Source organism: Pempheris klunzingeri, chromosome 21 (genome assembly GCF_042242105.1).
Source record: "Pempheris klunzingeri isolate RE-2024b chromosome 21, fPemKlu1.hap1, whole genome shotgun sequence".
In the NCBI taxonomy this organism is placed as follows: domain Eukaryota; kingdom Metazoa; phylum Chordata; class Actinopteri; order Acropomatiformes; family Pempheridae; genus Pempheris; species Pempheris klunzingeri.
The window spans coordinates 11,161,102-11,305,280 of record NC_092032.1 but is presented as its reverse complement, the minus strand read 5'-3'; the positions used below and the strand labels follow the sequence as shown (position 1 = coordinate 11,305,280).

Genomic DNA, 144,179 nt, shown 5'->3' with positions numbered 1-144,179 from the left:
AGACTAAAAGAGAAGGGGAGAGAGGGAGAAAGACTGAGATGAAATATAGTGCCGGCGCCGGCCTGCCAGATACTCTAACACTGGCAGGACATACCAGGCAGAGGAACATGGCATTGATGATGGTGAAGATTTATAGGTGTAATATTTGATAAATCTGCACTACAAGAGGTTTGTTTCCCCTGAAGGTGAAAGTGTAGATGATAAAGCAGGTATTCAAGAAAAGTAGAATGTTTCTTTTTATAGAAATGTACCACATTGCTTGAGCAGTATTTTGAGATTGCAGTAAGACAGACAGACACTGGTGTAGCAGGGCCAGCCAGCATAACACACAACACACTTATGTCCAAACTGACAGGTGAGTGGAGTCAGCCAGGTCCAGGTTAGCTGCATTCCCAGGCCTCGTATCTCCAGGTACTATGGGAAGGCGACCCCCCCAACCCCCACCTCCTACCTCGGCCCCTGCTCAAAGGGCGTGTGCGACCCCGTGATGACATATGACCTCTTCAATGGCCCTCCCGAGCCGCATCTGTCATTTCCCACAATCCCGGTCTCATTTTCATCTCAGGGTAAGCTGGAAATTACAGGAAAGAACAGTGGAAGCTTCCTCTCACCGTCAGACCAGAGCACAATCTGAGTCCAGCCAATTTCAACACAGTGGATCGATGATAGAAGCAGGTAAATCAGTTGGTAAATATGCTCTGTGTTTATTTGTGCAGCACATAGATTCAATATAAAATACTCATTTGCGTTCAATTTTTGTGGAATTTACAATTTTTGCTTTTAAAATATGGAAGATTACTGCAAACATACACTTTAGATTAGTTGCTTAATTCGGTTGTTGTTGTTGTTGGGTATTTATTTAATCATTTTAACAGGAGCATGGATTATTCTCAAGTGCATTACCAACTGAAAAAAATAGCTGCACATTTTAACATCTCATTTATTCAGAGAACATAAGGAGCGCTCATTTATTCCCTCGGCTATCTGTAATGGTCTAATTACCCCCTAAAAGCTTCTCCATTGGCGTCTGTGTAATGAGGCCCCTGTAGACTACAGGTTGACATAAGACTGCCTTCAGCTCACCCTCGCTGCACCTTAACTCACCCCCCCACCCCTCCCACCCCCCCTGCTCTCGCCCCATCCGGCCTCAAGGGCCTAAAGCAGACCGACCAGCAGCAGTCCATCTGCACAGCACAGGGCGAGCGCAGACGGAAGCCATTGAGGTGGAACATACAGGAGAGGTCCTGACAAGATAAAGATATCAGGAGCAGACAAGGGCAAAGGAACATATTGATGGAGAGGGCCTCTCTCAGGGCACGCTGACACCAGATACCTGCTATTTAAAACAGTGGTTTCGCTTGCTCATGGATTTGTCCATGCTGCAGTGCCATAACCTAACTGGGAGGGCCACGAACTCTCTCTTTCTCTATCTCACTTCCCCTCCGCCCCCCTCCTCCCCCTTCATCCTCTGCGTCTTAACCCTCTTTTACACGGTGTCAAGCAGACAAACACAGTCACCCCTATAACCGCTAATGCTGCCGACATAAGGCTCCATCTTTGGCCCCTAATGAAATCGGAATATGTGTTATGGACTTCCAAACTGGATCATATTAAAACAGTCCTCCCCTCTCTCCCCCAGACTCTTCTTCATGGCCCGATTCAGACTTAACCATTAGTGTTGCTCTAGTCTTTCAGTGCGACAGGGGCCCCAGCTCAGGCTTGTCTGGCTGAGGGCCAATGCCCCTCTGAGGACGGATGCTGAGATCCAGTCTACCCATTGGCCATGCATTGTGTGGAGCCAAGTGACAGTGAGTCTTGGGCAACAGCTGAAAGACGCTGGCAGCATGAGCGCATAAGGGGGGAGGGTTCAATCTGGCCCTCTGAGCTCTGCCTAAATCTCACAAAAGTGGAAACAGTGTAACACAAAAATGTAGTTGCTGTCTAGCAGAAGTTAGGATTTTAGTCCTACAGTCGGGCTCCATTTTGGATCTTTGACTTTGCTTCCATGTTGGTTAAAACACTTAAGCTTCAAGTTTAACAAACCTTTTGTCTTCTCTGGCAAAATGCTATCTACACACTAACAATCAAAAGTTTGGATTCTCCAAGAAAATGTCATGTTTTTTTTACAACATATTATAAACTTTTTTTTTTACAAAGTGGCATTTAAATGATTTCACTATAGCACTCTTAGTATATTATTAATGTTGGAAATAGCTATTACTGCTGGAAAATACTGATTTGAAATTCATTATTCACGTGAAACTGCAAAACCCCATTTTCAGCACTAATGACTTTAGTGCTCATTCTTGAGTAATCATGTTTAAGTGACCAAATCTGGTTATTTAAATGCATCCATGGTGAATAGAAGTGTCAGTTTTAGTTTTTGCCGATTAAATATTCAACTTTTGTTACATACAATTGTTAGAACTAAAGTAGATTTTGGAAATTCAAAAGATTTGATAAGTGTATTTGATTTTAATTTTAATATTTCTTTAGTGACATTTTGTATAACACACCCACACCTATTTCATTGTTTCACCCACCAACCATCCCGCTCTCTCTCCCAGCCCATTAACCCACTCCGTCCATCTACAGTACACTGGTCTCTCCTTTCCTTGTCCCCCCCCTCCCCACTGACGGGCCCCTCCCTTGTCCTAAAGCCCATTATAGCCCCTAAGTCCCTTTCCCCCCCTCCTGTCACATACCCCTGCCCCTGCCTTGTCACACCCCTGCACTGATGGATGGTCGGGGTCAGTGGTTCAGCTGTGGAGTTCAAGCCTGCGGGCTCCATGTACACCCCCCCCCAAAAAAAAAACCCAACCCATACCCATCCTTCTGCCTGCCCCCCCCTTTTACTACTCTGTCTTGGATGAAAACAATGTCAGAAACCCAAAGCTGGGCGCTCAGCTGAGAAAACTCATAACTCTCCCCTCAGCGCCCACCTTCCCCAACACTGACTGTTAACACTTTGATTCCTCACTGGGCCCTCAAATAGACCCGGCTTACTGGGGCCACATAAATCACCGGGAGGGTCAGGATGGGCCTAAAGTCAGGCCTCACCTCATGTTGAATGGGTGGTGGCAGGTCACTCACTGTCACTGCACTGTGAGTTATCTCTTCATAATGACGCCCTTGGCTGTCTGTGAATGTGTGTAAGCCCGTGTGTGTGAAAATGTGAAAACATGGTACATTCAAAATGTTTTTTATAAGAACCCGTCAGCTTTCATTTTGGCCAGCGGGTCAAATTAGAACAATTGTTTCAGCTACGTTTGGCTGGAAGTTGCATTAGCTCACCGCTCTCTTTGTGGTGCTGTTTACTGTCTGATTGCTTGGTCTCACATCAGAGGAGCTCGGGCCACAGAGCTCCTGATCACCCCTGTCCAAACGACTCCATGGTGGGGGTATCTGGAGAGCCTCAGATCCTAGACCTGAATCTATACTGACACACACTCTGCTCCTATGCTAATCACAATGTTTAGGAACACTGAACCGACAAGGGGGTCGGGACAGGGCTGGACAGAGTTTGGGTGGGAGGCCTGACGAATTCCAGTAGTTTTGAAACGTGGCAATTATCAGCATTAGCCTGCAACCCCGACCCAAACCGCCAAAGTGAGCGGAAATGGGAGCAATCAGGCCCGATTTCCCTCCGAGATGCTGGATGGGCTGGACATACACATCCCAGAGACATGGGCCCTCACTCAGGGAGGGAGAGCCGCACCAGAGCCCCGCAAGCCCCTGACAGATGGGAGCTGAGCGGGGCAAGTCCTGGGGCTGACAGCAATGTTGCCAAAATTGCTCTTGGATTGACTAACAATTAAGATATCAAAAGAGATCACGGCAGCTCACTGACAGCTGCTTCAATTGTTTGCACCTGCTCCTCTGGTGTTCTGCACATGTCTGGCATGGATTAGGCCGACTCGTGCTGGCCACATTTCACCTTTCCACAAGTGATTTACTCCAGAATCATCCTCCTGCCTCACTAGCTTGTTGAACACACCCTGTAGCTGCTATCCCATTAGGACAAGGGGGGGAAGGAGGGAGGGCGGACAACGTAATGGCATCATTATCATTGTCACTGTCATTAGCAGCAGCATTGTTACGCATCTCTCATCTCTTCTTTTACTACTGTATAGCTGTTCCAGCACAGCAGATGCCTCTATGTATGTTCATTTTAAACCTGAACTACATGATACAAACCAGAGCACTTTTCTGTCTGTTGCAGACACGTGTATTCTACCTCATATGTCATATACGTGTGGGGCTGGTTTGTAAAATCCCAGGGGTGTGTTTTTTTGACATCGCATCAGTAGCTTTTCAACACACTTGCAGAAGACCTTGATAAGCCTGTGAAAACTAAACTGTGGGTCCGAAGTCCTGCTGTGATAAAGAAAGCCTTTGTGTGGCGCACCACTGCATGCTGGTATCCTATCCCACTGGGTTAGGGATGGATGGACAGACTGCTGGGTAGATAGACACGGGTAAAACAATGCTGAACCGGTCTAGCTCACCTGACCTGTTATGTTGTCCCTTGCAAGAGAAGACAGCTTGACACACACACACACACACACACACACACACACACACACACACACACACATCAGGGTGGAGTTTGCTCAGGTGCTGTTGTGATTGGTCCAGGAGAGATATAATGTTATACTGTCTTTTTCCTTTGAGGGCATTTTTGTAGCGAGAGGCAGCTGAAGGATGACGAGTGAGGAGCACCTGGAAGGAAGAGCACGGTCCAGAAAACACACATTCACGCACGCCTACACGGATGCACGGGCACACACCTTTGTATTTGTATGTGGGTGTGTGTATGTCTGGTTATAATACATGCAGTTCAAATGGGGCAACTCTCTTCTATTATCTTTCCATCAGCTTTAGGCTCCATTAAAACTGCCCTCCCCTTGGTGCACAATAACACCACTATTCTCTGAGTGCTGTCATGGTCCAGACCCATAAGGCACAGTTAACCCCCCCACCCCCACCTTTTTTTCTTTACCTGACAGAAAGCTTCCTTTTTGTATGTGTGTGTGTGTGTGTGTGTGTGTGTGTGTGTGCCAGTGTACTGTATTGCTTATGGACCTGTAGACAAGTCAATTACCAAAGTATGTCCCCAAAAAAACAAGAACAGGAAGGAAGGATGTAGAGGTGGCAGCCAGTATACCCCTCCCACTACCACCTTACACAACTACACACACACACACGCAAACACACACACACAGCACTCCTCCCCTTGTCTGGCAGGGGGAGACGAGGCCAGTTGTACCCACTGCCAACCCCTCTGGAGCCAGGCCAGTCCCGCTGGACCCTCTGGATCGTATTCTGGTGTGGGCCGTTGTGGCTGGTTGGTCCCACTGTGTAACTCTAGCTCTGTCTCTGACACAGTACAGGTATGTCCCCTGTGGCCCAGATTACCAGGGGACTGTGTAAACAGCCCTGCTAATCTGAGGAAGTATCCTGTTGGCATATTTGTGAAGCCTGCCTCAGCCACAGGTTTGGTATTTCATTTAGAAAGCCATTGTGTGCATCACAAGACTGACAGTTAAGGAGGAAATTCAACAAATAGTAATAGTTGTAACTCAGGTAAGCATCATATCATGCATTGAAGTTAGAAAGGATCATAATGGCAGGTGAGAACATTCAAAGTGAGAAAAAAAGCAAAAAAACTAACTGAAATCTGCCATGCCATGTCAGACAATCTGATAAAAGGATGAGAAGCCAAAACTACGATGACAAACTTCCTAATTATTTATTTAAGTAATTTTTTTCCCTCACATACACATTTTAACAAAATAAGTGAAATATGAGTATGATCATGATGAAATTTTTTACAAACAATCTTTGTAGCGTCAGTGAATTTAGAGTCTTATATAGACTCTTATATGTTGAAGCAAAGGCAAAGACAAGCCTTGAAATGACCTCACCAAAATCTCTGTATCACCTGCCTTTCCTTTTGTCATGGAGAATTCGGGTCCCTGCATCTTTAAGTCACTTTAATCTGCTAACAGCTTGGGCTTGGGCCACTCGGCCATTTCTTTGGCCCTCTTTCCATTGTCCTATATGTCATCTCCAGGCAGACACTGTTTAGATATTAATGGCTGCATGATGAGATGGCCTCCTTACAAGGCTGCCCTTACTGGATAATTGATCATGTAGTGAATGACATGATGTGGTTCAGGTTTAGGTCTCGCTGCTCCACCACAGAGCCATGATCAACCTTTTTCTTCACGGCACACCTTTTCTTCAAAGTCTGGGGTGGAAAAATGAAGATCTAAGTAAATAAGACATTAGTTTAATTTGTGAGATTTGATTAAAATTAAGGGGGGAATCTCATTCATTCCCCGACCATAGAGGAGAAGAGAACAATACAGCCATAAATGGAGAAAAAAACAGAAGTTACTGGAAAATCCTGAGAGACATAAATCACGCGCTAAATAATAATTCTTACTGTGGAATACAAACAAGTTTAAAAATCTCCGAGTGGTTTCTTTGATGACTTTTCTGTTGCAGTAACTAATCCCAGGGCCAAATGAGAGAAGTAATGAGCATTCTTTTCTGACATGAGAGTGTTTATAGGAGCGCAACTCTAGCATGTAAAGAGAGACGCATGGAAGCACTTCTCTTCCTTGGAATAAAGTAATTAAGGATCTCTCGCCCATTTTTTTCCTCCCGCTCTCAGCCAAAGAACGTAGCTTTCTGCATGTCGGTCGATCATCGCCACAACTTGACATCCTGACCTGAACATTTAATTTATTGATCTTCATTTTATTCGGATGTAAGGACCCTCTGCTCTTTTAAATTAATCCAGGTTAATTTGGCCGGGCCCCCTATCCCACCCAGCATGAATGGGCCTTCTGTTGGGCAGAGCTGGCCCTGGCCACCCAGTTTTATGGGAATCTGCAGTGAATTAGAAAATCTGTCAATGCGAGAGGAGCTGCGCTGCACGGATATGCCGTGTCACTCCACCTGTAAAAGAACTGCTCTTTGTCCATTATCTCCCAGGCTTACCTGAGGAGAGTTAACCTTGAGGTCAATAACATCTCCATGGTGTTTCATGACTGGCTGGGCCTGGGCCGGGGGTCTGAGGAGAGCCATTGTTAACACGGGGGCTGCAGACCCACACTTCCTCCCTCTTTGGCTCTCCCCATCAAATACCTCTGGGAAACAGATCTGTAAAGAGCAGTGACGGGAGCCATAAAGATGTGATCACTTTCACAGGAAAGAGCAGCCACTGTACTAGTTTGTCTTCATTGTGGTTAATATAAACGCTTCATTTCTTTGAATGAAGTTACAGCATCAGGGTATATTCCCCCAGGATGTAATTTCTTGGCATCCTGCACAACTTTTACCTTGAAACCTTTTAAATTCAGTCTCATAATTACACATAATATATAACTCTGCACTAATACTCCATCCACGGGCCGCTCTGTACCCCTGAAACCAGGGATGTGGAACTTTTGGCTGCGCGCTCTCTTCCTGTTATTTCCCCCTCATGTGTGATTCATGCTCCTCTCTAGCGTGGTCTTTGTAGTTAAGCACGCTGGTATTCAAATCTAAGCATCCCAGATTGGACTATAATTTGCCTGTGCATATCTATTGCTCTCCCCGTAATCATCTACATGGTAGAAATAATTGTAAGATTGTAGGAAAGTTTTAGGTAGTATGCCAGGCAAATAACAACTATTTTGTCACAGCAGTGCGGCGTTATTTCTCTCAATCCCACCCCTGCGCTGAGTAAGAAGAAAGATATTTATGTGTACAGATGCCAGAAATAGATTTAGGACGGCCGCGAGGAATAAACTGACTCGTAGCCTAATTAAAACACGTATTTAAGGCTCTATTATGACAGTATAAACAACTGCACATTATTGCCTGCAACATTAATTTGATTATTTCCATTTATGGTTCTGCGGACCTTATACAAATTGACGCATAATCACAAGTCAGTTCAGGGTATCTGTTTTGAAATGCTCCTCTGTTGAGATGGAACAATTTGAATAGGATTTGACCTGCATGTAAATGGTGGGTTGGGAGAAGTTTACACTGAAAGCAGGCAGGCAGGTGCAGAGAACAGGAAAGTCCAGGTGTGCTGCCGCTCACAATGACACAGATCCACTCTGTGTGTTGCTGTTTGTCTTCCAGCTACAAAGTAGAGGGATATGTTATGTAGCACTTCTAGTAGACTTGGTTAAATTAAGCATCATTTACCTTGATTGTTGCAGTGGTACTTTCAGATTCATAGCCTGTGCAACTCTCTGTCAGAGCACATGAGGAACAGAGGATTTGCCTAATTTGAGTGGATATTTTCAAGTCAGTCAAGCATTTGTCAACAAAGGCCAACAAAGCGAGACAGACAGCTCTGCGCTACGCAGGCTGACAGCAAATTAAACAGTACTGGACTGATTACCGCTTGCTGTCCAACATGGATTTATTTTACCAAACAAAAGCAGAGACAAATGTCTTTTATTGAGGTGCTCATGGGAAACATGTCTTTTTCCCATGTTAAACACAACCATGCATGCCACGGTCCTGCAGCACTCAGGCTATACTAATCAGGTATTGATCTTTGTCGTAGAATAGAGGGTCCTCTTTGCCTCCGCTCCTTTTCTTGGAAAACTATGTTGTCATTGCATTCACTAACGGCCCCAAGGGGGTGTTGTGGAGGCAGGGGAAACGTGTCGGGCCAAGCACATCACCTGTTCCTCAAACCAAAATAGGACACAACTTGAGATTCAATTTTAGCAGCCAGTGGGGCTAACTGACAGCAGCGACAGGGGTGTAACGGCTGCTGATGAGTGATGATCACAGGCCTTAACTCACAATCAGCAGTCCCCAGTGGCCTCATTTCACCATACCTGCCACTTACTGTGGCCTGCCATCAACCCTGGACACTATTAATAAACCTGGATATTTAGATTTGGATTTCTATTCAGGCCTTATTTGAAATTATCCACACAGCAGAGGGGGTAACAGTTTCATACAAGTTGAGTCTGAGAGGTCTTAAAGACGTTTGTACTGTCTGTGCTTCAACATCTGAGATCATCTCACCAAGAACAATGGAAATTAGACCATAGCTGAGAGGACAGGACAAGCTCAGTCAAGCAAAGCCTTGGAGAAAGTGAAAAAAAAATCTCCTATTTCATATGAAATCTGTATCCGAGTAGCATAATCATAGGATTAAAAACCAAATAATCAAACTGGGCAGTAATCAAAGTCTCAAATCTTCCTTGAAGGAAGAGATAGATCCTTTTCCTTGATTTCAGCAGCTGGATCTTACTTTTTTCTGCATTCAATTTGCGTCTCGTCTCGCTGCCATATTAAAACACAATAAACCACAAAACAAATATTTGTTTTTGTTTTCTCCCTGAACGTAGAGTTCTTTGAAATCCAAACCAGCCGCCTCGTAGCTCAAACTCATGCTGTGAAATCTAAAGTGACAAAGCATTTTTCTCTCTCCCTTCAAGACTTTTTTTAACCTGCTGAGAGGAGCAGATGTTTCACTTTTTCATCATTTGGAAAATGTATACCTGCCTTTTTTCTGCTATTGTATATTTAATCCTTTGTGAAGGCTTGTGGTTATTTGCGGTTGTAATTAGGCTGTTTCCATTAAGGAATATTACTGCTAAATAGATCCATTACTCTAGACCTGACTTCGTCATAGGAAAATGCCCGACCACCACAGTGATTGGAAAGAGGCCCAGCCTGGATCTGAGAACAGAAAAGACTCACACCTGAGAGAGACAGAGGCAAAACTGGAACTCCATATTGTAATCTGAATCCATTTTCTGATGGTTATATGGTTCCAGGTCAAGGTGACTATAGGTTACGCAAAGTGGCTGTGACATCCGTCTTCCTAGCCGTGTCCTCCGACTCTTCCCAGGGATCCTGAGGCATTACTTGATTTACATGACACCATGCGTCCCATCCACAACTATGGTCAAACTGGAAAAACACTAAAAGAATATCCAGTTACTTTGTATATGAATACAACTGATGAAAAAGTTGGTTGTGTGTATTATCAGAATGCTGCTTTGGGAAGATTCGGTCTGGAAAAGCCACACAACACACACACACACACACACACACACACACACACACACACACACACACACACACACACACACACACACACACACACACACACACACACACACACACACACACACACACAACACAACTGTGCGAGGAAGAGCGGGTAAATGAGTTCTTTCCATATATGTTTTTAAGGAACAATTGCCCAGGAAAAACACATCCATCACCAAATGAAAGAGGGCAACATTTAACATGCACAATAAGTGAGGCCTTATATAAGGCACACATTGTCTTCTTAAGGTCTGTGTGGAAAAACTCTTTTCCTCCCTGTCAGGATCACGCCAGCATTGACGGAGCTCGTAGCCCGCAGCGTTTCTTGTCACTGATACGTCTGCACTGTCCCCTAAATGGCTGACACTGACACTGGGATATCACCTGGACTTTGTTTCTTAGCGTGCATCCACCTCTCCACCCTCAACCCTTGGGGTGATTCCCAGCCTCAGCTCCTCTCACTCCTCCCTTTTGTATTGAGAGGCCAAACAATGCATCCCAACGCCTCAAAGCTATTTTTACACCTTCGAGCTTTGTTGTCCTCTCTCCTCCCTCTTCTTGTGAAATGTTCAAAATAACAAGGCCGATCAATTGCAAATATTTTGGGAACGTTGGAATAAGTGCATGTGGCCCACAGGGCTGTTCCACAAAAGACTGAGGGCCTTATTGTTGTTGTGTGCCATTATGGTGGCAGCCCATAGCGTGACAGCACTGTGACAACGGCTCTTTTCAGATTTAATACTGAGTGACATACTGTTGATAATCATGAACAGACTGAGATCCTCCATGTTGCTTGTATTAGAGAGTGCTGCAGTTGGCATACGTTATATGGAAAAAACACTGTTATTATGACTATCATTCCTGCAGTGTTTGATTTAGCTGATGGTAAGCACCCTCCTCAAAAATGAAGTATTAGTGTCCATTTTAACCAAAATAAGCTTGCTTTTATAATAATGGTGGGAGCGGTTTTGGAAGGTCTTTTACAGTATTTTAGTTTACAGAGTTCAAATCAGTTTCCTACAAAAACATACAACTGTGTCACAGTAAACCAAGAATCCTCTGGCTGATGGGCTGTGTTTGACTAGGAACCTCAAGTCATTAGAAAATAATGCACTTCCTTGAATTCTCCAGTACATATAATAAATGCTAAAGGAAAACATGCCAGTCCACAGTGTACTGGTTTTGTGTCAGAACATGAATTTGGCACTCGTTCTCGCAAACATTCTTCCCTGTCTGTGAAGCGTGCCCGTGGATCTTTCTTTTCATTGTTATTAAGTGCCTTGTATCCTTTCCCTGGTCTTAACCGTGATGACAATGCTTTCCAAATCCCAATCATTTAGATTTCTGTAAACAGACCACCGCTTTCATGTGAGCACAAACTACACAGTGAATACAGTCTAATAGCGCATATCAATTGCTATTAGGAGCAGGGGAAAAAGTAGAGAAAAAAGGAAAAAAAACAGGGGGGTCCGATTATCCCTGAGTCTCTAACAGGCCAAATAAATAGTACCATGTGAGTGATTTGGCCCAGATGGACATCCGAGTCCAGGAGAGTTAGAGTTGTCCAAAAACCATCAGAGTTTAGGAGGGAAGTCAGGGTACCTGCCTTACCTCAGCATCCCCTCATCATTAAGGGCTTAGTGTCCCAAATGGATTTTACAGTCACTGCTCTGGGACACACGCTGGCATGGAGGCTAGGAGCTGCTCTAGGCTGCACAGCCCAATGAAAACCACTTGTGGAGTCAGAGGTGCTCTTTTGAATGAAGAACAACAGTATTACATCATTATTATTTGAAAAACCTTGCAATACAAGTTAACGGTTTGTCCAAATCACAATAAATATATATTTTTAATTCAATCCTGGTATCTAGCTTTGTACTTAGTTATGCTTTTATGCGCAGATATCTGTTTCTGAGATTTCTACCACCATCCAAACACAATGGAGATGAATGGTATTATATTTGTAATGTAATGTAATGTCATTAAAATAAGACATTTAAATGAGACTTAACAGCCATGCTAGCGATTCTGTGTTCATGCTAATATCATGATGCTAACATTCTCACAATGACCGTGCTAAAGTGCTGATGTTCAGCAGGCAATATTCACTGCACTCACCACCATAGTTTTGTTAGCATGTCATGTGTTAGCATGAAAATTAGCTGAAAGCACATGTATGAATGTATTTTATTCTTTAATTTAGCAATCCATTTAATGGTTGTCAAGACACTTCCCTCAAAACCACAAATGCCAACCTTGTGGTAGCATTTAAGAAAATTCATTGAGGGAAAATTCAGTTCAAGTCACTAGGATTCATCATCTGGGGACTATGAATATCTGTACAAATGTACACATGTCAACTAACAGGCCAACATTGCCACCCTTGGAGCCATGTTGGAGGCAAGGTTAAAAGATGGCTGAAAGAACAGATGTACTGTGGATAATCCACAGACTTTGCTGTGCACAGGTTTCTTTCTGCTACGAGGGAAATATTTCTAATAAATCTGTTGACAGGGAGGTCTGTGAATTATCCAGAGTAACAGGGATGCTGTTGTTGGAAACATATTTTTTCTGTCTGTCTGAAATAGTTTTGGAAAAAGAGAATTTTACAAATGTTTTTTTTTTTTCAACACTGAACGTTTAAAGTGAAATTCCATTCACCACCACAGTGTTGGGGAAAAATAACCATCTGCATGGCTACAAACCACCAGAGGTGAGAGGCAATACTGGGATGAACTGACTCTTTAAAATGTTCAGAATAGACATGGACCCAACAGAATGACTGTTCTGGCAATTTTCCCATCAGGGCAACGTCTTCCTCTACAGTCGGCCTCATTTGTGTGTGTAAATAAGCTTGAGCCACGGCCACACTGGGCTCTGGCTCCGGCGATGGAAATGAGCCACAGTGCAAAGCAGCTTCTCAAAACAGTTTAGATTGACTTGCTCACCTTGCTTCATTTAGGATCTGCTGTGCTGTGGTGACGATGCTGACTTTACCTGTCTGTCAGTCCCTCTCTTATATGATGTTTTTTTGTGTGTCTGTCTCTGCTTATTTTGCTTCCTTTAAACCTCTCATGGAGGGATAGTCAAAAGCAGCCGACATCTGTCTACCTGTCTGCCATGGTGACCTGCTGACATGAGTTTTTGTAACTTAATATCACAGAGAAAACTTAGTGACCTTACGCAGCCACCAGCCTTCTGTCACAGTGTCACAGGGAGCAAAGTGAAGCTAAGTGAGCCCCGAGAAACTGTGTCCTGCTTCCTAGTCATGAGCCTGTATGTGTAAATGCAGCAGCACATGGAAATGGTTGCAGTGGAGCTGACCAGTCGGTCCTGTTTGTGAGACATGGAGCCTGTCTTTTATCAGTCCCCATTAGAGGGGACAGGGGTCTAGTGTGGGTGTGTGCCTGACTGTGTGTGTGTCTCTGAGTGTGTGTCTTGCTTTAGCAGCCACATTAATCTCCATGAGTGAGCACTAGCAGGTGTTAACATATGTCACTCCTGATCGCCATGGCAACAGAGTCGTGGCACCTGGAGGTGTCTGTGAGGCTGTGTCATGTTTTGATCATCACCCCCACTCTCAATACACACGCACACACACGCACACGCTCTCTTACACACACACCTCATACACACACACACACACACACACACACACACACATACAAGTACAACATAAAGATACAAATAAACTTGAACAGTGTGATAGTGCTGATTGAATTTTGGCATTTGATATTTTGCTTTCTTTCTGAAAGTTAGATGAGAAGATTATTACGTGCTTTTCACGCCAGCAGCCACTCCGCTTAGCACAAAGACTGAGATGGCCAGACCAGCTCTATCATCCTGATTTCAGTCTTTATGCTAAGCTAAACTAACCGTAGCTCCTGCTTCATATTGCACAGACAACTATAAGAGTAGTGTCAATCTTTGTATCTAAGATATTAAGTATAGTTTAATTTGTTTTCATTTTCATTGTTCTGTGTTATTTCAATAGCATTACTTTTTCTTTTGTAAAAGATTGAAATAAAAGGTAAAACAGTAAAAATCTTTCCGAATGATTCACTCGTCTCCTGAACTAAATGCAAAAACAGCATCATTTGCTCCAAAGGCAGCATCAATTCATCCTCTGTAGGCCCTTAAGCACAAGATGAGACTATCTTTTGGGATCAACTTCGAAATATCTTCCTTACAGTGTAATCATTTCAGCTGAGGTCAAGTACTGATGGTTTTCGGGAGAGCTCACTTAATGCACCCTTAAGTCCTCTGGCTCTTTGGCTACGTTCGCCTGGCAGACAGAAGTAAGCGATGGCTTGTGGAGGAAATGCTTGGGGAGGACTTGGGGCTGGAATGCGGCACGGAGCGCTCCCAGAAGGCCGTGCTGCGGAGGCCCCAGTGTGGCTGCCACACGCCGTGATTGCCAGGGGTCACCGCCTGAGCCCGGACCCTTCAGGTCCAGACTCACCACGCATGATTGGGGTTCACATGCCAGAATATTTCTCCGCTCTTTGGCCAACCCCCACTTTGTTCCTCCACCCATCATCCTCAGGGGCTGTAAGAAGTCGGAGGATGTGTGCAAGTGAGAGCCTGAGTGTCAGATAAGCACATTCAGATCAAAGATAGAAAAAGAAAAATTAGGAATGAGATAGAGTGTGACATAAAGAACAGTGATCTCGCTGAGAGCCGCGTTGCAGCGGCATTGTTTACCTTCTGAAGGAGGTGATGGTGAAGCCAAGTGCAGCTAGCTAATGCTGGGTGGCAGCTCTCCGAGGCTGGGCCCCCTGGGCTTTCTGTTGGCTGGCCCAGCTGTCATCTTTCTAATGATTTCTTTATTTTGCAGGAAGAGCTTGTCGCCAGGGGAAACGCGCTACTTCCGGCATGGGGAAACCCGATGCTGGGCCAGGCTGACGCTGGGACCCGCTACGTCTGCAGCCACATCACAAGGGACCAACACACCCTTTCATCCTGCCTGTGTTTCTTTGCTTTCTTTCTCCCTCTATCCACACAGTCATCAGTATCACCCTTTCTTTTAGAGCTCCCATTTGTCCTCGGGGGGGTTTAACTTTACTTCTCAGTAGTAATAGTTTTCTTTTGACTTCTAAATGATTATTTAGCATTCCATTTGGTAACACATAACAGTGCCGCTGATACTTTGATAAGATCTAATTACTCTTCAACTGTAACCAACAGCGTTTTCCAAAGTGCATGATGTCAGTCACCTTACTAAAATCCTGTTGTACTTTTGATTTTGCTCATGTAAAAGTTGAAAAGGAATAAGCATATCTTTAGACAAACTCAACCCTATCATTAACCATGACTGAATTTATTCCGCCCTTTTTGAAATGGTTGTTGTAACTCCATGGGAAATAAACATACAAATTTCTATCATAATCAGCCACATGAAATCTTTTTTTTTTTTGACCACATTTGAACCTTGCAATTGATTTTGTAATGTATCTGAGATCCATTAGTATGTTTGGCCCTGGCCAGTTGGATCGGGGTGAGCGGGGTTACGGGCCTGCAATGACTGATCTCACCCTGGTGAAGCTCTTCTCTGAGGGTGAGCTCGCGCAGATCCCCAGAGCCCTTGCTTTCTTCCAGCCCTCCGTCAGAAACCTTGAGAGGGCCTTGAAGGAAAGAAAACGAACCCCCTCCCCTGCCTCCCCTGCCGCCCCTCCGCCGAGTCGAGCATAATCAGGCCCAGCCTCCCAATCATGAAACCCAAGTTGAGCGCGACTTACAGCAGTTCCCTGTGCTTCTCTCCAGGCCCCTGCTGCTGATTGTTCCAGAAACAACAGATGGAAATTGTGAGCGTAAACATGTAAATATTGCAGGAGTCATGGCTGAGAGCAGCGCGGAGCAGAGGTCCTCTCCGCCATCACAGGGAAGCTATTACAACATGAAACGGAGCAAAGCCTTCAGAAAACAACCACTTTGTGTCAGAAGTGATAGCTGTCAGGATCCAACACACAGAAGCATAAACACGCACACACACACACACATAAACACACGCAGCCCAACCAAACCGACATAAAAGAAAGACTGAAATCAAGCGTATGTGAATGGTTAAGGCTGAGTCACTTCTTGGTGATCTAATCTGAAGAACGATGCTGCAAACAAAGGAGACAATGACAGAAGTTGAGAAGTAAAACTATGAGGCGCAATACTTCAAACAAACAGAAATACTTAAGAATTAAGAGATATACATCAATAGAAATATGTTTTTGTGTATCTAGCAAACCTCTCCTCAAAACCTGACCTAGCTAACAAAAATGCAACACTGTATACATGACTGTGTGTGTGTGTCCTGTATGTAAAATTGCTCTCATTTTGATAGATCTTAATTGTGGTCGAGCAATCTATATAGGGGCACCTGAGAGTCAAAGCATGCAGCACAGTTGAAATGTAAACATTTTGGGAGACTGATTGGTATCCAAACCACAGGACCGTTACCTGTCAAGTCTGAGTAGTACTTACTAACTTGATGAGATGTGTGTGTGAGCGCGTGTGTAAATTTGTGTGTACGTACATGATTAGATATGATTGAAACCCGGGCCTGCTCGAGACACTTAAAAAGCTCTGGTTAAAATCAGAGAGTCTGCTCTGCTCCACACCGACAATGCCATCATATAATCTAAATTCTCTGTGATTTGGTTTCTGACAGCGCTGAGTACATTTGCAGAGAAGAGCGAGCCTTGATGAACCAGACAAATGTTTATTCAGGAGTATATGATGGTCAAAACCTCGCTGTTGACATTTGAAAGTGAAGCTGTAAATATATTCTTAGATAAAGAGGAACTACACAAAGAATTTTGTTGCTGAATAATCTGTGTGCATGTAAACAAATGTCTACATGCATAACTTGTAATTATACATTTCTATCATGACAAACCACTGAAACAAGTCAATTCATTAATTGATAATAATTTGGTTTGACATTAGTCCCTATTTTTTTAGCGACACAAAATTTATTGATAATTTATGAAAAATGATGTATACATAAGTAATGAAAATCCATTAAGATATTAAAAATATAAAATCTACCCTGTTTTTTTCACTTTGCAGATGCATTTCTGTGCCGACTCCAAAATTAACAAACAGGAAATAAGTTTTATTTGAAATCTTGAAATCACATTGAGATTGCCAAAACAATCAAGCCAATTTCCGTATTCTACAGAGGGCACTACATAGCATTGCCATTGTGCTGTCTTGGAGCTGAGAGCTCCACCATTAAAGCCCAATGATTGACAGCTGTGCCCGGCCTGGAAACTCTGCTGGGGGCTCAACACTATGGGGAGGCTGCCATTGATATCCGTTGTGTAATTTTCTATTGGCAGGTGGGTGATGGCTGTGATTAAATCTGGGCTTTAGCCCCTGCCATCAGCATTATTGTGTCGGGATTCCCCGAGTCCCTGCTCTCCGGATCCTCTGTCACATTCTGTCATGCCAGCTTTGGACCCTGCCAGCTGGCCCCGTGGCATGGCATAGCACACACCATGTTAGCCCCACAAGGGCCCCCGCCCATGCTATCTCTCTCACACACATACACACTCTCTCTATCATCCCCTCTCACGCTTTTTTCCTCTCCTCCCCCTTTCCCACCCTCCATCACCCACCATTTAAAGCACCACGCTGTCATCCGGGAGCACTGTTTTATTTATTTTAGTCTTCTGCTGTTCTCTCAAGCAATGCATCTGTCCATCATGCTTTGCAGATCAGCTGGCTACAGCCACTGATGGCGGACGAGGGTCACACCAGGTTTACGATGTAATTCGCGTGGGCGAGCTACGTGGGTGTTAGTGATTACTGCTAAATGTCTGGGACGTGCAGGTCTGGTCTTGGTGGGCACAGACTGGGACAGCGGCTAAAGGTCAGGCGTGCTAAAACAGAGACGCTTCCTATTGATGTCTGACTAGTGTGTTTGTTTAAGAGCAAGGAGGCGAGGAGAGCCACCGCCGCTCTCATTGGCTTTGGCTGAGGCCACTTTACCTCACACACATAATTGGAGAGGCTTCAGCATGAGTTTGAATCTTCTCCGGGCCGTCAACTTCATAATTACCCCATTTGCCTTCCAAACACTGACAAATTATTCTGAGGTAATCTGACCTTTTGTGAAAGGGCAAATACTGTTGATTGAGTGTTTTCAAGTGCTTATAGAGACATAAAATAATAATTTAAAAACAGTATCAATAGTTAGTTTGAGCCTTTAATAAATAATTAACAACTATTATATGCTAACACTCTCTCTCTAAATGACTGTTTACAAGCTTTTATTATTTAGTAAGTGTGTCAATTTAAAAATCACCATATTTTACATGGAATCATTTCATTACAGTAATTTCTTCTTTGGATGTCATCATGAGCTTAACACCTGAACTGCACATGCACAGGAACATCACTAGAGACTATAAAAGATAGCAAACATTAAATTTGGTTTCCACTGAAAACATGAGAATTTGATGAAAATCTGTCAGCTAGAAACAAATGTGTAATCACCTCATGTGACTTTTTTGTTGCTTCTTCCCAACAACAAACTCTCTCATCTCTAAAGAAAAATCTCAGGTTTCTGACCAGACAACATTTATAATAATAAATGCAACATATAAAGTACCCACATAAACACACATGCATCTATGCTCATTCAAACATGCCCCAAAATATGTTCAAACATATTTTTTTCTTAAGCATTAATTATGTAAATATAAAATATATATTTCAAGATGAATATGTTTAGTTAGTGCTTTAAAGCCCACACATATGTAATATACACTACGATGCATGTACTGTATGTGTGCATGTGTGTGTTATCTCTTAGAGTTACATTAGAATATTATATTTCCCTAAGGCAGAGCACTCTCTCATTTAATGGAGGTAGTTTACTGATTCAAAATTAGCCTGTGACATGTCAGGTGCGTACAGTATATCATCAGTGTAGTGACCTCTTGAATAGCACGCCTCATGCTGTGAATGTGTCAATATTATGAAGTGCTGTCATCTGATCTAATGGGGTTCATGTCAGTGGACAAGCTGTGACCCATGCCTGCACACACATGCACACACACACACACACGCACGCTCACACGCACACACACACACGCATGCTGCCTTTTTGTGGCTATTGTTTTAACAAAATGGTTTACCCATATGCGATTTCTTCAATGCTGTGTTTGTGACTGGAGATATATCTGATTACATATTTCCCTGCCATAAGACTGTGGTGCTGTCGGTTACTTTAGCTCTGTTGACAGGAGCGCTTTCCTCCGTATTTGCAGATTCAATGACAGCGTTTTTTATTCGGCTAAAAAAATATCAAGGTGAGAAAGTAAAATGTGGCTTTAGAGCAGGGGTGAGCTGGGAAAGAATTCAGCTGGACACATGTACTGGAATGACGGGTTGGGGTGGGGGTTTAATAGTACAATCATGCAGCTCTTTTAGACTTTCTGAATGTTGCCAGCCGAATAAATCACATTCTGATGGTGAAATGAGTTATTTGTGGGGGTTTTGACGCTCAACTTATCAACAATTTATCCACCGTTTTACAGCTGCTACAGTAGCAGCAGAGTCGGCTACGTCGGAGCCTGTGATGTAAGCATAGCATGGTTTAACTTGCTTTTGATTGGCCAGTGAGCCCAGTCCTGGAACACACATGCAGAAGGTAGTCATATGCAAGACGAATGACAGGCACACAGAGAGGGCCGAATGGAAAGAAAAAAACTTCACCGGCCCACCGATGCAGCAGCCAACTGGGATTTGTCCTGGCATGCCAGACGGCCAGTGCACCTCTGCTTTAGAGCAACATGTAATGCACTGAACTGTCGTGGTCCACAACACCCACTAGACGAAATTGGGAACACTGGAGTGAAATCAAAATCTGTGTGTGTCCACGCCCTTTACGGCTGTGTGCGTTTTCATCTATGTGTGGACACCGCTGTGATCCCTGTAAAGAGCAACAAATGCCAAAACACACAAGAGGCATTAGATGTGTGCTCAAAGAGGGCCTGTCTGCCTAATTTCAACACCGCAGACGTTTACAAAGACGTAGAAAAATAGATGTTGAAAATCATCATTATTACCCCTTGTTTTTATTTCATCTGCTGCAGTACAGTATCTGCCATTGACGTTGCCTACTTTAAACTTTCTTTATTGTTTACCTTTAGTATCTATATCTGTTTACCTTGGGTGTGGGTGATTCCTTTGGGTGCTTAAAATGATTTAGCCGATGACCTCATCCAGTATACACACTTGTCAACTGAAGTGAGTGTGGAACTGGTTCATACAGAACATTTTGGTAGAGCGCTCTTTTTTTAAAAGTGGATGTAAATGATATATTTTCTCACATAGTTGAATAGTCTGGGAGTCGGGAGGGTTGTCACAGAGGTAGCCAGCTCGGCTCAGCTGGCCCTGCTAGCAGACATGCATACTGGCAGTGTGCTCATCACAGAAGGTAATACTGTCAAGTTGGAAGGGTGTCTGTGTGCCACATGAGCATACCAAAGCTGTGACGTGCACTTCACCCATTATCTTCTCTAAAATTGACACCAATCCAAACACATTTTTTAATGCATGAAATGATTCTGTATGATTCCTACTCACGTGTGATCCAGATACAAACACACGCAGACTCGCACACCGGCTGTGTCTGGGACTCGATGAATCCCAATGGCAAAAGCCACATTAAAGGTGAGTGTTGTTATTCTGCCTTCAGTCCTGCTAGACTCATCAGTTATCCTCTATGGCCTCCAGGATGTCTGCCATCCCCTCCCTCCCTCCTGTTTGTTTTAAGAAAAATCCCACTCTCAAAGCGGGAGTACGGAGTGGGTGCGTCTGACACAAACGTAAAAACACATCTTTCATGTCTAAATAAATCTGACAAAGAAATGCTTTATGAACTGCCACCTGAAGGTAGTCCTAAAAGCCACGGTGAGCAAAGTGGCCATAACGTTTAATCCAATTGGCTTCCTAGCTCCAAAACCGTCTTAGCAGATGGTAGGCTGTAATATGAAAGTTATTCACCCACTCACTACAGCAGTGCGTCTGTTATATCACCATGTCCTGTTATTCTTTATGGCTTCCATAGGCACTAAAGAGGAGAGAAGTTATTTTCTTTTCATTACTTCTCTCTCTTGGGGGACTGGGAGACTTGGTCCAGCTCTTCCCCTTCAGTCCAGAAATTCTTTTCAATTAAAGGCCTATCCTACCAGATGGTAGAGACATTAGGCCAGCGCTCTGTTGATGTGCCGCCCCTGCAACCGATGGACAGCCATTTCATTTACCAGGCAGTAAATCTTAAGGCACCTAATGCCCCGCAGCACAGGCCGCCAGCGCCCGACAACACACACCAGCCCGGCCAAAGTGTTACACGGGGTGCTGAACTTTTACCGCGCAGTCCTCCGCTCTCTCAATCACACATGTATTGTCTTTGCCACGGATCAATTAAAAGGATGAGGGCTAAAAAAAGGGCCATTTGTAGAATGGACGTCCTCTAAGAACCGAAACAGCAGCAGAGAGCATTGGAAGCGTGAATAATTTATCCCGAAACCCTATCACAGTGTTTGTATCAGTTTCCATCATAAAGCTTGGCGAGGGAGAGGAGGCGGAGGGGAATACATCAGCCCATGTGACAGGCTCTGCAGGGAGGTTACAGTAGAGGGTCTTCTGGGCAACCACATACATATAAATCCACCCGCTGTCACCGGAGGAAGAGGATGAGAGGAAATGGCACAGTGAAAGCATGGCATAAGGAAACCTTCTGCAAGCCTTCAATAAATTCACATTTTTAGAGAGAAAACGGCCTCTTTGGTAAAGACATTTGTAGAGTTTTGAAGCTATAAATGGATTTGGTGATAGTTTCATGCATTGTAGGGCCATAATTCTCCTGAATGTATAAAAGAGCATGAAAGTTGTCAAAACTTTACACATATTTTTGTGCATAACAGCCGCAATTTAACTTGTCTATGTGGTTTTATTGAAGCACGTGAGAGCACAAGAACCACCCCAGGTGATACCGACAAATTCAGCTTCTTTTTTTTTTTTTTTTTTGCAAAAAGTGTAATATCTACTGCAGCTATTGCAAAAATATACAAGGAAAGATGAGAAGCTTCTGGAATAGCAATTAATTTCTTCCCGTCTTGATCTAGACGTTGTTAAACAATGAGTGGTATGTATCTGTGTCAAAACAGACACCACATACTTTCTTCAGTTTGGGGAACTGGGATGAACTTCACTGTTGTGAGATACATGTAAGGGAGAAGTGGGACATCTCTCATTGCTCCCTCTGTCCTTTCCTTTGTGTTTTCACTGACATGATGAAAAGATCATTTCACATTTGGGAGCGAATCTTCTCTGAAGCGATGTCTGATTCCATAATACATGCACCAGACACTGATTGCTTATCAAAGGAAATTGCCCAGCATGTTAAATTTTCACATATGTTTTTCTCTATTGCTTTAGCTGGCTTGAAATATGAATGTATGATGAGAAGCAGAGAGGCAGAGAGACAGGGATGGCAAAATGCAGAGATACATCGGGATTGAAAACACACAAACATATAACGCCTTTTCTTCCCTCACCTGCAGAACAGAAAGCAAAAGCAAAAGAAAGACTAGAAAGGGAAGAGCTTTAAAAGAAAGGAGTGATCTGAAGAATGTCGAGCCTGTTTAGCTGATGTTATAGTAATGTATGTGAAGGTCAGCTGTTGTGTAAATACTGTCTCTACTGTTTCTGGAACATAACTGCAGATTTGATATTTGATACCTGACAAATATAGAGTTCTATTACGTGTTGATTTATAACTCTATCAAATGTCTGCTTCGTATATCTCGAAATATAAGGACACGTGTAATTGTATGGTATGTTTACCCTGGGAAAACAGAATTCAAATGTAGTGTGTTTTGATGAAGGACATCATAGCTCATTTGCTAGCCATTTCCTGTCACGTTTGGAGACTTGTAAAAACAGAGCTCCTGGTGAGTGAGTGAAAAGCAGCGAGTCTGAGCTCACTTCGGCTCTGTCCGGGCCAGTAATCACAGCCCGTTACTCCCACTGTTCCCAGCTGCCGAGGCGGGGAAGAGGAGCTGGGGACTGACTGGCTGCTACTGCCAGCGAGCTCACCGCGATCTGCGTCTGAAGCCGGGGCCAAACCTCCCCTCGTCCCAGCGGAAAGTGCCATTTTCTGCAAGAGTGAGTGAAAGTCTGGTTTCAGACGGAGCAGGCAGCTTGTTAGGCTGCTCTCCCTTTACCCACTCCTCAACGGGAGTGCTGGGATATTGGAGGAAATCCCACAGAGTTGAAAAGAGACTCAGTCAAAACAAAGGCTCCTGTCAAGGCCAGAGACCACAACCATTTTCACACATTGTTCTACCTGGTAAAGGTGTTTGCAGTTACTTTTCTTATTTCATGGATGGGTGGAGAAGGGACTAAGTTGATGTATTTCATGTATGTATCGAAATCAGATGTATTTTACATCTAAGGGAAAATTCAGCTTATTACAAGTTGAGTCTCAGTGGTCGCTCGAAAACACTCTCAGGTTTGTATGTTAAGTGTGAGACCGCAGCCATGAGAGGATTAGCTTAGCTTAGCATAACAGACTGGGATCACCAAACAGAAATGTAAAAACAACAAGATATGGTTTTATGGGGAGTTTTGTGCTGGAACTATTTGTTGCCCGGGTCTTTATTGACAATAACGTCAATAAAGACAATGCACAGGAAGTGATCTATCTACTGATTCAACAAGCAGCAGCAACTGTATGTTTGGAAAAGTATTGAAATTTACTGGCTGGCCTAATTATATTATATATATAATATTAGAGTTAGTGCTAGAATACAAACATCTACAGAGACTCAATCTTAATCAGTGGAAAATCCAGTGTACAAACACATCATAGGACAGTACAGGTGGCACAATACTCCTGCCCAGCACCAAACATGTATGTAAGACAACATGTATATTTTAGGTAACTACTCAAGAATTCTTTTTAGCGGACTATTCCTCAGGATTGTCCCAAATGGTATCTGGGTTAAGATTGGATTCCTGGAGAATGTAGGAACACGAGTGTTACGATCATGGCTTCTGTATGCTTCCTGCTTGTCCATCTCTTGTCCTAATCTGTCCAGCGTGTGGCGTATGGGAATGGTCTCTGTCTTTTTTCCCTTTCAGACAGAGGGGTTTGAGGGTGAAGTGTCATTTTACTCAGCATCCATAAATAGAACGTGCGGAGCATATCCCCCATGGAGGTGAATGCATATCATGTTAGCGGGGCTGAGTAGGTGCTAACCTGCTCCTGGCAACCTCCACACTAAACAATACTTGTTACAGAGAAACACAGAAATTGGATCACTGTTGTGTGAAAAGTGAACTAATGTTATGTGGAGTAAAACACAAGAAAGTGTAACGCAATCTAATGCTTATTGTTGTCAAGTGCTGGTTCCCTTGACAGAATTACATTACAAGTAATTGAATAACAACAGGGATGTCTTTAGCTTGTACAGTGATAGAAAAGAATTTGGCAAAAATTCTTAACCTGAACAATATTAAAATCAAATTTAAGATGTTTTTCCCACTCCAGTTAAGAAAAAAATAATCATCAACTGAACCAAGACAATAAATTGAGTGATTCCTGTTTTTTTCCTACTGTAATTGAAACAAGTGGATAAGAGCCATAAGATCAGCTGAACTAAATCAACCTTCTACACCATGATTACCTAGTTGTGTCACACCTGACAACATTGCAGCAATGGAGCATTGGTGTGTTATATTTCTAAGAATTCAACTTTTTAAAGAGGAATAATGTGTTATTTGTCCTGCCACAAGTTACATAGGCTCACTTTAAGGATTAAGGTCTATTAAAAGACATTAACTTGGAAATGCCTCCCTAATACTATCTTATTTCAGTGTTGCCAAAGTTAAATCTGTAACAAATTACTTATCCCATCTGTTCTTTACAGGTCTAATCATCCCAGACCCTTAAATACAGACTTGGCCTTGTGGTTAGGTGAGTAACAATGAGTAAAAATTACACACAGCAAGACAGTGTCAATTACAGAAACCTCAACATTGCTATTAACATAGAAAAGACACGCCACCATTTTGAGCTTTGACACCGTACACGCCCTGATATTTACCTGAGCTGGTGAAAGTAAGTTGCAACCCAAAAAATATCCCGGGGCATCGAACAAGCCGCCTGAGAAACCACTAACAAGTCTGCTTCCTTCCGAAAAACACCCTCCACCCCTCCAGTAAAACTCTGCGAGCCATGCCAGCGAACATAAAGACATGAAGACGTGATAACTAATATAGCCTTGGCTACCTCGGCATGCCCTGCAGTCACAAGCCTATTGTTGTCGTGCTCTTTTGAAGCCTGGGAAAAATATCAAAGTGTTGGAGGCTGACAGAGCTTTGAACAATTAGATTTTGGCTCGGTGACAGGAAAACCTTAGACAACAGGAGGCCGAGATGGAGTGAGAAAGAAAGAAAGTGACAGATAGAGTGAGAAAGACTGGAGTGTGTGTGCGGTGATTTTGGCTTTCGCGCTTTCTGACTGATGGGGCGAGGAGCAGAGAGAGGGGGGACCTCAGATATTACTGTCCTGAAGCATGACAGCTTGACAGGGCAGCCTCCATTTGAAGCCCTGCAGGAAGGAGCAGGCCACTCACAAGCCCTGGCACATGAGTGAACTGCTGCAGGTAGACATGCAAACATGCAATAAAGACACTCACACACGCGTACACACACACCACCACACGCATATAGACATGCTCAGGAATGCGTGTTTGTGTTAGATGGTGGACAGGCCAGGGTAGATGCCAAAGTCCTCCAATCATCCGATTTCCAATAGGAACAAGCCTGTCAAATTGGTATCTTCTATCTGAGAAAGAATGGACGAAGAGGAGAGCAAGAAAAGGAGAACGTCTGGTCTAGCTACAGCCTGTGCTGCTCCCCTGTTCCCAGCCAGTGCAGGAAATGAAGAAATAGGATCACATCAAAATATGCAAGCCCTATCATCCTTAGCACACCTTTCCAAAGGCCACAGACAAGCCAACATAGGATTTAGGGGATTAACCTTGTGCCAGATGAAACAATTCGATGGAGTTTATTAAGAAATGGGTTTTAACGATGAGCAAAAAAAAAAAAGAAAAGTACTGATGACTACAGTCAAATAAACCAGAGGTCTGGAGCGGTCAGTTTGCAAGACCTGCCAACCGATAAAAAACTTTCCCAAAAGAGATTATGAAGCCATAATTAAACAAACTTTAACTGCGGCTTTTGATGGTTACAGCAATGTTTGTTGAATTGTATCATATGTCTTCTATACTACTACATACTTTACTTTGGGTCAACCAACACCTTTCTGGTGTAGTAAATACTGTCCTGTGCATCAAAGGTATACTAATCCGCGGTTGAAAATAGTCCCCAGCAAATACAAATTCATACCAGTTTCAGTAATATTTGCTAAAAACTATAGTGCCCAGCTGTTTTAGTAAATAACCTCGCCTTTGTAGCCAACAAAACTATATATTTTCGACCTGTTTATTACGATTTACATCTCATGAGCTTGAGGCTGAGTGCGACAGTCACGGTAGAGAATATGAGAGGTGGTGGGTGGGCGGGAGCGGTGTGATGGTAGCGTAAATATATAGTAAAAACTGTGAGAAGGGGAAGCTTGCATGCGATGCTTTTGGAGCAGGTGGGGCTGTTTCTCTCCTAGTGGGCAGTGATTACTCTTGGCTGAGGTCCACCCAGCCTGCAGCTAGCAAAACATTATCTATGGCTCAGTAAATTCCCTTTTATTTGATTTCGTTTTTTTTTCTCAGGATGAGAGTTTCTGTGGTTCCGTGACACAAGCCCATAATGCGTGCACACTTTGAAGCCTAAAAGTTTAAAACATGTCTTCATAAATCCCACCATAGTTTATAAGTTCATAGTATTGTGTGATGTTACGGAGGGGAAAGTACATTTACGAAGTGTAAACATATATGTGACGCTGTAGATCATCTGTGCAGTGATCAGGGGAGAAAAGCCGAGGCTCCTGATTAATTTACTGCTCATTAACTCTCTCACACACACACACACACACACACACACACTGCTCTCTGGCTGAAAATTACTAGCCAATCTGGGACACATGCAGACACATACATAGACTCAATAGAACATTTATTGTGATTAATAAATGTTTTTTTCTTACCGGTGATTTTTAAGCAGCTGTGTCCTAAAGGTCTTTGAATATTATATGTAAAAAAAAAGATGAAGTCTTAAGACACAACTGTGGATGTTTATGGGATACACTCTTGAAGAGTTAAAAGGAAAAAAAGACACACACACATGGGTATCAGCTGGGTTTCATTCCCCTCTTTTTTCTCCTTTCCGTTACTCTCTTCATTGCGACGTGGGGAGCTCATAAAGAGGCTGTGAGAGAGAGGATCTGGGTGATGTAATTTGCTCTTAGCGTCAATGAGGAGCAGTGAGGTGATTTAGCAGGAGTGTGCTGAAGACATGACAGAGACTAATTGCTTTCATTAATCACGTTTTGCTGGGCCCATTCCGAGGTAAACTAATTGAAATCCTCTTACCTGTCAGGGCGCCAACCATTGTGCGCCCGGCAAGAGTCACGCGGGGAGGAGGGGCGGTGATGGGAGGGGGGCAAAGGTGCAGGGAAGAGAGTGCAGGAGAAGGAACGGGCAGGAAATGAAGCTTTAACTACAAATAAACCATGTCTTTGTCTAGACAAATCTCTTTTCAAGCCGTAATGCTCTCTGAAATGTGTTAATGTCATGTAAAGTCTTTCAGGGGGCTGCAGAGCTGAGGAGAAGCCAAGCGCAAATGTGGCTCGGGAAGAAAGGCTCTTTTCCAGCATAAAATACCAAATCAAATTATTCCCCTGGCCCAGCTGCCAGTGGCGTCGGAGAGAGAGGCTTTAGGCCTTAATACCTTTGTGTGTGACAGGGGCCATTACTGAGGCCCCTTTATGGTGGAGCAGAACAGAGACATCAGCACAGCCCCGTCTCTGCAGACAGATGGAGGGAAAGACAGACAGACAGACAGTGCAGAGATATAGGAGAGTGGACAGCATGTAAAGTACAACATAAGAGTCAATTATGTGATCACTTTGTACTTAAGGCTGGAGTGTTGAGAGGGTAGCTTGACCACTGCAGTTACAGTCAGGCTGGCAGATTAGCTGCACATATTCACTGCAAATTTAAAAGGCACTTTTATTGGACATTTTGTAAGTTTATGATATAACACAACTGGTAAAAGAAATTAAAGCCATCTAATTATTCAATAACATAAAGTCTGAAGTGACCTGAATGCACCTGCTAAATTTGCTCCACGTGAATGGAGCGATTAACTACAACAACTAACGCTTAAACGACTTCTTTTCTTTGACCCTTTTCACATAATTCCTTTTTCTGCCTTCTCTTTTTGCATGGTCTTGTGTCACCTGTGAAATAATGCCGGTGCAAATGCACATTATGCTATATTCATCGAACGAGTCAGAGGTTTTCTGATGTCTGTTGTCTCTGAGCAACAAAAGCTAAGTCCAGGGTGTCAAATCCACACATACCTGTTCACCTCACAGATAATGTACCTCGCTGCCAATCAGCAAGGGGTTTGGATTTTAAAGAAGCGGTCACACCTGTGCGCACGCACACACACACACACACACACACACACACACACACACACACACTTCATTTTGGCGGTGGTATTCAGAAGTTGCATAGAGGACAAATCCAAAAGTGATTGCCGTGTGAAAGGCCCTCCTCCTGCCTTGAGAGTGCGTCTCCAGTTACGAGGTCACAGACAATTAGAGAGAGAGAGGATCAGACAGCCCCACTGTTGTCATGGTGCTGCAGAGTGACTCTCTCTCTACACTCTCTCACACACACACACGCACAAATACGTTCACCGATACAGCACATGAGACACGCACACTGACAGACATTTACAGCCCGTCGCACAGTCTTTAATCACATTCATAAGACTAACACACGCGTGCATACACACACGTATGTAAAGACAGTCAGCTAACACCTTGCACTTCCTCCTCAGTCTTACCCCTCACCCCTTACTCTGTGTCAGACAGACACTGCCTCAGGCATGGGGAGCAGACATTTTTTTGGGAGGTGAAAATGTAATTTAAGGTTCAGGAATGAATTTATTTGCCAAAAAAATATTATCTGTTGATCTGCAGGGTGTTCACTGCTTCCTGAACACCTCTTGTCACTGCGCTGCCTTCCCTTGTGGTGTAGCGAGGAGGAGAAGGGCCTGCAGGGACACGGGCCGACTCCAGATCTTATCGCCGCTACCATCCCGTATTAGGTTACATCCATTTTTTAATTTAGCATACTGGGAGACAAGTCAGCATTCACAATGAAGCCTTTATGATCTGTGTCAACTCGGTGCCAGGGATGAGTATTTCTCCTCATCGCTCTGCGTATTAACGAGACAGACAGCAGTCCAGCTCCTTCGGCTCTGACTAATCCGAAAGATGCAGTAGCCCTGCGAGAGATGCTATTTTTGAAGCTGGCAATGTTATATTTTTGGTCATTTGCAAGACTGTAGTTTGAGATGATACACGTTATACATCGAGAGTAAACAGAACATCGGTTAAGTTTACCACTCAGGATATGAAGTCATTTCTTAAATAATGGGTTTTTGAAACCTGTAACAGCACAAAATAGCTAATAATTTGGCTTTGATAGTTAAATAGTGTTAATTATTGCCATAGCTAGCAATTTAGTGTTGAACAATAGAAGAGACAGACACAGATTAGGCCCTTCCTTGCACTTTCTATCTTTTTGGTTATGGTTTTGGAAAGGCAAAAATCTAAAATACAGGACTACCTCTGAGCTCCATTGCTCTGAACCTAGCAATGGTTGCTGAGCTATGATTACACAGTCGCTGTTATTCATCCGTACATGCATTACATCCACTTTCCCATGCTAACCTTTATGGTGGAACAGTAACAGGCCTAGCAGCTTTTTGTCAGGAATAATATCCCTCTGGTCGCCTCAGACCTGATGTGAACTGGCATACGTGGCTCAACGGTCCTGAGCTGCTCGTGGACAAACAGAAACAATTAACACAGCGAACTATGTCAGTGCTCAGATTCTCTGGGCTGGCGAGTGAGAGGAAGTGTCATGAATTATGTATTGGCGTTTAAATACCCCCACCCCTGTTTTATTCTGCCCTTAGGATGCCTTTAGGTTATGCATAACCACCTTCGTACATTCATACCTGTGCTGAGGTGTAGCTCAAAGCTCCCTTTGGTTTGGAGGTGAGATCATAAAACAACGCATTCAGCCATCCTGTCATACAGGGAGGAAAGGAGCAGGACAAGCCAGTGTCCCTTTATCGACTTTACCTGCCACTGTGTGTGTGTGTGTGTGTGTGTTTCGAATGGCGTACTGTACAGCATGCCTATTCAGGGTAGAGTGATCAGAGGGCAGAGAGTGAGCAGTAGAAGAGAGGGCATAGCAGGGGGTGAATGTAGGGTGTGTGTGTGTGTGTATTGGGGGGCAGCTGGGTGCACAGGGGAAGGGGTATGGGTGAGGTGTGGGGAAGAAGGGAAGGGGGGAAGCCTTGGTTTCCTGTTCCCCAAATTCCCAGCTCCTGTCTGCGGAGCAGGTACACAAAGCCTCTCTTGAAGGGTTTGGAAAGGGGCGGCAGGATGAAACGCAGCCACTGATGGTTAACAGATCTGTCCCCCTGGACGCAACCCCCCCCACTCCCTTCCCTCCTTTCCCCTCCTGCACTGCTAGCCAGCGTCCCGTTTGTTTACACTCTCCCAAGCCTTTTTAGCATTTTCTGGCCAGGCTGGGAGACTTGGCGGGGCTCCACGCTGCTGATTGCCATATTCCCAGACCAGAAATGTCACTTACCACTTTGCTCTCCTTCATCTGCCAGTTAAACCCTTTGTAATCCCCAAGAAGAGCGGAGTCACCCAGGATATAGAATATTTTCTCCTGTCCCGGTGGCTCCTCGCCCCCATGCTGCCCCTACATCCCCTCTGTGTCCCCTGCCCAGACGGAGGCAGAGCGAAGAAACCACTTCAGCCAACTGGAACGAGACATTAACATTCCTGCTGGGGCTGTATGGGCTCAAGAGAAAGAGGCAGTCCAAGGAGAAGATAGCAGGAGGGAGAAAAGTGGCATAAAACAACTCTCATGTGGATCTTTTCCATTTACAGGATGAAAAAAAATAGTGTAGTGTTGTTTACTCAAATTACTAAAAAACAGATTTTCTCACCTCCCCCCAGTGGCTTTGGTTAGCTTTGTTTGTTTTTGTGCCCAGGTTTTCAGATACCTATTTTTGAGACTTCTGTCACCACAATACAGTGGAGGTAAATGGAATTCCATTTGTGCAACTACCTGATTTTAGAATACATTTCCAAATTTCAACAATATGTCAAAGTTACTCTGGATAACTCACAGACTATGTTGTGGACAGTATTACTGGAACTACTCTCCATCACAGAAGTAGCTCTAATGAAGCCTGTTGACAGAGTCTGTGTCCTGTGGACTGTCCAGAGTTATGTAGGCTCTGCTTTTGTTGCTGTAGGTTTTTTTATTGATGGAAGCTCCACAGTTTCATTCTGCAGTACCACCAGGAGTGCGTGAGAACAATGCTGGGAAAGTTACTTTATAAAAAACATTACCATACTAAGTTAGTAAGGTAGTTAGTAAGTGACAAGTACTTTCAAAACCCTAACCCCTAACCCTCAGGGGAAACAACTCCAAACCCTCTTTACAAACATTTAACATGCATGGTATTTAATACATGCAGAAATAGAAAACAGACATTATGGTTTAGCAAGCAGCCAGCCGGGTTTGCAGGATAAATAAGACAAATTGCATTTTGGTTATAGATTAAAAACATTGTAATGCTCCGATTTATGAGGCCTGAGCTTCAGTCATGATTACCATCTGTTTTTGTAGTGTAAAATAATTAAATGAATTATCTCCACTGTTGAATTTCAGGACATAAATCAGCAGCAGGAGTCAGCAGCCTCAGGACTAAGGGGAGGCAAACATAGAGCCTACCTACCAAACAGGGCTCACCTTTCCTTCATTTCTACTTATAGCAAAAAAAAAACCAAAAAAAACATCACCCGTGACTTATCAAGCTAAAACAAGCCTAGGTGGGGCGCAAGGCTGTTTTATTAACCGGATGACATCGAGTTTATTAAACTGGCCGAGAGGCTCCTTCTGCTGCCAGATGAGAGGGAGCTTGGCCAGGGTCCGAGACCCAACTTGGGAGAGCCAGCCCAATTAACACCCGAGAAGGAGGCCCTTGCAAACACACACATACGCTTTCTGAACACACACATGCACGTAAACATGCTGGGCATGCTGACACACGGAGCATACAGGGAGGTCTGGAGGGGCAGCAGCAGGCGAATAAACCCTCAGGGACCTGGTAGCTCACAGCTCGGAGTTAGCTAAGAAGTCATGCACGTGCACACTTACACATACGCTCACAGTTGTAGGGTGGCCTTAGCTTGCCATATAAATCTCTGCCACTCACCTTCAGACGGAGGGGTGCGGTGGGCCCAGTAAATATGACGGAGTGTGTGTGTTTGACCACAGATGCAGGTGGAGCTGTGGTGTGGTTGGGCAAACGGTGAGCATCGTTCCAAGTCTGGCCCTCGCAATGCGCCTCATTCTCATAACGCCTTTAACGCTGCAACCTCATGATGGTTATGAGCCGTGGTGAGAGAGATTACTTTTCCTGCTGAATTTACTTAGTGAAGGAGCTGTAGTGTTTGCTAAGCTACAGGAGTTGTTGTATAAGCTATATTATTATTAATATACTTTTTCTATTAATATATATAGAGGCAGCAAGTTGGGTCTCACAGTAAGAAGGTTTCAAACCTGCTGGGGCCTTTCTGTGTGAAGTTTGCATGTTCTCCCCGTGCTTGTGTGGGTTCCCTCCAGGTGCTTCTTCCCACAGTGCAAAGACATGCAGGCTAGGTTAACTAATTACTCTTAATTGCCTGTAGGTGTGTGTGAGTGAGAATGGTTGTCTGACTCAGTGTGTCAGCCCTGTGATTGGCTAGCGATCAGTTAAGGGTATACCCCGCCTCTCTCCCAATGTCAGCTGGGATTGACCCAGAAGGATGAGCGATATAGAAAATGAATGACTGAATATTAATGTAATTATTTTTCCAGGAGGCGTGCAGCATGGACTTACTGTGCCGAAAATTACAAAAGGCACTCTGAAGGCACACAGAGGACAAATCTAACGTTTTAAAGAGTGGCAGACAGAGACAGAGAAGAGTTAAATTTCAACATGCTTCTGCTTTATGAGATTGAATTATGAATGGATTTCAGCAACTCCTACTGAGCTGCTGTAGGAGAGATGCATGATGAGAGACTCCTACAATGGCTTCCACTATTAAAAAGTATGGGCTTTGTCAAAACAGCTGCATCTGGTAAAATAACACATAAACTGCAATGCTGGTTTCCAGAACACATCAACCCTTTCCTCGTGTTGTGTGCGCCTGGATGTGTGTATGTATGTATGTATGTGTGTGTGTGTGTGTGTGTGTGTGTGTCTAAACCTTGCTGACCAGTCACAGCCCTCACTGCAAGTCCATCAAGCCCGATGACCAAATCTTTTTTAGACTCAAACTCTCCTCCAACAGTCTAGACTGACATGGGAATGCCTCGTCTGTATGGGACAGGCATAGCTGCGGACGCCTGGCCCCTTCGGAGTTGACACTCCTGGCCGGGATCCCTGGCATCCACAGCTTCCTGATTACCAGCTGTCCCTGCCCCACTCTGCCTGTCAAGTCCCAGTAACTGAGAAATAAACAAACAGTAAACAAAGGGCCTAGTTTAGCACCACCACCCGCCACAGCATGACAACAGGTTTGTCACTCTCGCTGCCTGCCAAGGCCAACTGAGCCCTGCACTCTGGAGAAGCGTAAAAAGCCTTTCTTCATCCTCAAACCACGGGAGGAGGAGCTGCAATCAGTGACAGCGGGTTCGTCTATCCCGCCTCGAGACAAACAGCATCAGCCGAGCCAAGAATAAAGAAATGCAGACTGAAACAACCTAATAGCGTGTCTTTTTGGTTCTTAGATTGAGCAGAAACTCCTCGCCGCTCAGGCTTTGTTTTCACCCCCCCCCCCCAGCCCTCTCTCTCTCTTATTGTCTCAATCTGTGGACATCTGCTCGCAACAGAAACAAATTCCCCTAACTTGAGACACACTAGCCACCGAGAGGAGAACACAGGCCTATTAATAGGCTTCCTGCTCATAAAAGAGATGTGGCAGATCAGGTTTTTTGGGGGGAGTTTGATATGCATGTAATACAATATTAGTTCAATTGTGATGCACCGTCAGAGGCCCCCTCCATGGAAATCTGCATGAAATCACTGTCTGGGCAAGGTCGTAAATCACCAATGGCGTTGTTTATTATTGCAGTACAGTTTTATGGAGGGCGGGCGCTTTGCTGGGACGTCCCGGAGAGGAATGCCCAACAGAGGACCTGCTAGGTAATGGCCCCTTTATTTCCACATGGGGGTTGATGGGAGTTCAGTGAAGATCAGGCCTCTCGAGAGTTACATGGTTACTGTGAAGCCTGATTAAAGCACAGGAACACACATGACATGCTCACTGAGCAGCCACTGGATCCACAACACGTCGCATGATGATAAATCACACAGCAAAATCATCGTTCTGGTATCAGGTAGGATTGTAAGTCAGGTAAATGACATAAGCCAAACAGACACAATCTAGCTCTTATTTTTATTCCCTTCTGTTTTGTACGAGCTGCCAGAGCGGCTGGCCGACATGCCACAACACCCAGTTTTTCTTCACAAAATGTCTGGTCTGGTCGTGTCTGAGTTTCTCTGCCAGGTCCCTGAGCATCAGGAAAACTTATCAAAGAGAACAGAGCTCTATTCTGTGCTGCAGAGCGAGCAGCACTCCTCTCCTAGAAAGACAGCCAGTCAGGATCTCAGACACTACTTAGTCCTTCAGCTGTTCGGAAGTGGGAAAAGCACATCAGGGGTCATCGTGCAGCTGCATTCCGGCGGTAGCAGGCCGACTTGATTTGTCCAGCCTGGCAGACGTACATGCCTCAGCCCGGCCGTCACTCCCACTCCATCTGAAAACCTAATCGATCTGGATATTAAACGGGCCGTGCGGCTCTACATAAAATTCCATGCATGCTTAATTCTCCAGCGTGGTTTTAGAGGCCGGACACTTTCTTCCCTGTCCAGGCTAGTGTTACATGGTGGACTGTCTTAGCTGTGACCACCTCATAAAATCAGCCTCATAAATATTTTTCATGTGTTATTTAAACTAACTCTGCTGTCTATGGCCTGGTGTGGTTTGATATATGTTAATTGTGCACGGAGGCTCCTACAGACTGTCGCTGTGAGGACGTAACTATTACAGATAGGAACCTCAGGAATGTATGATGTATGTTATAGGCCATTGCAAAGTCTAGCATTGTTTCTAATTGTTAATAGAGAGTGCAAACATATAAAGACCCAAGGCTGGACATACAAAAGTATGTCTGTCATTCAGATGCGGCCTTGTACTAAAAAGTATTTTATAGCAGATATTGTGCCCATTTTTAGGATGTGATGAGCATGTGTGTGTGTCCTGTTTGGTCTAAACTTGCATCAGCTCCAGTTTCTATTTGATTCTTGGTAGGATTAGTAGTGACATCAATGTCTGTCTCATAGTAATGTTATTCCAGTAATGTTCACAGACAATGGGAAATATAGCCTTAAATAAAGCCGTCCACAGACAAAAAGCATTAAAAAGTCAGTATCAGCTTCTGTTCCGTTCACAATATTTTAAATAGTGTATTTTGTTATAGATTTAAATAAAGAAAAATCAGAGGGCAACATGTAACAGTTCACAAATCAGTTTTATTAATTTAAACACAATCAAATAATGTCAAAAACATCTGTACACATATTTTGCAGACACAACAATCTTTTGCGTTTCACAATGAGGCCCATGTAGTGTAAAGTATTTCCAGTTTGCATTTATGATTGCAACATAATAAAAAAAAGCGTGCTGTATGAATCTATAAAACATTTCCTCTATTTACCTACCATTACCTTGATCTAGCAGCAATATGTAGATACCCCCGGAGCGCGGGGGGAGAAGTTGTTTCGAGAAGACGTGGGAGGGTGGGTGGGTGTGAGGGGAGGGAGGGATCCAAATTGAAATGTAAAGGCCAACAGCGATCATGTGCAAAGGAGGGAAAAATTAGAAACACGACGAATCGGTTTCTGTTTAAGAAATTCACAGTCGATAGCACATGTTCTGTATGTTCACAAACAAACCCCTCGAAGCTAGTGGCTTTTCTCTCACTGTTAATTATGGTTTCCCCGTCCACAGACGTAGAAGCGTTATGAAAAGGGCTTCACGTGGTTCAGCTATCTCAAAGAGGGACACAGAATGTATTTTCAAAGTTGAAATAAAAACACTACATCATACAAAATTACGCTTGCTGTACAAGAGTTTTTATAGCGCTTGTATAAAAGATAATAAAACCTATTTAAGCCTGCTTTTTTTTAAATCTTAGATTTACTCAAATTTGCAGTTAAAATTGCTCTTAGGAGGCAAGAGTTTTCTCACTTCAATGCCATATATGAAACCCTTGTCAGAATTTACTTTGCTTCCAAATATTTGGGGTCAGGGCTGCAAGCTGGTGAAATGCTGTAAGGACACAGGTTGTGAGCTACCTTTCTGAATAACTAAATAAGCAAAATACCTTTTTCCCTTTAAAATAAGAATCTAAAAAGGACTTGCAGTAGAGGAGACCTGTTACGCTGTATAAAGATGTGACTGAAGTTTCCTGTAAGGGTGAGAAACATCACAGAATCAAATGAAAGGTCATTGACACTTGACATCCATGCTTTTGGTCTTGACAAAACGATTTATCACAAAATCCCATTATCTACATATTTGTTTACTGAACAAAACTTGAACACATCAACACTTTCAGGCGTCGCACAAGCTTATGCGCGATGGGATGCCTTTTATTTTATTTTTTTTTTTTACTTCAATGAAAAAGCATTGCCACCTTTCAAGAGCACGTACCTAAATGAATATAAGAAGGAATAGTCCAGTGATTACAAACTTACACACACAAAAAAAAGATTTCCTCTATACACGATTGTCTCAGCATTGTAAATAAAGTTTTTTGTAATTTTCTTAAATTATTAGAAAACCCCCTTTTTCTTCCATAAAGGTCTTCCTCTCGCTGTGGTGGAAATCAATAGTACTTTGTAAAAGGCACGAGTCTTTTGTCATCGAGGTACCTTCTCAGTGGCGCGGTGCCACTCACAAAGTCTCCGTTCATAAATAAGAAGCACAGGACTCCCAGGCCGACAGTTAACAGAGGAGCAGTTGCTTTTTGTCTGTCTGTCCCATGACAGAAGAGAGATTAAAAAGTAGGTAGACAGATAAGGAGCAGAAAGAGACGGGGGGTTGAGGAGCCGAAGGGGGGAGAGAGCTAGAGGGACGGAGAAATGTCACCACCAGTAGTCGTGGGCCTGTGGTTTACTGTAGCGGAGTTCTGTGGCGAGGTGAAGCGAGGCAGGCGAGGCCATCAGTAGCTCTGCTCTCCTCACAGGTGTGAACCCTGACAGAGTCCCGGCACAAACAGGGGGCCGTAAAACACTTTGACAGCTTCAGAAAGCGGCCAATTCACAGTAACCAGGGCAAGCAGCTGCAGCGCCGTAAATTCACCTCTCTCATTCGCTTCCAGACAAAAAAAAAAACAAAAAAAAAGTTTAGGGTTAAGACGAAGTGTGACCGTATGTCAGCACATTAGCCGCGTGCTCGGCTTTCTTTCCCCATTCTCCTCTTCCTTTCTTCCTGTGTAGTGGAAGACAGACACCCAGGCAGAGCAGGGGGGCCTTTTCTGAGCTGTAGGGTCTGTGGCAAGCGTGGGACGGGGCTGGAGGGCGAAGGTGAAAGGTTGCAGGGTGTGCTGAGGCGGAGCTGGGTGTACGATGGTGGTATAGTGCTACAAGTACTCCAGGTCTAGAGCATGGTGGAGGGCCATGAGGTCTGAATGGCTGGAGATCCTCCAGAAGGGCATGTTGTGCTGCGGGAGGAATAAGAACATAACATGTAAAGTTTTATTTAAAATGCTGGAAGAAAATGAGAAATTCTACACATTTTCTGAGCTCTAGCAATTCATAAATTACTTACAAATTAAATTGCACAACATTATGGTAATCTACAAACTTTCTAATCCTAATCCCGTAGCTGTCTTCAACAGAAATTAAGTCCCCACAGTGTCTTTTGAATGAACCTCCTGCCTGCCAGTGTGTGTTTAGGACAGTGCAAATGAGCTGTTGTTCCCAAGCAGAGGACTGGGGAGAAACCTGAGTCGCAGAGAATGAAAGGAGCTTGTCAGGTAGAGTCCTCAGCTCCACAGTGTGCGGAGCCCATTACCCTCCCCTTATCAAAGGTATGGCCTCTCCCAGGCATATGTTCCGCTTAGGAGAGCCTGCACTGACCCTTAAAAAGCTCTTTGCTTTTTGTTTTGTAAATTGTCTTTGCTTTTAAGTTTAAAAGCTGGAGATGTTATCTCATCCTTCTCTCCCAGGCGACGGTAATAACTGAAGGCAGAATTGTTTCAGGGATTGTGGATATTTTTTTTTAGATGAGGGAAGAAGGGCCGGGAGGACTTTTAGACATTTGCTTTTGTAGTTCCACACAGTGTCACGTCTGATATGTGCCTCCTGACGGGTGAAATTGTTGTGTTATTTCACGTCCTCTCTGATGTTGACACAGAAACCTTTTACCGCATGGCGTGTCGTGGGACTCACCACTCAGACGGGGGAAAAAAAAAAGAAAACGCCTTATCCTTCCATCACTGTCACACTCCAACAACTCAAGACTGAGTAAAAATATTTGCATCTTTTTCCACAATCATCCCTCAAGACCATATTCCCAGGGTGTGTTTGCTTTTCATAATACAGAGCTATTGCTTTACACACTTATCCAGGGTAAAGGTTGCTACTTCTTCCTAATCACTGCCTAATCACTCTTCATCTGTCCTCACGCTTCTTTTCATTGTTTACTGAGAAACAGGTGAAAAAGGAGCTGGAGGCTTTTCAAAGGGAAACTCCATGTCTTCACCCTGACACTGTGGCTCACCGAAACTGTCAATGAAATATTCTCTTGGACCGCTGATTAATTTGCTAATGAATATGTTTGCTGTGTGTGGCTTGCATGCGGCATTTGGTTTACATCCAAACTTGGCAGAAACGCTGAATACACAAACTGTGGGGCAAGAGCCAACAGGTAACATAAAAAGGGCAAAGTCGCACTCATCTGAACAGACTCTGTCATGTTTCTCCTGTAAGTGTATGGGAGATGTCGGCTTTGTGCCTTTCTTGACCCGTCTTGTGCTAACAGGCTCTTCACTGCAGTAAATATTCTAATTTCATCAACAATGATTTAAGTCTCCTTCATGTGCACTCTATTTACATTGTGCCTTCAGCATGCCTGAAAGGGCTTGCCGAGCATTACGCATACAGCATTCACACTGTTCAGGGCACCGAGCAGGGATATATAATTATGCCATCTCTCCCCTCCCCTGCTCTGTAAACCTGAGATGGCGGAGGAAGAGCGCTGATTACACACTACAGACTTTCTCTCTTGTACTTGGATGCCCTATAAGAGGATAAACGAATGAAAGTAAACTAAGACTGTTGAGGAGAGCTAGAGCGCTGATTTCTTTCTTTGGAAAGGTATGGCGGGTATGTTTTGTGTTCTGTAAGCATTCATAATGAACTCCTGACCTTACGGAAAGTAATCACAAGTCCAAACATTATCTTTTCTCCGAGCTCTGCGTATTTCTGATAAATGTTTTCACCAGCTGACTCGGTGTGTAAACAGTATGTGGTATCTATTACACCAAGACTTCTTACCTTTTTTGAGCCTTGCTCCTCTTCCACGCCATCTCCAACAACAATGTAAACAACTTTCCTCCCGAACCTTTGAATTACTCTCTCAAAGCAGCTCTCCTTCCCTGTGGAGGAGTCGACAGCAGGATGTTAGCGGAGCGTTGCGTGGATGCAAACAGACACACAGGCACACCGGCACTTGCAGGGACCCAAACTAAACACCATCAAGTTGATTCAAAGGCACAGGGTGACAAGAGCCCCTTTAAAAACACCACACATTCAAAATAGGGCAGAGTGTAAACACTTTGAGCTCAGCAAGGAGATGTGATAAGATCAGCCCTTAGATAAAAACAATCTGAAAAGCATTAACTCTGCCCGTCTCCTCCTTAAACCAGGGACAAATGGACTTAAATCAGCTAAATCACTCTTGCATGCTACAGGGTCTGGTTGGAAGGACCAGTGCGCTGCACGCTCTGAGGAACTCTGGGCTACACTCTGCTCCAACTCTGTGCTGATGGGCCTGAAAACTTTGCAGGAGTGAAGCTTTGTGTTTATTTTGCATTTGAAACAGTGAAGAAGGAGGAAGGATTGGAGGGGAAAGGGGGGAGAGATGGGAAGAGGAGGAAAGGGGGGGGGTCGTGTTGCTGTGGAATGACATAAATGTGCAGAAGTGGTTTCATATGCAGAGAATGAACAGGAGAGGCCTGGGGAGGCCCAGCACAGGCCCAGCTCCAGGAAAATAATCCCAGGCTGATTAGGCCTATTCCTTCATAGAAGAACATCAACCCTCTCCGATGACTGAATCTCCCACCCCATCCACGCCTCAGTCCCGTCACTTAGGTAGCATGTGTGTCTTAACTTTTTACACTCAACGAGCTAAAATAATAAGCATTCGTGTCTCAAAGTGAGAGATTGACCACAGCGGGCAAAACAAGAGGATTCAGATCACACATTTCAGATGCAGTTTTTACCTATTTTGGTTGCACTATAAATATTCTCGATAGGAAAGACTATTCCCAAGCCGTAGAGCAGAACCTTAGCCAGAGCAGGGATGAGCTGCGTGGTGGTCACCAGGATATTCACACAGTTTGACCTACAGCAGAGAGACAGAGGAGGAGAGCAATGTAATGACATCATTCTAAATCACTCTGAGGGAGGACAAAAGAAAACACTGTGCAGAAAATGAAGACACTGCAATGTAGCAGTTGTTAAAAACATGTCTTGCAATGAAGGATTGGATCTCAGCTCCTTTTTAAAGTCATATCTATTTGCACGCTTATCTTTCAAACTCAGAAGACAAAGTCTATCCAAAAGACAAATTGGTGCATTTTCTGTAATAGCTTGGGAGAATGGAGTTGTATTTACACCACATGTGAGTTTATATATGTGCGGTATGGGACTGGGTACAATTTTCCTCACTGGAGTCCTACCTTGAGTGGATTAATGTTAGTGCTTTCAGTGCCAGTGTTAACCAGGAGTCCGTCAAGGCTTCAATTTCTGCTCGCAATTGCAACCAGGCTTCCCTTTTGGCTGGGCCCAGCAGACCTGAAACGCAGGGTAACATTGTTTGTATTGGACCAGCTCTCCGAATACCACTGAAATTTTCAAAATTTACCCTGTCCGAGTGGTGTGGCATGTGTGCTTTTAGAACACACACGTGAACACGCGCAGACACTCACACAAACGCCCACATAATGAGGGCACATACATCTGCAAACTCATTTCTACACAACAGATCTGTACAGAGCAGCGCTGCTTGTTGGGGATTACCTCCAACGTTATTTTTGTAGGTGGTGTAGATTTCTTTTACTCGTCTGTAGCGGAAGGCCAGTTTTCTCATCCAGTCCACGCCTCCCCGCACGCCTGTGGCCAGACATAGATTGGCACTGGTCGCTGCTGCGTGGAAACCGTCAGCGCCGAAGTTATACGTACTGAGATAAATACAAAGACAGAATCTGTCAGCGCAGGCTTTGCCAATGTTGATGCTAGCAAATGGCACAGTTTATTTTGCCTATTCAATCAAGAGTGAAAGTGTACCAGTGTTGTACCTCAGATCCTGGCCGTTGTCATCGGAGGACACATCGTCGATATGCACCTGGTCACATTCCTGGAATACACAAAACACACGCTTTGAGTAATGTAGGAGTCATACACTCTAATAACGTATTCTTTAGACAAGTCTTTTTTTGGGACAAATGTTCCAGGTCATTTTTCACCAGAAACAACATATTTATTCAGGAATTTGTGCTTTGGCTGGACACCTCAGTCTTAATCCCCTTTGCCTTGACTTTGTCTTTATATCCTTTTGAATGAGCTCTCCATATTTTTCTTCCCTTGTGCCCTCGCCAGCGCTGTCCAAACAAAAGCTAACCTCATTATCAGTCAGAATGGACTGCTACCACTAGAGGGGTCTAAAGATATGCACACCCACAGACAACCAATTAAGTCTCAATCCAACAACTCTAAACACTCCCCACTCCCCATACAGTAGAAGGATGTATGATGGCTAGCTGAATGTATAAAGAGCCTTGGCACTAATGGTCTGTGCATGTGTATGTGTCTGTGTATGAATGTGTGCATCTCCAAACACATGTGCGCACTGCTCTTCCCCTGTGGGGGTGCCTGGCTCCTCTTGGAAAGGTGGAAGGATTCTGCAGCTCTGCACTGATTCCACCGGTACACAGTAACACAATCCAGACGTTCTGGTAAATGTAACCTACTAGAAAAATTGAACCTGATGCTAACCGCCAATGAAATTATGACCTCTGATTGCTGCTGCGCCACACACCAACACAGCCCCGGGGCCAGTCGACCAGGCAGTCGGCAAAAGAGTGCAGGAGAAAGCAGACTGAAAATCTGTTATTAGTTTTCCATTTATAGGAGAGCTCTAGTGCCTCCCCCTTCCCCCTCTCTCCGCCCTCAGCCAGCTCGAAATGTGAGGGAGTCCTGCCTTGGCATTCAGATCAACACATTTCACATGGGGCAGTGCAGAGAGACACTAGCTAGGCTTATTTTTGCTTAAACTTGGGGCTAACAATTGGGTGGCTAACAATTTAGCCAACGGGCGGTGAAGCAATAGAGAGTAAAAGACTTTGAACTGAATGTGACGTCAAACTCTCAATTTGTTTCAGTCAGCCCTAATCTAGAATGAATAACAGAGAGCGCATTTGATATCTCTATGAAGCAGTTTAAAGAATTTCTGTTTTAAATTGGTTGTGTAACTGCCAAAAGGTTAGTCTCACCTGTTTAAAGTTATGTGAGAAATAATAATTTCTCATGGAAATTGAAACTTGAGGGAAAGAATTTCTCCGGTCTCAAGTACGAAAAATCCCTCCCGATTTTTTAAGCTTTTTAATTAAGTTTCATCCGGCTGTTAAGACACCAAAACACAGAAAGGACTTCCTTGTTTTAAGTCAAACTAACTGAGGCCAAATGCTGACGTTATTGCATTCCTCTCTAATGCTAGAGCAGGGTAAGGGTAAGGGCTTTGGACTGTAAACCTTTTTTATTTTACTGGTTCCCCTCTGAACAAATTTTTCATCTCCCCGGATTTGTGGGGAGAGGGAGGGGAGATCGATGTGAGGAGAAACTCAAACCAGCTGTTCTTTAACAGAATTAAAATCTTGACCCCCAACCCCAGCTCTAATGCAGCCATTCTCTCGCCAAGCCTCTCCCAGCAAGCCCCGAGATCCAAAGAGGAAAAGACTTTGACCCTGTGACCCCTCTCCCCTCCTCTCCGGGGCTCCGGCACCCCGATAAGGGGGTGGAAGGGTAGAGAGGTGGAGATGGAGGAGAGCAGCGGGTAAAGGCTGGGGGAGAGAGTCCAAAGTGACCTCACATGGAGCAGGCTCTGAGCCCCGCGTTCCAGGAGATGGACTGCCAATTGGAGAAGGGGTGCAGGCGGGGGCTTTTAGCTATGTTGGCTTAATCTGTTTCCAGATACTCACCAGCAGATATTTAATAGTTGAAGAAAGCAGCAATTTGTCCCAGCTTGAAGATCTACTGCCAACAAACTTGTGGATAATTTACGTTCACAAATTATCCCCAAATTTTTTTCAGAACAGAACCAAAGAGGCATTGGTGTGCTTAAGTCCTTAAGTAGTAGAGGCATGTCTGTTTGTTTAGGAAAACAAAAACAGCACCCTGGGTTAAGCACCTCATAAAGCTGTCTTTCAAAGACCTCCCAATCTGGTGACTGGAATGCTTCTATTATCCAGTAATTACCTGCTGATGATTCAAACACAATCGACCGACTGCAAAAGCTCCTGCACCCCTTTCACTTTGGTACAGGACCATTCAGTTCCACTCATTTGGTACATCATTGCCTAATTGTATGGTGCCTCCTGGATGACAATAGTTCCTCGTGTTTGTTCTTTCCCTCTAATGTGTTTCTTTCAGAGTCTGACAGCCAGCATGGATCAAAATAGCTATCTGAGAACAATATTACTCAGTGTGTTAATTATGAGCCTACTTTAGGTGCCAGAGCTGAAACTCCAACATGACCCCAAACACATAAATATCTCAGTAATTAGGCCTATTCTAACTGCTGCCTGATTATGAATGATTTTTCACAAACTTTTCCAAATCCTCAAAGCTAATAAACACATGAAACCTCAACAAATGTAAAGTGCTAAAAAATTTGAACAGCCAAGAAAAATACAGGGGTTTGGGTAATGTCTGTACCCCTTCCATTTCACTGTTTTTGTATGTTTACATAGTTTTTTAATTCTGTTGATATTACGAAGCTTAGTTGAACTGGGCTTGAGACCTCCAGATAGAAGTTTGCCTGAGTGTGTGTGGGTGTGTGTGTGTGCTGTGAATTGAATAAAAAGGGAGGGGGTAGCTGGAAGAATGCGCAAACTCCAACAATTACTGTTCCCAGCTGGGGCTGGCATAAACCTCTGCACTGGCTTCCTGGGAGGACTGGGAAAGCTAATAGAGGAGGTGGCTGTGGGTAATGTCGTACAGTAACCCTTACACATACTCATTAGGAGCCACTTCTGAAGGCCTCGTAAACACCACAGAGCCATGGATGGTGCAGGTTAAAGTCAGTTAAGTAAAGTCGTATAGTCGAAGTGGACAGGATGGAAAGCAACACTATATGGGGCTGTGAATTTTACTAACTGGCGGACCTGCTTGCATTCAAGCATTGTTGGACGAATGGATTATAAAATGCCAAATAAACAGAACTGATCTGAAAACAGAAGGGCAAACAAATAACGATGTGTCTCATAAAAAAGATAAATGTAATTTTGAGTTTAACTAGTGTCACCTTGTGATAAAGTAGCTCCTTAATATGCATGCAGGACTTAGAGGATTTCAGAAGCAATTAAAGTTATGGTCACATATTCAATGGAAGGCTTAAAAGAAAAAAAAACATGTTGCTATTATTTTGTTTGTACAACACTAACAATAGAATGACAGGGCTTCAAGATGGTGGCACATTGACGAGCAGTCTGAGAATTTCTTAGAACCTTTTGAACGTCTCTTTTCCATCGAATCCCCCCATTCTCCCCTCACCAAGCAAACACTGGTCTCTCTAAAACCTACAATCACCACTAACTCACACCAGATGTTCCTACTGTACTCAGGAGTGAAGACCCTCCACCAGAAGCCATCGCAATTACTCCTTATGCAAACACTGTATCTTTCTGTTAAATTCATCAGCAACATTCTTTTCTTTTATCCGAGCTCATTCTGCTACCAAAACGGTCTTTATCTGCTCAGGGAAGACGGAAACAGCAAAAAATGCATAACAATTGAAGACAGGATGCCTCTGCCTCAGGATGATTCCATCTCTACATCATTCACTCTCTCTTCCTTTCCCTGTCTCTCTGTCTTTCCACTAGTCTGCTGAAAACTCCTCACTGCAGAGGAGGTTATCAGAGCCCCCTTTGTTCCCTTGGCATCTGTCATTAAGCAATCAGCGATGACGGCCTGAGTCTTCCTGTAGCCCTGGAAAGAGCTCAGAGTGGTGACTGCAACAGTCAGAGGCAGGGAGAAGAAAGACGGGGCGAGTCAGAAATATATGTTACCAAAACACAGAGAGGGCCGTGCTTGTTTAAACTAACTCTTGGGCCTGTTTTTCCCATGAAGGTCTAGGTCACTGCCATATAGACACTTTTTAGATAGAAGCTGCCCCATTCGTCCCCTCTCTCTCATCTTCTCTCTCAGGTGAGCTGTTGGGGTGGGGGTGGGTGGTCAAAACCACAGTGTGAGCGATAACAGCCATCATCACAGCATTCCTTGTGACCCTACAGGCTAATGCCATGTGAAAAAGGCTCATCCATGGTTCGCAGGTTCTCAATACCGCCACTCCACCGGCAGTGGCTGTCATCCCCCCTGCGGTCTGTGACCCCCAGCAACTTCCTACTCCGTTCCCACCACAGGCACCCCTGTCGAGGGGGAGTGCAGGAGGGAGGGGGGCTGTGATTACCTGGGGGTCAAACACAGGATGTGGGTAACAAAGGGAGAGTTCTTCGAACCCACTTCATTCCAATCCACAATCTGTGCTTGAACAGCCACGGAATTCAAACAGCGGCGCCAAACAAAGCACAGGTACAGAGACGTCCATGCTGGTTTTACAAAAATTCACACGATCAGGAGAAGGGATCCAGAGGGAGCACAAAGTGCGCTTTGCTTCGAGGCAGACTGAATTTTAACAAAGTGGTCTGTGGAGCGCTGTTGTAGAAACTGGAAAAGTTGGAAAAGAAAAAAAAAACACCCCACAGGTAGGCAGCGAAAAGTATAAATTAGTTATGTGTGATGAATGAGCTGCTTCTCATTATTTCCTATTTTCAGCGTTACGAGTCCAAACCACACCTCAAGGGGAGCGACACTAAATGCAATATCAAATCTCAGTCATTTCAGCATTTTCCCTTCGCAACAAACGTATCCATAGAGAGACCGTTTATTCTTGCCAAGTGGACAGATCTGTGCAAGTTTCTGTTCTCTTCCCCCACAGACTGTGCTGGGCAGGTGCTGTGTTTACATCTTTAATTCTGGACAAGAAATCTATTCTTAAATATCATCATTTGTCACCAGACAGTAATGTTATATTTTCCATGCAAACTCAACTCCTATTGGTGTATGAATCGGCTGTGTTAGGATAGTGGGTGGGGGTGAGGTGAAGCGAAGATTGACAGGGTGGCTTTGAAACCTCCACTTTCTCTCTGTAGTCTGTCCAAAACACATCAGTGGCCCCACCTTGAGATGTGATGGAGTTATGTCGAGGAGCATGACAGACCTGCTGCATCAGTGGCCAGGCGAATGATGAAATACCCACGTCAGTGTCTACAGACTAAAAGAAGACCATCTGACAAAATATATTATATACGAAAATGGCCTTCTTAGTTCACTGTTGTTTTAACAGAATACTGTACACTTAACATGGAAAAAGAATAGCAACTTGATGGGTTGCTCAGTTCTATGTGTTACTGAAATATAAATAAAAACCAGTGACACAAAGCTACAGTGTTAAGTGGTAACCGATCAACTTAATGACTTAATTTCATGAACCAATGAAAAGCACAGTTAGCATTATGTTCCTCCTTACTGGGAATAAAATCATAAAAAATACACTATCAAGGAAAACACCATAAAGCTACCAATCCTGTGGAATGGTGAGTGCGGGGTCTGACTCTCTACAGTGGGACGTAAAACCAACTGAATGGCTCCACACTAAGAGGCTCTGGAGGGCCATTTCAGCCACTAGGAAAAGGTAACCATGCGTTTCACAGCATCTCTCATTAACAGGCAGCCCCTGGGTGAGAGTGACAGAGGAGGTTTCAACCCTGCGACTGCAGGCTGGGAGCTATAAAAGGCACTCAGCTCACAGTGTCAAAGGGTTGCTCCACAGGTATGTGTGTGTGTGTGTGTGTGTGTGTGTGTGTGTGTGTGTGTGTGTGTGTGTGTGTGTGTGTGAGTATGAGAGTACTTTCATGAGTGTTCGTACAGTATGTATGTGTTTGTATGTATGTATGTATGTGTGTGTGTGTTAAGACTTTGCAGTATAACATGTTTAAAGTGTATGTGCGTACGTGTGTGAGAGAGCGTTGCACACAGCGTGGAGGCATCAGTGGACTAATTTAAAATGTTCCCACCTTTAGAGACCTCTCCCCCTCTCTCTCCCTGTGAGTGGTTTGCCCCCACGCCCTTTATCCTCCAGACACGGAGGGTTGTTTTCTCACCCAGGGAAGGGGGACACAGCAGCCCCCGTACCCCACTGAGAGGGGAATACGGGGGGCTCGGCCAGTGTGAGAGAGGCCCCTGGTTCCCATAGACCGCTTGGCGTTAGCGTTTGGGCTGCAGCAGCGCACCTACAGTAAACTCACACCCTGAGTCACAGCAGAGCTGTCAGTCTTCCCAGTGAGCTCAGCCTCAGTGGACTTCATTATACACATCACTTCAGACCATCAATTAACTCCACATTCAACCTCATGCCACAGTGCTAGCGTGAAAATGGCATCAAGTGAAGCCCAGTCACTCCATTTAAAAAAAGGGATGTATGAACAACAACATTTTTAATGATTTGCATGTAAAATTATATTATTTTGAAAAATATTAAAAGTTATCCTGAAAATACAATAAAACAATTAAATCCTTTCTATTTTATTTTTAATATGATGTTGCTGTTTATTAAAAATTCATTGATTTTTCTAACAACTTTTGTTTCTGATATAACATTGATTATATGTTTATCTCTGCAGCTATTGAAATATAACTTCTTCTATGAGGAAAATGAATACAGTGGAGGTCACATCAATAGGGATCATATTAGCCTTGAATTACTTTCCTAATACTTCCTTCAGTGAGAGCATTTTTTATGATAAAAACAGATTGTGCTGTTCATACAATACTACACCCGTCCTTTAAAGGGCCGAGCAGCAAATGGTTTGTGCGGGACGATCGATAGAGAGATTTGTGTGTGTGGGTTAGGAAAGAGAGGTCTTTTGGGGAGGTGCAGTGTTTCTGGGACGCACCTTCAATGCTATCGAACGAATGAATAGTGAATGAAAAAAGGGAGCGCTGATCCAGAAAAAGGTTAGAGGAGAAAGAGGGAAGGAGAGAGAGAGAGAGACGTAAGGGTGAAACTGATCCCTGTTGACCCCTTCGGCATGCCCTCTTTCTTTTTATGACTTTCCTCTGAATCGTCACTCACCAGCTCTATCAACACGGCCCAGCCTCTGTTCGCACACACTCTCTCGCACACACACATACACACTTGAACACATAATACAGAAAACAAGAGCACTTGCTCTGGCTTCGGCAGGCTGAGCATGACATTATGCTTAACTGTGATGCTTAGAGGCCTGTAAACAACCCTTGTGCGTTTAAAACATTTTTTACTGATTAATTTATCAATTTAATATTTTAATACAAGAAAAATAATCTGGACTGCACATTTAGCGAAGCTGTCAGGACGCTGAGTCCATATTTAACGTTCTTGGGCAGAGGCTGGTGGGACATCAGTGTTAAGACTCTGATGGACCACTCACTCACACACTCACACTCACACACACACACACACACACTCACACTCACACACACACACACACACACACACTCACACTCACACACACACTCACACACACACTCACACACACACTCACACACACACTCACACACACACACACACACACACACACACACACACACACACTCACACACACACACACACACACACACTCACACTCACACACACACTCACACACACACTCACACACACACTCACACACACACACACACACACACACTCACACACACACACACACACACACACACACACACACACACACACACACACACCGTTAGGCCACTAACTCTGCACCTGTGTTTCTGCACAGCCTCTGGGGTCTCCCTTTATGGCTTAGACTAAATTAGATGGACCATATGCATTTCTGCACATGCTTAAATACATAACTGCTGCTGGCAGCGGTATTTATAGTTGGACTCTATTTAGCTCTATCTGAGATGGAGGACTGTAAATCAGCAGACAGGAAACACAACTGGTTAGGCATTGCTGAGAACTGGCACTTAACACTGAGACTGGCCCTGCTCAGTTTAAGAGGAGAGATCAATATGCCTTCAAGAGAATGTCGCTCCTCCTCTGGTATGATTGTTAATGACAATCATTGGAGCGTCTGCAGAGAGGTCTTTACATTGGACACTGTAAAAAGCATTCTTGCTGCAGACCACAGATCGCTATTTTAGTCATATTACAACTCTAGCTTTAGCTGGAAAAAAATCAAAAGCTTTTAAGTGTCAAAACAAAATCTAATAATTTTTGTTACTGAGATAGAGCAGAAGAAAAAATATGCGTAGCATTTTTAAATAATTTTATAAGCAGTCTGAGCTGCCAATTCGTCTGTGAGCAGTTTCATCACACATGAAAAGAAATCAAAACACAGGACAGATGTTGAGCAAAACCACATTTAAGCGTTGTCACAAACTGCCATTTTTTCAAATGATTGGGGCACATCTATTAAATAAAGTGCAGCTACAATGGATTCTACATGGCCAGGGCATAAGGAAATATTTAACCAGCCAATTGCAACCAATTAACTTTGATCACGATGACTGCATTTGGAATCTCAGTCACTCGTCTGTCTGGGAGAGTACGAACATTTTCTTTCTCTCTCACGTTTTTTCCTCCTCCTTGGGTTTGCTTCGTGTAACACAGCCGAACATGGTGGTGAGTAATGAGACTTGGCAGACTGGCCACAGATCTCTTCACACTTAAGTATCAAACAAAACATTTCCTCTACTGTGAGGTCAGCCGAAAGCAGGACACTGAGGAAAAGTGCTGGGTCAGTGGGATCAGATTCACTGGGAGAAAGAGACTGAGGAGGAGGCAGGGACAAAAATCCAGAAGATAAAAACTCAATAAAATCATAGATAGAGAATTAGGCAGAGCTGGTGTTGAGGGAAATAAGACTGAGATAAATTGCTTAATTTTTTTTATAAAAATGTGATGAGCACTGATAGTTAGCTGGGTTAGACATCTGGATCTGAAAAGAGGGTAGTGGGTGTGCTTCACGTATGTGTGTGTAGATGTATGAAAAAAGCTTTTCTGTACATGCAGTCTGAGTCTATAGGCCTCTTGGACCCTCTGGTCTTTCACCTCTCCCCAGAGTGAAGTAGACACTCAGACACCGCACCGCATGCACGCACGCACGTGAGCCCGCACACGCACACACACACACACACACACACACACACACACACACACACACACACACACACTCCTATCCTTGATCCCTCTATTCCTGTGCCCCAGGGGCAGATTTTACACTAGCCGTACATGAATCAGGGGGGCAAAGATGCGTGGGAGGGGAGACGGAGGGGGATTTCACGCTGTGACGGAGGGGTCTGTGGTGTTGGTGGACAGCGACACCAAGCACACAGCATGACACACAGACAGACAGAGCGGTCACAGAAACACTAGAGCTTGACAAATTGACCTGACCGCTATGGTAGTGGGAAGGAGGTGGGGGTGGGGGCAGGGCTGGTGACCCAGGAATGACGGAGACTGACAGCATATGTAAAATTCATGGTATCCCTTGGGCTCCGAGGTAATACTTCACCACTATGGGACTGATAACTGAGGAACAGGCGCCACACGATGAAACAGTTGTTGCTGCTTTTACTAAAAACTTAATGGAGTGTTCTTACACTCCTGTTCGAATATATGCACCCCTCTGAGCACGAAAATCTTCACAAGGTGGACAGAAGGCATGTATGCAGAAGAGGAACATACCAGAGCTGCAGAAGGCTTGAAGAAGAGAGAAAAAAAGCACTAGACACACCTCTAAGTCGTTAAAGAATAAGTGTGTGTCGGCCAAGTTGAAGATCATTTCTTCCATCCTCAGGCCTAATGATACAGATGTTGGCGGATCCTGAAAAACAAACAGACAAAACAATTACATCAATTAAAAATCTGTCTTCTGGATTTTGAGGTAATCTTTTTCTTTTGAAGGAGTTAATGTGAAACAATAAATAATGCTGCTCCCTCTAACTCACTCAATTAACACAGAATCCCTTTAAATTCCTCAGCAGGCTATTCCCATAAAAGAAGACTTTAGGCGGACTTGAAAGTTTCAGCCTGTTTACGACCCTCCGAAAAGGGACCAGAATAGTCATCAGAAATGCCACAGACTTGAATGAATGCAGTAAAAGCATGTCTCTTCTCAGAAGGGGTGGTCGATTTAGAAGAGATGGGGTCACCGTCTGATCGTAAATAGCCCATTCTCCACATACTTGTGCTGATGCATCATCTGATTACTCTCTAGGTGATATAAACCATAATTCTCCACAAAGCAACCAGTATGAGGTGTTTATTAATATAAAAAACTATTCAAAAGTAAAAATAAATACTGATAGTTTCCTGCATTTTTTTCTTAAATCATGATCTCTGTCAGTAATGTGACACGTGCTGTAATGGTGATAGGGTTGCACTGTCTGTAAGATAATACCTGGAGAGGAGCAAACTACACTGTAAATAGTTAATGAGCCTGTGACAATGTGTGCAATTTTCCCTTTAAAAAGATAATGAATAGGCAAAAAGACTTCAGTGTACTTTCTCATAAACATCTCTAGATATGAGCCTTATGCACTTACAACACATTAAGTTTCTATTAGAACATAAAACAACATACAAAACACATTGCATTACAATTAATTATTTTTTGTTGTTGCCCAAATTGAATTCCCGTTTATCTTAAATCTCTAATCAGCAGATTGTCCTCAGCAAGCAAAGGATGAAGAGAGACAATGGCAGGCTGTGGAGGAGGATTTTCTGCAGCTGGGTGAGGCTGCATTAAAGACAGAACCAGAAGCAGGGATTACAGAGTTAAACCACCTGAAGACACACCTGAGCTTTCTACTGATTAGCTGTCACACCCTACAATGCTTATGTTTTCACTAAAATGACAGAGGACAAACCACACAAGTAGAGCTCAATCCCCACTTCTAGAGGCTTTCTCCTTCCTCTTAACCTCCCAGTCTGAATCAATCTTTCAGTCAGAATTCATCAAAAATAATTAGCCTCCCACATCAACAGGCCACCAGCTCCCTCTCCCCAACCTCTGCCGCTGTTGGGTGATTTAGCATTATGGGATGGTTTGGTGGGAAAAGGCAGTCTTCTCCGGTGCAAGTGAATCCTTTCCAATTAAATCTAAACAATCAGTCAGTGAGGGAGTTAAGAATACAAGCAGGCCAGAAGGCCAAAGTGCTGCTGCTGTCATTGCTCCAGCACCACCTGTCCCGGGATGTCAGTGCCATCCACAGGGGCGCCAAGTCCCCCCCCCCCTTCCTCTGAGCCCCTTACCAATAACAACCCCCCATCCCCACCCGCTTTAAGCTCCAGCTCTGGGCAGCCCAATAGCAGCACAGCTGGCCTCAGCCATCAGCTTTATGGGGGTGAGCTGCCTTGATGCCAATTAAAAGAGCTGATAAGAACGGCAGTGTGTTTATGTGTGCATGAGAGGGAGACAAAAAGAGAGTCAGAGAGAGTGGGTGGGAGGTCACAGTGGTGGAGAGAGAAAGTGTGGATGTGCGCTCAATCAGATACACATCTATTTATAGTAAGCTCAGAGCAACAAGGAGGGAAAACTGTGTTGTAACTTTTTTTGTTTAAGCAACTGAGATAGAGATGGCATGAATGACAGATGGGAGGGAAGAGAAGGGGGAGAGAATGGTTGTTGTGGTGGATGGGTGGTTGTGGGGGATGTTGGTCTGCTTCACTTTCTTTTCTGAGGTAGTTTACAGATCTGTACAACTGATAGGATTTGAGGTAGCATGCTCTGTGGTTGCTGTGAGTAAGCATGTCTCCCTCTTATAATACTACTTTAATGTGAGATTGTCAGCACGTTGGAGCATGAGAGAAAGATAAACTTTAGTAAGAAAAAGAACTGAAATGGGCAGAGGAGGAGAAATAGAGGGAACAAAAAGAGAAAAATAGGGAGTGAGAGGGACTCCAGCGGCTGTCACATCCTATATGAGCTCTGACAGAACGGGCCCTTATGGAGTCAGGAGTGTTTCCTGTTTCAGAGGAGCACACTGGAGACCCTGTGTATGCATGTGTGTGTGTGTGTGTGTGTGTGTGTGTGTGTGTGTGTGTGTGTGTGTGTGTGTGTGAGGGGTTGGAGAGTCCCTCATCACTGAGCCACAGCTCCCTAAGCCTTAGCTCTCTCTTTACCCAGCATGCAGGGCTGAGAATAAAGTAAATAAACAGTGGAGGGTCGTGGGGCAGCCCTCTTTCACCCCAAAAACATAACACTGCCCCCATCAAACACCCCCTCATACTAGAACAAAGGCACAGAGCACGGGCTGCAGACACTAAGCTCTGACATATGAGGAGCAATATGTCATTTTTGACTTCAAAACCAGACACCTCCATAGCCAAAACAACCGGTGAATAGAAATGCTGCTCTCAGACAAAATAGTGTTATTTCTATTCATGTGTACTGTATCTAAATGGGAAATTAAGGGAGGATGATGCACTTTGAAAGCTATATAGAACCTATGACCCCAACAAAACCATGAGAATAGAATTCTGCCTTATTTCCCAAATTGTTTGTTTTGAAAGTTTAAATTTAGAGAAGCAATTTACATGGAACAACAAATAGCAAAGCCTAGAAAAGTAAACTATTCATCTTATGAGCATACACAGTGACATGGGATGGAAAATTACCTTCCAGTATAATAATAACATATGTTAGTCTGGATTTATATATTTATACTGTGTGCAACATATTTCGATTTGAATCCTAATTAAGGCAGGTTTAAGGGAATCTCTGTGTTCTAGTTTGAGTTTTTGACTGAATTGCATTTGGTGGACTCCGTCTCCTGCCAGGGTCTCCAGGGAGATCCCTGTCTGAAAAGGATGGATTGAGAAGCACTTAATTAAACTAACAATGTGGCATTTCTGAAGGAGAAAGGAACACTTAAGATGTGTCAATAGACATCCAGAGTGCAACTGTTGTGAGCCCCTGCAGCCGAGCCCCAACCAGCCATGCATAGCTCTAACAGCTGCAAAGAGCAGTGAAATACTTGCCAAGCCTCATTGGACCTATTAAAAAAAGAAACAATTATCTGTACATTGAGTTCTGCGCTATCTTCTCACTATGGACTCAAGGAACAGTGAAATCTATCCTCTGCTCAATGGCTATTTCTCCCCACATCTGATCCTCTTTTTTTCTCCTTTTAATATGTATGTGTTTTGCTGTGCTGATAAAGTGCTACTGCCACAGTCTGATGTCACTCACCCGTCCATATCTGTTGGCATAAGAACCCGTAAGCAAGGAATGGAAAACGATGATTGTTTCATCCAGGTCCCAGATGAAAACTCGCTGGAGAGATGGGGGGGGGAGAAAGAAACAAAGAGAAACAGAGAGAAAAGAGGCAAAATCAATGGTGCACTCTGTAGGGCTGCAAGGTGATCCTCCTGGTCAATAGGCCAGGAGCGTGTATTTGTGTGCCACAGGGACCAGGATCCATTTGCTTGGGCTGGTCACCGCAACACTCCTCCCATCACCCCACCACACACTTTCCAGCCCCTGCCCTTTACATTAGAGTAATCAATAGTGACAAACTAATTAACTAGATATGTTAACATGCCATGATGTCAGTGCTATAATGGGTGCTATTAACCTCGTTCAAATTCATATCATATTAATGAAGAGCCCTCTGAATTACCAAGAGTTTATTTGACATATGGTCAAAGTGTTTTATGGCTCATGGTGCAATGGTACAACTGATCACAGCTAGTGTCCAGTCTTTGAAGACTACAATGCATATATATATATTATTCACTTCAGTGATGACTCAGTTAATCACATGCCTTATTGTTTATTTATGCGGTATACATGAGAACTTTATATAAGATATGCGTTTAGTGAAGTCATATATTCCACAATGCATCAATAATGCATTTATAGTTAAGGAATTGAATCTTTAAGAATTAATGCCCATCAAGTGTTAAAGCTGGTGTGGCAGCCATATAGTAAGTGGATTAGTGTCCATGTGCCTCAGACAGGGCGAGGCTGTCTGTCGCCAAGGTAGCGGGCTCACCCTACCTCAAGGTCGGAGTCAGGCGGCGGTGATGGGTTGTTGTTCCTTCTTCCCCGGCCACGTGACTTTCCATCCGAGGCCCGGCGCAATCGATCTGAATCTGAATCTTTAATGGGGGTTGATGGACTGTGGATGGTACTGTACTCTGCTGATGGAAGGAAAGAAGGAAAGAAGGAGAGTATAAAAAGAGTGTATCGAAGATGAGCTATTATTTGCTTTTAGCAAAGTGTGAGTGACCATTTGTCTTCATGCAGGACAGACAGCTTCCTGGGACATTTTTAGTGATTGTGAAGGCCTACAGGTACCAAACATATCATAAATCAGTAGCAGAACACATACTAAAAGCTATTGTGCTCCACTGATTTGATAAACAAGAGGCAACGGAGTACATGCTGACTAGAAATGGCAAAGATGTCATTTATCTAAATTGGATGACTGTGTATGAAATTATGTTTAGTAAAGCCTGAAGTCTTTGGTGATGACTGATGACAATTTCAAATGCAGTCATAAAATTTTGACTGATTTACAAAGATACAATCAGAGCTCGACTGCCAGATGATGCATTAATGTCTCATAAATTATAGGAAATTCAACCTCTGATTTCAGTTTTAACTTTTCTCCAGATGGGTAGCACAAATAGAGATTTTTGGCATTTAGCTCATACGCTCTCTTATCAGGAGCAACTTCCAGTCAGTGAAAAAGAGGGAGCTCTGTGGCCTTTTAAAAAAAAGAAACATGGCTCTTAGCAGGATCAAACTCCTGATATTCAGGTTACATAAGCAACCCTGCTGCCAGTGGTTTGACTCTTACCTGCAGGGTTGTCTGTGAGGGCCTGGCTGGTGATGCCAGTGGGTGGCTCCTGGAGGGTGTAGGTGGTGGTGGTGGAGGGCGTGCTGGGGCTGGTGTTGTTACTTGTCATGTAGGGTGAAGTGTAGGGTGAGCTGTTGTAATACTGAGCATATTGCCCCTGGCCAAAGGCTGGATAACTGGGGTAATCCTGTTGAGAGAGACAGACAGACAGAAGTGGTAAAGAGGTAAGTTACGTTTGGATAAAGATGAGAAAAATACAGAAGTAAGGGAGGATATTCAGATCAAAAAGGTGTGGGCAAAGAGAGACATAAGGTAGCAGGGTTGAGCAAGAGAAGTAGGAGTTTGGCAGAGTAATGTGAGATATGCCCTCCACCAGTGCTGCTACTTTACAGTGCAGATTCCAAAACATAAATGCAAACACATGTCTGTTCTGTCCTACATCTGGACAACGATCTGTCTTGTGTTTTTTTTCTTCCTTTCCTCTGTGGCATAATACATTTGTGTTGGAGAAGGTACAGTAGATAATCCTGCGTACAAAGCTTTTGACATCCTGAGTGATTTATGTTTGAATGTGTCACGGCTGAAATGTAACATATTGAGTATGCATGTTTCATAAAGATTTCCAGGTTTGCGGAAGAAGTCTGCAATTCAGCCCTTGATAAACTGATAGCTGTGTACTGACACCAGATCACAGACATGAAACGAGCATAAGGAAGTGCACAGCTACCTGTTGTGTGCTGTTGAAGCCAGTCGAGTTTGTCAGGGAGTTGTTTCCTGGATACAATCCTGACGTTGTTGTGAAAGTACCACCTTTAAGGAAAAAAATAATAACACTTTTGAGTTATGCATGCATTATATTAAAAACATTACTGAAATGTGCACTGCTGCAAGAAGCTCAGTGACAGAAATGAAGTGGCACATTGTAGGGGGAAAAAAAGATTAGTCTTTTGTGAAGCAACTATCTGAGGTGGTGAACAGAGGGAGGCCTGAGGGAGCGCTGCCGACAGTGGCCTTATCTTTCTCCTCTTCCTTCCTTATCAGTGATTGGATCAGGCCTGATGAATGACAGAGGCGGGCAGAGAAGGGTGAGGGGTGGACAGAACCTGCCTCCAAAGTCATCCAAGCCCGCACAATGTGAGGAAGACAAGAGACTGTTGTGTGCAAGCCACTGAAGGGTGGCGTGGGGTTAAGGGGGGTGGGTGGAAACGATGGATTCACTGGGATGGAGAATGAGGATGCCAGGGGGGTGTGCATGGGCAGTGTCGTGAGACACAGACGTATGGAGAAGGAGGGTTGAGGTCAGAGTCAGTAACACTGGAGGGATTCGCTGCCGACATCCATCCCCAATGAATATGTATGTTCCTCTTTACTCTTGCTCAAAAGGAAGGTCCCCCTGGGTAATTAAATCATTCAAAGGGGTTGATAGGATCTAATGGCTTAATAATATACATGACATGAGTTATAGTGGAGAGCTTCAGCAGCAGCAGCCCCTGGGGGCACGACTTTTCACTTCAGGGGCCATCCACCTGGACCATCATGACATGCAAAAGGACAGCAGGAGGAACAGCTTAAAGGGGATCACAGATCAGTAGAGAGACAGCAGGGTGTCAAGGAGAGCATGAGAGAGCTGTGCTGACCAAAGCTGAAATACTCCAATTATTTTGCTCCTTCTTGAGATCAAAATTATTATGATCGTTTGATGATCTTTGAGAACAAATCAGTTTTATTGCACTAAATCATCTTTAATGGACAAATTTCCATTTGTTCCTTAAAAACTTCTAGAAATCTATGGAAAAAAGTTGACCGATATATTGACTTTGACATTATTGAACTGAACACAAAAATGATCATAATTCCGACACAAAAGCAACAAAGCAACAAGCTGTGAGTGAGTAAGGAGTTCTTGATTTGATGCATTAGATGAGGCGCTCTAGATGAATAGCAGAGCATAAATATTGCATCCAGTTTAATTAATTGTGAGGGCCAAAATTGAGATCACAATAATTGTATGATTATTTGCTGGGTGTATGTACATTGTACTGAGTGCTAATAACGATATATACAAAACAAAAAAAGTAAAGCTTAGGGCAGTTGTTGACTTTATCTACCTGGTAAAAAGGGCTTGAATTTTAAAGTTTCATTGCAAATAATCTATTAAAGAAGTCTAAAATTGCAGCAAAGTCTCAGAGCAATTTTTCCGAGCTTGTTTCTGTTCATACAAAGACAAATCGCTTCTCCATACATCTACAGCGCACATAAATCAGCACTACACATTGCATTCTTTAAAAAACTCCTGTAGCCAAAAAATAACCTGTAGCTTCAGTGAAAACTGAAGGGGGAGATAAATTTACTGTTCCTAAATGGGGGCGTAATTACACCTTTGTTCTCAGAGACAAACAGAGGGAGTTCCTTTCATCCTTTGGTCATTGGCCCCATCAGGAGGGCCCTCCCACACCGTGACAAACATGAAGCAGCTTTCAGAACAGGGGGAAGGATCAGGGAAGTAAGGGGGGGGGCATGAAGGGTACCTTATGGAAGAAAGCACGGAAAGGAGAAGACTTAGTGGTGTGTTTACCCATGTCAGTTAGCTACGTGCCCGGAACTGTGGCTAAAGAGGAGAAACAAATACCTCCCCAGCTCCAAAGATTTGCAGGATCCACTAATTATTTGTGTAGTTTCTCACTTTCTGCTTCCAGCAATTACACACACAGCAGATTTTTACCTTCTCCATCCTGGCCTCTACTGGTTTCTGTTCTCCCTCTTTGTTGTTTTGTTTGGTATTTCAAGGCCTAAAGGGGGAATTTTAAAAGTTTTCCTTTCTCCGCAGAAAGTTCAACATCAAGTGAAAGTCTGACAGAACAATAAGACAGATACAAAGAGGAGTAAGGCTGCGAAGGACAACAAATTAGCCTAATGCACAGTTCAAACAGTCATAAAAGCTCTCACTGGCAGGGTTTGAGGGCTGCTCTGTGGAGAACAAGGAGCCACATAAAAGCCGAGGGGACCCCTGCTAGCCCAGTGAGAATGAGCCCATGCTGTTGGGAGTGGTGGTGCTGGTTATAGTAGGGGGAGAAAGAGGGGGTCTTGTGGTTCCCCAGGGGGCATGTTTTCTCTCCCTCCCCCTGTCCTGCTCCAGTTAGTTCACTCACTCAAGACCAGACATTAGCCCTCCCTCCTCTCCTCCTTCCCTCCTGCCTTCTGGCTCCACAATTGGAAGTCCATTTGCTTTGCTTGATCAGTCCCCTTGCCATGGGCTATGTCTATCATCAGTGCACAATATTTGTAGCAGAAGTTTGTATGCCCCACTTGGGAATAGACTATCAAGTCCAGATGGGGCTCTCCTTTTAAAAAGGCAACTAAGTCTTCAGCTTCTTCAGCTCACACTGCCACTGGGACAGAATGCTGGAATCCAATTATTCACCTAATTAGCATCTGCTCAGTCCCACCATCAGCCCAAACTCTACGTCTCTTCACACATCTGCGATGTTTAGGCTTTTTCTGACAATGCACAAGATGCACCACAACAACTACCACAAGGTACTGCAAAACTGAGGCGCACAGAAAACGCTGGACCCCTTCACAATTTGGTGCCCAGATTTTAGCACCCACACAAAGAGCCGTGACATCGGACATGAAAGCAAGGACCCAAAACATTAATCTAATCGTCCTCCGCCTTGACAGCTGGCCACAGGCTGGTGGCAGGGACACTGACAGAGAGTGGGAGTATCAGATGTGGAAAAAGAGTCTTTGGTTGGGACACCCAGGCCTGAGGCACCTCGCCCAGGCAGATCAATAGGCCAGAAGGAGTAATGATGATGGTGTGGCGGAGGGCCAGAGCCACAGTTAGAGAACCCATGGCCAGAATAGTGGTCAATCTGTCATCTAACATGGCTGTCAATTACTAATGCACTTAACGCTACGTGGGGCATCCAATAGCCAGAGATAGCAAGAGACAGTAAGGGAGAGACAGAAGCAGACGGAGGGAACCAGAAAGACAGAGTAAGAGCATAATACTTAGAAGATGAATGGGCACATAATACTGTCATCGTGAGTTAAACCACTAAGGGCAGAATAGCAGCTTCTGCATTCTGCCGCACATGCTCCGTCTCGTGTTCCCTTTCTTCCCCTCTCACTCTCTCTGCCTCTCCTTTTTCAGGCGCTCGGCTGCGCTCTGCAAAGCTCCGGCTGTGGCCGACTGTATTTGGTTAAGAGGCGTGGAAAAGAGGCTTCCCCGTGCCACATCTGCTGCTGAGCTGGCGTTATTTATTGTGAGATGCTCTGGAGGCTTTTCAACAACATGTGGAGATGTTTCTACTGTCGCACATTGGATATTACGGGAGATAACACAAAGACTGTGCTAGCTGTTAGCTAACCGTCCTTGCCTTGTGCAGGTGGAACAGAGGCACTTTGAACCAATACAAACAAAGGGTGATGGGAGCACTGCATGGCAGAAGGCCTGATCTACATTTAAACAGACTGTATGACTGGACAGAGAGAGCAAAAGAGGGGGAGAGCAGGGCGCAACAACTCATCTTTATCGGCTTCAAGGCCATAAATCTGTATGGTCTCAGCTCTTAAACAAATACAAATATGATCACAGGGAGAGAAAAAACAAAAGCTGGGGAGTGGGAACGAAATGGCTGGTGCCTCCTAAGTGCCTGCCATTTTTCCATCTGTGTTGATTCTTTTAAAAGGAGAAGAGAAGGCGGCAGCCATCGTGGCTGAACATAACGATCGCCGGGGTGCAACCATCTTTTGAGATGAGAGAAAGGGCCGCGTTGTGAATCAGTCTGGCTCTGCATGCTATTAAATCAGGGACAGAGACTTTTTTCTTTAATCTTTTTTAAAAGAGTGCAATAAACCTTATTTGGATGGGCTCAGCAGAGGGAACACATGGCAGAAAAACTGAAATGAGACAGAGTAATGAAGAAAACAGAGGGAAAAAAGTGATAAGTGATATTATCAAAATAATGTTAAAGAGAGGACAAAGTAGATGAGTTCAAATGGACAGAAACAGACACAGAGAGGACAAAACAGGAAAAAATAAACCAGCAACCAGATTCCCACCGTATTTTTCAATTGCTGGTTGTTGCTGCTTTGTAGTTTTGTAAACCTATCACAATGTTAGCCATTGCAGCTGTTTTGCTGTTATAGCTGTAAAATTGGACATGTTTCCAGCTTTAACAGCGTTGGCATCTCACGCTGCATTACAACACTATACAAACAGACATGAAAAAAGATCAAAGATTCATAAAGATGTCCTCACCCTGCATCTGGTAACTGTAGGGGGCCTGTCCTGTCTGCGGCGTGGTGAAGCCGGAGCTGTAGCTTAGGAAGCCCGTCTGTCCCGGGGATTGAGACTGGCTCAGACCCCCTTCTGTCTTTATGCCTGCCCACAATGGACCTAAATCAGTTAGTGACACCAGATCGGTTTTGATGCACACACAACATTCAACACACAGGCTTAAATTACACTGGACACAGCAAAGGGACGCAGTCTCTGTCTGTTAGTGTAACACACTAATCACAACGGACGAGTGCTGATTATGTGATTAAAGATTTTTACTATCATCAGTTGTTTAGAAATCTCATCTCACACATCTCCCTCTGTGTGACTATGAGGGAGTTGTCCACTTGGCTGAAAAATCAAAATACATGTTAGGATTGTGATTGTTTGATTTCATGTTATCATCGGTATTATTATTATTGTTATCAGCATCTAAAGTGTGTCATCTGTGAAAAGATGCACAACGAATTAAACATTCTGCTTGTGTTTGTGAGTTAAACTCCACTGCTTACACTGAATCAGTCACGATGCAGTTTCTATGCAGCGGTAGGTTGCAGGACTCCATTCAAATAAACAGTGTAAATTCCTCCACATATTGGAGAGTCTTTTGGGGTCAAAACACTCTAAAGACTTTGGACAAATAAAGTCTTCAGTGAGCAATGCACTCTGGTTTCCTCTGGCATTGTACGAGAAAGCACAGTTTTTGTTTTCAGATTTTTATCACTGATCTTTCTGATCTATCTGAACCGCTTGACAAGCAAATCCTGTTTTATTGCAATGAAGGAGAATATGCAGGCACTAAACAACAACTCAGCATCTCTGCTGTTGTTGCTTTACTGGAGAAATTGTGGGAATATGGTTTATTATGAGCATGGTCTTAGTCTTGACCTTCAAGAATGAAAAATATTTAGTTATAGTTTTGCATGCATACAGATCATACATTAGATACAGTAAAGATCATTAACGTTATTAACATGCATTTTTTAGCAAGACAAGTGGAGGTTATGATGAGTATCTTACCATAGGCTGGGATGCCATAGGGCTGGCCAGGCTGGGGGTAGCTAGCATAAGCTGCGGCCTGCTGCATTCCTGTGGTGTACTGCGTCTGCCCATATGCAGCCATATTTTGGGATGAAGGGGTAGGAAGAATATGCGGATATGTTCTGCTATTTGAGAAAAGAAACAAAAGACAAAAGTAAGAAAGGAAGGCTGGAGGTACGGGGACCGTGTTTTACCCCTAAAACCATAACACAAACTTTGCTAACTGACAAATTCCTTGTGATTGTGCTACTTCATTTTAAACACTGAGCCAAGCTGTAAGGCAGATAGCATCGCACAGCTCATATACATAGTCAAAGAACAATAAATGGCAAAGGAAATTTTTGCAAGATAATAATTACAACAGATTTCAGAGTGCGCAAGCTGCAGACATCCAGGCAAACAAAGCCAGTCGAAAACCCCCGATCTAGCAGAAGGATCTAATTAAAGATCCAAATGAAGTTGGATGCTGCTTATTTTCTAAAGAAAAATAAAAGAAGCCTTACTTGGAAGGGTAAATCTGAGGAGAGAACTGGTGAGTTTGTCTTGGGCTGAAGCCACTGGTTCCAATAGCTGAGGAGAGTTAAAAAGAAAAGAGGCAAGCACATATTTAAACATTAAGAAATAATGTAAATATTATCTTTTGCCAACAGAACTTCTGGATTCCAAGGAAACAGTAATTACATTGCATTACTCTATTTATTTCGGTAACCTTATTTAAGGTTGAAAACCGGAGAGCAATAATGAAGTAAAATAATCAGGTAAGAACATCAGGTTTTTCTGCTGACCCGCGTATCTCTGAGATACTTCTGGGCTGCTATGACGACCGCTGGTGTAAACACACACAGGATGGTCTGAATCAGTCTCGGCCCGTAGCTTCAGTTGCCTTGGGCCGTTGAAGCCACAACCACATTGGAAGTGACATCACTGATTGCAGGTAATGAGTGCTACTGCATAATCATTCCTTCATTAAGCGTACGACTATGTGGTTCCACGGTGCTGCTCGCTTGTGAAAGTTCAGCCACAAATAACTCACAGACGTACGCTTGTTTTCAATCTGCAGGAAGAACTATATAAGACACACAGTGGGTTTTTTCAATCATCAGTGTTAGATCGTTTTTTTTAAAAATGGACCACCTCAAATAAACTCTTTTCTATTTATATTAGTGTTTTGGTTACTGTTACCTTCAAGACTTTGTTCCAAAATTCTAATATAATTTTGATCAAGTAAAATAAATAAAAACTAAAAAAAAAATCAAAAAGAGATCCAGCCTCCAAGTCTTCAGCTTCAGCTCACAACTTGACAGTTGTATTAAAAAGTACCATTGTTGGTTTTAATTTAATCAACTTTAAAAATAAGAAATAAAAATATTTGATCAAATTCACTCAAAAACCACAACAATTCAGGCAGCAATCACAGTTGTGCCACACTACTTGAATTTAACTGCAGCGGAGTGCCACAGTTTTGAAACATCTGTCTAATTGGTCGTGACATGTAAAATAAGGGATTTGGTTGCGGGGGAGTGCTAACTGTATGTAACTGTATGCTGTAACCCCTCACACACGTTATTAATATTGAACACTTTTCCCACATCAGCAGCACCTGCCACTGGACAAAACCTGCTCTTCTGAACAGAGCTTTGGGTTTCCCCGTGGAGGATATGGGGTATAAGATTACTAAATTTCATTAATATTGTCAGAGACAAAAGTCATAGCTGTTATTTATGTGCTCCTAGCGTTAAGTATCAAGTACTTAGTTAAACAGTTAGGGAAATACAGGAAAATTAGCAGCAAGATAATACCATTCACAGTCGGATGTATTACTAATAATGCATGTTTACAGAAAATATTAATGTGTGCTGCAGGTTGACATAGATACTGGTCGGGGGGGGGAAGAAATAAGCTAATAAATTATCACATCAGTGTTTTTTTTTTTTTTTAGGATTCCTACAATGTGCATTACACTTTTTTGTGATGTCCCTGTGTGTGTGTGTGTGTGTGTGTGTGTTTATGTGCATGCGTGTGATGTTCCCGTGCTGAGAGGAGGGTGTGAAAACTCAGGCTCTGACGGGGCTATAGGGTAACAGCCCGTGGAGAGTGAGGGCCACAGGGACGCCGCGTCACTCCGGTGGACAGACAGGCTCAGTGCATTACAGGTCATAATTCAGTCCTCACTTGCATGGGAACCAGCAGTGCTAACACACACACACACACACACACACACACATACACATTCACACATGTGCAAGCAAGCACAGCATATAAATATACTGACAAAGATAAGGTAAGAGTCGCTTGTTCTTAAACACACACACACACACACACACACACACACACTATATTGGTGCAGGGACACTTCCTGGGGCCCAGCTTATCAGTCATCCATCTCTGGGCTCATCTCCCACTAATCAGTTCTGCAGCTGTGTGTGTGTGAGAGACGCAGCCAGACACCCACCCACACACACAAACGCACACACCACACACACACCAGTCCGTCCTCCAACCTCACCTGATCCTGAGAAGCTGTCTAGAGAGGTGTCTGCTACTGAGGTGGCGATTTCGCTGCTGCTCATTGGCTCGGTTTTAACTGCAAACAAAGAAGCCACATTGTCACCAAATGCACCAAACCAAAGTCTGGAAAAAAAAAAGGAAAATAAAAAAAGATCAGATTAATATCCAAAACCTCAGGGTTTTAGATTTTCACATTCACCAAATTATGTTTTGAAAATAAAGTAAAAAATGACTCATTAAAATAAAGATGGAACAGGGAAGGGAGAAGTCAATCAACATTTCTATAGTTTTTGCAATAATGTCAGAAAATTGCAATCCATTATCAGCATATTACACATTAGATATGTATCAGTTCAAATGGTTTATGGATATATTTTTTTATTTTATTATAATCTTTAATTCTCTTTAATGGGAATTATCTGATGCAACATGAGAGTTTATCACCGATCCTTATTGTCCAATCTGGACAAAAGCAAGCAACTATTTTCCAAGAGTGATATAAATCAACTTTGATTTGACAGTACATGCATGGTCATTTACAATAATGTGAAATTATTGGCTTATCAGTACTTGAATGTATCATGAATCACAAATTAAACAAGAGCTCTGTGGGGGAGGTACAAGTACAATTGAAATGTCAAGGAAATGTGTGGCGTATAAAATCTTTTTAAGAGTGCAGCGAACGCTGTTTGACCTTGGCTCTATTATACAGCTCAGCGATAGATCTGCGAAGACAATTTCACAGCTTTCTGACAGCTCAGGAATTTTTGAAATCAATCCATTTTACTTTAGGCGAGCTGGAGGAGTTTTTTTTTCTTGTTTTGGCAAAACAAATTGACAATGTGGGCAAGGGAGTCATGCTCAGTGGAATCCCCCATGGTTGAAGAAGCCATTTGCTGTCATGTTTTACATGTTTCCGCTATGCTCGTTCAGTGCAGAAACACATGTTGACGAGGGCAAGTCTTTTGAGGAGCACACCGATGAAAAAAATAGCGGTAAGGTGCATGCATAAACTAGCACACACTCAAGTCAAAGAGCAAACAATAACCACTGTATTCAGGAAACAGCATGGAACGTACAAATGAAAACAAAATGCACTGTATGCAAGTTCACAATCTGACCATTAACAATGGACTCAAATCCAATAGATGTCAAACCATGCTTGAAACAGAATACCACAACAATTACAGCAAATACCAAAGAGTTTCTGAATGAAAGGCACAATAGTTGAGGCAACTTTAAAATTTTGCAGCTGCTAAATTGTGTATTTTTGAGACTTTTAACACAATACAAATGAGTTTTCCTCATGAGTGAAGCAGCTGGGTTTTTCTCTCAGCTAAGTCAGGGAAAACACCAAGTATTGTCCTTTCATTTCGTCACTAAGAGTAAACAAACCTGCAGCGGACTGTGAGTTAGAACCTAACAACCAGTCTGCAGTGGTAAGCATTGTGATGTTATCACCTATGGAAAAGAAAGAATGGCAAAGGGACACATGACAGTCTGCACCACGTCTACAGGTCCTGTGTCATGAATAAACACAAAAGTAAACTCTGAGCTCAAAGCACAGACTAACCTGAAGCTTACGTGACGGGGGGGGTGGGGTGTTTTTAATAACACTCGTGTTGGTTTGTGACATGAGCATGACTGCTTCACTAAACAAAGGCTCAGATTTAAGCACAGGTGAATCACCTGAGTAAATAACTATGTACAGTAGAGACTTCATGCAAAACTCCATCATTTCCATGCTGTGGGCTTTGAATAATTACATGGTTACTTAAATAAACAGCTAATAGTCGCTGGAAAATAACTACTGCTAGCACTGAATTGTTTAAGGTAGAAATGCTAAGGCACCAAATAGTCTGCATGGTCCAAAGTACCTCACATCTACACTGCCATCCATCGAGTGCAAGTGGATCAATCCTATTGTTTTACTGGCTGTTTTATACTGTATTACAAAAAAGAGTATTTGTATTTCACCTTAAAAAATACAAAACAGTTTCTATGACCTTTCCAAGCCTTTTTTAAAATGTAGAATAACATATAAGACAGAGAGGGCTACTGTTGAGCACCAACAGCATCGCGTACATACCTTCAGTGCCATTGGGTGTCATGGAATTGTTATTGATGTGGGAGTTGTCGAGGTTGGGACCATTAGGAGATTCACTGCTTCCACTTACTCGGCTGTGAGGACTGGCTAGATCCTGCATTTCCATAGACCTGCCGAGACACAAACGCACACATGCACAGGCCAAATCAAATTACACATATCGCTCTGGTTTCAGGGAAGGCACACAGCTCTGATACACAACGCAGTGCACACGATGTGCATAGTCCAGATTTAGACAAATGAAATAGTGATGATAATACAAAGTAAAAAGGATTATGAAAACGTTTCTTGGTTTAAAAAAAACAAAAAACACACACACTATTTGATTTACATTTAAAATCTACAATTCATTGTAATTTTAATAATGACGGTCGTGCATGTGATATTTTTAATTTAATCTAAAATAATAAAATAATTACATTTTATGTGATGCCAAGTGACCAGGGGAAAAATTAGCACTTGAAAATTAAAGAAATATACAAATACACAAGCCCACCCCCTCAGTGCGGAATCACACAGCTATGAAATGAATAGTAAACATTTTGACATGACATTTCTGATTTCCCTCATTACAACAATCTCACTGCAACTCACTGTTTTACCCGACATGAGCGCAAAGTGTTTACTGTCAATTTACTCCGCTGTATCTTCGAGCAAAAATGGCCTTAAGTGTATATCGTTTTGTGTGGTATCGAAGACTGTTAACAGATGTTTGCTGGTTTGAGGCAACGGTTAATGTGCCTGTTAAAAGTGCAGCACTCTGCTTGATTATAAGAGCCCATGCCTCAGTGATGGGCAGATGAGAAGCTCATGAGGCATGTGTTTGCTCTGGCAGGCTCCTTAATTGTTTCTGTGTTTATACAAAAGACCACGCCACTGAAAACATTATTCTATCTTCTCATTTGTGCGCTCAAAGGATTTGATCGAGTATAGACGATGGAGCAGAAAGAAGGCACGAGTGATTTGAAAAGTACAGCCACAAACTCTAGACCCCATTTGTCTCTGCCACTGTTCCCATTGCAATAGTAAGTTAATGAAATTAGGACAAAATGTTTTGTACATTATACTGCCATTTCCAATTATATTCCAGGGTTCTGGGTATCTCTGCTATCAATACACTGGCCTTTTACACAAGGCCACAAAGATAAATGTTCAAGTAACTCTGAGTAGTCTGAGTGCTATCAGATGGCACAAAGAAACCAGAATTATGAGATAAAAAGATTAAATTATGATATGCATTTACTCTATTTAAGATGATATTATAATGTTATGATATTATGATACTCTGCAGTATAGCTTGACAAATACAGTTCTTTCTTGTGGTTACAGCCCAATTAACAGAATTCTTTTTTTTTTAGCAAATAGACAAGTAATAAAAAGTAGTAACAATAAAAAAAACAATGTTACGAAAGGCTCAGACAGTCTTCTTCACACATTTTCCAATAATGGAAGCTGCATTGTCCTTTTCCCATATTAATTTATTTCTCCCCTAAAAATATCACACCTTCCAAGCACACAACAACACACATGTACAAATATAAGCACATTAAGTATCGATCGGATAAACTAACCCTATTTCTACATTTCACACTCACTACTTAATCCTGTTTTCTCCGCCTTTGCTCAAACTTTTTTTCCTCATTAGCCGATGGGTGAAAAGCATTTACTATCCCAGATCAGACAGCACAGAAGCTGACCAGTTCTTCAGGAGAGTTACTCAGGCAATCTCTGATGCCATGCACAGAGCTACATGTCTCTGATGCAGCTGGCACTGGCTCAACTGTGCTCTTACCTGGACCTAGGTGGCTTTGAGTCCTCACAAACCACACTCCCTTTCTGTATTCTGCCTCCACCTGCCCCAGCAGAAACAATGTCACTCCTTGTTATTGCGGCTCGATGTCACAGTCCAGAGCCATCCATGACACAAAAAGGCTTGTCAGAGAAAACATTATTGTTATTCTGGAGCAGAATGGGAAGAGAGGGCTAGCGGGGGAACAGAGGCGCACATTGTCTCTCTCCGAGCCGCAGCCCTACTCCACTGTTGTTTCCTCCTCCAGGTCCTCCCTCCTCCCTGAGCGAGGGGAGCAGAGCCAAATGACGGAAAGGTGATTCATCATTGGTCTACGACAGCTGCAAACTGGATTAGCCCTCCCCCAATCAACATGCAAAGCGGCTTAGCCAAGGTAAGCAGGAAGGGTTGTGGGGGTGAAGGTAGGCAGAGGGGTGAGGGGTTGGAGAGAGCAGGGGCTGAGGGGCAGCAGAGGGTGGGAGAGCCTGCCCGCTTTCCTGCTGCTGGAAGGAAGATGGGACTTGTTGAGCAGAGACAAGTCAAGCGTGACACCCCTAGCATCTTCAGCACATCTTTCATCTGCAATTGACACTATCTGAAATTTATCAGCACTCCCCCTCCCAGCATACTGACAGGTCCTAATGACCGTCAGGGCTGCTTCCCGCGGGCCTGCCCCAGCCTGGGGCCATGGCACAGCACAGACATACACAACTTCCTAACTTCACAACCTATTCACAGCGGACAAAAAGGCAGAAAGAGGACAACACATACACTCACACAGACATTGTATAAATCTTTTCTTTCTCTGTGGCAATAGAAAAAAAAAACTCATGCTCATGTGTTTTCCTTTTTTTAATGTCTTTTTCTTTAGCACACAGAGACACATAACTCATGCCTGTATGTCTGCATGTGTACACACACACTTATGCACAGGGCACTTCAGAGGCCCCCAGATCAGTGGTGCAAATGCACACGCACACACATACACACAAACACACACGCGCGGGGCACTTTAGAGGCCCCCAGATCAGTGGTGCATCTCAGACAATGAACGAGACTGGAAACAAGAACACGGAGAGCATATGGAGCCACATATGTTTCCTATGACGCTACGAATGCCTCTATTACTCTCCTTTAGCTGACAGTTACATTCTGCTGTCCACTCCCGCGCTCTGCTCGTCTCTCTCCAAACATCAAGCAGAGCCATATACTTGCATGGCTATAACACTATATTAGACCTGACTCCAGCCCACCATGGGAATACAGGGTCCAAAAAAGGTCAAAGGTATTCAACTGGTCAGGAAAAAGGAAAAAGACATATAAAGTCTTTTTTCCCAAAAATCCAGGCATGATTTTTAATGGCTGACTGTTTACATGAGCCAGGGTAACCTGAGCTGCATGGACTTAAGGTTTTTTTTTCTTTCTCTTTTTTTCAACAGGCTTTGCTCTTCACACCAAGGCAAAGCCTTCATGAATACCATTCCAGCTTTACAATTTGCCTACTCTCCCACTGCTTATGCACATGTACAGCTAGAGCCAAAAAAAAAAAGAAATCATTATATTTCATCTCACTTTAGTGGCTACAGACAACAGCAGTGCCTCCTCCTGGCATTTCCCAATACTAAAATATGCAGAGGGGACGTAAAAAATACAAAAATATCAATGGAAAAGAAAGTCCACAGAGGTACAAGCCATAAAGACGAAAGAGAAACACATTTTGCCACAGCACATTAACAGTGATCACAGAGTTGGGGGAAGTTGTGGAGAGAGATGTGGTATAGTGTGTGTGTCTGTGTGTGGTGGCTGGTTTCTCTGTACAGCAGTGCAGGCCAATGAAGCCATTACCATGCTGGTGTCTCAGCCATTGCCAGCAGGTGAAACCGGCCAGGTGAAGAGAAAAAGGGGGAGAGAGGAAGGTGGGCGAGGAGAAGGGAGAGAGGGGGGGGGTTTAAAAGCAAAAACAAGCCTTTCTTCTGCGCCGCTAAATATTTATTGTTTAAAAGAAAAGGGCCGCGTTCAGCATCTTTGATGTGCTTCTTAGTTCAACCTGAACTGCCAGGTCTTTGAAGCGAACAAGAACAAAGCCAGGCTGGATGAAGCGCTGGAAGTGTCATCAAGAGAAAAAGAGAGAGAGAGAAAAAAAAAAAAGAAGTGCCACAACACGCTTCACTCACGGTTGTTTGCTGGCCCCTTTTGTTTCGCTTTACTTATTTCAAGACCTGCGTTTCCAAAGGTAAACATAGCCACAGCCAAGCTTTTAGCATAGATCATCTCAGCATGCAGGCTGTCTGAACTGGCACAAATCGTTTCTTCACCTTTGCTACATATTTCGTCACTACCCAGCCAAGAGATACCAGTTTGAAATTGGAAGGTGTATCATCACCTGCAAAGTATTTTCACAAATTTAAGTTTACTGTTGCAAATGAAAATAATCAAACTTAAGATGACCAAGATTTATGGGTGAACATGCTTTGTTTATTTCCATTCTCCACTCCCTGTGTCACCCCTGATGGATATTAATTTTATGGGGCATAGTCCATAGTACTTTGAATTTTACAGTCTATGTAAGCCATGTGTTGTGAGTTACAACTTTTGAAAAACAATGCTTTAATCAAAATCTAACTTTAAAACAACTAATCCCCACTTAAGCTGGTCAGCTGAATCCACATGGTGGCCCAGGAAAAATAAATCCACTCTCAAAGAATGTAGATGTAGACAACAATTGGACACAGATGTGAGTGGAATTAGGCACAGTTTACAAAATGCTACACTTCACTTGTGTCTCCATACGTGGCCGAAAAAAATGACGGCTGCCAACAAATGCAACATTAAATAGCTTGGTGTTTTTTCATGCTCAAACTATTGCCTATTTTTGATAACATTAAAGGACATTTGAAATTATGTGGTGGTGTCATTTTGAACAAAGTGGGCACTTTTCCAAACCTGTTTTCTGAGTGACGACACAATTCTTTTGTGTAAATGCATTATTACAGCACTAGAAAATGTAATAAAATAAATGTTTAACACCAAACTTTTTTATTTGAAATAACTTTTAAATAGGACTTTTTATTTTCAATATTCTATGCACATATCTATATATAGATTCACTGTACTGGTCAGCACTTAGTCCACAAATGAGACTCATAGCGACAAATTAAAAAGCATATGGTGCTTCACACACAGCTTTAAATTTTGTACTTGTCTGTAATTAAAAGCACAATTATTAACAGATGTGCTGTTTGTTGACGTGCAATTTGTCTCTCTCATTTGGTTCAATCTGACATGGTGTTCCAGCAATTCACTCAATAGCTACATTAAATCTGTTAATACTGTGCTCTTCAACCTTCAAAATTATTTCCAGAAGGCCAGTTCGCCTTTGAGGGGCCATCAAACAAGATTTAAGGTGCACTTTTTTATCACAACCTGCCTACCACCGTGACCGCCGCAGAACTGAGAGGGGCTTCACACACAAAGATGAAAGAAAGTCCAGTGACGAATCTTAACAATTATGTCACTTTAATGCTCTGAGCTTGTTATTCTAATTCCCCCATATCTGAGACTGGAATCTCTTATGTTAATAAAATTATTATCCACACAGGAGAGGAAGAAGAGGAAATTCTAAAAATAAAGTAATTAGGCTGCAGTTTTTTAGATTTTAAAAAGCAGAAACTGTTATACGATCTGTGCAGAGGCACGTTGCACTACAGCAAATTTGCAGTACAATGCAAACCCTTTGGATACTATTTCTGCTCAGACATCCAACTCAGCGTCTTCCTTATTTTCTTGCGCAGTGTAAACACACTGCCATTTACAAACAAACACACATGCGGGTATTAGTGATTGGGGTCCTGTAATGGCAATCAGAAATCTTTAAATGCTCATTTCCTGTTCTTTCAGCCACGTACTCCAGATCCAAACAGTGGCGTGTTAACAAAATAACACCCCACAGTATTTAGTAAACAGCCCCTGCCCACTAATCACCAGTATGGGCTACTTAATAGGAGGTCGCCTATTTCCTTCTTCTTTCTCTCGCACTCTCTCCCCCCTCACCCTCTTCCTCGCGAACAGCCGGATCACTGAGGCTGGATCAATTAGCCCTCTGTGTCTTTCACAGAGTTTTTCAATCTCCTCTCTGAGAGAAGGGGACGAGGGCTCGGCCGGCTAGACGCATCCATACGGAAAGCATCAGGCCTTGGGGAAACAATGCCACCGTCACTGCCGACCACTCCTGCTTGTACACACTGCTGCTACACATGCATGGAGCTCCGCAGCCAGGCAGAGAGATCCTGATCTCTCCCTGCGTAAAGCAAATACACAGTGTAAACAGCCCAAAATTAGCCTGCTCATTATCTGTTAATTGGATAAATAAGGTTATTGTGTGAGTGAATGGTTGCAGCAGGCGGTCACACACACTGTCATGTTTGTCTACACGGAGTGGAAGCCACTCTGCAAGCAGTCTGGCTCTCTAGCCTGTCCCAACCTTTCTATTTCCTCTCTTTCATCTACAAACACACACCTTTCTAAACACCGAACAGGGCAGGCGTTTGAAAATGACAGGAATTAGAGGATGAAAAAGGAAAGAGGAAAAAGCACAATTTGAGAGAGATGAAATGCCCTTCACACACACACACACGCAATTATTCCCTGACTTGTGATGTAAGCCTGTGATCATACACAGAACATTAAACCAGAACATACTTCAATTAGAGAGGCTAGTGATTACGGCGGCTGAGTCATCTTTACTACACGCAAAACGCTGGCGAGCAGAGATGCAGCGCGGCCGGGAGTCGAGGCCTGTTGTCTTGGTCAGACGCTGAGAGCCTCTCAGGTCTCCTGGCCTCAGCAGCATTCCTGGCCTCAGCAGATGGCATTAGATGTCAGCTGCTTTAACTGTGTTGGTTTTGTTTGTTCTGCCAGTCAAAAAAAGGGACTCCTGCAGGGACCAGCATGTTTTCCTTGCCTGGTCAAAAATGTAAACTGGGCCAAGCAGAAGAGGAGCCCATATTTGAAAGAGGAAATTTGGATATCACTAGAATAGCAGATGTTTTTTTTTTATTTAAAAATAAATTTTTTATTTGAAAAAAATCAGATCATAAACTCAAAGATGGCACTTTTAGGGGTCATTTTTATATAGATGTTATGTATAATTACAGACCAACTGGACTGTTACATTTCTAAAACTATTGGACATACAGCAAGTAATATTAAAACTAAATATATGGTGAGATTTTTAGCAATTACCAAATACTCTACTCTAAATGGTTTTTTAAATAACATCATGTTACATTTTTAAATGGACATATTTATCAGGATGTGAGTTGCATTTATTTTCACTTAAATAAAACTAAAGAGTCATGCAGAGCGATTCTATTCTTTGCTATTTATCTCTCATTGTCAATGAATTACAGCTGACCTGTGAGGATTAAAGCCTTCCTCTTTGGCTGATATTATAGCCTTTTTTTTTTAATTTAGTCCTACAGTATTAGAATTCTTACATTAATAAAGATGTGGTAGGTGCTGTTTTAAGCAATCACAATGCATGACAAGATTAATGAAGAAATTAAATTGTTACACCTACTGTTCTCTTTATGCAAATGCTTTAACTGAGAGTTATATGCTAAATGACATGATGATGCAAATGTATCAAATAAAGGAGATTATTACACACACACACACACACACACACACACACACACACACACACTCACACACACACAATGAATTACACAAAAATTAGAAAAGGTAAGACAAGACAGTTAGTAAACCAACACATCAAATATCATGTAGAAAGTCATACTCACTACAATTATGGTTGAATCCCTGTGTGTTTATCCCTTCTCTTTAAAAAAAATCTTCTACAGAAAGATCGTTCAGTCCAGCAGAACGGACAGCAAACTTTCTAAAACAGTTCTTCAGGTGTTGGTAGAGTGTGTAGCACAATAAATGTAAACTACAAGACTACTTTTTTCTTTTTCATTTTAGGTGTTGGAACCCATGGAGCCCCGCGCGGTATCTCGGGAGACCCAGTCCTAGTGAGAAAGAGAGTTGTCCGATTACTGCTTCAGGCAGTGACTAGTGAGTGTCTGAGGAAGAGGGAAAAAAACAGAGAGAGTGAGAGAGAGCGAGGGAGGAAGGGAGGAGGGAGGGAGAAAGGCAGTGAATGAGGGAGGGAGAGGGAGGCTGCTGCCGTTTGAAAAAGCAGAAAAGTTGCTCGGTGCTCTCTCACAGGAAGACTTTGGGTCTGGAGGAGGCACAGGGGAGTTGTGCCTCACACCAGCTCCCCATATGTCATTCACTCACAGCTTTAAGCAATAGAGCCCTCTCCAGATTGTATCAGTGGATACTAAGACAATGAAATGGCAGTTCTCTCCACCGGCCTGCCTGTCCACTGGAACACCAGGCTCCGCTCACACACCCCAAGGGCCCACACTTTTCTTCTCCCCCGTTTCTCTCTTGTTTTTGTTATGCTCTTTTTTTGACGACAAACCACATTTTTTTGCTCTCTTTTGTGAGTCTTAGGTCGCTGCCGGATTTCTCTTTGTTATAGAGGGACTTCAGAGGGTAAACAAGGGTTTAGATCATTAGCTTGGGTGATGGGGAGCTGGAGGTTTAACAGCAGCCGAGCAGCCCAGCTCTGTCCGTCTCCACAGCAGCCTAGTGGAAGTCCTCCGTCAACACATACACACCGCGTCTGTGTGCAAGGTAATGACTGCCTTCTGTCTGCTCCAGGTTATTATTTCAACTGTGCGAAGCTGCGACACAAGGCCACGCTGCTACTGATGAGCCCAAACTGGTGATTTATTCAAGCTGGTGATGGGGCTTGTACAGCTTTTGCGTCAATATGTCATGCCATTCCCCCCCCAAGAATATCAATTCTGTGTAACGAATGGCTGAGAGGTCAATGGAGCATATGAAATTTGTTTAATTTCCACAGAATAAAACAGTGGGTGAAATACCAACTGTAACACTGAAAAATGATTACCGAGAAAGAGGAAAGCATACATTTACTATGGTAAAGAGGTGGTGAGAGAAGAAGAACACCCACAGCTAGAAGAATAGTATACTGTGTTAGCGGTTGGCCTGTGTGTGCACTGCTTGTATGTCTCTGTTACCTACAAGTCAGCGGGTGATGATAAGAAATAAAAAATGGTGATGTGTGTCACTAAAAGAGCAAATTCAAATCTTTTCTTTTTTAAATAACATGCGACCACATGTTGTTTCAATCAAAAAAAGACCTGCTAAATTAGCCATCAGCCTTAGAGTTCACAACCCATACTGAAAGCAGGTCAGCACTAACCAACCTCTGTAGCAGTAGTCAACGACGAGCTGACAGAAATAGACCCGAGCTGCACCGCTCCTGATTTAAATACACTGCAGTAATGATGTGGACGTGCTGGAAATGCAAGTGCTACCTCCTTCTCCAAACCAACAGCCCACAGGTAAATCCATAGGCTCACATTTCAGTATCGGAGCATGAAATATATTGCACATTGAACAGGTTCTTGATAACTCAATTGACTAATAGATGCTTGGGGACTCTCGAGTAACTATTTCTAATAGTGGAGGGGTACACATGCCAATTGAGTTACTGCACTTACTCTGTCGCTCTCTATTTCAATAAGCAGCTGTATAAAATTAGCTCGAGATGTAATTTTGCAAGTGAGTTATTTTCAAATTGCACAGTATAATTATCCAGAGTTGTTTATGTCTCAACGACTAAACTCAGATTTTCCTTGTACTCTCCTGCATGCAGTGCTGCATGGTATGTTTTGAATCAAGGCTCCAATCAACCTAGCAGTTTTACTGGTGATGTTTGCTGATGACTATTTTTGTGTTCCACAGTATAAAATGAAAGGCTGTCAAAGGCAAATTATCTCATGTAAAAGGCAAGGTAATTTATCATTTAAATTGTCAAGATGTTGAGTTGTTGTGCTTGAAAATGATGCATTTGTGTCAATATGTAACAATATAATGATCTTTTCTATAAAATCTTTTAGTTTATAGTTAGCCTAATAGGACCTTCTACATCTGCCAAATGGAAGCTTAACAAAAGATGCACTGATACTGTTCATCTGACATCAGCGCTAAAACGCCACTTGCCAAAAACTATATCAAGTCAGAAATTTGAGAAGTGAGCTAAGATTAAATGTGAAGCCGTTCTTTATTAAGGATTATCTTGATGGGACTCAATGGTCTTCATGTGGGGTTGCAAGGATGCCTGCCTGCAATTTAGAGTGAAGAGAGATCTGCACTGTCCTCCACTGCCAACAGGTTATCCACTCAGCTTCTCACACACATGAAAATAGACTCACTTCCAAATGGCTGATTCTTTTTTCGAGATAAGGAATGGAGGGTTAATGTACGTCTAACTGGAATCCTAGTACGTGGAAAGTTTTAAACTTTAAACAGTGGTGAGTTTTTCCTCTGTTGTTCCAGAGGAGAACATTTTGGTAAAGAGAGTTTACTTATCTTGACAAAAAATACATAAACAGTGTGAAAGGTACAGGAATGGTGTGACAAGGGATCAAATGGTGCAGATGAAACAAAATGCTAACACCCTGGTGACACAGTTGCAATATTTTCATATGTATATGCTGCAAATTTGTTTGGGTAGAACTACTACAGTGTTTATACAATGTCACACATTGGGGGGATCAAGTTCCTTTTTTGACACAAGTCTCAGCAGAGCATTGCACTCCAAACCTTCCCCCAAGAAGGGAAATCTGAACTTGGGATAACTTTGGATAAAACAACAGTTTTTATATATTTATACAGGCATTACCAGGTGAAGTGTTCACCTATTGACTAAGGAGAAAATACAAAAAAACCCTTAACTACACAAACCTCCCACCCCCCAGCCTTGCCACTGACGGGGCAAGTGGGACATTAAGTTTGGTGGATGGCAATTTGTCAAAGAGCTCTGTGAGTTTTAGGTACAGGATATTCCTCAGTTATTCAATGTGCATGGTTTCCTGTTGAAAATAACTGAGCAGCACAGAGTGACATATCCTTGGTAAAGCAAAGCAGCATTGATGACCAAGGGAAATTCTAGATCATTTTCAATGCTATTCCATTCCTCAGTTCCCATTGCTTGTGTTTTCATGTGAACTCTGTAATACTAACTTTAAAGCAACTTGCGTAGCAACAATGACAGCTCAAGAAATCAAAGCAAAAACAAAAAGCAACCGACATCATTTTGAGGCCCAAAAAACATGTTACCTTGAGTTTAAGACGTCTTTCTGCATGCAGTATTCAAGTATATACAGTATAATATTAACCCATCTGTGTACCGGGCTTTCATTAAACTCTAAAGAAAAACTTTGATGATGACAAGTTGTCACCACAAAAAAGATTTCGACGGTGCAGACAGATAATTTTGAAGTCCCTCAAGGTAAATTAGTAGCAAGTCAAGTGCTTTCAAGTGGTGAATGAAAGTTACGAGTGAAGCCTGAATTCCTTATAAACAAACAGAAGGTTGGCCTGCCTCACTGAGGAGCAGTGATAAAAGTAAACACAGCATACCTCAACATGAAAATACATTGGAGCTTTCCTCCACAAAAAGCGAGGAACAAAGGAAATGGTTAACCTCAGTGGACGTCACAAACTTAAATTAACAAAGTGACCTTACTGTTGTAGCCATCTTGGTTCCAAACAAAACAAAGAGAACATGCTTTGAATTAAGTAAAATACCAATTTGTAAGTTAAATGGAATATAACATGCACACTTTAGCTCTGGCACACTCTTAGAAAAAACTTCAAGAATTTACAAAAGTAATTTCTAACTTTTGTTTTTGTTGTGTTAAAAAGCCCAGTGCATAATAACTAGTATTTGGTTAAAAGCACTCGGCGGACACATTTATCCCTGCATGCAGCACGAGAGACAAGTTGTACTTTATGACCAGTGAGGCACACCTGGGGAAAGTCTACGAGGACCCCGAAAATCCTCAGACAGACACTTTATTGCTCTCCAATGGCCCCAAAAAAGCCAAACAAGCACACTTTAGAGACCTATTACTCAGAATGAGACATCACTATGGCTGGAAGTATCACCGCGGGCATTACGCTTGGAATATATAGCTTGTTAAAAGATAAAGACAATAATAAGAGTAAATTCAGCTTAATAAGTCACATAAATGTGTTTTATGTTTTCAACATATTTCGAGATTCGTGCTTTCCACAGAAACTGATTTCTGTCATCGATTGTGATACAATAAATCCACAGTTCGCATATCTGTGGGGGCAGATATCATTTTAGAAATCAAAGGTCTCTCCTCAGTCAAACTTCGACACAAACCTTTCTTGCACTGAAGAGAAGGACCTCATCACATGCTAAGCTGTCACTTATCCATCAAAATCTTGGAGGCAAAAAGTAGGTGCATGCAGTTGCAAACACTTGTCAACGAGTTTTGCAGTTTGATGACGATTGATGTCATCACTCTTAACACTACAGTAACAACAGATGCCGTGCTGTGCTGGTGAAGAGCTTGGCTTGTGCGATTCTCAGTAAACGAAAAACTGAGCGTGCATGGCTTTGAGAGTCACTGATTCAAAGTTATAAAACAGACCTATAAATATCTGTGATAAAGGTTTTGTCTCCGGTCATTCTTCTTTTATTAATCTGCTTCTGTCAGGCCTCAGTGGTGTGTAATCTAGTTGAATGTTTGATAGCCACCATTTTTTAACAAAACAACAAAGCTTTCATACTTTATGGCTCATCTATTCTGAGTCACACACAGTGGATAAAGGCTCTCATATGCTTCTGACTTAAATATACTGATATTTAATGTTGAATGACTTCACTGGTGCAATTTGAAGTGTTACTAAAATGTTTGCATTTTGGAAAAAAGACCAAAAAGAGAATAAAAGGTCACTGGATAGAACATATCTATTTTATTTTTTCTTGTTATTTCTTCTCAAAGCTGTAGTATAATTTGGCTATTTGCAAACAGAGACAACAGTTTTTAAATCAGTTGCACTTGATTTCTGTAAATTGAAACAAGCCATTTACCAACATGCCTTCATTTCATAGCTACAGACTTAAAGCTTTTGTTTCAAATACAACTGCTTAGGAATCAAAAACACGAATCTAAAACACTTGTAACTTTGAGCAGATATTAGTGATTGTTAATGAAATAGGTAGTATACAGGCAGTAAGTAGATGGTGTGACTCCCTGGTAGTAATCTAGTATCCTGGTTTAATAACTATGCTTCGTCAGCCATGCCACTAAATCTAAGTCAGCTGCACCCTAAAATACCAATATGTTTGGTAATAAATTTTCAGCACCCCTCTAATGGCAGCATTTGTCAGGGCTGCCCCAACTGTCTAGGACTGCTTCTGACTTGCGCAACCCGGGCGGCCAGAAATGTGGCACTCCCCGTCTCTCCACAGCTGCCTGCCCAGTTGGGCCCAGGTCAGCAGAGCGCAGGGGGCCCGGGCCGCTCATCAGCAGGGTTGCAGCGGGTCTGGTCCATGAGGAAGGAGGGGCTGATCATCACTGGGACCTTATGTTCACTAAACCACCAACTCCCAATGGGTTGGAGCACAAAATACAGAGGTTAGAGACTTAACTTCTGCCTTGCAACACCCCCACCCCCCTCAGGCAGACTCCCCGTTCCTGCACACCCCCAACTCCCAAACCCCTGAGTCACTCACCAAACCCCCACTAGTCCAGCCACTGTGACATTTGTGAAGCCAGGAGTCCACATAACAAAAACACATTAGGCAAATGTCTGGGGTCAAACGTCTGTTTGAATTGGCCAGATGAAAGCCACTTAGATTGGGTCTGTGCCATTCTGCTTAGCAACTAAATACAGTTACAAAAGAGGCAGTGCTGTGCAAGCCAGTGGTTTGTCTCACTGACAGAATATTTTACCACATTCAAGTTCTGGTGCTGTGTGCGCCAAGGGACGATACAAGAGCTCAGACAAGGCTATTTAAGCCTGGGGGATTACCAATCAGCTATCTACCCTACATAAATAAAACAGAAATACTACAGACCGGAAAATAGCTTATATTTAACCTACATCCACATTTGTTCTGTAAGAGGCAAGTGCAAGCAAACGCAGCAGGGGTATTTGCAGTGATGAATGGGCATTCCCATTGGACAGTTTTCAGTCATTTTTAACTCGCGGGCAGACCTAACAGCTGGGCTTATCTGTCTACCCGCCCTCCTTCTGCATACGTGCACTTAAAAAAGCAGAAGCTCAGATTATGTAGGCACCAAATGTCACTCATTTTATAGAACAGCAGGAAACATGCTGAGCTGCACAATTTTTCACAGCCTTGAGGACAGTGTGAACTATTAGCGGCTTGCCGAAACAAGCGGGTGCCTCCAATCATGCTGGTGTCAGAGGGACTTGAAGCATGACAAGACGTTCCAAAATAACCAATGGGATAATCGCAGTTTAAGACTATGTGAGGGGAGTGCTGACGTATATGCTAATACTTTCCCTCAAAGTGCTTCCTGATGACTTCTGTGCATGTGTCTGGGACTTGTTGCTGCAGTCTTCATGAGTAAGGGAGACAACCTTTCATTTATTGTTGTTGCTAGGGCACTACTGCTGCACTATCAATATCAAGTGAACAGGAAGAGTTGTCCAAGTTATTTTACAAATGAAAAAACAAAGACTGTGTCATCCAAGTGAAGTGACCACTAACAATGGGTTATAAACCAGAGGGAAATAACAAATACAACAGTAATTCATTGAAAATAAACATCAGCTCTCTTCGTCCAATCCAGCATAAATGTAATGCTCGTCCACTAGCTTGAGACCTCAGACATTGCAGCCTCCTTATGCAGCTCATTTGGACAAACATATCATTGTGAAAGACATCAATAGAACCGACTGGACTAAATGATATGCCAACTTTCCATGTTTGTTTCCTCTTGGCGTGTTTGGAACAGCAGTGGCCCTGCTAAAAGGTGACTTCCTCTATGAGGAAATGGAATTTGCAATGCACTCGTAACAGCACACTCTCCCTTTGTACTTCTGTGAAAATATGTTGTATCTCATCTAGCTTGAACTACGTACGAGTAATGTGAGGAAAAACAGTCTCATATTTTAGTTTTCTATAGCAGTATCCACATATAGGGGTACAGTATTGCTCCATTCCAGTGTGGAAGAAGTACGCAGATAACACAATAGTTTTACAGTAACAATTTAACACAAATTTCCATAGTAAAGACAACAAAATACTTAATATAAGAGACAAAAACAACACACAACCTCCTCCAGGCAGTACAATGAAAAGTCAGTTCATGTCCATATCCAAGCAGACAACAAAATTGTTCTTGCACACAACTTTTCATTTTCTACTGTAGAATTGTGGTTGTTGCAAAGCAGTATTATTGGAATTTGAAAGTGATCATGAGGAAGACTGAACAGCAAAAGATACATTTGAAGGGGGAAAGTAATAAACAGACCATGGTAGGTGAATAACCACGACCATAGTGTTTAGAGTGAGCAGGATGCTGAGAATATATTGACAGGTCAGATTTACGTGCATTAGAAAGCTTTAAAGATGGGAATGATTGATTGTTAGTTAAGTTAATGTATCTAGTCCATAAACTAAATGGATTCTTATTGATATCTCACCTCTTTTAAAAGTCCATCTCATTCCATCTATTGTGCAGCCTCTTAAAGCCTACTGAGTTGACTCAAATGTTTCTTACTGTATCTACATTTAGTTATCAAGAAGCACTAATGTTTTACATAACCCTAAATCTGCAGCAATTGTGTAACACACAAAATTGAGGTAATGATATTACAATATGGACCCACTATATGTGACGTGTATTAAGACAGTAACTGTGACTAAAAGTTCAAGACAGATTTAGAAATTTGAGTTAAGTTACTGCAGCTGCCAAATGCCTTAGGGGAGATCTCTTCCTGAACTTTGTACTTGACACCTTTGATAATTAATATACCTTTCCAAACCTGTGAATCAGAGATAAATTATCACTTTAATACGAAGGGTTCCCTGATTAACCTTTTGCTAAGGATGCACACAGTGAGCGGAGACGTGATGAACTGCCAAGGACCTCTGATGATGAACATATGAATCATCAATACCAGCAGCTCTGCACGTCTCTGCTGAAAACACAAACGAAACCACAACAAAGAGATTCCGGTCATCCGGGGCATTGCCTCTGACTCCAAAATAAACATTACGTTTAGGTACAAGGATCTGCCTCTGCATCGAGGGGGGAAAAGCAGACAGTGGGAAAATGGGGGAAAAGAGTGTGAAGCCTTCTTCCTCTTGACTTTGTGACTCAATTGCTGAAGCCCCAGGTGTTTTTTGTTCCCAAAACATTCAGTCAACTCTCTAGTTGACTTTCAGTCTATCAAAAGCACAAGAGATTTTCTCTCCTTCAAATGAATGAATAAAAATTGTTGGTAATGCTTTCTGCGCCTACTTGTACCAGCTAGATAGACCTATAAATAGCTCAGCAGCCTGCCATGGAAACAAACAACCGCCTAACCTCGGATCAGTTACAGGAGTAGCAACTTTTTATAGGTCACAAAAACTTCCAGTTGCCTAGGAAACAATGTGGAAGAATAGTGCACTTTTGGACGCAGAACAGGTAATACTGGTCGGGGCAATTAGAGGGCCCATTTTGTTGAATGGGAGTTATCAGAGAGCTGGCTTGGGGTAATTGAGGGGTTTGCTCATTCACCGGGCACGGACTGTTCTGCTAACGCTGCACCTGGGCTGAGGCACCTTGAACAGCTCACAATAGAAAGAAATGCCTGTTTGTTTTCTGTAAGCCGGGGGAAGAATCTGAGGGAAATCTGTCGAAGGACGGGACTGGTGGTTTAACAAAAAGCCACTATCTGAATATTGATTTCCTTTTTGACTTGGGTAATATTGTTCATTCTGTAGCCAAGCTACAGAGGAAAGCAACGGATCTGCTCTGATTACAATTGTGTATTGTATTGAGTGCTGAGCTCAAAACGTGTTGCCTTTTTGCAGGTTATATAACAGGCGTTTATGTTCATCTCTTGCTCCGTGTCTGCTTTGGATTATTTGTGTGCATCAGAAGCTTTAATATTTTGTTTTTTGGCAAGCAAGGTGCTTCCAACTGTCTTTATATTGTTTCTCTCCAGGCCTCTTTGGAAGCCCTTTGTTTCCCCACTGCATTTGTTGTGGATACCTGACCACAACTCTCCCACATCTGGTTTAAACTCTTTCTGTACCTGTTTCTAAAATCCCATATAGGCAAACCAACATTCACAGCTATGACTCTCACAGCAGCCTGGCCCATGAATTGCATGATGACTATGCAATTTACAAAATTACAAGCTAGCTGAAACCCTGCCCTAAAGAAGCCCCAGACTCTGCCTGAATTATTAATCAACTATTGATGAAGGCCTGATAAATGCACTCGGCTCACCATCCCAATGACATTCTTGTCTCCTGCCCTGGGCCACTTCTGCTGCTCTGTCTGTCTATATGTTTCTGTCAGTTGATACAAAAGTTACGAAGATGTGAAATGCGCTCATTTAAATCACAAAAGGTAATTGTTTTCAACAACGTATCAGCTTACAGAACTCAACTGCACTGCTATCTCTTATGCCCGGGAACTCAAATAAGCACACTTCCATGCCAGCTAATTACAGTTTCACACTGTGTGACAGTCGACAATCTTCCCCTATTCTGTTGGCCAGCCACCAAAGTCTTCTAATGTGCTCACACAAGGGGAATCAACATGCCAACCTGATGGAGGTGTACAAACATCAGCAGAGAATTACAGGCAAAATTTCGATTACTTCTCTGCCTTTAGGTATTAATATAAAATCCATCACGCTTTATGAAACTGAAGCAAACATCACTGTTTTTTGTGACATGCACTTTTTTCACAACATTCACAGGTCTTTTAAGAAAACTACAGCATGAATGAATGTATGCAAACACACCAGAGAATGCATAATTCCACACATGTATTGTGATGATGTTAATTTAGCAATATAATGCACATTATGAAGTGACAGTCAGCACTTCAGCTGCAACTTCTGACTGACCTCTGGGCCTGGTCATCCATATCTCCACCACCATCACCTCTGGCAGCTGCAGAGCACTTAATAAATTGCACCTTTAACAAAAGGAAAAGGTGATGAATTGAAAAATGTTTAGCCCTTTCATGCATTATTAATGCAGCCTCTCCCTCAAATCGGCCGCTGATAAATAATTAAAATTAATCTCATTATGGGAGTTTTCATTATAGGATAATTTAATTAAATGAAAGCCCAAGGACCTCTGAGGGCCTGGAGCCACTAAGGCCCCATGCCCTACTCGTCTAATGGGTCGAGGACAGGAGAGTGCATTGGTAATGCACAGGAGCCCATACATTATTTAATGGATCCCACTAAGTAAGGACAGATCAATGATAACTTGTCATCTCATCAATGTGTTGAAAGCATTCCAGAGCCCACTGCAGGACAAATTCCAAAACTGGAATAGAAAAATATCTGCATGCACAAACCGAAAACCCACATGCGGGCAAGCACATACGCATTTACTGTACGCTGAGCAATGTCACTGACTGTCATTTGAGGATGCAGCTATGAATATTCTTTGTTTGTGCATATTGAAATGTAATACCAAACAGAGGATGCCTGTGCATTTTACTGATGGGAAAGCAGCGGAGGGCTGGAGGTTGGAGGATGAAGGGAAAAGAAAGACTTGACATCTGTTGCCTGCATTACAGTTCAGGTCAAACGTGCTTCAGTGCAAATGGTGAAGGGTACAAGGTGTACATCTGATACCAAACAATAAACGATATCAGAGTCAAATGGGAGCCATTAAAGACCTGAATGAGAGGAGGGGCTGAAGAGGAAGAGGGTATCTGGGTATGTCTCGTCTCCAGGAGCACTTAAGCGCTCTAATTATCACACAGCAGTGAAGATGCACACGTCTGGCTCACACTGAGACGTCTTAAGATGCTTTTCCGCTTCACATGGATCGAGTTCTCGGCTATTCACACAAGCATCAAAGCTATACGTTTTGAATATGATCATAGATAAAATGTACATAGCCATGATATGTGTATCCACTGGGTTAACTAATGTAACTAACTCTCTAAATCAAACACTGTGCCCTTCTTTATCTACTCATCTTTAAAACCACAGAAGCGGGAGTTTATCCTGCCACTAAATGCTGTTGCCAGTCAGTCTTCTTTACAAAAAAAACTGAAACCTCTTCTGATCAAATAACACTGATTCTTAAAAATGTATTTCTGTCTGAATTCAGGTGGCTGGTCAGTTTGTCTAATTTTCGAAATATGTCAAATGTTTTCTTGTAGCCCAGTGAGGGTTAAGTTCTTTTTTTTTTTTTCAAAAGAAGGGCCTAATAATGTCACTCACTAGGTGTTATTACTCAGACTTTATTGTTGTGGCCAGACTTCTACAAATTAAATGAATGCAATTATCATGCTTAAAAACATGGTGGGAGTGTACGATAATGAAGAACATATGTGACAGAGGATCTCACAAATCTCACATTATGTATATGCCTGACAGGCCTGAATTTCAAAGAGGAAATCTTTAACATAAACATTAGCATTTTGTGAAAACAACTGAGTAATTAGTTTAGGGCATAATAAGCTGGGGTAGGCACACAATGAAAGAAAGCATTCTGCCTTTAAAATGAATAAAAATTGATTGTGTCCCAATAAAAAACGAATTGGCGGAGTGTTAACTGGATTCCACATAAACGTCTGTAGCAGTCCCTGGCTGCTTTATTGTGTGCTAATGCAATAGAGAACACTTAGCAATAAATGCTCCTCTCTGATGAGCTCACAGAGGCTTTCCAAGATGGCCTGATGAAATTGTAAAAATTAGATTTGAGCTAGCTGCTAATGACTCCTAAAACAAAGGAAAATCTCTAAATAGAATTAGCCTGCCCTCTTCTTCTCTAAATACATCATATGTAAATTACTGTCATTTGGAGAAATATGCTTGCCTGGAAGGTAAAGCCTTCATTAGAGATCTCAGTAGGTTTGGGACTCCAACAAGAACTCCTTAAGGACATTTAAAAGTTTGAGTACAGAGAGAAGGTAAAGGTATTGTTCACTTGTGGCAGCAGAGCAGAGATGTGACAAGGAAATGTATTTTTCATTATTTTGGTGAAACTAGATGGATTTTGTTCCAAAGCTGCTGGGCGCATAGATACCAGCTACGAGAAATAGTGTGTTTGGGAAATTTCATTGTTTTAAACTATATTTGTTTTGACTCTGAAATCCAATTGTGCTCAATATGTTTCAGCCAATACACAATTTATCTAAAAAAAAACCATGATCACTTACAATATCTTCAGTTCATAAATGCAGCACCACAGACACCATTATAGAGTCTCAGTTATTCAATACACTTAATGAAATGAATGAAAGTGTGATACATTATGGCGGCCACTTTGACCATTAAGTGCATACAAATTTTATTTGAAGTTTTTGAAGAGGCCATGCTGCGTAAACCAGTTTTTGTTTCCTGTTATAATAGAATCCATTTGCATTTCATTTGCATGGCTATGTTAGATTAGGCTTTATCCGTCTTCACATTTAATAACTAAGAAGTAAGTAAATGAGCAAATAAGCTAAATAGATAAACTATTTTAAGTAGTCAGGAATATATTAGCATGATACAGTACAATACAATTCAATAGACTAAAAAAATCAGTCTGTCATGCAGATTACTCCAAGATGAACAACACATCTAAAGGTTCACTGTTTACACAATTCCTGCTAACAATTATTTGCTCCTCTAAAGAAGCCCCCCATTTAACATCTCAATGACCATTCACACTGCCCTCTATTATTTGTATAGGTCAAGAAAAACAGACAAGTATGACAACTTTGGAGGAATTACACACCAATTAAACAGGATAAGTTGTGTTTGCAGTAGCTGCTCAACTGTTTCCTAATACAAACAGAGGGCCTGCCAGTTGCCTAGCTTCAGGACACAGCCCTTGTGTGTTCCTACCAGGTAGGTAATTCACTTATCTGGGCATTGTTCTCTGTTCATCCCCATTGAATCACATGGCTTTGCCCTGAGATTTGCCCAGCTTTAGGTAAAAGCTCCACCAAATATAAGCACGGACCTCACAAGGTTTCCCAAAATACAACCATGCAGAATGTTTAGGTACCCTAAATGCCAATTATAATAGAAATAGCTTTGAAAATGAATTGTCCCCACTATGCATCACTGCATGGTAAGCACATGGACTGTCAACAATGGTTTGTATTAATCTAATTGTGAGTAAAAGCAGAACATCTGTAGACTCATTATGCAGCCAAATACTTATTGGACACATGTCTGTATGGCTGCAAATGAGACTAAGTCTGCGTGGTAGTGAAGCTGAGTGTTTTTGTGAGGGTCTGACAGGGGGATCACATATGGAGCAACAGCCAGACTGCAGCTGTGGGGTATTTCCACTGTCCATAAGCACCTACCTATTAATGGGCTTAAAGAAACTCATAATAACTCAACGCTGTCAAACACTTACTGCACATTTTTTAACTCTTAGATGCAACAATATCAAACCCGATGCAAGCACAGATTCTACATTATATTATTATTATTTCCTGTTTCCCTGCTTCCATGTACAATATCAGGTATAGTTAAAAACTGAGCTATAGAAAACTAGGCAAGAGTAAATACTTAATTTATAATATCCCTCCCAAACTAACTACTTCGTTTGACACTTTCTAGATAAAAACAAAATCATGCAGATAATAATAATAATAATCAGAATTTTTATGCCAAAAATAAAGCGATTTATCATATGCACAGTAGGTGTCACATTCGTTGTATCTAAATAGTTAATCAGTCCTGATGTTCTTGAAGAAGTCAAGCAGCGGATTACAGTAATTGAAAGTCCATACTGTGACAGAAATAACTGTTCTCACACAGGGGCTAGACCCACTGGTGCCTTTTGCTGTCTGTTGGCGAGAACTAAATATATTTTCTGCATTCTGAATGGCATTCCACTCTAACGCATACGTGCCAGTAGTTAACAGTGTATGTGAATAAATAGCTTTCTCAGCCAAGCCTTGAGACATGTCAAAGATGGGTGCATACTATATGCATGTGATTTGTTCATTTGAAAGAATATATATCAAGTATATGAGCAGGTGTGAATAAGTATTCATGTCGGTATCCTATTTTTCTTTCTTTCCCTTTTTATCAGTTTACATTAGTACCAAGTCAGATAAACTCGCACTTATACATATTGACAGAGTAATAACCCCTCTGGCAGAGCAACAGGGCCTAATTTCTAAGGATCTTAACGGTGAGCCAGAATTATGTCACTCTGACCACCTGTTCCTCTGAAAAACGTCACTGGCCTTAAGTAGTTCCGGCACGCATCCAAAATGTGAACTTCTGAACCGGAGTGCTTACTTTCTCATTTGTGTAGAAGCAGGAGGCGGCAGCGTGTAGCAACAGCTACTCTAATTTCGTGGTGGTAGAGGCAGGGTTTACATAAGGGATGTGCTGTTCTGTGCCTGTCACTCAACCTGCCTCTGATTGGCAACCATGAGACTGGGGCTGATGCTGTTTCATGTCACCTAAAGGCTAATGAGAGATTAAACATCAGTGGTAGAAATGCTAAATATTGTTCCAGTAGTCCAGCAAGAAGTTCACACTGACATCTGAGAAATAACCTGGGACATTTCCTTATTGGGTGAATGGAAATAGTGCTCATAATTAGAAGCTTACTCTGGCATTTTCTTTCTTGCATCTGTACAAATAAAAGAAATGAGAATGATGTGTGATAATCGTTCTAACTAATGCTCACTTACAAGATCTGTTAAAAATAAAAAATGCAATCATCTCAGGAAAGACAGCCATCATATATAAATAATTGCTTATGTATTCGTTTTGATTGAGGGTCACAGAAATAATAGCTGAGTTCAACAAAACTAATCCTTCTGTCGAGGGAAAACACAAAGTCTTCTGCTGCTTACTCTGTCTGTCTTCAAGACCAAGTTGCATTGCAGGTGCAGCACAAATACACAGTATATTTCGTGTGGATAAGAGCTCTCTAATAGCTGTGCGAGCACTGGTGGACCACACACAGCTGTTAGTGGTGTGGTGCTGCTTACATCATTGGAGTTAATGCCAATTAGTTTTTCTCTCTATTTGCAGGGTGTTTGTCATGAATGAACAACACACATAAAAATAGATGGACCTGCTTGCCCAGCAGAGTAGCAGTGTGCTCGCTCTGACTGGCAATAAGAGAGTAAAATCAACAATAAATGTTTAAAAGATATTAATAATCATAGACCAACAGGGAATAGATCAATTTATTAAACTTCATGACTTATTTGTAATGAAAAAGATTTAGAATTTTCAATACAAAAACTACTTTAAATTTCACATTTCTGTGTCGTAACATGAGGCTGAGAAGATCGGGAGCTCCACAGGCAGAAACTGCACTGACTGCACAGGACGTGCTCCTGTTAAATGAAACAGCCGTGCTGAGGAAACCAGCCCAGCAGTGGTCTGTCATGGGGAGCAGAGCAACCACCATACTGTGGTGGCCTTGATGAAATCAGCTCACACTAAGGCCTACGTGCTGACAGTGGGGATCAAGGTGGTCAGAGTTATTCCAGGGGTCCTGCCACTCAGCCCACTGGCTGACCTGCACAAGAGGCTGATAAGCCACGGAAGTAGAGCGCCAGTCCCCACACTGTAAACTACAACAAAACCTGAAGTAATGTTTCAATCAAGACAAAGACAGGCAGGCAGGCAGGCAGGCAGGCAGGCAGGCAGGCAGAAGAGGGCACTGTTTTTCTTCACTGTTACACAGAGTACAGTACAATGATAAAAGTATTATCTAATAAATGGTTTTGAAATACATTTACAGAGTACCGAAAGAGGATCTTGTGTGTAAATGTTGTAAAAAGAGGATAATCTAGCATGTGGGCTACTATTATAATGTGGATAATCATCCTTTAATCACAAAGAAAATCTACAAGTTTCATTTTGGGATAAGAGATAAAGCTCCCTAAAATGTTAAATACTATAGTACACCTACTGCATGAATGTATGAATTTCTACACATGAAGGCCGGTTCTGTCTGTCCTGCCATAGTAAAGAGAAGTAGCCACATAACCCGCTCCATTTGCTCCATGTGTTAAGGTGTCTATCATGTGTGAAACAAGCTATTTTTCTTCGGCCGTGCCTTTTTGACTCTGATGACATAATGCTGCAGAGAGTGGGTGCTGGGGGAACTTTCCCCACTCTTACTTTTATACACCTATTTAAGAAGGGCAGCCTTTCACACCAAGTTCAGCAGGAAGAAGTAGTAAAATGAAATGGGCAAGACCTACAGTATTTCATAATTAATAGGTAGCAGTGAGAGGAGAACGGTCCACGCTGACGTAAAAAGATCAACAACGTATAAAAGTGATCATTCATTCTCCAGAAAATTACGGATGAAAAACCCAGTGCCATATGTTATTCCTTTCACAAGAACAAAATCATAACAAATTTGAAATATGCGTCAAGCTTTTTATAATCTTTGATTGCTTTGCTTTATTTGGAAGTCCTACAGAGCTGCTACTCTGCTTGCCTATACGATTTAATTTGTAACTGAGGTGGTCCCAAGCTCATACCAGGTCACCACCTGCAAGCAGTACTGTAAATTACTTGGTGGGCCTAATTGCCCATGTCCGCTGTATTACTATAAACCACTAGTGCTGTGCTAACTCTATTGTCAGGTACTTAATCAAGGCCACCAGATTTATTTCCCTTCACTAACTCTGGGGACAACCACAAGCAGAGGCCTGAGTAATTGGATCTTTTATGCATCTAAAATTAACCACCTATTCTTAGTGAGAGCAGGGGTTTGGAAATGATAACAATAATGATATCAACCAATACCATATGAGGCCTTGCCTTTCATACTGGGAGTTGCATAATGCATAATAGACCCAGATGTTGCTCGGACTGACCTTACCTGGGGAGGTATGGTGCCATTATGCCAATCACACAGTGAAACACTTGATCAGTCACAGGCCTAAAGCAGACTGGAGAAACTCAATTATTCAGTCTCTCCTACCACACACACACACACACACACACACACACAGCAGTAGCAGTGGGCATGCATGGACCTGCATAACGCAGGAAATGACAGTGGAGAAAAATTAATAATAACCACAGTTAGTTACATTTTGAGAGTGAACCTTTCACATGCTTCCAAAGTCACTGCAATTTCCACCTTTTTAGTATTTCTTCTACTTGACAAACTACTTCAGAAGCAACACTCAGAGATCGATTGATAAATTAATTTTGTAAAAAGAGGCTTTTCTGGGAAGGAACTAATTAAAGACAAGTATAAAGGGAGCAGTGTAATATGCAGGCAAAGTGAATTGGGTAATCTGCCAGTGAACTACATTTTTCCATCATATTTGAAGAGGTTAAAAACAAAAAAAAGACAGTTGTTAAAATAAAAACATCTTTCATAACTTGTTGTAGACACATTAACCTCAACACTCTCACAGCGTAGAAGTAAAAGAATACATTCAACTTGCAATAATTTCATTTTAATATGTTTTCCATTCAATTTCTTTCATTAGCTGACTGTATATAGTACTTTGTAATATAACTCCTTTTTGTCAATGCGGTAGGCGAAGCAGTACGGAGTGGGAGAAGAGAGAGCACTGAGCATGCAGAGGGAATGTGGTCTGTGTAGGGATGTCAGAAGCATAATGGCCAGCTGAGTCATAGGTTATAAAAAGCTGTCATTAGGGATTTCTGTCCTCAGCAGCTCATCACACAGGACCTGTGAATTATTTATTACGCTGGAAACTCAAGTGGCCCGTTACTCAAGACCGCCTGCTTTCCTGCACTTCCCTTTCCTTGGGCTTGTTTAATAAAGGCATAGCATTTACTTGTTGTAATTAAAGTCTTTAAGAGGATCCAATATATAAATAGGAATTCATTTTATTAATCTAACTACTGTGGTGATTTTCTTATACTGAATATAACAAATTATACACAAACAGTGCATGCTCCTAATGAGGGCTTTTATGCAATTAACGTGTACAATCAAAGTGTTTGTATTATTAGGATGGGCCTTGTGTTTACTTTGCCCGCAGTCCAAATGACCACCTCATTAGCACTCAGGAAGCATTAATAAAGGGAATTTCTATTATATGGCTGAACTGTTTAAAGATAGGCCAAAGAGACAAGCCTAATGGCAACAATTAAGAACACATTTTAGCATGTGTGATGTCGTGACAGAAACACAGGTAACCCTTTATGTCCTAATTGGGGGAAAAACTTAAGATCCTCAAAAATCAGTTTCACTTCATTTTTCCCCTCAGTTTTTGATAGCAAAGTCAATGCAAATCAGCTCAGGCATTTTTCCTCACTTTGTTTTGTTCTCAGTATATGAAAATGGTTAAAAATCCCATGGGTCAGTGAAAATGATCCCTCCACTGCAGTCGCCTGCTCTAAGTCAGCCAAAACATTCCAGACTTCAAAAGGCAGCTCTGCCTACCAGGGCCATTTCAGTGTCCCAACCTCCATGGCCCAGGAGGACTTGGTTATTTGGATAAATTAATTTCTGGAGTCTGCCTGAGTTGCAAAAACAACCTCCTGCCTGACAGCAAATTCGTCTAACTGAAACACCTAGAAAATGCATTAGGGCTAAAGAGAGCGACCCCTTTTTTTTAAAACACAAAATTGATTTTCTGTTTACTGAATGCTCTGCTATATTTACGGATTTATATGTTTTGGGGAATTTTAATAAGAGAACAAAAAATATTGTTGAATACATCTGTAAACCTATATGCTGGCAGGTGAGGAGTTTCAATAGGCAACATCAGCACACAGGCTGTAAAACACACAGCCTGTGTACTGTACACAGCTGACAGGCTGTATACCATAAAACAGGCTGGTGTAAAAGTTTAACAACTGTCGGTGGTATTAAAAAATGATATAAAATTGAAATCTCTTGAAGACTCAAACATTTATGAAAGAGAAAAAAAATAAACCTGAGAGCACAGACTGTGAAAATGGGGGAAGAAAATGGTTACGAAGGGAAAATTATGCAAACAGATGAAGACAATCCAGAATTAATGGTCCGCAACATTTTCAGGCACTCAAAGAGCTGTCCAAGGACACCATAGGGGAGACTGCATGGCCCCAGTAATTGGAGGAGCATGTAACTTCAAAAGTAAGGAGAACAGACTGGAGAACTTTCCTCTGAAGTGAAGTCTTAAAGAAAACTTGAAGCACATGTACAGTACAGTAGGGAATCTGGTACATGTGTGAATGAAAATTGTTCTATTCATTGCTGCAGACATGATACACTGCAGTATTCCTGCTGTGCTACCACACTTTTAAAAAAGAGAATTAATTCAGAACTTGCTCAGAGCTGCTCCATCTCAGGCTGGAGACTGAAAATACAAAATGCAGCGAAAAGAAACTGGGTCAAAACAAAACAAGATATTCCGCAGTGTCAATAAATATGTCCATAAAATGTTTCATTCAGAGGATGTGAGATCACCCGAAGAAACAGAAAAAGCTTTAAAATGTAATGACCATAAGTCACAATACATGTGTCATTTATAGTGTTGTGGATTTTGACGATGTGCCCCATCTTTCATAAAATGGATGATATTTCTGAAAGGCAATCCAAGCAGAGGAAAGTGAAACTGTGTCCTTGTCAGGCGATGATTTAATCACAAAATGAGATGACTACTACAGTGTTTGTAGTATGGCTGAAATGACTAGTTGATAAATCAATTAGTTGATTGACAGACAATTGACTTGCAGCTATAAATAACCTATAATTAGCTTTTTTTCAGCTCAAAAACATCATCATTCCCTTGCTCCAACCATTTTTCACTATTTTCTGACGATTAATCAACAAATAATCAGTAGATTCAAGAGGAGAGAGAACAAAGTTAGTAGTTGCATGTTGAATATCTGTAAACCTAAGGATAAAATACAGAACACAATTTGGCCCATGCATCATAAAAGGCAGTCTGATAAGCAACAGTAAGAGTCTGTAAACCTGACACTTCAGTAATATTTGGGATCAGATGAAAAAGACTCGGACTGGATGAGACAGACAGACAGACAAGGCAAACATTATCTGTGTACCCTGTTCCACTTCGATACCCAACAAGGAAACATCCTCTTCCAGCACGACCTCTAGTCAGACATGAGCCAATACTCCTCATAACATTTAACCAGGTGCATAAATAAGGCAGTTTCTTGAATTGACCCTTAAACACTCAAGGACTACTGACATTTGAGAACTTTGCTCTGTGAGACAAAGAAAAACATCCAATCGGGGAAACGACATCTTTACGCTGTCGATGGACTCATGCTTATTCGACGCTGCTGCACTGGTAGACGGCCTGCTTCTGCAACCAAGACTCTAATCATGATGGCATAACTTTGACATAACCTACACTTCTGTCTGGATGATGTGCTTCAGCCATATATCATGAAAATGAGTCCAAGTCAGAAGAAAATGAAGACAAACTGTATCACATTGGAATGGGAAAAGCAGAGGGGAACACAATCTTTCCAAGGTCCTTTGGTCTGAGGGAAGAACACCATGCGTGCTAGAGTCAATCCAACATACACTAACTGAGAAGAAAATGTCCATTTTTAACCTGTTATCCATCACTGTCAAGTGTGGTGCAGAGTAAAAAGGGAAATAATTAGACAGAAAAATGACTGGAGCCTGGGGCAGAATGAATGAGAGTAAAACCTAGGTACAACTGCTGTTAACTTAAGGTAAATTATATTTTGATGAATGTCCCGCGTGCAACTTGCATCGCCCTATTTCTGGGAGTGAAAGCATGTTATTCTTACAATATCTGCTACTGAGGGGGAAAAAAGTGTGTAATAAAATACTGCACAATGCAACTGCACCCACAGTGTGTGGTAAAGGTGTACATTATGCTTTAATGGAGGAATAACTGAATTATGCAGCGTGAAATATGCTTCATTATTCTGTGGCAGTGCTGATCACTTTTTTTGGGGTCACTTACTGCAGCAAGTACATTACCATAACATTTCACAGGTAGGTAAACACTTAAATTAAAAGAAGGCTTTAAGATACAATTGAGACATATAATAATAAACAGTTAATTTAAATAAACAGAGTTACAGTGGAGCTGTTGGTGCTTTAGATGCCTTGATTTATGCAGCTTTAAAGTCTCAGTGCGGACTGATCTGTGTGCCACAGCTAGCAGGCAGTGCTATGATTCATGTTAGCTGTCTCACTCATAGTAACCAACATGTCCCCGCCCATTTTGGAAATGCCTCAACACCACGCTGTCAATTCACCCCGCAGGGCAAATAAATGGACAGCAATAGTTAACGGTGACCGGAAAAGTAACTGGAAAGTAAGAGAGGAGGCAAACCGGCTGGTGTCATTGCTGCCTACCTCACTGTTTCACCGCTGTCACCACATGCAACAAGTCCCTCCGTCCATAAACACCAATTTGACGTCCTGTGACCCCGTCGAGCCGCTGCTTCCCTCCCCGCTGGCTGCAAAATGAGTCCACGACGAACATGAAGGGGGGAAAAACCCGCATATAAACGCGTCAGTGTCCCGAAGTGCACAAGAAGCCGCAAAGTTTTTTCTTGCAGCGGAGTCGGAAGGTTACAGTGAAATTGACAAGATAGATCCGCGTGTGTCTGTGCGCGCGCTGCCCACTGGGATCAAATGTAGCAGGCACGAGGAAAACTTCACACACACACACACACACACACACACACACACACTTCACTTTTCCTGTCCTGTAGTTTAATATCTTTAATCTCAACTGAAATGACTAAATTTAGACAAAGCTGCCATTTTTCCAGAGAATTTCAGGATATAATATGGTTTAATTATGTTTGTTAATTAGTCACTAAAGTCCCTCTTACGAGACTTTAATGATGCTCAATGCTTGCATTAATTCCTTTAATGTTTCTATACAGTAAACTACATCTGTCCCTGGTTATGAAGTAGAGCGCCACCTATAGGCCGCCTTACAACCATCAGGATTGTTTCATGGTTGTCAGTGTAAATGGGAGCTGTTTAATCTATCAGGAATCTATCAGGAATCTATCACAATATCAAGTAGTTAATGCTTTTATTAAATTATACATTATACTTGTTCCTCAGACTTCTAATACTTCTTTAATGATATAAACACTCTCAGGCCTCTAAAATGACTCAAACTGTCTCAACAGCAGCTAATTTACATGCAACCTACACTGAGGGGCCTCAAGAAGATCATGGTCATATTAAGGGGTCACATGCTCAAAACCACTGCTTTAATTATTGTATGAGCTGACCATTAGAATCAGGATGTTTGGCACAACTTCGTCTCCATCCAAGGTGCACAGAGAGGGTCAAATCACTAGCAGCACTTGTGGTATAAAAGATAATAATGTTTTTCTTTATTCTATAAGTGTTTCTGGAGTTTTGGCCTTTTTAAATGGACTCATACAGTCACAGCACGCGTCAGGATATGTCAGCGAAATTTACTTCCAGCTGTGAATGCAGCAGAGAGGCCTCCATATAGTAAAGCAATTGTCATTCCACTCCACTCTGCTGATAATATCAACTCATTGGACGAGATGATTGGATGGACAGCCCTTAACAGCCTTCAGCAATACATCACAAGACAATTCTGATGATTTGTTGCATCAATTGACTTCTCGCATAATCTCATTTGGGTTGGAAAATGCACTCATCCAAAGGTTCCAGTCCAAGTCTTCATTTCAGCGCAGAGGCCCACACACCTTCAGATAAAGGGATTCGAGTGGATGCAAAGTGCCACATATCCTTGAGAGCATTTTTTAATTTCTTGGTGCTCCATCTGTTGAAATGATAAAGTGCAGCCATAATGGAGTGCAACAAGATTAAATTAATCAGGTTTGTCCATTACACCGCCGCAGGCTCTTCACAGATGATTGCAATTTTCTCTGTCAGGCCCATTATTGTAAGATCTGTTTAGTGGGCTGATGCAATTAAAATGGACTTAATGTAAATTTAACAATACAAATAACACTTCTGTCTGTGTATGTTTGAGAGGGGCGCGGCTTCAGGGTCCTGAAGTGCAATGGTAAACACCCACTGTAACCATTTTTAACTTCAAACAAACCAGGGTGCTATTTGATTAGTGTGGACTCCGTGATCAATAACTATGTTTCATGTTTTCATGTTCTCCGTGATGTCAAAGGATCCGGTTGCACAGACCACCCTTGTCTGGACATCAGCAGTAAGGAACACAACACCTTCTACAAGCGTATCATGATGCCCATAGATCATGTGAACCTGGAGGGGGGGGGGGGGTTTAATGGAGTCGGTCTGATGAAAGCATATACAGTGCACGCCTTTGCTCTTGTGGATGAATCTCATGGTTCAGTACTGTAGGTGAGGCAGACTTGAGAGAATTTTATTAATTTTTCCCGGAGCTGATCTAATATTTTTCCTGATTGGTTGCTTCCTCCTGCTGGATCAGGTCACTGCCAGGGGACAAAGCCTACAGGATGTGCGCTTAACAGGAGGAGATCTCGGCCTAGCGCCACAAAGCTCCCAACGCCACTTAAACACGGGAACTGCGGAACTGTCACGCCAAAAATGTCAGATGCTTTTTATTCTCAGCACTTCTATAATTTTTGATTTATGCCATACAGTAAAATATAACAATGCACCAATGCGTTCTCTGCGTATAGACACTCCTACGCACTGGAGGACCAGGTCTTTGGTGGTACTTCTGCCGTGAGGCACATTTTTCAAAAATGTATCTGAAACTTTAGAGCCACATCTGTTTTAGGTGATTTTACTGGATTTGAGGCAGCTGAGCTTAAGGTTATTGTGGCTAAATGAAGAATTACCATAACCAATGAGACAATGCACTTTATTGCATTATATGCTGCATTTCATATTGAGGTCAGGTGTTTTGTATTAGTGTCCTATCAAGTTACAAGCAAAGTGAAACAACCCACACCTGGAGAAAAGTACATGTTTACTTTGATACATTAAAGGAGGGAGGCAATGATTTTATTCAAATATTCATTTTTTTCCTCCTCTTTTCTTTATCACACAATGAGATTTATAATACCTGGTGTGCCGTCCAGGTAACCTGAGGAGGTATGCACCAGTGTGTTTGTTGGAGGCATCTTTCACACGAGGTGCATTCCAGTGGTCACGGCAGGCCAACAACAAGTCAATCAATCACATTCTGTACACCAGTAATTTAGTAGGTGTCACACTATCTCTTTTGTTAGCCACAGGACGTCAGAGGAAGAAGCAAGACGACAAAATGCTTTTCAAACAGCTGAGGACACATAAAAAACCAATATGAATTCCCTCCCACAATCAGATCCTGCAACCTTTCATGTGGTTTATATGAATCAGTGAAATACAATCACGCCCAATTTAAAACAGTTACACATTTTTTATGCTTTCACATTAAAAAGATAAATTTGATACATCTTTTGTAAGACTGCAGTGTGATACTTTATGGAACCCTGTAGAGAAGCACCCTCAAAGTTTGTGTCCTTGTCTCGAGTAGTTTAGATAGAGAGGCGACTTTAAAGCTGGTAAGTGTTCAGGAACCTGCTCAGTGACACTTCAGTATGGTGTCAAAATGGCAACATGACAGTCAGTCAGTCTACTAGTTAAAGGTCCAGTCTGTAATATCTATAATATTAAAATATCCTGCATTAAAATGAACCATTTCTGTGTTGCTCAACTAACAGTAATTTAAAACATAAATTTCTCAGAGTCATAGGCTTAAAATTTAATCAAAAACATTTTGATGAGGGGAACTACACTTTTGTTTCCATTATAATCACAGACTGTTCCTTTAAAGAAGATGTTTTAACCATTAGATAATCCTGCAAAACTAATAATCACTAGGCCTGATATCAGTATAAATATATAGTTTTAGAATTCATATAAATATTAGAACATTATAATATATCAAAATTAATTAGATACACACAATCTGAATACCACCCAATATAACCCAATCTGTCCGTGGTAATTAATTGCCATCTGCTGTCATTTATATGTTTGACTTGTTAGACATCTGCCCAAATATACAAACAGAGTAACAACCAAAATACTTTGATTCATTGCTCTGGTGGTATATGACCTCGAGGTGAAGGCTGTCCAGTTGCCAAATCAAATATCCCTGCAGGTATGTAGAACCCTGAAAAATGTGGTTCAGTCTATCCTCTATCAGCGGTTCTATTGGGGAGGAAGTATGGCCAATGTTTGAGAGTGGAGCGCAAAATAATGAGCCGCCCATTCCAAAAAATGTTTAATACAAACATACAAGCACCGCCATCAAATGCCAAAATCTCCCACAAAAAGAGCTTATGAAGCCCCGGTCCAGTGGGATAGCAAGTATGGGAAATTTGTATCCAGGAACACTCCTCCGAAACTGCTCCATACAATTACTCGGTATGTGTGGATTCTTTTTAATATGTCATGAAGAAAACTGGCACCGAGCGCAAGACCTCTTCTTTGCCTTTTGCTCAGTCATGATGGTTTATGAGACGTACTTTTTGAATAAAACTGGCATTTTCTGAACTTTGCAAAAGTTGGCAGCGGGCCTTTATCGTGTGGGGCTTATTCACCACTGTAGGGAGATATATTACCTTTTTAAATTAACACCATTGCAGAATCCTTTTGGCTTGTAATAGAAAATCGTTTTTGGAGGAAATAATGTGTGTGAAGGTTAAAAATGTCAAAAGGAGTACCAGAGAGGGGTTACCTTATTGGCTCTTCTTGGATATAATATGATTTCACTGATGCGCCGTCCGCTACCAACTTCTTTAACCTCACTACTTCCCTTTATACTGACACCATTTTCTGCCAGGTTTGCCTTACATGTCTGTGGTTTTATATAATAATACAATAACTGGTAGATGTTCAGGCCAAGGGTACTTGCTTATAAAAACATTATACACATAAAAAAAAGTAGTGCTGGCGGGCTAGGTGTTTGCTTTAAAAGCATTTATGTGCACATTGTCACTTACAGGTACTATCATGGCATTTCCTGCCAGGAGGTTTTAGTTCTCGCTGATGTAATAATTTTCTTTTTTCGGGTGAAACGACTTAATGGATTTGTAAAGCATCCACCCTGCTTTCTTTTTTTTTTTAATGAAGATAATGTCATAAAAACAGGCCACAGCCCATAAGGTGGAACTGACTTAATCACAACACATATACCTTCACTAGGAGTTGAATTTATTGAAAACATATATATCCTAAAGTGATTGAAGGGAATGCGTTTGCCTCATAGCAATAGGTCAGCAATAGGTGTGGTTGAGTCCATAGACGGATAGTGATCATGCGGATTAAACTGCATTTAGCCACACTTGTCTCATGGGATTTTCCTTGGCTACATGCAAGCAGACGCTGAGCCAAAGCCCAGCTCAGTATTTTGACAGCAGAGCCAGAAAAAACAAAAGTGTTTTGCTTTTCCGTTGAAAAAAGCAAGGGAGAAAGAAATGAAGATGTAGTGGAGAGAAACGGTAGTCCCTCAGCCACTGCCTTACTCAATCCATATGCGAGGCTTAGAGGCAGGAAATACCCACAATTCAGTGTAATCAGGGTAGAGGCCGCCTACTCCATTGGAACGGACCTGGTGGAACTGATTGGGCACCATTAGGGCGAGCAAGAGCTAAATATGCAGCACACTCAAAATGTTACATTTTCATACAGAGACGCAATCAGAGTAATGGAAGGGAACAAGCTCTATCTCCCATGAAAATTTAAGTAGAAATGGATTTGTGAAGGTTTTTCTGTTTGATTTTTAGGTTCACCTCTAATCTAACAGCTCCAGTCTGCTGCCAAATAAATGTGAGCACTATCGGCACACACGTCTTAGTTTGGAGTGACACATTTCCAGTGCACTTATGAATGTTTGATCACTGCAGGAGCACGAGTGTAAAAATCTCCCAGACCCTCACTGCTGCGTGTTCTCAGTTCACTTTGAATCACAAAGGAATATTTGTATTTTGTTCAGTTGCATTGCTAAATCACAAACTGCCGCACCAACATTCAACCACAAGTAAGACTTCACCAGGGCAAACGACAATGTGCTTCCCTAAGAAGGCAACAGTTGTTTGACAGGCCAGTGGGTTTGTTTCATGATGAGGGAGAACTGCTGGCATGTTAAACCATAATAACACTTCCCCCAAACTAGCGTGCTAGCTGTAGCTCTGTGTCAGACCCAGAGAGGGATTTCCCAGTTATACAAACAGAGGCTGGCTGGCTTGTTGTCTGTATAGCTTGACTTTTATAGAATCTGAGGAGTCTGCATGTTTACTGATAGTTGGGTTTGGTTTGTCCCTTTTGAGAAATAACTTGGGAGGACGAAGGAAACAAGGGGAGCGACAGCTGATGTGGTTTGGTCAAAGGGAATGGGAACATCTGCCTTTGATTTAATGTGTGGCCCAATAAAGAACCATGGCACTGGTGCAACATCGGCCTTTCTCTCGGTCTCTGCCTATTGTTAGATTTTTCTGTCTCTCACACCGCTTCTCCCTCTTTGTCTCACACACAATTCAAAAAGCATCATCTCCGCCACAGCGCCCAGTATTTTGTGATTATTTTCCTCTTTTCGGCCAATGTCAACGCTGGCCTATAGATTTTGAGTAGGGGAAGAGGGCTGGAGTAGTTAAATCCTTGATTTGTACCTCTTGAAACTCTCACAAGTCCCCCGAGCCCCTCCACCCCCGCTCTCCACCTCCCACACAATTCCCAGGTCAACAGAGCTCTCAATATGAGGCGCGTCTGGTCTACTGTGACAGCATATGGTTATCCACTTAAGGTGTCCGGAGACACTCTTTCTTAATACATTTCCAATAAACAATAGAGTACGGGGCTTATTCAATCAAAGTGGGTACTACAGTGAAGAAGAAAAGAGCCTGTCTGCCTCGGAAAAATAAATAACATTTATAGCTTTAAGTATTATTTTACTCTTTTGGCATTTAAAAGTGTATATTTCCTCAGTACTTATGCTATACTAATATAATAAGTTGGATGTAACAATTTCAATCTTTTCTCTCTCTCTCACTCTCTCACTCTCTCTCTCTCTCTCTCTCTCTCTGTGCAATCAAAATATCCTTTTCTTAGCAGTCAAACGTCTGGCAAAACGGAGCTATACTGTACACGGACGAAGAGTAAACACACTAAATTAGACACTGATTACATCATATTTTGAATCAGGGGCTTGAATGGCATCACATGGAGTTTTATGGGCACTGTCAGTTACCTTTTAAATAATACACTCACCATGGAGATGATGTTTACTTTAAGAGAAAAAAGTATACGTTTGGCCTGTTAGAGGCACAATTCCTTAAGTGCTCAGCAGCTCTGCGCAGATGTTTGTAGTGTAAACACATAGTGAATATTAGTATGATTCAACCTCAGAGGGTCTGCAGTCTATTACCACCTCTATTACTTTGCCTCTTTATTTATGATGCTCAAGATTATCAAGCTGATTTTATTCCATCATAGTTGGTCCTCTCCACCAGGTTTGACGTACATATTGTCTGATCGGATGATAGACAGATGCTGCCTTAGCTGGAGTTTGTGTGGAGCAGTTGCATGGCGACAGTGTGGCAGGCATGATGGAGACGTGTGCTCGGATTGATAGCATCTCTGAAAGGCAGCTCCCCTGGGTTAATGGGGGAGTTATCCTATTAGAGCCCCTCCTCTGCTGCACTCCTCCTCTTTCTGCTGGAGAGTGCCCATCATTGCCTGGTCTCTCCTGCAAAGGGAGGAGGCTAATGGCCTTTACTGAGCACAGCACATCCAGGGCTGGACTGTCCATCAGGATCCCCGGTGGTTTGGCCAGCTGACTGGCCAAGAGGGTCAGACCAGTATTAAAAAATGCCTGCTTTTAGCGTGATGGTATGACATCCGCCTGTCATCATGCCTTAACTTAACTACAAATTAAATATTTGGGATACTTGTATTGTGATTTAATGCTCCTTTATACTTTATCCACTACAACTCAGATTGCATTGTACTTTTCGCTGCACTGCATTTATTTGACAGCTTACTTTACAAATTAACATGTTACATACAAAGCATATTATGCATTATTATAGATTAATATTTAACTTTTAATAACTTCATAGGAAGTTGGTCGGTGTACTGATCCAGCCCTGAGCACAGCCCTCTCCTCCCTCTCTATATCCGTCTCCTGTCAGCCTGTCTGTCTGTGTCTCTTTCTTACGTCTCTCTCCACTCTTCCTCTGCCTCACCAGTGCTTCTTCCTAACTGCTGATTCCCAGGATCGATAATTCTCGGCGGGTGCCCTTACATTTCCCTCTCAACATGTTGGGCCATTAATCACCCCTCTGCTTCTCCGGCAGGAAGGATGCCTCAGCTAGAAAACATCCCGAGCAAGCGCAGGTGAGGTGGAAAGGTGAGGACAGCTTAACGGACTGTCCCCAATAACATGCCTTCTTCTATTGCTTCTAAAAGAGATTTTTTTTCCCTTTTGGTCCTGAGTCAAAGGATGGGTGGGGGTATAAATTAGGAAGCCACATTAAGCTGTCACCCAAGACTTTGAACAACACAGACTAGCTTTGGTGTGAAACCACACTGAGCAACTAGTCCAGCTTGAAGCCATATTCACAGATAAAAAGCATATAAGTAAAAACAAAAGTAATGGAAGCACTAGATTTTTAAGCCTGTTTTAAATTACATCAACAGCCTCAGAAAATGTTTTACTCAAATGTAATTTTTGTCGTTGCCCAATTGCATATTGTTCTAATATCTCTGCTCACATCAACCACAGCCACTGCAGAGGCTGCACCACAGGAAGCAAGAAAACCAGCTTCTTTTAAAAATCACCACTGTGGCAGTATATTCCAAATGACATCCTGTTGTTTAAAAGTTAGCCCTGCTGTTGTGTAAATCACACGCCTCCAAGTTTTCCTTCAGATCTGACCATCATATAAAGCACTCTTACTGCACACATGTTTGATAGTGAAAGTCAAAGGAAGGAATCTTCAGAAGTGTGCATCTGGGTTCAGACTGTTCACTCCCTGCACAAGAGCTGCTAGTTATTTCCCCATGGCCGCTGAAGGCAGCACAAAGACATTGACCCAGGCCTCAGTAATAGCCCCCTTGGTGGCCATCCTGTCTTGCGATGTCCATCTTCAGCATAGCTGTGTATGAGGCGCTTGACATTTTTATGCCTTAACTTATGCATCTCAACCGTATCGGCAAGGGTGCTCTTGTAAGATGTTACAATAACGGACGTGAGGAGAGAACCGTAAAAAGTTGGAAGGATTAAAACAATCTTATAGATCACAGTCAACTGGGGCCTGCGTGAAGCTGCGTTGCGGCTTGGTCCAACGGTGATCGCAAATTGTGCTTCAGGTTTTTGAGGACATCAAAGGTGGTATGGGGAAGGTGACTCACCCTCAGCAGGGATGGCTGATATACGACGTGAGGAGGGGGACGGTATGAGGCTCGCTGAGGGGCTCATGCGGAAACCTCTTGGACAAACTCTCACTCTGCCCTTGTGACCCATGTTCCTGACAGAATTTGGTCAGGAAGGGGGAGATATTATTGCTTTTTTTCTTCACAGAAGATGTTCAGGAGCCATAATCACTCAGTGGCAATGACCTTGGTTTGTACTGTAAGCATGATGGGTAGAAAACATTAGACAAGGATCACGTTCATCTTTCACTCCTCCACTCTTTTAACCACATATTTAAAAAGTTATCATATTCAATGGAGCGTGCACCCCTTCTTGGGTCTCAAATCAACTCTCTGCTCTTTTGTTTCTTTAGGAGATGAATAGTGGCAGAGCGGAGCCAAACACACACAAATAGTTGAAAGAGTGTAAAATTTGATGGGGTTGTGCTCCAATAATTTATGATATTGAGTCAAAAGTATTTCCACAAGAGGCCAATGTTTCTCCTACCAGACTATAATTGTGCTGATTTACACCATTGGCTACAGAAACATTTAATTTCACCATCCTCCCATCAGCACTAAACTTTGTCCTTTACTGCAGCACAGGCGGACCATTGTATGTCTGCATTACGATAAAGAATACACAGATAAGTGGAGACTCGTACCAGACAATGGCTTTTCTATTGCAAGTGTGGGTAATCGTCTTGTGGAGGGAGGCACTGTGTTTTGGCAAATTGCATCAGATTCATCAGGCTATAGGCATCCCCTTTCCTGCTCTCTCCTCAGGTTTCCTCCGCCCCATCACAGTGCGGGGGCCTTATAGTGCTGCCCACTCTCAATAGGCAGGGCTGACGCTAAGATTTCAGATGCTGGCCAACCTCTCTGAGGGAACAGGTGTCCCCTCTGTCTGCCTGTGGTCGAGGTCCCGCAGTGGAAGCATGGGAAAGGGCAGCCACCGCAGAGGTTCTACCCCAGCGGACAGGTAACAGTGCGCCTTTCAACTCAGCCTGAATTCAGCTAAATTGGTATCCTTTTAGGAACCACGGGAAGCAGTTGGAACTAGAAAATAAAGAGCGGAAATTCGCCCGGCGAGTCCCACTTGGCTTGAGGAGTATGGTGCTCTCACAATGGGAAAGGAGAGAAACTATTTTGATGTGTAAATGAGATAAAGAGGGGGCTTTGGCCCGGACTGCTTTACTTTGCTGCTCTACTAGAACAGACACGACTATACTAAACATATTCAGTGAATTTAAATAAATCAATGATTCAAGAATTCTTTTCATGAAACTGCCCTTCATGAACTGAGATCTACACACATGAACAATCATTTCAACATTTCCTGGGGACAAACTCAGACATGACACGAGAGGGATTTTGGGCCTGGTGGTGAGCAGGTCATTTGGAAGAGAGATCAAAAGAGCAGCACTGTCAGCCCCGAAGCAACCGTCTCCTCAGCGTGACCTGTGATCAATGGTGCAGGTGTGGGGGAGAACACCAGGGCAGGTAAATATCTCAGAGGCTAACACCTTTGGCTACTCATTAGGTACACATGTCTATCAACTTTGAAGGCTGGGATTATGATAAACACAATCTTTCAACCACAGAGATTTTATGACTGGAAAACACTCATTTTGGATGAGTAATTACAGGTAATTACTATTTTTAGTGCTGCAGCAGTTATTAATGTCAACTCTCACTGACAATACCCCCCACTCCATTCATAAATGTGGTTTGGCATAAACAGCTAAATCATCAAAGTCAACCATGGCCTCAAGGAAGCTCTGGGGTTTGAGAACAAAGACGTTTGCAAATGTCACTTGTGACCTCCACGCTCAGATTCTGCAGGGTGATAATATATCGATGGGAACGCCATTAAAAACTGTTTCAAGCTCCTCCTGGATTCATTTGCGCTGACCCAGAATGCAGTATTTTCTTAACACAAGCAGCAGGCTGCTTTGATGTTATCTCCCTATCCAAACAGTGGAGGGCCGGCTGCCCCTGCCCCGCCTGTGGCCGCGGAGGACGGCGTCGATTAATCACAGTGAAGCCCGCGAGAGCGCGCTCATAAATCGCCTCGGCGCTCCTTAAACAGGAGAGTCCCAGGGCGCAGCGCCGTCATTTATCAACACTGCGCTCCGGATGAGGAGTAAATAAAACTCTGAATATGTAACGGAGGGGGGGGAAGAGTGGGGAGGGCGGCCCTGGGATGTGGAGCAAACCCACTGGTGTGATGGTAAATAAAGACGGGCCTAAACTATGACCCCCGAGCAGACATCATTAACATTTAAATGTCTTTAATATCTTACTTTTATGTTGCCTGTAGAGCAGATTATGCCACAGTAAAACTATGCATTTTATAAGGAGAACTTTAGTAGGGTTTAATAATGACCTTTTAAAACTTTATTACCGTTTCTGGAGCTTCTTTGAATGTATTTTTTCATCTTTTGTATAAACTAATGCAGCATTTTCTGTTATATTTTGATCTATAGGAAATTCTTGAGAACGTGGACGTGAAATATATACAGAGCTGAAATGATTAGTCCACTGGCAGAACATTAATTGGTAACTACTATGATAATTAATTGAACATTTAAGCTATTTTTGTGGCAAAAATGCCAAATAATATATATATGTGTGTGTGTGTGTGTGTGTGTGTGTGTGTGTGTGTGTGTGTGTGTGTGTGTATGTATATATGTATATATATGTATATGTATATATATTATATTTTATAATTGTTTTTTTTCTTTCTTCTTGCTTTTTATAGACCAAAATGCTATTGATGATAACTGTGATGATAATCAACAGATAAACCAATGATAATCAATAAGTATACTTGTTTAAAAAAACAACAACGTCTCATCAGACTTTTCTTTACTCCAAACTGTGCAGTGGAAAAACAAACAGGTGCCAAAGCTGCATAATGTTTCCCTCAAGTGGAGATTAAGAAAAATGCATTAGTTTGGAGCTGAGAACTGTCCCCAGTGTGATACTTCGTGTGTCTCTATACACATTCTTTATTATTTCTTCTTCTTCTTCTATTCTTTATGGATTTGTTTTTCTTTTGTAAAAACTCACAATCACTGTCAAAAAATTTACACATCTGCCAGAATAGCATGGTGGTATGATGGTATGACAGGTATGACATTAAATAACACATTATTAATTCCATAACATAAATAAATCAATAAATAAAACATGTCACAATGCTGTTTACAGAAGTTTTAAATATGCACTGTTGAATGCATCTTACATCAGAATGCCACACTTTAAACTCACACTATACAAGGCATAATAACTAGTAAAACAGTTTCCCAGGACTTCTCTGTAGGACTGGTTGGGGATGTAAACATTGCTCCTTGTGTTCGGCATCACTGGAGTCCTGTGAGAGTCTGGGAGAGGCAGTAGCAGAAAGCACTATCTCCATCATCGGTGCTCACCAGGCCTGTCCTCACACTGGCAACCCCACAAAGCCTGCCCGGAGACAGATGACAGCGCCACAAAGACAACACCGGTGGCTGGCTGCAGACCACCTGGAGCAGAAAAGCTCGGCCACACTAAGATCTCTGGGAGACACCACAGAGATGAGATTTTGGAAAAGGGGGGATGAGAGGGATAAAATTAAGAATGGGGTGACGACGCAGGAAGAGTGACAAACAAAGGATAGGACTTAGGGTTCTGAATGAAGGAAAAGGAATAGAGATAGTCAGGCAGCTTAGATAAAGTTGCAGGCCGTCTTTAAGAAACTCTTAAGGAACTTGATCAGAGTCACTTCTTAGCTATTCTTTGCGAACAGCTCCAAGCTTTAATGAAATAGCAAAAGTGCACTTATATCCTTGCTTGCAGAGTTTTCGATGAAAACATTGATACTGCTCTCATGTCTGCATGGTAAATACAACAGCCAGCAGCTAGTTAGCTTAGCTTAGCAGAAAGAGCCTGGAAACAGAGGGAAACAGCTCTGTCCTAACATGACAAAATGTGTCTCCTAGCACCTCTAAAGCTCACCATTTAAGATGTTAAAGATGTCTGTTTAATCTGTACAAAAACTGTGTAAAAATGTAAAAACAAGACTTTGTGGTTTTATGTGGGGATATGGACCTGACTATTTCTTGGCAAGGAGCAGTGACCTCTTGGGTTCGTAATTTGTCCTAGACTTTTGTTTTTGTATGGATTGTCAGACAAAGTGTGTTTATTTTTCTAGCTGTTTCCCCTCTTTTCAGTCTTTGTGCTAAGCTAAGCTAACCAGCTGCTGGCTGCTGCTGAGTAGTATCGATTTTCTCATCCAACTCTTGGCAAGAATGCATGCATTTCCCAAAATGTTGAACTGTAGCTAAACAGCTTTGCTGCCTTGCCTTCCTTTTTTTGTTTCCAAGATATTTTATGCAGGTCCAAAGATTTAACAGTCTTCGCAGAAAAAGTTTCTTACTATAATAAAAGAGAAATATCTTTCTAAAACTGTTTTTGTAGAAATTTTAGAAACTTTTTTTCGAACTGAAATTTAATAAAAATATTTAAAAAACACATATGAAATACGTATTTTTTACCCCAAAATGACATTTACCTCTATACTATTATTTATAGTGATGGATAAACTTGGCAAAGCTAACCCTTTATCTATCACCGGCTTTGGTAAAGGGGTCGTCTCAAATGTCACAATAAGGTGGATTACATCAAATTTGACCTCTTTCTCCTATTTCCTTTAACAATACCATTTAATAACGATATGGTCCGTCACGCTCCATATTGCGATTACATGCCCTGACCATGATGAATCTCTCTTCAGGACTCACATTCATGCCCACCTTTGAACTGAAGGAGATGCTTTAGTGCCGTGACCTCAGTCCATTCCCCTTATAGAGAGCAGTGCACATGTATCCAGACAGCACAATCCCCTGGATCAAATTCTACAGCATGAAGGAGAATAGGTCTTTAAAGCAAAGATGGACTTCCAGTGAGGAAGGAGCAGACATACTAGCCTTTTAGACCTTAGATCAGGTTTTCCTTGTGCTGGACATGACCAGAGGTTAGTCTTTATGGAGATGGAAGACGGTGAAAGGCAGAGAGAGAATAAAAACAAGTCAGGCAGAGCACAGGTCTGGCGTGATTAGAAACACAGAAGAAGCCCGTACTCCCAGCAGTGGGCCTGTAGTCGCGGTAGCGCTGGAACATCATCAAGGCAGATTGATAAGCCTCCATGCTGTCTTTGCACTGAAAGCCACCCACAGGAGGCTCTCTTGACATAAACACAATGTCAAGGGTCTGTTATTCTTCTATAATCTATGTTAGCTTTGGAAAACATTTATTCCCCTTCCACTCTCCCTAATTCTTCCCAGGATTCCTTTGCAACACGACTCTTTTATCTTTTTGAGCATCTTCATCTCCTTCTGTCTGTGTTGTCATCAGTATGTTTTCTTTTCTCCATCCCTTGTCAGCATCACTTCTCCACCTCACAGACTTCATTTTTCAACCTCCTTATCCCAATATTTTCCCCTTTTTATGCCCCAGTCTCACCTCATCAGTGGTGCCTTCCTATGTGCGCTGCAGCCTCCTGTGTATCTGCACATGTTTCGTCTGGGTCCGGGCCTGCTTGGTGGGAGCCCTTCACCTCGAGTGCAAGGCCTGACTTTCTGCAAGCCTCCTCAACAGCTGTCATGAAAACCAAACAGACACTCTTAATTGGTGTTCCAGACTCAAGGAAACTGGACTAAAATATTTGCATAATTTCACAGAGGACAGAGGAAATTGTTAAAACATGTGAGGTGAGGCCCCGGCTGCTGTAACCCTACCCTCAGGCCGAGTGGCTCTTGGGTGCCACCCAGCGCCAACGGTGCCAGGAGGGAATGGAGGGAGGACGACGGGGTGAGGGGAGGGCAGGGAAGGAGAGAGAGAGGCGAGGAGTGAAAAGGTCATACTGGCTGATCCTATTAGAGTGTCTCACCTTCTCATTCTGCTCAGAGCCAGAGAGGACCTGACACAGGCAGAGCCAAGCCTGCAGTATCATATGAACACTACCAACACGGGGGGGTTCTTGTCAGGGCAAACAACTATTTTTTTTTCTTACTAAAATTTCTTCTGATGCTTTTGCTTCGAAAGCCAAAAAGGTTGGTCAGTGTCTTATCTTGTTGCTGATATCCTTTCAGATTAATTAAGTAGAGCATATGTTGCATTCCTAGCAAATTAAAAGCACATACTCAACTACCTAATACTGAAAAAAATAAGTTCATGGTTCAGTTTCAATTAGCAACAGTGAGCTGTGAGGGAATTTGGGGATTTGGGGCTAGCTATTAACAAAAACAGGGAGTGTATCTCATTGTTAAATGAGGTAAGGATTGGCAGACTAGAAAGAATAGAATAGCTGGAAGAAATTAGAAATCACCAGAGATGATGCAGTCTGCTGGAGATGTCAAGCATCTGAAGGAACATTCATACACACGCTTCGGGGATGCCCTTTAGTTCAGACTGATTGGTGAAAGGTCTATAAATGCATTTAAGATTTTTCAAGTCATAATTTTGATTTCAACGTCATATTTTGACTGTATATCAGTTGACCTGCTGATTATAGCTGACTGAAGAGCTTCAGATATAATCCAGATTTGCATAATGGTGGGGAAGCAGGATTTGTTAAGGGGCTGGAAGAATTCAGGGGAGCCATCTTTTTGTGAATGAATTATTCATCCTGGCAACGTTGTCTTATGTGAAAAAATGTAGTTCATAACAAGAAATAGGGCTAATTCAATCAAGTGAAGTGCTCTTGTAAAGTACATTAATGCTATGAACTGGTGTGTCACTGCAACGACATGAGAATTAGTGCATCATATTGGAGGAAAGAACAAGTGAATCCGGGTACTTTTTATGAGATTTTGAGATTTTTTTGGAAAATATGTTCAGACCTATGTCAAGCAAATGATGGGGGATATAAAACAGACTAAATGGACCACAAGGAACACATTTCTAAACTTATTTTTGAGATAGTACCCCTACTGTCCAAGATCTGAAATGTTAAATATGTATCACAGCGTTATTTTTCGAAGTTGTTTCATATCAAGCTTTTCATAGAATATGGTCAGGACAGTATTAGAATTGTTAAATTGTTTGAAACTTAGCTTTAAATAACAAAAGCAAGCTATTTAAAATCAGGTAGTAAAGGCAGACCACCATTTTGGAAATGGTGTCCTGGGAATTGACTCTGGGTCACATGACTGCACCAGGATGTTTAGTAGCTGTCACTGAGGGACTTCTTGAGTTAGATTCAAGCCTAAAGCTGTATTGGGAAATTTACAGAATATTTAAAAGGTCGGTTACACCTGTGTCACCGTGAGTTCTTATGGGTCAAAAAACGTGTAAATGAATGGAGATGTGCACATGTGCATGTTCAATTAACATACAATACAGTACAATATATAGTATAATACTATAGAATGTGCCATTCTCTCCAACTTAGTTGTTTTTTCTACTTGTTGTTTTAATGTGTATTTGTTCATGTTGATATTGGCGCATATGCCGCAGGACTCCAGCTCCTGTCCTCCTCCATCCTGGTTCCCACACAGTGGACCAGAGTGGTGGGCGTTCACAGTCACAGCTGAGGCAGAGCAGGGTAATTAAACTAGTCTGGGACATGTGGAAAAGACATAGAGCTTTAAACGCCCTCACTGGAGATAACATGAGCGCCACGCAGATAGATCACATGGGACCTCCCCGTTTACTGGGGATGCCAGCTGCACTGAGACACTATGGCGAGCTTTGTCACCTTGTAAACGAAAGAGGAGAGACAGAGAAGTGTGGGGAAGTCAATGAGTGGTACTGCAGAATGTCTTTTTGTTGGACACCAGAGGCGGAGGGAGCAGAGCGGGGAAGCAAGGGTCTGAAATTGCACGGTGCTTAATAAAATCCTGGACGAGGCTAGTATGGGATGCATGAAGTAGCTCAAACAAGCATCAGGTGTCTCTGGGATTTCAAAGGAAATTTCATGCTGCAAAAGTATATTTTATGGCTCTCAACTAAGAGAGATTGTGAAATACAACCCCATGATTGTTGACATTAGATATTATTTAGCTTTCTTTTTTTTTGCAATATAGATGCAAATGAGCCAGCACCACATTTACATGTCAATCTAAAGCAGACAGCACATTACAAATTCACCAGAGTAACAAGTAATTATTATAAAAAAAACAACTCTGTACAACCAAGGAGTGATTAGATCTAATCAAGTGGAGATAAAGTGAGTAAACTGATCACGAAACATCCGCTCCTTATGATTACAACATAATTATTAAATGATTATGGTGATTACACACCCACCAGGGTTTGTGGCGTGTCTTCATTATCATGTAGATTAATCAACGCCACACGCTCAGGCAGCAGGCTGCTGGAATAGTCACAGTGCAAGAAGGATGCACCAGAGAGGTCAAAAACAAGAACGTACACTATTGTCTTGTAGAAAATATATATGCAGTGTATATAGACATAAAAACAAACAAACAAAATCTTTTAACAGTCGACCAGAAAAAAAAAAGAAAATATCAGTCAAACTAATGGTGCAACTCTGTCTCAATCTGGTGTGATTACTGTGTTTGTTTCAGAAATTGCACAACCCACTTTACAGCAATAATATGTCTTATTAACAAGCAGCAACAGAGTACATGGGTTGTTCAATATACAGTACTAAAAAAAGAGTTTTGATCTTGCAGATGAAAGAATATGACACACATTCTTCACGTCTTATAATGTTCTACCACTGCATCACAATGTATAAACAAGTTGCAATTACCCTGATATTAGTTGTGTCTCCATTACATGGCACAAATTAATCAGTGTTACAGGCCCAGACAGTTGGAGAAATATGATGGATGAAAAATGTCTGCATGGCAACCACGTGACGCAAATAAAGGAAGAGAGAAATGTGACTGAGAGAAGAGAAACTGAGCGTGTGTGTGCATCTGTGATGTAGCGGTAGAGGAGGAGACAGAGTGTGTTTCATCGATGCTCAGAGGAAGGAAGAGACATTGAGGGAAACACAGTGCGTGTGTCCTTTCAAGTGTGTGTGAGAGTATGTCTTTCTATGATGACAGAACAAACAACCTCCTCTGTCATGCATGGCCTTGTGAAACCTCCATGGATTTAGGGCTCCAGCAGCCCGGGGGGGCTCTCTGGCTGTCCTTGGAGCTGCCTGTTTGTCTCTTTCCACACCGCCAACTGGCCAAACAGCAGGGTCCTCCGCCTCTCCCACGGGTCAGGTCCCTCTCAACCCCCGGCAAGCTTTGATCTGACGGACAGAAGAAGGGGGTCTAAGAGGGCTTTGGGAACTCCAGGCTCTGTGTGTGTGTGTGTGTGGGTGTGTGATGAGGTAGCTGACAGAAAGGCAGGGGGATGGTCAGGGTCAGGTGGGGTCAAAGGCCAGTATCCATGTCGACTGTCCTGATTTTTGGCAACAGAAGAACAGCTACCACACACTTGTTCAAGCAAACATTTGGAAGAATCCCACACGTACAGATACATAAAGACACACAGAGACACACAAAGGTGTCACTCATAGTGAGGAACCCACAGAGAATTATCACCCAACTCCGCAGTAACTATTAGCTCTGCAAAGTTTTATAGCATCTTCTTTTAACTCACTGTTTTGATTTATTGGTACCTCAAACTCACTGGTTTGATTGTCTCTCACGCTGTCGTTTTTCAAAGCAGCTGTTTTCAGTTCGAAATCTTTAAAGACCCACTGTACAATAACCGCCTGGCACCAAACAACAGACAGACAAAGTTAGCGACTAGCTGGTGGACATAATGAAGCATTTTGCCTTTAAAGAGCCAGAAATGTTTCCTCAGTTGTCAGAGACCAAAACATGGCTTAAAGGAGTGAATATTGGACTTGTGAGACAGCCAGAAACAAGACTGCATATCAATACTAATCTTGCTACATGTCTACTGGATACTTTTCACTATCCAGTAAAGTTATGGATTTAGCAAATTAGTTGAAAATTAGACTGAGCATCAAATTATTTATCATTTACTGAAGAGAAACATGAAGAAACAACATGCAGGAAAAGATACGAAGAGCGAGTGCTGTATCACTTTATGATGAGTCTAACCTGATCACTCACCTGTGTGACTGGTTGATTGTAAATGGTGGTCTGTATTTGTATAGAGCCTTTCTAGTCATTTTGACAACTCAAAGCGCTTTTACATTACATCCTCATTCACCCATTCACACATCATTCATACAGGAGGAATCTAAGTAGGAGGAAACTATTTTTTTACACACATTCACACACTGAAGTTGAGTCTCAGTGTCTTGCCCAAGGACACTTCGACGTGCTGACTTAGGAGATCGAACCGCCGACCTTCCGATTGATGGACGACCCACTCTACCTCTGAGCCGCATGTCTGTGTGATCTCTGGGTGTGCATGTATGTCTCCACATGTGCCCCTCATCCCCACGCCCTCTCCCCACGGGCAGCCTCTCTGACCACCACACAGCCATCAGCCCTCCGCTCACTTCTACCCAGGACAGCCCGCTTTTGAAGGCTGAGTAATTAACGTGCCATCTGATACACCATCCGGCCATAGAGGCTCTCCAGGGACACACACACACATCACACACACGCACACAAGCCTGCACACACACTTGCACGCTTACACGCACAGGCAATCCATCAAACAGTGTTAACTGGCCGAGTGTCGCTGTCAGCTGTGTCTTGGTATATGATGGTGACCCTGAGGTTAGCCCAAAGAGACCATCATGTGCCATAATGACAATCCCCTCTTCAGCAATTTGGAAGTGGATGCACCATAAAACTAATCCTAAAGATGTGATGTCTCATTGAAGGTCTCTAGCCACTAACCTAAAGGGATGATTTAGAATGAGAGAAATCTTTACCATCTATCTACTGACCTATATGTTCAGCTTTGCTTAATTTTGCTATATGTGTATGTGATCAAATAACCACATGATCATTGGAGACATAGCTGCTCCACCGCAGAGGGTATTGTTATTTCAATTTGCTTTATAGTTATAGGTATAGTAAGGATAGGTATCGATATATGATGTGCAATCTACTGTGTCTTTCTCAACAATTAAATTAACAACTACATAAATAACAACAAAAAGTAACATGAACTAAACTACCAAATAAAACACATATATATCTGGGTGAGTAGAATGAAAAATCCCCCCCGAAAAGTCAAACTCCTGCAGGATTGAACTAGTTCTTGTTACCATATGCTTAAAATAAATAGACTTGATGATAAAAGATGAAGAAAAAAAATCCTCATAATCAACTGTAATTGATTTGTACTGTGGAAAATGTGGATGCTGCGTATAAGACGTGTGCATGTGTGTGTGTTTTTTTCCCTGTCGAGGCAACATTTGACCGGTGGTGTTAATTTATTCATGCTGCTGTCTAAATTAGACATGAGGCTTCACCTGTGTTACAAAACTCCACCTTAAGGCAGCACAAAAGTTCAACCACATTGAAATGAGTAATGGGAGTGAGTAACGTTTTTGCTGTCGGCCAAGACGTTTGACACGGTAATGTTGTAATGATGAGGAAGTCTTTGTGAAACACCTAATTATAAGCAAAAACCGCTGCACAAATATCATTCCAATAACATGCAATTTGTTTACGTTTCCAAAATGTGAAAGACCCAAATCTTTTGTTGCACCTGTGCAGACTGAACCCTCCTCCAAGGCAATAAACAAGAAAAGAGACTGCATCTCAATAAATCTATCTTTCCCAGCAAAGCTTTTTAAGGACATCACGTTCTGCATGATGACCATGAAATCACTTTGATTTCTGATGTGGTCATGGAAAGTTCAAGCCTTTTAGAAATGAAGTTGGATTTGGGATTTAGTTGCTTGGTTGTGACTTTCAGAGATCCTTGACAGAATATTTTCTGCACAAGGTTAAAGGTGACACAGGGATGTCAAAATAAGACGGATGCCTGGAAAAAATATCCCTCCTGACATTTATTGGGACTTGTAAAAACATTTGGGGCATGTAATTGGATTGATTGAAATGATGCGCTAAATTATTTCAATATATCTATATATAAAACTATCAAAATAAAAGTCCCCTTTTCTTTATCAACGGTAAGCGTTGATACACAACACAATGAAAAAAGGACTATCCATTGCTCTAGGTGTTGACCAGGAAAGCTTGTTTTTTTGTCTTGCAGCTCACTTTTGATGTGGCCAACAGTGCCATGGGCAATGTGTCAGAAAAGAAAGAGAAAAAGACAAGAGAGAAGAAAAAAAGAGGGTAAAAAAAGATCTAATCCATAGTTGCAGGTGTGTTACACTTTTGTTGCCCCAGCAGAAGTTCACAACAGAGTTGATGACAAAGGGCCAGGCCCCATGCAGCCTATTGTGGCCTGGAGAACAATATAGAGGCTGTGAATGGCTAATCCCTCTGGACTGCTGACAGGTTGGGCCTTTAAGCAACCTGGGGACTCATTTCTCCACTGGGCTGGGCCGCTGTCTGACAGGGATGGGAAAACCCAGGCTACTTACAGCGACTGAGCCTTCGCCCAGAGCAGAGACTGGGAGCCATTGTGAAGGGAAAATATTATCTCCATTGTCAGGTTGTGGCTGTCTTTGTAATGTCAGAAGATGAACTCGGGGAGAGTATGCCACCGGAGGGGGACTGGAACAGAGATAGAACCAGCTCAGACTGTGTGAACACTATTCAGCTGGGTTAAGAGGTCTTAAGTCTAAGTCCATGTCTCAAAACAAATGATTTTGACCTTATTAATGTTCCACAGAAATACCAGAGTTCCAAAGGAGTCAGCTTGTAACAAAAGACATGTTGATATTGTAATCTGTAAAGTATTGGTATTTCAAGCCAGTATTAATAAAGTAATTTAGGATTTTAATCATCTTCATAAAATGGCTGAATATGAAAAAGGCCTTCAACAAAATAAATGTATGTGGACTTTAATTTTCTTCTTTGTAATATTCAAGGTTTGAACACTATTTTTTTTTTTAATGCCAAAAAACCTTTCATTGGACACAACTTCCATTATTTTTTACCTTTGTTTGTATGGACACCATGCGCCATGTGCTGAAGAGCATATCTGAGAGCACACCTTACACATCCAGAAACTCAGACACAATGGGGGAAATATGCAGTCAGTGTGTGCGTAAAGCAAGCCCACTGAGAGAGCCTGGTGGTGTAAATGTCTCTGTGAGAGAGACAGAAAGGCGAGGACAAGATAATAGGCCAGGGGGCACCGCCCAGTCCTTGTAAACAGGGCTGAGATAGCTCCACATGCCCTGAGAGCAAACTCAAATATCTGTTTCTTTTGGGCTCCCATTGGCGGTGGCTCTGGAAGCAGGACGACACCCAAGCAGCTCAGCTCAGGTCTGGAGGCCGAGGCTGAGAGAGGGCTGCAGGACTTTTGTGGATGTTGTTTTTGTCTCCCACCTACGCCCTCCTTACCCCTTCTCACTCCTCCTCACCCCTCCTCACCTATTTAGGCATCCTCCCTCCCGTCTTCTTCCACTCTTTTTTTTTTCCTCCGTTTGGCTCGACCTTCCCTTTCAGAGTGTCCAGCTCATCCTGCCACAAAGAGCCTCTTTTCTCTCCTGAGAGGAGGCTGCCAGTCCCGCACTGTAACCCAATCACCTATCTAACAGAAGAGTGTGTCATCTCCACAGAGTAACAGGAAGTCTCGCGCACAAGACCGATCTCCGTCTCTCCATCTCTCTCTCAGTCACACAGGGCATACTGTATAGATATAGTACATACATGTATGGACACTCTCAATATTCTGGACAAAACAGCTTGACATTGGATTTTTAGATTTGTAGGGTTTTTTTTTTTAGATTTAGAGACTTAGATCTTAAGTAGGAACAAATAGGCTTGCGGCTGTGGTATCAGAAAGTTTTGACAGACCAGTCTCACATAATTTTGTATGTAGTATCAATGACAATATCTATTTCCTTAGTAGAAAGGGTTTCTTGCACTATAACAGCAATTGGGTCAGTAATGTGTGAAATGATTTGAAAAAATAGAGCAAAAAGTGTACACACGCAGAAATGCGTCATTATCATTCAGCGACCTTCAGCAAGACAAATTCTTTCTCCCACCATGCCATTCAGTCCAAGTCCAGCTTTGGATCTGTTACAAGAATCCTTAAACTTCTGGTTTCTCAGTTCATGGGCACATTCCTGGAGATGTTCCACTTAGGCCACACTGGGTTCACAAAGTGAAACAACATCCAAACAACATCCACATCCATGTTGCACTGCAGCTCCACTGCAATAATTGTAATTACAGCAATATTTAGAAAAGCAATAAGCCAACTGAGATCCTATATTTCTGTTTGAAGATGACAGCTTTTGGTTCAGAGGTCAAAATGTTCATACCTGGAAGACTGTATTTTCTAAACAAAGCCTGGACACAGTAGAGGAACTAATCTCCCAATGAGGAAGTGTGTGCATTAGACAAACGTGACTGAAATAGTTTGGGATTTACATATCCCTTTTCTCATTAGTGGTATTGAGTGACTGGATATTGAATAACAAACATGCTGAAAGTGGGTTTGGAAAGCTCAAAGCATCCAGGCTGGATTCCTGCAGGCTGTAAGGCCTAAAGTCATTGCTTTTGGGGCAGCTACAAAGGCAGCCTCAATGAACCCCCCGATGTTGGCTTTGGACCTATAGTTCCTTCCTGTTCATGGAAATTATTCCACAAACGAAAAATGTTGCAGTCGTACCCGAAAAAACAGTTGGATTGTGCTGAGCGTTGATGGCTGACAATGCAATTTCATATCAAAGCAACGTGCTCAGTCTGAAAATATATAAAATATCTGGAAACGTTGGTTTCAAAAAAGGGAGGAAAAACAAAATGATCAAACAAGATGTTATTTCTGTGTGAAAAAACACACAAGAGCAAAGGGGCTAATCTTCAGTTGTGTTCTCATTTAAATGCACATGCATTTGTTTTAAAGTTTTATTTTAAAAAGGTGTTTTAAAAAAAAGTTAAATGAACAAGTGATGCTTGATGAGCATGAATGGAAGGACAAAATCAAGAAAAAGGAATTTAAATCCAAATCCACTACAGTATGTCTCATTTTGTTGCGACCATGTTGACTTTTGTGAAGATATGCTGACCTCTGCTGGACATAAAGATTCATGGTTCTTGTAAATCGAGACGGTTTTCTGTGTCAGAGGCCACAAACTATCGCCCTGTGTCCTCCAGCAAACATATGCATGTTCATATTTGTATGAAAACCTTTGGATTTCTTTAAATGTGAAGAGGAACAGTTCAAAATCAGTTCAAAAAGGTTTTCGTGCGGCTCCATTCACTTGTCGGTAACTTTTTCACAAGCCTTTTTCATTCTAACTTGTCATAGTAGGAAAGGCACAGTTGATACTAACAACATTAAACTTTGTGCCACAACAGTGTGACTGTGAATATAGCTGCTTCAGTTTCAGGGTCTCTGTATGATCCATGCTGACTCAAACACCATTAATTGCACCATTTAAACATAAGCCTTTCCAATTATGGCATACCAACATGTCCTCTGGCATTTTCATACTACTAGCCCTGCTAGACGTCTATTTAAACTACTGTTTTTTTGATAAAACAAATTCTACCAGTGGTGTAAGATTGTTCCACTTGTTGCCAGCGTACATTCCATGATTTCCTAGCAATTAGTGATGGTATCTTGAAACATGACCAATCAAATGTCGTATCAAGAAAATACTTACAGAGAAATCTTAACGATTTACAGTGAAAATAGTGTCACTTGCAGACTTAATTCTACTTCTTTAATACTAAGTTAGAATAAAATACTACTATATGTTTTATGGGCCATACACTCTATGCTGATTTGCAAATTAACAGTAAGTACTGCACAGATAGGGCTGCAGGATTAACTCAGCATAAGACTTCAATCATTTCCAACTTCTCCATTACAGGATCGTACTTAGTATCCAGTCTGCAAAGTGAAATTACATATATCCAAAGTTTTGTACATCGTTATGACTTCTGACGGTTTTCCTCTGCTCAGCTGAATGTGTGCTCTGTGTACTGAGTACTGTGATGTTGCTGTTCTCTGTTCACCTTCCTCACCACTAGATGCCACTCATGTAACATCACAAACTGCATGTGCTTCACTGAAACTTGCCACAGCAGCACATTTTCATTTTAGCAGCAGTGTCTTTGTTGCTCCAGCCAGCATTGGCATAAATTATCACAAACTATTTGTGTTGGTTTAATTGTGAAACACGGAAGCTTCCCTCCCAGAGAACTGAGATCAGCTCAGTGCTGGTAAGCCAGTCCCAAACACCATCATTTTGTTGACATGTCGTGCTTTGATTAATAGCATCTCATTTTCAGTGCAGTCAAGATGCGCGTTGGACATTTATAAGTTGCTTTCCCTCGGTGTCACATTTGCAGTTGATGGTGCGAGGACGGAGGCAGACTGAGTGTGAGAAGGCAGCTCATTAGCTGTCCGGGTCCAGCAGAGTGGTTGCTTTCTCCCAGGAGAGCAGTTCAGAGTTGTGGGAAACTCACCAACACGCCAACAGCTGCGACTCTGCATGAACCTGATGAAAACTCTTCCTTTTTCTCCTCTCTTCGCCTCTTTCTTCATCTCAAGCACTTAGTCAGTCTGAGCCACCAGACAGCCCTGGGCCTGGATCCCCATCCATCTGTACCCACATCATTTTTGGGGTTTAACTGAATAAAAGGGCTCATAGATCAAGAGATCACTGTCACCCCGTCTCTCTCTGTCAACTAACTGTAGATGTTTATGAGCATGTGTGCAGGTTTGGCAGCGAATGTGTTTTAAGAGGCGAGGGAGGGTGGGGGTCTGGGGGAGGTGGTCTGGCTCTGTGAGTGAGCTTCTGCTTCTTCCTGAACTTTTGACCAATGCTTTGTGAGGTTTTTTGTTTTGACTGAAAAATGAACAAATGCATTCTGATCTGGTCTGATGACACGGCCGAAGACCTCTGGAGTCCCGCTGCCAGATAAAGAGCTATGACCTAAAAACTTGATGGTGTGTATGGTGGGCTGAGTTTTGTCCTCTGAACAAGCTTCATGGCAAAGACACAGCTGCGTGTTCATTGTGTCAGACTCCATTATTCAACAGGGAAAAAGTAATAAAAAATGCATAAAAGTCTGCCCAGACACATGTGCTGCAGTACATCATGTGTCCACTGCTTTGTGACTATTTGGAAGTTTATTATGTGGAAGCTGATTGATAAAAATGAACCAATCTGATGAAATATCAGTTTCTATGACTTAACAAATGCACGTTTAGTGTTTGGCTACATGCACAAATTACACAAATATCAGCTGTTTTTTTTTATTTGCTTTTAACTTCATATGAGTGCTGCAGCTGCTGAACACAACTAGTTTCAATAGGTGCAATAAACACACAATGAGATGCTGCTAAAACACTGTGGGAATTATCATGGTTTTTGATCTGATTAAACACAAAGAGAGAAGACAACCATTCCTGGCAAAATTTAATCTGAAATGCACAAATATTAAACACACCACAAACAAAAATAAATACTGTATATCTGCAGCTGCACATTTTGGTGATGGTGATTTTGATATAGTCACATGAAAGTAGCAAAACAGACATTTTGAGTTTGTGAAATAAACGCTAAGAGCTGCCAAACACACCTGAATCTATACAGATTAAAAAAAACAAACTAGACCAAACTAGTTTCCAGGCTGAGCTTCCCAAACTGTTTTGTACAAATGTAAGATTTTGTGATCAACCATAATATTTGTAACACTGTCAATAAAATGACAGTGTCAAGATGTCAATCCATTCTAAATGAGCTTACACACAGTGTAAACATGCACACAAGAGAATATATGTGAAAACAAACTACTATCTTTATTGTTCTTACTGACATGACACAGTACATTAAAGGTGGAGTTGAGTTCAAAGTCATTGTTAAGGTCGTACAGGGAGCCTCAAAAGGGGGACTGGATATGAGGGGGTCAACATTTTCTACTGTCTGCAGGTTCCGGGAGAAGAGGTTGGTGTTTGAGTGAGTCCTACGCTGTTGCTCCACATAGTCTCACAGTGGATGAGATGTCTTGGCTGTCCTCTGACCGCCCTGTCATCATAAATGGCCAGGTCTGTTAAAGCAGAATACAACAGGTAAAGAAACAATTTCGGCACATTAGGAAGTCACTATATAAATGAAAGTTGTTGAAGTGATCTCTTAAAAGTGCATGCTGAGATGTTTCACTTTAAAGCTCGTTTCGCAAAGTTAGATCTTCGTACCAGATTGACTGGGTGCGCAAAGCGGTTCTCGAACCGGTCGTCCTGCAGGAGCTGTCTCAGGTGGGAGATGTAGCTCGAAGCGAGTCGAAGCGTGTCCAATTTGGACAGTTTGGTGTCCGCTGGTACCCACGGCAGGCTGGTTTTCAGTCTGGAGAAGGCTTTGCTCAGCACTCTCATCCGCGCCCTCTCCCTGGCGTTGGCCGCGTTTCTCTGCGACTGCCGCGCGTCCTTCTGGTGCGTCTTGGAGAGTCTGCGCTCATGCTTCATCCTCCCCTCCTCAGCGTCATCCTCCAGCTCCTCATCCGAATACCGGTTAGGACTGTAGAAGGCGATCTTCCGTGCAGTGGCAGTCCTCCTGTGACATGTCTCATAGTCCTCAGCATCACTTGCAGCAGAGCCAGTGGACATGGCTGCTCCACCTGTGCCTTGGAGGCGGACACCACTGACACTTTAGGGACAGCAGTGAATGAAGATCTGGATTCTCGGCTGGAGGAGATTTTAGTAAACGACAGGAGGTTGGAAGACAGCAGACTGTCACCTCTTCTTAAATTCCCATTTGGTTACTCTACAACTTATTTTGCCCTGAAATGTCAGCACTTGACAGCGCTACTACCAACTGCTTGAGGTCAAGTCTGAAAATTGCAGCTCAGTCTAAAACTGAAACATGCCTCCTTGCTTAGTTACCCCTCTAATTTAAGTGTCCAGGACTTGGCATCTGTACAGTTTTTTTTCTCCTCCCCTTTTTCTCCAAGCCACTATGACCTCAGTCAGACCACAACTCTGTCTCCTTGTGTTTACTGTTAAAGAATTAAGCTGCTCTTCTGCAACTTGATGATTACACCAAACCCTGTAAATGAATGGTTTACTGTTAGTAAATCTAGTGGAAGGTGTAAAGACATTGTAAAATGATGGGTGGGGTGTCAGAAGATTATTTATTTTCGTGAAACAGAGATAAACCCTCTAGCAAATTGTATTACAGGAGGACACCATCTCCCAATACACATAACCCATTGCACTATTTCAAAAAGCACATATACAATAAAACATTTCCTTAGTTTGTCAGTTCCACAGATGTGTTTTGGTAATAGAAATGTCTTGAGGACCTTATCAAAAGTGTCTAATCCTTTGCTGGTTTCACAGAGGGATTGGGTTTCTGCAGATGGAGCAGCCTTTCACACGCAGTCTGCGTGCAGCAGCCCCAGCTGTTATCGGTTCCCATGACATCTGGACCGTTGGCATGACAAGGGTGTGGCAGAGGCGGGGAGGCACCATCTTCATTCTCATAGTTTCACAAACACATTTTTTTTTTTACTGTGTGTCTTGGACACTTTCACATTTGTTTTGTGTCCTCCAACCATCCCTGAGAGCATCTACTGATAGAGTTGCAAAAGGTTGCAAATTTTATTATAGAGCTAAGACAAGGAGAAAGAGAAGAAGAGACTGGGATCGCTTCAGGCCTATGAAGGATTGCAAAATGTGTTCGCAGAGATACCGAAGTGGCTGGAAAGTTTCTGAGAGAAAAGTATCTTTTGTACTAAACTCTATCCTTCAGACAGAGTATTGTTGTCTGTGAGATATGGAAACATCACAAACTAAAATACAGTGAGGACATTGAACACTATGTTCAAAAAATGCAAGTCAAACTTTGGGGAAAACTGAAAGAAGCTTGGAGCTGTATGAGCACATTCTCTGACTAAATGGAAGACTCTGTATCTATATAGTACTTACAGGAACCTCCTTTTACTTTCTCAAGCTAGTCCCAGAAAATCCCAGGTCCCTGACAGCATTTACTTCACATAATATGTGTGAAATTTTGATTTTTTTTATGACAATAGTGAGACTCTGCCAAGAATTACCTAACTGCAGCTGAGATGCATGCTTGATTTTGGTCTTTGCCCATGCCAGTGTCACAAAAGGAGAATTACTGTAGTCTGAATGTTTTACTGCACTCCAACAGTTCCCAGGATGGCGTATGATTTATTCAAGCATGCTGACTCAAACTCCACCTTCTTAAACTACTAAATACATTCAACCTTTCAAAATGTGTTATTCTTGTTTATTTCCTGCTTGTAATGATGTTTCAATTCCATTTAGTGCCAAAATGCAAGCTGCTGTGATTTTGAAGTGTTCTGTGGTTTTCCACTACTCAGATTTCCCTCATTCACGGACCAAGAATGCTCCCTAATCCGAGGGAACATCCCCATCTTTCCCACAATCCCCCTCTTCCATGGAATTTTCACAAGAAGACCTGACATCAGCTGGACCTTGGAGGCTCTTAGCTTATCCTTGGATGTGTCATGAGGTTGAGATATTAAGTTCCACTTGTGCTGGTACAACAGTCAGAGCTTCAGGCAGGCTGCCATCTCATCCCCCTGTCACTGCATCCGTCAGCGAGGTGGACGGCCTGACTGACATACTTAAAGCTGCAAGCTAAGGGATTCTGCTGCTGGATTTACTTCACTTTTTATGGGCTGTCATCTTTTTTTTTTTTTTGCATAACACAGAAAGTTATTAGCTATGTGACACATATTTCAACCTGCTGCTCCATTCACTGTCAACAAGAAGCAGGCTGAGATAAAACAAGGGAGCTCATTAGTAATTCTGTAGATGTAGTTCCTCAAGTAAAAGCACAAAATATTGTCCAAAACATCAGCGTAATTGATGGTTACATGGTTATTGTATTTGCCCTGGGAATAATTAAATTCAGGGCCAACAGTAATAAATATCACTTGAAAGATGACTTGAGGTCAGAGCTAGCATTTGTCTATCAGCAAAGACTTTCAGGGGCAGTGACCTCTATCGGGGCCCTCAGCTCGAGAAGCAAAGGGACAGGTGCAAGCTCATGATGTCAGAGGCCTTTCTCTCTCAGCCTTCAATGATTCCCATAATCAGTACATCAGTACAACATTCAGAGGCAATAATTTATTAACCATTGTTGAGTTTTGGAGGTTTTTCTATTATTGTGTTGTGCACAGAGGAAATACATACATTTGATGAAAAGTGAGGAATTTGTTTTTGTCCTTCAAGATCGTGGGCATGTTTAATGATGGGATGAGATAAAAGCAGAGATGAAACATCATATTTGAGATAACAGAACACATGTGACATATAGAGACTAAAGCTACACAGAAATAGCTACTGTGTGTGTTATAGAAGTATGACAACACTGCATGCATGCACCAGAAAATCACTAACATTCAATATTATCCGTGGGTCTGTGGTGCCATACTGGACAAGAAATGTTACTGTGTCAGCCTACAATGAAATATTTTTAAAAACCACTAATGCTGTAGATTACCTATGCAGCAGCACTCACTATTAAACGGCACAATCGTTAAAACATCCTAATTAAGAGCACTTAATTAAATGACCTGTTACAACATACAGTATGTGTGCAGTGAATAATAGAGCTAAATGTCAGTATAATAAATTACATTGCGCAGTAGTCATATATTTACACATGTCAGGCTGTTATAATGTAGTGATAATTTACTGAGTAAAATTGTATAGTTGTTGCTGTTAAGGTGTTTTATGCGTCTCATTCACTGTCATTTTCTTTTGCTCTCGATGGCCTTCATCAGTGGGACCCACCGGGACACGGTGCCACCTCTCGGCTTAGCCTGACTCAGGCTCGGCCACATGCTGCCTCTGATGTTCACGGGACCGTCACTCTCGTCGGCCTCTGAGCTGATCTCCATCTTCTGGATGATGAGCTTCAGGAGGTTGTGCTGCTTCTCCAGCATGCTCGACATCTCCTTCATCCTGAATGGGAAAACATCAGCTCCTGTGGCTCAGTGACAGACGGCATGTAAAGGCGAGTAGATTCATAGTTTGATACTGCTGAGCAGTTCCATGTGCTTATTACAGGGAGGAGTACAGTGAGTCACATCTTTCTGTGACCTGGTCACAGGCTTTATTTTTTTGTCACCACTGGGTGCTGCTCATGCATCAAAAACTACAATTAAATGTTTTATAGACCACTGCTGTTGCATTCTTCATGGTAGATCATTTTATTGAAGTAATTCCATTATCTCATTAGTGAGCGTAGTTTTATGATTCAGAGGAAGAGAAAACGAAAATCTCATGTGATTAGCATGTGCTTTACCTGTTCTTCTGCTTTTTGAGCTCACTCTCTACGAAAGTGCAGCTCTGTGATTTGACCTGCAGACGATTCCAGACTTCATTTGTCTCGTCTTGTCCTACAAATAACTGCCTTATGTAGTGCTGTCAACAAAAGGATTAAGAAAGGGAAGTAGCTTAATTTGTAGCAAAGGCAGCATCGGTATGTTGTATAATCTATCTATTTTGAAGTATTGAGCATACCGTGGAGCACTTGCGATTCGGGTAGATGGTGATGGATGGTTTGTCGACTCGTTTCATAAACCAGTAAGGCAACTTGTCTTCCAGAGCGGTGTGGAGCTCAATCTGGGGCCCAGAAATTCAGATTGTCAATCAGAGGGGCAGTTTTTAGAGAGGAACCGCTTATTAACAAGCTTTGTTCGGCTCAAAGGTTATATGTTCTCAAGCTAAACAAATATCATTCATTTTGTTATGTAAAATAAGGACAATGATAAAGTATGTAATGTCTTCTATGCTCTGAAAATGCAACATACATGTAACAAAATGCTCCTGTAACAGACAAGCTACTTCCATACACACCTGCATGCCTATTCTTTTTAGGGCAGCATTTCTTTGGACTTCGGCGATGTCTCCAACTGCTAAACCAATCTACAAAAACAAATGACATCCAGGGCATTTGTTCAGCAAATTAAAAATATCAAGCAGTAGCTTTTAGGTGAGAAGTACTATATATGCCTTTAAGAAGTCGAGGAAAATGGGCACAACAGGCTGTCAGAGTGTACTTACCATCAGGTTCACCAGCAGTATAGGCATGAGCAGAACAAACTGCACAAAAATTAAATAAGTCAGGAGACCAAAAGGAAGCTCTTGCTTCAGATAAGCGTCCAGGAAATTATTTTGGTAGTTCAGTTCCCCGACCATCATCACAAAGGTTTGCATCACTGAGAGCGGCACGCTGTGAAACTCTTTCTAGGGGTAACAAAGAATGGCAATCAGAGTTAGATACTCCAGCACTTGAATACTGATAATCATCAGTATGTTGTTCTTTCTGTCACTTTGAGTTGTAAGACACAATGAAGCCTATAGAGCCCACTTTAAAGGCTTTAAAGGCTCACTCAATTTTGATTATTTCTCCTACCTGGTTGAGCATCAGCGCATAGAACGCCAAGCTGAATGCTAACATCAGGTACAAGAACAGCATGACAATACGGACCAGTGTCCTCATGATCTCCCAAAACATCACAACATAGATGCCAACACCCTCAAACCTGGAGAAACCAGAGATTGATTATACCATTGTGTGGCATCTACACTGTAAAATATACATTATGTTGACAAGGCACAATGAAGTCAGAGTGAACGGTACCTCTGCAGATAAAGGAGGAATCCAATCCAGGAGTTTAACACCGCTAATGCCCCTGCTTGCCAGTGTAAAGACCCCTCTGCATTGAGCATGAAGGGAATGATGAACAGGAGAGAGAGGACGGCTGAAAACCAGTCACACTGGTTGGAATAATCCTTGAAGTAATTCCAGCGCTTTCAAAGGAAAAGAAAAGACAAATTAACGCACAACACTTCAACTGTATATTACTGATCAAGTGATGTGAGGGTAGGGGTGTTTCTTGTAGTTATAATCAAAATGAGAGAGGTGAAGTGTGGAGGTGACATTCTGACTGTGGTCATACTGCGATCCTGCAAAGTCTAAATTGGATCTAAATCTCGTCCATCACACCTGCTTGCCGCTGTGTGGCTGCAAAGCTGGTGCTGAATGGATTTATGAGCACATGCTTCATGTGAGGTAATGACACTTGTGTAACAGTACCTGTTGTGAAATCTGCACCACTTCCTTCCCTACGGCGTAGACATTCATGACCAAGACCATCACCATACAGATGGACAAGAGCAGACTTTGCTAGGGTATAAGGAACATTGAGATTAATTTAAGATTAGGGAGATATTATAATAATGACAAATGTTCATTAATTGGTAGCTGTGCTAAGTAGGTATTTCAGTTATTTTGAAATTCCATCGATGCTGACGAAGCTGAAGCCGAAGCTTCAACTTATTGAATGCTGATCATCACAGTCATCGGTACCTCAATGAAAGATATAGGCACCATCATGATAGTGTGCTCGCCCGAGTCTGTGGTGTTCATAGTGGGCCTCAGAGTCACTATGAGATGAGTCAGGGGCAGCAGGCCTAACAGGTAGCAAAACATGTTGAGTGTATGAGCTGTGCTCCCATACGCAAGCCTGCACATTAAAACAAAGAAGGAAAGAGAACAGTTTTTACATTTGAGGACTGGACATTCAGATTGAATAAAGCATTGGTGCGTTTAGCAGCGCAAATAATCTTTCTTGCAACCTGATTGGTAGACGCAACAAATCAGAATGAGAAATATCACTGAGGGGTTAAAATCATGAATACACACCACTTCATCGCCAGGTACTTTTTGCAGACAGGGTGGTTGAGGAGTTCAATGCGGTTGTACTGCACCATTGCCTGCAGAAAGGGCAACAGAAAAACCATTATATACATTATACATATTAAAAGAGTGTGGTTGCTGTGTCAATGGCTCTATGGCAAAGAATACACAATGTACCTTTAGTTCAACAATCTGTAATTTAATAGCCCTCTAAGAGCCAATGATCCCTCTCCTAATACATCCACTGATGACAGCTAATAGCAATGCATGATAAGAGGTATTGACCGCTAAGGTGGCCAACAGGAATGGAGAAATCAGTGGCAATCAATCAGAACACATTTCATTGCTTGTATATAACATGTATATCCAACATGGTAGCATTAACAGGAGGAGAGCAGCAGGATCAAGGAGGTCAGATGGAAAGGCTGACCCAGAGTCTGCACCGTGCAGTGGGATGCAACGTTATTCAAGTTGACTTGGCTTCCAACATTAACCGCTCTCCATGCTAGAGATTGCTAACCTGCCACTCCCAGGCCTCTCAGTTCAATTCAATCCAATTGTTTTATTATCATATGTCAGATTAAAAAAAAAGTTTCACCGCACAATGAAATTCTTGCTTTGCCCTTTATCCTTCAATGCCGCTTCAGGATAAAAAATAAAAAAAAAAAGATAAATAGATAAATAGAAAAAGAAAGGAGATAAATAATCAGTAGCTGTACAGTGCACACACACAAGATTAAAAAATATGTTCAAGAAGAAAAATGATATACAAATTCAAGTTGTTGTTGTTGTCCCTTTTCTGGCTGCTCCCTTCCGGGGTCGCCACAGCGGATGATCCGCTTGTAGATTTTGGCGTTAGTTTTTTACACCAGATGCCCTTCCTGATGCAACCCTCACCCATTTTTGGTAGCCGGGACTGGGAGGGAGCAGAACCCAGGTTCCCCAGGCCGATGGCAGGCGCAATTATCCACTGCGCTACCGGCCGGGTGACATACAAATTCAAGTAATATATACAATATAAACAATTCAAGTAATCTTTGAATTGTTTATACAGGCAAAGACAGAGGGCCTCTGGTATGACAGCTGCAGGAATATGTTCTTTTGTAACTTTTCAAGGAAACAAGAGGAATCAAAATCTGAGGACAGAAGTAGGAGCCTGTCAATCATGGGAGAGAGAGATTATTTGCAATCTGCTGCAGGAGAATCATATTTGAGAATAAAAATGATTGCTTACATTGAGCGCAGCCAGTGGGCGAACTCTCATCTTGTCGGATTTGTCAGTTAACTTCTGCACTGCAAGGGGAGCTTGGAGCCATGTGAAATTGTATTCAATCTAAACAACAGAAGATTTTTTTTTTATTTGATACTGTTTGATGCAATATTACTTGATAGACCACTGTGGTGTTTTGATTGTTCAACTTGTAGCTTAATTACATTGTAGTCAGGACTGTTGTGATCGTCATCAGATTCGACCACACATCGGTCCAGTAGGTGCTGTTGAAGAAAGCAGAAAAACACAGTGAATCCAGGGGCAACATTACAAAAAAAAAAAAGCAATGCTCAATTAGAACTGTGTGTAAACAGCAAACTGCAGAAAAGTTCTGATGAATATTACTGTGCACACAGATTTATGATACGCATGTTTTTTCTCTGCCAGTGGGAACCTTGTAGGTCTCGGGAAGAAACTCAATCATGTGTAGTATGGGACTTCTCTGGCTGGAGCCGGGTGTGAACTTTATCAAAGCGTCAGAACATCTGGAAGAAGATAAACTTTAAGTAATCTTAAAGGCAAAACAATATGTGCAGAATTTAAACATTTGGGGTTTTGGTGCCACCCGGTGGTAGTTTTCAAAAACAAATTGTGGCAAACAGCTATCCACACAAATACTCCCATAATTTGAATGAAGGGTTGATGTTTTGGGGATACTTGGTCTTCATAGGACCACATTGAAATCCTGGATAAATGTGCAGTTTACAAATGCAGCACACAAAACCACCTGCAATATAAATGCGGTTTTACGCTAAGCTTCTAACTTTATCTTTTCTCAACCGAAGAGACACTTGCGTTAATAACATACCTGTCGCTGTCAATTACAGCGTTGACCACATCTTTCCTCCCATTTTGCAGAGCTTCATGGAGGAACGACGTGTCATTCTTGTTTAAGATGATCTCTGCTCCCAGAGACAGCAAGAGCCTGACTGCAGCCACATGTCCCTCTCTCGCTGCAATGTGCATTGCAGTGCTCTGGTATATCAATACAAGAGGGGACAGTACTCTCGATTTATTATAGAACAGTGATGTCTGTGTTGGTATTGGTGATTATTAGGGGACCAATGTCTGGAAAACAACTGAATATATACAGAGTTTCTTTAACATACTCGTGAACTGCAAAAATAAGCCTGTAGTTTCCTAACAGTCATCAGAAAACGGTTTAAAATTTATTTGGATAATGTTGGACTTAGTAAATTAATTCATACCCCATCCTCATCTGTTTTATCCAGTAATTTGGGATTGGCTGACAGGAGAATGTCCATAGTTTGTGTGTATCCTGAAGATGCAGCGTGGTGCAGACAAGTCCAGCCCTTGTAATCACTGTAAATAAAACATACTCAATTAATAGGAATTAGTGATTAGTACAAAAATAGTTTGCAGGTTTGTTTACTGTAAATCAGAACCACAGCAAAACAGTGCACAGGTGATAGAGCAGGACACCATGTTTGTATGTTTTTCTGCATGGCCATGTTTCCTCTATATGCACATGTTTACCTGTGAAAGAGAGCTCCTTTACGCAGCAGCAGCTGAACCACCTTGGTGTGCCCCTCTTTTGAAGCCAAATGAAGTGGTGTCAGGCCTCGCTCGTCACCTTCATTCAGCAGACGAGAGTCTGTGATGGTCTCCAATAATCTCTGGCATGTGTTGATGCGTCCATACCTTAAAGAAGAGAGGGATGAGAAGAAGGAGCGTTACTCACTGTGATGATCTGTTGATCTCTGATATGGAAACAGCACAGCACAGCCACAAGCCGGGCGCTGCTGCAGCACGGTTCAGCTTGGCGATCGAGTATCTTGCTCAAAGACACTTTAGACAGCTGTTACAGGGCTTGAACCTGTAGGTATGTAGGTAAAAAGTGTTGGGAAGTGTTAATGACTAATTGTGCTGCAAACTGCAAGAAGACAAACACAAGTGACACATTGGCCTGCGCTATGATCTCTCTTTGTCTCCAAACCTTTTAAGAGGGTCAGGAGCACTTTGTTTGAGTGTAGTGAGACTAGTGGGGAAAGAAATGAGGTGTCTACAAGAGTTAAAGTATGATATCATAGCATGGCCTTCATTTGCCCTCTGGCTCTAATGAAAAAGGTGTACATGAAGGAAAAATCAATAACTGTAATGTTGAATGTCTGCTCATTTCACACTATTAGTAACATTTCTTTACATGTGCTTCACTAATTGAATTCTATTCTTGTGTCAGTCCTTCTGGGTCACTGTAAAGGTATGTCACGGCAATTAATCATCAAAAGGTTTCCGAGCACAAAAATTGCTCACTGAAATTACAGTGAGGTAAGAGTTTTAAACGTGGGCACATGGTTCATTTTTCATCTGACCACTGTTTTTCAATTACAGAGATAAAAGTCTGGGCTTTTGGAGGATTGTAAGTCAATGTCCTCTGAAGAGCCATTTTTGATTAATGTTTTAAACTCTTGTGGAATCTGTGATCAATACACAACAGTTGTTATAGAGTAACTAGAGGACCAATGTCAAAATGGGATCTTAGGCTGCCTGTGAAGCTGGAACTTCGAAGACAAAGAAAGTTTGTTGCTACCTTTTCTTCCTAATGATAAAGCCATTTTGCAAAACAAATAATGTAATCATGAAATTACTCTGGAGTTTCAAAAGTTATATCGTGGGATGCATTGTTGAGGGTGTGAATATCACAGCTTTTCTGCAAATTGAATGTTGCAGCATTAAAATAGCATAGCAGAACCAATATAGAAGGGGCAGAGTATATACACTGCATCCCACACTGGTCAATGTCAACAAGCAGTGACACTGCTGGAACTTCTTTGATCGAATATGCAAAGTTTGACCAACTTTAAGTGATAATCAGGTCGAATTAGAATTATTTAGTTCGATGGTATAGAAAGTCGTGCCCTCTGGGACCAATCGGACTCACTGAGCAGCAAAGTGCAGAGCAGATTTCTTGTCCTTGGACTTGCATGCGAGGCCAACCTGCCCCGAGAGGCCCAGCATGTTCTTCACTGAGTCATGGATACCCAGTCTGCAGGCGTAGTGGAGTGGGGTGCAGCCCTCATTATCCTCACAGCTCAGCAATGCCTTAACACTGTTACACTAAAATTAGACACATTAGAAACACATTTATTTTATAATGTACGATACTATATGTATTGCAAAGTAGTAGGAGTAGTATGAAGCACAAAAGACAAAGAAGAAAAAAAGAATTAAGTATGCTGCAGCAGTCATGCAGAATAAAGGGCACACATTATATAACTTCTACCATGGCTATAGTTATACACATACATAGACACCCACACACAAAAACACTGATATTATGTAAATGATAATGTAGTGTAATAAAATTTGAGCACAGATACAGACAAATCCCTTCCCCACTGTAAATACCAGCCGTCCTCTGTGGCTCATTTCGAAGTCATCGTTGTAGCTTTATGTAAAGCTCACAGTGTTATAAAGGATCGTCGGGGTTAGTGAGAGTTTAATGAACTTCATCAGCTGGCCATGAATGCACGCTGTGAGGCTCAAGGCAAATTGATCAAGGGCAGTGTGGTAATTAAATTACAATCTTAATGGCATCTTTGTCCAAGCTGCATACGGTGCATTTGATGACTCATAAACAGGCAACATGAATTGAGGGTACCTGCAGTACTTCTTCAGGGAGGTTTTTCAGACCCTTAGGCTGTAGAATGGCCAGGTGAAGGAAGTTACAGCCACATTTGTCTTTCATGTTCACATTTGCTCCTAAAAGGTATAGACACATGCATGACTGGGCACAACCTGCATTATCAGGCATGTTTATGAATAATATGAGCATTGCTGGCACAGAACAGTAGCTCACCTTTGGCCAGTAGCAGGGCCACAGTTCTCCATGCTCCACAGCTTGTAGCCAGCAGTAACGGAGAGTTTCCTTTACAATCAATACCATTAAGGTCTGCACCCTGAGGAGAGAATGCACTAAAAGCTTTACATTAGCTCATTAATTACCACATTAATTCTAACACACACTGCTGTAATTATTGCAAACAATGGAGGCCACGGGAAAATTAGCATCCGCATTACATGCTACACTGCATTTCACATTTTTGTTCAGCTGAAGCAGAGTTTGCATGAAGAGAGAGTTGTGCATTGTGCTTTGCTGTGCAAAACAGGAGGAGGGAGCTATTTTGCACAGCACCATGGGAGGCAAATCAGAAAAAAATATCAGGTGATCCATTTTCAGTGTGATCTAAATCTCACCTATGTTTATAGGTGTCCAAACCAATTTTCATTGGCCCGCAGGAAATTGTAAAAATGTATTGTAATACGGCCCACACATGGAACCTGCGCTGGACTGTATTGTACTTCTTAGTCTCACCACTAGGTGGAGTAACGGTCTTGAACGAGGCAGATTCTCTATAAAATGAGTAATAGAAGAAGAGATTTGCTACAGGTGACCCAAAACGGCGGAATTAAAGAAACGTAAGAGAGCAAATTAGTGTAGAAAGTTTCAGACGCGGTGTGCGATGAGAGCACAGCTAATAACTAATGAAGATCAGTATTACATTATGGAGGAGCTGCTTGATGTTAGCAGTCTAAGGAGCACCACGACTGGTGAGGATGTTTTTGAAGCTGTGCCAGATGCAGTTGGCATGATGGGACTTAAATGGGACGAGCTGTGTGGAGGTACAACTGATGGGGCTCCAGCTGGGATAGGTGAGCACAAAGGAATGGCCTCTACGGTGTCCGCCGAGGGGCAAGAAAGTGGAGGTAAGGCTGTTAATTCGAGCACCAGGGCTCTAGCACAGACTATTTCAGGCTTCCCTCTCTGATGCTGGTGCTGGTGCTGGGGGGGCGGGGGGCGCTGGTTAAGTCGTGGCTCTGTGCTGCAGCGGTTTTATTCCCTGAGATCAGAAATGGACTAGTTTTGAAGAGAGAAGGACCTCTTCATGAGCTCAGTGACCCTCTCTGGTTGGCATGTTTAATGGATCTCACTGATCACCTTAACACACTGAATTAGAGCCTACAAGGCAAAGACCAGCTTGTACCGCAACTAATAAATGAAAGCCCACTAATGGAAAGGCTGTTTTTTTTCTTGAATCATATTCAGTTATCAAGCAGAACATTTGATTGATTTTGCCAACTTTAATCCACTAGAGGTGATATACATCACCTCTAGTGGATTAAAGTGTAGCTCACTTCTAGTGAGTGGCCCAGCCCTTTGGATGTTTTTCTGTATGTGGCCCTCAGTGAAAAAAGTTTGGACACCCCTGGTGTAGACCATGTCATCGTTTCAAAGATTAAGACGCTCTTTGTTTATTTCCGGTTGCAGTGTTGACAGGAGATAAACTAAGACCCCTGCTTTTTCCTAGCAACACAGTTCTGTTAAAACGGCCTATGAAGTGCGACAGATGGTCTACAAGCAGTGGGTAGGACTTTTAACATTTACTAAGCCAAGAGGTGTGTTTAATATTGCAAATATTGTTTACTAGTGGCAACGGTGACATACATAGTCAAATGGCTAAATGACCCAATAATTAAATGAAATCCAGTAAAGACGGCCATAAGCTCTCATGTTGATTTGCCCTTTAATTTGCACAGCTGAAATTGATAACACAGTTCCTCGCATTCAAGGTGGGAATGTCCTGTGTATAACAGCTGTGGGGTCTGTGTCTGTGTATGTATGTGTGTGTGTGTGTGTGTGTGTGTCTTATTTACCAAAGAAATGAGGTATTCTGCCAGCTCTGCGTGGTCAAATATTGTAGCCCTGGAAAAGTAAACACAGTTGTTGTAAACCAACCACCCAACACATGAGTTTTTGATTTAAGGTCTTACTTATATTGTCAGATGTCGAATGAGGACAGTCTAATTCTAATTCTGCCTTGGAAAAGCATGATATAACCACCAGATTTCCTCTCGTGGTTACATTTTTTATCTCCTGGATTGTCTCTCTTCAGTGAGCATTCTGAGTATTCTGGTGTCATTCTGCATCAAACGGAGGAAATATGTTTCCACGACTGAATGATGGTCTGCAAAGATTCGATAATCCGGAAATCTAAAATCCACAGATGATGCTATGGCTGGGGAAAGACAGGAGCATGGCTATTGTGTTTTAGAGGTCATGTGTATTTTAAAACAGATTACAGCAATGACATCAGAAGAATAGAAAAAAATGTAGAGTAAGGACTTTTCTTGCCAGATGTTAAAAATGGTAAACAGGGTTACATATCCTCACAAAGATCATCCTGCCTTCCCCTGTCCTTGTATCAGGTCTTACTCTGCTGCTGCCTGTGCCAACACAAATAGCTTTTAGATAAAATCAATGTGGGAAGCATATCTTTATTACGTATTGATATTGTTATTGTTGTCTCCAATTAAAAGCTCATTATTCTGCTGCTCATACACAAGGGCTTTATATCTATGTTCGTCTTGTTTGTCTATGTGTTAAAGTGCTAATATTATGCTGATCTTTATGTGGCACGAGACAGCAGTTGAGATAGTAGCCATAGATATAACATATCTACTTAAATGTGATGAACATTTTAAAGGGGCTTTTCTATGATTACTACACATTTTTTTTGAATACTTCTTCTGATAGCAGAAACAAAAAAAACAAAACAAATGAGCATCACCCTGATCGGCTCACTGCGCATTATCCCTTATATAGTTTAACTGAAACAATTTCTATTAATTCATTTTAAACCATACTATACATTTCTGAACATTTGCAAAAACTCAGATAGCATTAGTGCCTGATCACACAAGGAAGTGGGACAGCTATTAATTCACGTCCTTATAACAAGCTTGGTGACGTGCTATTCATGCTTGAGTCGGATCAGATCTCACCAAATAAGACATTATATTCAGCTGCTGCTTAGCTTGTAGCACAAAGACTGGAGACAAGGAGAAATGGCTAGCCTGGTTCTGTCCAAATCCACCATCCAAAATCACTAATTAACACATTATATCTTGTTTGTATAATCCTTTTTTTTAAAAGTGTTTTTATGGGGGATTATGTGCTAAGGATTAACTGTTGATATCACAATAGTGAAGTAGTGAATAGAAATAGTACCATATGTGACAACCTATGATATTGACCTAACCAGATATAAGACCAGCTAAAGAGCATCATCAGTCTGTACCATATTGTGGAGGGACAGGGGAAGCCCACCTGTGCAGAGGGGTCTGACATGCCCCATCAGTTAGGTTGATGATGTCGTCTACTTGGTCAAAGGAACACAGCATCAGTTTGACTACCTCAGTAGCACCCTGGGTGCAGGCCAAATGAAGCGGTGTGGACCTGTCATTCTGGATGGCAACAAACATGGAGTCATTATGAGCAGTGAATAATAAATAAATATGATGAATATGCAGAAGATCCCATGATTATGCCTGCTGCGTTCAGAGACACAGTGACACACTGAGTTAGACAGAGCAGAGCATAAACAGGAGTTCGTATGCCACAGCGACTCTCACATGCGCTCACTTACACGCATACATATTGTACACTTCCCCGGTGTAACATTAGCAAAGTATCTCCCAGACTTGCTGGCTGAACACTGAGGGCTGTAACACAAGCCTTTAATGAGATAACCAGGACTGTCAGGAGGAGGCCAGTGATCGCTCCACTCAGCCTTACTGGGTAAGTGGAGGTAATTTGTATCAATTTAGCCAACCGAAGCTATTACTGTACTCACTATTCCTGCTGTAGCCCTGGCCACTACCTCGGGGCCTGACCTAACAATCACTCCCAGATGGGCGTGATAAGACTGGCGTGCCCTAACACTACAGAGACTGAGACCCTTTAGGGAGGGGAAAATGCTTTACAACTGTAGGCAAATGAGGTCTCGTTTAAAAAACAATGCAAATATGACATAGCATGCAATGGACAGATGGAATATGAATAGCAATATTTGGAGTCTGGAGCTGTTGATATGTTTACGACTGTGATGGCGTGTGGTAGGAAAAACAGTGGTGACAACCAAATGAATGTGTGACCTTCTTGGAAAGCAGTTTAAACCAACTTAGAGATTTGCATGATTTCTTTTTTCTTTTGTTTTGTGATGTCAGTACCTGTTGCTGGTCAATTTTGGCCCCCGTGGCAATGCAGAGACGGATGGCCTCAATATTCCCGCCGCGTACAGCCAGATGGAGGGGGCTGCTCTTGGACTTGTCTAAATAGTTGATGTGGGCTTCAACTTGGTGGCCAAACTCCTCTCCTGCCAGCAAAGAATTAAATCTCAATGTAATGTGTTTTTTTCCCCCTCACTTTAACATTTAGGCTGTTTTTTTAAATGGAGGGAAGTAATGAGCAATTGTGTCCGTTGATGGTGAGCTGACAGCATAAGAATCTGAATACCCATTAATAATCCTGCTGAGCAATCACAGAAATATCATAAATATTTTGTGCCTCGACTAAACCTTCCTTCAACAACACAGGATTTACCAAACAGACCTCCCACTGTGGATAAACACTGTCAGTGTGTGGCATCTGGCCTGTGTACAAAGCAGCACCAGCATTTTTCTAAATGTCTCAGGGGGCTGAGGTGAACTCTGGTGTTATCTATCAGTTTAATGTGCCGCTTGGCCTTGTAAAAACTTTTTCATTATTGTCAGCACTCTCGATTTTTGATGATAGATCACTCCTTTTGTCATACCGGCCTTCAGGATCACTTCCATGGTTTTCGTAGCACCTGCGAAGGCAGCTGCATGGATGGCAAAATGGCCGAGCTTGTTCTGTTGGCAAAGCCGTGCTCCATGCTTTATCTTTGACAGACGGAGAATGGATGGAGAGAAAGACAAACAGAGACAATTCTTTGTCAGAGACAAAGCTGCAGTGGGCTGGCAGTCAATATAAAGAACAGCTATATAATCTGTTCTATACAGCTGGACAGTTACCCCTTCAAGGCTGGAGCAGGTAGACAGTGCAGCTAAATAGATACATGAGTCTGAACACATCACTCTTACACATACCAATATGCTGAGAGCCTCAAAGTTATTGATGGAGCAGGCCAGTATCACCGGGGTGTTCCCAAGGTCTCCCTGCAGATTGCTGTTTGTAGCACTGTAGGACACCAGCAGCTGCAGGGGGCAGAGATGAAAATGTGAAAAACGTTGAGCTTATTCTGTCCTCCACTCCCTTACATATATGTCTGTGTCCTTTATCCTTCACCATACTGCAACTGTGTCAGTTTGTGGACAGCTGCCAGATGCTGTGAGGACGCCGGGACAAGGACTTTCCAAGTAAACGGTTGAGTCAGATTTTGTCAGATGTGTAAACAGTTTTCAGTTGACTTTAGGCTGCAGTGGCTGCTCTGGTTCATGTCCTGTAAAAGACGTGATGTGATAACATGATTGTCTACTCTCCTTTTCTCTTCCTTTTGTTGAAAAGTTTGCAAGTCTACCGTCTTTCTGTAAAGTAGGATGTCGAAATGAGGAGACCAATGGAGTTTTGGGTTTCCGGTTGGTATAATGGGACTATCAGTGCAACTAAAACTAAGTTTGAAAAAGTGAGTCAGTGGTGCAAAAAATGAGTAAAATCCAAAGAAGCAGCAATATCACAATGCACATGAACTTCATTTGGACTTCATTTGAAAATTATTGAGGTGGGACGGGGTGAAGAATCTGCAGTGACCTTGTTATCAATGAGAAAATACAAAAACACTGGAGCAAATTCACTTCATATAAATTGTTATTTCAGCAGGGTACTTTCAGCTTCCTCACCTCCACCAGGCTGTTGTGGTTGTGGCTGACAGCCAGGTGCAGAGGGGACAGGAGGGCCGTGTTGAGGATGTTGGGGTCAGCCCCCAGGTCCAGAAGAGCCCTGCAGCTCTCTGCCTGGTTCCTCTCTGCGGCCCAGTGTAGGGGCACGTTGCCCTGGTCATCACAGCTGTTCAGATCTGCACAGGGACACAAGAGCACATGCAAATACACACACACAAATGCAGTTACATAAAGACATATGTAGATACAGTCGAGGATCAAACACAGTACTCTAACAAACTGCTCTACACAGTAACTTAAAGACAGATGGTGATTCACAATAGACATATTTTACCTGTACTGGAGTGGAACTTATGATCGATGACTGAAGCATGCTTACCCTGTGAGTCTGTGACAGTGCTGATTAATTGGATCAGGGTGACATAGCCCCCTGCGGCAGCGTGATGAAGGGGACTGGCACCACATTCATCTTTCTCGCTCAGGACCTCTGGGCTCTTCTTCACCAGGTTCTCCAAGAGAGCCAGGTCACCCTTCTCAGCCAACTAGATGGTAATGTAGAATGTGAAGTAATGGAAGGAGAAAAAAACATAGACAAGAGACTTTCCATTTGTGTCTCAGATTTCACCACAGATTAATGATAATGATAATTCATATTTTTTATAGGCATTAACAGCAATTAGTGTCTTTTTTTCTGTTGCAGCAGTTGAAGTATGACATAATGTCCATTAGTTTAATGTCCAGGCATCCAAGTTTAGATACTACAACTCATGTAACATTATTAAACAATACTGGAGTTGTCATTAAGTCTTTATTTAGCTCTTCACACTGACTTTCTTTAAGGAATTACTTATCTGGTGTTACATAAACACTCCTCATATTGTAAGTAGAAGAGAAAAACCCTGTTATAAAATGCTTCATTGTAGACATCTGTGCTTAAATATTTCTTGTTTTCTTCCATTATTTGACCTTTAACTATATGAAATACATGTTCTCTATATAAATGCATTTATTTTTTATACAGTTTGGTGCCAACCTCACCTCAAATACATTTAGGCTTGCCAGGGCTGGATCTTCATCCTCTATCACATACGTATAACAGCTGGTCTGTCGGGTCACCTCCCTGCCGAAGTTCATCACTCAATTGACAGTCAACGGAGTGGGTGCCCACATAAAGGGGGACGGCAATGACACGTGTCTAGAGATACACACACGCACACAGTCGCACATATCTGTACTCAGGCAACAACAAAATATTAAAATGGAAAACAAATCCACCATATTTTCATTCAAGTCATATAACTGAGCAGATAAAAGCTGCTCCACAAGCTAGAAGAACATAGAGTGTTATGTGACAGAGAGGGCAGATAACGCCTTAAGCCATCGGCTCCTCTTGCCATGAGGGGATATGGGCACAGATGACTTTGTCTTTACCCGGAAGGGCATTCAGATCCGCCAAGTGTTTAGAGGTTGAAGCCCTTCTGTTGAAGGAAGCAATTATCCTCTTCACAGCTGGGGGGCAGCTTGTTTGAGTCAGTCCCAGGTGTCCTTGGGTGATCCTGGGTGAGCGAGATTGAGAAAGAGCTTGTAATTGTATTGTATGAGGCACTCAGTCATACCAAAGGGCCAAACAACAAATAACATTTTTGGTGAGCAAATTACTATGGAGAATTCTCATTGGAAATCCACTCAACCTTATGCAGCAGCCCTCCTTTAGCGTACACTGTGACTGATCGAGGTTGTTTCTCAGGTCAAAAGAGCAGCTTCGTTTGAGTGGATGGAAGTCATTTTGTGGAAACTTTATTTTGTTTGCATTGCACACTTGATTTACTGTCCATTTCTACTACAGACAAACAATATTGCATGGGTCAGTACACCTGGATGGATGTTCTAACAGGACCTAGCTGCTCCTTTACTGGTTCCTTTAAGATGAGCAGAATGGCTGCAGAAGAGAGATCAATCATTAACCTCTGTGAGCTGTGGTCACCGTGGAAATCAATCTAATTCACTTCTCTTCAACTCTGGGGATTAGTAATGGATTCTTCTGACCAGTAAATAAAGGAAAAGAATAATAAAGAAAAGTGTAGCTCTTACTTGAATATGTGCTCTCTGCTTCGGGAGACTTTACAAGGATTTATCTTGTTTGCACCAATTACAGCATTAGATACACATGTAAGATGAGAGATAAGATAAACCTTATTAATCCCACACTGAGGACATTCACTTGTTAGAGCAGCTCAAAATTCAAAAATAGAGGAAGTACTAATGGAGTGATAGATAAAACAGAGTGTCTATTTGCACCCAGGCGGCAGCCAGATGGCTACCATTTGGCTATTTACACCAGGCCCAGTTACACAATATAAAACCGATAAATTCCCTAGATAAAAGCGGGTGTGATTGCTGACTGGATTTGTGATAGGACTTAGAACCAGTAGAAGAGGCTTCAAATTCAGTAG

The 144,179-nt window shown here is 42.4% G+C and overlaps 3 protein-coding genes across 4 annotated transcripts; all 3 read right to left on the bottom strand.

The window, feature by feature from the left end:
- Window positions 1-35,996: 35,996 nt before the first annotated feature.
- eya1 (EYA transcriptional coactivator and phosphatase 1) lies at window positions 35,997-97,086 on the bottom strand. Its single transcript, XM_070852669.1, has 18 exons — window positions 97,013-97,086; window positions 67,788-67,915; window positions 67,094-67,159; window positions 65,697-65,774; window positions 63,694-63,760; window positions 63,170-63,315; window positions 62,129-62,251; window positions 57,590-57,672; window positions 56,863-57,049; window positions 56,058-56,200; window positions 55,248-55,331; window positions 51,789-51,878; window positions 42,030-42,088; window positions 41,752-41,912; window positions 41,412-41,526; window positions 40,953-41,074; window positions 40,006-40,106; window positions 35,997-38,168 (listed from the first exon to the last, which is right to left on the bottom strand). The coding sequence occupies exons 2-18, from the start codon at window positions 67,909-67,911 to the stop codon at window positions 38,088-38,090; spliced, it is 1,830 nt and encodes a 609-aa protein (XP_070708770.1). The 5' UTR covers window positions 67,912-67,915; window positions 97,013-97,086; the 3' UTR covers window positions 35,997-38,087.
- Window positions 97,087-124,038: 26,952 nt separating this feature from the next.
- On the bottom strand, window positions 124,039-124,678 carry LOC139221319 (musculin). Its single transcript, XM_070853257.1, has 2 exons — window positions 124,271-124,678; window positions 124,039-124,122 (listed from the first exon to the last, which is right to left on the bottom strand). Exons 1-2 carry the CDS (start codon window positions 124,676-124,678, stop codon window positions 124,039-124,041), a joined length of 492 nt encoding a protein of 163 aa, XP_070709358.1.
- A 2,699-nt stretch (window positions 124,679-127,377) lies between these two features.
- Window positions 127,378-142,881, bottom strand: LOC139220986 (transient receptor potential cation channel subfamily A member 1-like). Of its 2 annotated transcripts, XM_070852878.1 has the most exons (27): window positions 142,765-142,881; window positions 142,106-142,268; window positions 141,727-141,902; window positions 140,977-141,084; window positions 140,661-140,769; window positions 140,077-140,222; window positions 139,175-139,311; window positions 137,722-137,770; window positions 135,866-135,965; window positions 135,668-135,768; window positions 134,948-135,123; window positions 133,543-133,707; window positions 133,254-133,368; window positions 132,854-133,020; window positions 132,440-132,530; window positions 132,210-132,269; window positions 132,010-132,108; window positions 130,782-130,852; window positions 130,446-130,602; window positions 130,173-130,262; window positions 129,717-129,886; window positions 129,489-129,618; window positions 129,137-129,319; window positions 128,930-128,998; window positions 128,594-128,695; window positions 128,376-128,494; window positions 127,378-128,032 (listed from the first exon to the last, which is right to left on the bottom strand). In XM_070852878.1, the coding sequence occupies exons 1-27, from the start codon at window positions 142,858-142,860 to the stop codon at window positions 127,819-127,821; spliced, it is 3,363 nt and encodes a 1,120-aa protein (XP_070708979.1). In that variant the 5' UTR covers window positions 142,861-142,881; the 3' UTR covers window positions 127,378-127,818. The 2 variants fall into 2 exon arrangements, with proteins under 2 accessions (XP_070708979.1, XP_070708980.1); XM_070852879.1 differs by lacking the exons at window positions 127,378-128,032; window positions 128,376-128,494; window positions 128,594-128,695; window positions 128,930-128,998 and having other exon boundaries at window positions 129,187-129,315.
- Window positions 142,882-144,179: the final 1,298 nt, after the last annotated feature.

Excerpts from the sequence above, each read along its gene's own strand:
- eya1 (XM_070852669.1), bottom strand. The coding sequence starts at position 67,911 with ATGGAAATGCAGGATCTAGCCAGTCCTCACAGCCGAGTAAGTGGAAGC. Across the intron at positions 65,775-67,093 it reads TAACTCACAGTCCGCTGCAG|TTAAAACCGAGCCAATGAGC; the intron begins GTTTGTTTACTC and ends CTTTGTTTGCAG. Across the intron at positions 56,201-56,862 it reads CCTCACAGACAACCCTGCAG|CAGAGTACAGTACCATCCAC; the intron begins GTAAGAGTCAAA and ends TCCTTCCATCAG.
- LOC139221319 (XM_070853257.1), bottom strand. The coding sequence starts at position 124,678 with ATGTCCACTGGCTCTGCTGCAAGTGATGCTGAGGACTATGAGACATGT. Across the intron at positions 124,123-124,270 it reads TTGCGCACCCAGTCAATCTG|ACCTGGCCATTTATGATGAC; the intron begins GTACGAAGATCT and ends CTGCTTTAACAG.
- LOC139220986 (XM_070852878.1), bottom strand. The coding sequence starts at position 142,860 with ATGAACTTCGGCAGGGAGGTGACCCGACAGACCAGCTGTTATACGTAT. Across the intron at positions 128,999-129,136 it reads TACTGCTGGTGAACCTGATG|ATTGGTTTAGCAGTTGGAGA; the intron begins GTAAGTACACTC and ends TTGTTTTTGTAG. Across the intron at positions 128,696-128,929 it reads TAAAAAGAATAGGCATGCAG|ATTGAGCTCCACACCGCTCT; the intron begins GTGTGTATGGAA and ends TCTGGGCCCCAG.